The 131342-nt window shown below is 41.6% G+C and overlaps 3 protein-coding genes across 3 annotated transcripts; 1 reads left to right on the top strand and 2 right to left on the bottom strand.

Moving 5' to 3' along the window:
• Positions 1-23039: 23039 nt before the first annotated feature.
• On the bottom strand, positions 23040-47633 carry LOC311054526 (high affinity choline transporter 1-like; the record flags this gene model as incomplete). Its single annotated transcript, XM_084070540.1, has 8 exons — positions 23040-23600; positions 35125-35342; positions 37147-37300; positions 38587-38721; positions 42539-42687; positions 43517-43672; positions 45259-45372; positions 47450-47633. 8 exons carry the CDS (start codon positions 47631-47633, stop codon positions 23040-23042), a joined length of 1671 nt encoding a protein of 556 aa, XP_083926666.1.
• A 15515-nt stretch (positions 47634-63148) lies between these two features.
• LOC311054525 (sodium- and chloride-dependent GABA transporter 2-like) lies at positions 63149-97233 on the bottom strand (the record flags this gene model as incomplete). The annotated part of the gene is made up of 8 exons (XM_084070539.1): positions 63149-63406; positions 64042-64080; positions 67311-67481; positions 68058-68158; positions 68264-68366; positions 69249-69386; positions 75542-75654; positions 97215-97233. 8 exons carry the CDS (start codon positions 97231-97233, stop codon positions 63149-63151), a joined length of 942 nt encoding a protein of 313 aa, XP_083926665.1.
• A 2752-nt stretch (positions 97234-99985) lies between these two features.
• On the top strand, positions 99986-121431 carry LOC311054524 (high-affinity choline transporter 1-like; the record flags this gene model as incomplete). The annotated part of the gene is made up of 8 exons (XM_084070538.1): positions 99986-100169; positions 105462-105575; positions 106155-106310; positions 108865-109013; positions 113657-113791; positions 114345-114495; positions 118061-118278; positions 120871-121431. The coding sequence occupies 8 exons, from the start codon at positions 99986-99988 to the stop codon at positions 121429-121431; spliced, it is 1668 nt and encodes a 555-aa protein (XP_083926664.1).
• Between the last annotated feature and the right edge of the window lie 9911 nt (positions 121432-131342).

Genomic DNA, 131342 nt, shown 5'->3' with positions numbered 1-131342 from the left:
AGAGTGTTTCCTATATTCGGTATTTGGTTTTGGCAAAGAATTTGCCATTCGGTGCATCCCTAATAAATAAACATTTGGCCTCTTATTGTTTTACCATTTTGGAACGGAAATAGGGAACCATTAGGAACCGGAACCTTTAAGCAGAACCGGAACCGGAACCAGACTCATAAAAATCCTAACGATACCCATCCCTAGGTATACGTTACATTCAAAATAATTATGTGTATGGACGTATGTTATTGTATGGTCCCACGTGAGTTACAGATCATGTTTACACTCAGTTCCAAGAAAACTATGGACCCTACTTTTCCAGATACAAGCACTCCACTGGGCCCTCAGAGGTCACACGCAAACCGTGACTTTTGTTATGGTTGGCAGATCTGGAAACAATCCAAGGAAGTCAACAGCGAAAGAAATCAAAAATAATTGCTCCATTGATTAGAAATTGATAATTCAAAATATGCTCCTCATTGACTTACATTGTACGGTAAAACAGCTCTCAAAGTCACTCTTTTAGCACATGAACAAACAAAAACAAAGATGATTCAGACAATATAGAACATCACCAAACCCAGTACTGTTTGTTTTTTATATACAAATGTTAACTTCCTGTTGATTTTGCTATTTTTATTAAGAGGAAATGGATTTGCGGATCTGGATCCGGATCTTCAAATAGTAAAATCAGCAGGAAGTTAACATTTTTATTAAAAAAAATGAACAGTACTGGGTTTGGTGATGCTCTATATTGTCGGAATCAACTTTGTTTGTGTTGGTTTATGGACTAAAAGAGTGACTTTGAAAGCTGTTTCAGCATACAATGTAAGTCAATGAGGAGCATATTTTGAATGAACAATTTCTAATCAATGGAGCCATTTTTTTTTTGCACACCTTTGGAGTTACATCATGGGAAGGTAACTACACAACCCAAACCTCTACCAAAGTGGTCTTGCCCTTTAACAATCCGCGGGCCCGCGGCCTTTTTTGCATTTTTCAGACAAACAAACAAGTGTAGGCCTACATAAGTGTGTGTGTGTCACCTAGGCAAGCTACAGTATATACAATTTTAAAGGTAAAGTGATAATGATGCAAACTATTATATGATAGCATCAAAACTGACGCTACAATCAACACTGAAGTCCGACATACACAAACAAACAAACAATCACAAAGCTGCAGCGACTGCTACTCCACCAATATGAAATATTTCCACATCATGTTCTTACTTCGGGGAAGAGTGATTAAGTGATATATACATTTCAAACCACTTTTTTCCTTCAAGGACCCCACAGAAACCCCCATAGGGCATAGCAGTGGTGGCCATTTCGTGGTCAAAAAATGCCATTAATTTTTCCCATAGAGATTTCCAAATATATTTATATAAATTATTTTAAGCCTAGAATCAAGCCATCTAGGCTACTGGTGAATCATGACCATAACACACTTGATTCTGTGAAAAACTAATTTTGAAAACCGCAAAACAACATTTCTTTATTAAATATAGTATATTATGTAATTAAATATTCAATTTTTAATACATTTTTTCACAGAAATGTTTTATGGTCATGGGCTAGGTAAGGCTTCATACTGTGGCCACACTGTGTTTTCCAGCTCATACATGATAATAGCAGCGTTATAAAGGCATCTATTTATAGAAAATATTTAGGCGAACATTTAAAACCTTCTATTCCAGTAAGTTCAAACGTGTATCACTCAATGTCAGTTTCACATAGAGTTGATTATTTTTGCTGGGGTATGCTAAGTGTTACCTTCAAAATGAGACAATGCCCATGCATTTATTCCAATGGTTCAAGGACAACTATCAATTTTAGGGATGCACCGATGTATCAGACTTACATCGGCATAGGCCGATATTAGCCTCGTTGACTGCCAACGGCGTATCGGTGAATAACTTGACTTTCACCGATGGCATTGGCCGATGTTCACTGACTGTGCTTGCTATGATGATGTCTTTTCTGCAGCCTACCAAACTGCAGTTCCAGATTATATCCCTAGGTGGTGGTATGAAGAAAACATCACATGGATGCAACTGGGACGTATCATCAGTGTTGTAGCCTGGGGTCATAGGGTGTTTCGGGTCTCGCAACATACACCCTCACCCAGGTGACCCAGCCAAGGTTGATCAAGCCCCGACTTACGTCCCAGTAGCTACCCACGGTCAGTCCTACAGGGCAAGACAGGGCCACTCAGTCTGCTTCTCCGGAAGTACTCTGCCGGGACTCGGGGAGGCTCTGGCACGTGGAGGGACTAGGCTCTGTGGGTTGTCTCCTGGCCAGGCTCCTCCTTCGTCTCACCAGGTCCAGGACCTGAGCGCTGCACCAGATCCGCTGCACCAGATCCGCTGCACCAGATCCGCTGCACCACCCCGATCCAAACATTTCCTTCTGGCGTGATGGTTCCTTGGGCCGTGGTGGTGCTGCAGGCTCCACTTGCAGATTGATTGAATGGCCCTCCTAAAGGCCTCACCGCGGGTTTGTTGGGCTTCTTCCTCACGGAAGACACAGCCTGGGGCGCTAACCCATACTGCTCCCGGGATGCCGTCTACATTCCGGCTGTCACCAGTCTCTCCTGTGGTCACCAAACTATTCCTGGTTGTCACATAGTCTATTCCTATGAGCCACTATAAATAGAATATTTAGGTATAATACTACACTCACACACCAAAGAGCAACTGCACACGCACAGTAGGTAGGTTTTCTGCACGCGTAAGATTCATAGATATGTAGTTGATTGTCATAGCACGGTCTGCAGAACTATGAAAAAGAACTCATCAGAAGCTCTCACAACAGCTCTTGAGAAAATGGATTGGTCAAATGCACTCAATGGCTCCTCGGCTGAGGAGGACTGGTTTCAAAACTGCATTTTTGTTATTGATAGCATAGCTACCCAAAAAGGTAGTGAGAGTCAGAGCCCGTACACAACCCTGGATGAATGGAGACATCCTAAATGCCATCAAACTCAGAAACAAAATGTACTCTAGGAAAAGCAAAAATGTGCAACTACTTGAAACATGCAGGAAACAACGAAATGTGGTAAACAAAATGGTCAAAACTGCCAAAAAGAATTTCTTAAATGAAAACATTGAGACAAACAAAAGCCACCCACAAAAGCTGTGAGAAGACAAACATCTGCATTATTTCAAGTGGCGTGCTCATAACCGACAAGCAGGCGGTAGCGAACTGTTTTAACAGCTTTTTTACCACCATTGCAACCAGTGTTAATTTCGTTAAGTAAGACTAAGACGAAAAATACTCGTGAACGAAGCTTTTTCAAAAACTAAGACTAAACGAAGACTAAATGAAAGGTATCCAGTGAAGACGAAGAGTGAGACGAAAATATAATGGACACGTTAGTCAATGAATTAGACGAGACGAAAATGTTAGGGCGGGACGAATGGAGAAGAGATCCAATCAGAATTACTCTTTTTGTGGGACTAGTTGGGAAGGGATCCAATCAGAACGATCCTCATTGTTACGTTAGGTTGATCCACCCGGAAGCAGACCATATTAGGGGCCAGCATGGATGCTGCAGGAACGCAACAAAAATCACAACAAGCCGGCGCACGGGGTTACACGATACAGGAGGTACTAGTTTAGTTTTTTTCCTTTTCATTAGTTATCGACGCGAGTCGCGTCATTATTCCCGTAATTTTCGTGTATTGTACATCCCAAAACAGAATTTATTAACCACGTAATGGTGCTGTAATTACTTATTTTTACAACATAAAATAGCGTCTTTTTTGCTGGGGGATCACTTACGCATTTTTCTTCTTCGATGGTGTAAACAATGACTATGTTGCCAGATTACTGAGAGAGAAATAAGCATGCAACCAGGTCAATGAAAACAAGCCCAAACAACTAAGTGACTATTAGGCTACATGAGCACTTTAAACCTATACGCAACGGCTATTTGAAAATAGACTATTTGGAAATAGCCGATCTACAAGCTCACAACAAATAAAAAGCAACTACCAATATTTACAAGCAACTTTACAGAAAAGGTCACTTATAATAAGCATACAGGGCAACATTAGTTGTTGACGTGTGTGTGTTGTGGAACGCCGTCTTTTTGCATTTCTTTAGACAATCAAACACGTCTACACTAGCGTGTGTGTCACCTACATAGTCAATCTATATACCATTTTAAAGGTACGGGCCTTGTGTAAAATCAACGCCAAAGTCCGACATACACAAAATGTTTCATGAAAATAGCAGATCTACAAGCTCACAACACGTCGCACTGCAATGCCTTGTGAGCTTGTAGGTCGGCTATTTTGGTGGTGCAGGCCATAGCCAAATGGATTGGACGCTCAGGTTTATGCACTGACTGCATACATTTTCAGGGAGAGCAGGCCTTATACTCATTGTATCTGAGATCAAGGTCATGTACTTATTTCTTGTCATTTGATACTAAAAATAAAACAAGACATGTTTCATATTACAACTATAAATCTGTAATGTATTGCACATTCAAACCTAAAATGTATTTGACATAGACTAAAAGTCTAAAAGACTAAAACTAAACGACAAAGACTAAGACTAAAAGTCTAAAGGACTAAGACTAAACGACAAAGATTTAGACTAAAAGACTAAGACTAAGACTAAAATATTTTGATATTTATTCGACTAGACTAAGACTAAACTATTTCAGAAGACTAAAATGTGACTAATATAGTACCAGAGCTAAAGACCTAAATAAGAAAGTTATGGAGTTTATAGCATTAGACAACCAGCCTTTCTCTGTTGTGGGGGATGTGGGTTTTCAAGCCTTGGTGGAGCATAATGGAGCCCCGCTACACACTGCCCAGTCGCAAACCATTTGCCGAAGTCTGTCTCCCCGAATTATACCACGTTGTGGCCAACCACATCCATGAGCTTCTGGCTGGTGACATCCCTGCCATCAGTTTTACCACTGATATTTGGAGTTCAGACGTTAGCCCTGTGAGTATGCTTAGCCTCACGGCACAGTGGATTGACAAGGAGTTTAACCAGTATATCCAGACTTCACGCATGCCTAGCTGACATCAAGCTCTGGATGTGTAGCAATTTTCTACAACTGAATGATTCCAAATCCGAGGTCTTAGTATTTGGCCCGCCCCAGCAAAGAGCCGTGCTGGGTCTAAACCTGGGCTCTTTAGCTCCAAACCTGAAGCCCTCAGTAAGGAACCTGGGGGTCGCCCTTGACCCTGACCTCAATTTTGAAGCCCATATAAAAAAGGTCATTCAGATATCTTTCTACCACCTCAGAAACATCTTGAAAATTAAGCCCTTCCTTTCCACCCCTGATTTAACTAAAGTAATTCATGCATTCATTTATTCACGCCTTGACTACTGCAACTCCCTATATTCCGGTCTTTCCAATAAATCAATACAACGGTTACGTCCAGAACGCTGCCGCCCGGGTCCTGACCGGCACCAGAAAATACGACCATATCTCACCAATTCTAGCATCCCTACACTGGCTTCCAATTGCTTTCAGAATTGATTTTAAAATGTTATTAATTACCTTTAAGGCCATCTCTGGTCTGGCCCCTTCTTACATCTCTGACCTGCTCGAGCCACACAAACCAGAGCGCAATTTGAGGTCTGCAGACAAAGCTCTGCTCGTAATCCCATTCTCCCATAAAACAACAAAAGGTGATCGGGCCTTTGCTATTAGAGCCCCGACTCTCTGGAATGCCCTCCCCAGGGATCAGGCTTGCAGAGTCTGTGCCCTGTTTCAAATCCCTCCTGAAAACCCACTTATATAGAGTCGCTTTTATTACTTAAAGACTTTTAACCCATTGTGTCTTACTGTATTGCTGCATCAATTTTTTATTACTATGATTATTACCATTATTATTATTTCCTTCCTCTATTGCTTTTAATGTTTTCTTGTTCTGTGCTCTCCTACTGTATGGTGTATTTTATCTCTGTGAAGCACTTTGTAACTTTGTTTCGAAAGGTGCTATATAAATAAAGCTTTATTATTATTATTATTATTATAAAGCTGGTCAAAGCAGTGCTACACTCCCAGGAGTTCACAGCCTCCCACACCGCAAATGCTATCTCAGAGGCGCCTCTGAGATAGCACCCCAATAAACCATATTTTTTATATTCACAACCAACAGTAGGAGGAGAACATAAAATGAATGCTGGTTTATTGTAGGCCCTATTTAGCGCCCTATTTCACGTCGGGGTCCATTTGGTTCCATATGTGTCTTCTTGGGGTTACAAAAACACCCTAAACGAAAGAAAGATTGAGTCGGGCGTGAGTTGTTTTCTCTCTCTCTCTCTCTCTCTCTCTCTCTCTCTCTCTCTCTCTCTCTCTCTCTCTCTCTCTCTCTCTCTCTCTCTCTCTTTTTCTCCTTCCTCCGATCATAAAGTCAGTTTCCATATGCAACAGAAAACACTGCATACAAAGCTTCTTATCTGATAAGCAAAGTAGACAAAATAGCGAATAATAACCACAGAGTGAAAGAAAAGAGTAGCGTGTCAGACAAACCAAAATGCAACACACCTGGCAAACACAATAACGCACGGACAAGCGCGCGCAGACACCGAGCCACCCCGCAAACTTTACTCCACTCGCCTAGGAAAGTGTGAGTGTGCGTGGGTGTCTCAAACACCAGCAGTCAGCAGACGCATATGTTAATGAGCGCATGCATTGATAGACAACAACATTGTTTATTAGACATTATCAAAATTAATATAATAGTGCTTTGCAATCAGTCTATTATTATTAGAGCCATTATAAGCCCTCTACACACATATGTACACACACACACACACACACACACACACACACACACACACACACACACACACACACACACACACACACACACACACACACACACACACACACACACACACACCATCAGCTGTCACATTCTCTCAGAAAGCACTGACTGCAGTCAGCACTGACTCGGCGCTGCCTTATGTCCAACCATACATTACATGAAGGCCAAACACAGCATACAGGGCATATATAAATGAACGCTATTAAAGCGCTGCACGTTTGACTTACCAATATGATTTAATAGTGCTTTCTTTTAAGGCAAAGTCCTTTTAAGGTCGGAAACATCCAACTGATGCAACGTGTGATTCAATGGACAAGTTAGAAATTCAGTCTGTTGTCATGAATCGATGCAGTCCCCAGTCTATTTATGATCATTTCCAGTTTGCAAAATGATCTTTCCCCACTGATACAGGGAAGAGATACATTCTGAGAGCAATGTCAACATTGGAAAACGGATGAGCTGTCGCTCTTTCAGTGGTACGATATGTCAATGAGCAGCTCTCATATTTAGATTTGATGAGGAAACTTGTGCGACATCTTTGCTCTGTCTAGGCACAAGACAGTGTGTAAAGAAAGTCTTGGTAGCCTACTTGCAGTAGCATCCGTTTGTGTTGGTTGAAATATTGAAGACATTTTCAGTAGTTTTGCTACTGACAACTGTTCCGATTGCTACTTACAACTGTTCCGATTGCATATTACGTGCTCAAATCAAATCTATTTGTCCCGAATTATGCAACATATCTATCTCCATGCAAAGAAAGAAAGATTTGCCTTTCATACAACCCATAATGTGACACCTCACAACCACAATAAAGGGATCATACTGGCATGACATGTGAGACACAAAAAACGATCGAACCTATTTAAAAACTAGCTGACTCTCTTGAGCGCGCGCACACACACACACACACACACACACACACACACACACACACACACACACACACACACACACACACACACACACACACACAGTTGGACACGGCAGTAACATCACACACGCAACTCAAGACTTCTTGTGGTTGTCGGGGGACAGAAAAGCCTGCCAAGAAAAACAGGCAGTGCAGGAAATAGTTATAGTCTGTTTCTCACGCACGCACTCAAGCACGCACACAATGTGCCATGATGCGACGTGTTGTGAGCTTAAAATCCATAAAATGAAAACTGCAATCGGGGACTAGTTTTGAATGAATAAAAGGTTATTTTTAACCAAACTGAATGATAGAGTGTGATAAAACAATACAACTATGATATAATGGAACCAAATGGACCCTTACGGGTGTGTAACAGTGAGTGTACAAATGGAACGGGTCTATAACTCTGAGAGTGTACAAAATGGAACCATTTGTACTTGAGTTAAATGAGGGTCCGGTTGGTTCCTATAGCTGTGGTGGACCTCCTTCAACTCCCTCAAGAGGAACTCCTGGGGGTTCCCAGACCCCACTTTCAGGAACCACCAGCCTATTTTAAGGAGAGAAGGTGGGGTTAATTTGTTTACCTGCCTGGTGAAAAGGATGGTGGCGGCATGGTGATGCGGGTGCTGGTTCTGCCACTTGCAGAAGCTCTTCAGTGTGGCCGACACGTTCTTGGACACCTCCAGCCCCTTGTCCTTCTCCGTCACCGTGGTGACCCGCACAACCGACAGCCGGACGGGGTTCTCGATGCTGGTGTGTCCGTAGAGCCGCAAGGCGATGTTCGCCCCCTCCCCCACCGCCCAAACAACCGAGCCGTTCCGAGCCGAGGTCTGCCAGACCTGCACCAGCAGCAGCCGGAGCCCCAGCATCACACAGCGGCCGCCACTCATTGTTCACCACTGCTGCCAGGAGGAGGAGGAGGAGAAGAGCATGGATGTAATAATCCACATTTAAAATGGGAGAGCCGTCATTTCAGGAGGATAATCCCTGGTTTCCTCGTAATAGGACGGCGGGGAGAAGTCCTGCCCCTCTCTCACTATCACCACTCTGTTTCTCTCTTTCTCCCTCCCTCCCTCTCTGTCTATTTATCTCTCTCTCTCTCTTTCTCTCTCAGTCACCAAATGATTATTATTATCCCTCCATTGGTATTTTCCATTAGCAAAGGGGGATGCCCGTATATGTGTGTGTGTGTGTGTGTGTGTGTGTGTGTGTGTGTGTGTGTGTGTGTGTGTGTGTGTGTGTGTGTGTGTGTGTGTGTGTGTGTGTGTGTGTGTGTGTGTGTGTGTGTGTGTGTGCGTGTGCAAGTACGTGCGTGCGTGTGTACGCACACGCACACGCAAACGCACACGCACAACAAACTGTGTGTGTGTGTGTGTGTGTGTGTGTGTGTGTGTGTGTGTGTGTGTGTGTGTGTGTGTGTGTGTGTGTGTGTGTGTGTGTGTGTGTGCGTGCGCGCGTGCGTGCATGTGGGTAGCATTGCCAATTGGATCTAATGGCTACATACCTGTCTGCTTAGAGGGCTTATAGACACACACACCTCTCTTTGAATACATCTCTCTCTCTCTCTCTCTCTCTCTCTCTCTCTCTCTCTCTCTCTCTCTCTCTCTCTCTCTCTCTCTCTCTCTCTCTCTCTCTCTCTCTCTCTCTCTCTTTTTAATTAATAAAGAAATTAATAATAAAGGGGGCTTATGATAGATGGCTGCACATGGTGTTCCGTTATAGCCATGGTTCCACGATCATCACACGCACGCATGCACACACACACACACACACACACACACACACACACACACACACACACACACACACACACACACACACACACACACACACACACACACACACACACATTTCCCGCTGCAGGGAAATGAATGTGTGTGCGAGTGCGTGTGTGCTGGGTTGTAAGAATTGTGATACCGCAGAATGCAAAACAGAACAGAGTGTATACCCAAAAACACAAATGAACTAATGCTCAAAAGACCCTGGGGTTCCGAAAAGGGGGTCTCTCTCTCTCTCTCTCTCTCTCTCTCTCTCTCTCTCTCTCTCTCTCTCTCTCTCTCTCTCTCCCAACTGTCAAGTGTCCTGGCCACTGTATGTAAAGCACACACGTAAAGACTCTCCGAACTGGAGCTGTCTGCGACCCGTGCGAGACAGGATGTTTGTAAAGTTCACTGCAATGTCAGATGGTGTGTGTGTGTAAGAGAGAGAGAGAGAGAGAGAGAGAGAGAGAGAGAGAGAGAGAGAGAGAGAGAGAGAGAGAGAGAGAGAGAGACACACAGAGAGATTGAATAACCATAGTGCAGACAGAGCCTGGAGGTGTTAGAACGATGTAATTAATATCTTTGCTGAAGGACAGTAAAATTATCTATATGTTCCTAAAAGCATTTAAAGAATATCTGTGTGGGAAAAAACACTGCTGTGTGTGACAAAACTTTAGAACATTGGAAGACATACTCAAATCTTTTACTCAAAGGGTTAGACCACTTTGGTAGAGGTTTGGGTTGTGTAGTGACCTTGCCACGATGTAACTCCGAAGGTGGGGAAAAAATGGTAAATAATTGCTCCATTGACTAGAAATTGATAATTAAACTATTATATATAATATAAATATATAATATATAAGTATATAAGCACAGTCACATGCTATAGTGGTGGAAAGTTCTACGTACATTTACTTTTATTATAGCACGTGGAGGGACGGCCTCCTGTCCGGGCCCCTAGTTTTTATAAAAATGTCAATTTCCTGTTGTAGCATTTTTTTGGGGCATTAAGCAGATGCTCTACTCAAGAGTGACTACAATATGTAAACACATACATCAAACACAGAGACAGTGTAGTGCCTCAGTAATACACGGTCACAGGTAAATAAAGAACTTATAGCATCAGTCTAAACAATATAACAATACAATTTTGTTTGTTTTTTAATATAAAAACAAACAAAAATCTGTTCATTGTAATGTTGTGTAATGTCATTAACCCATTGCAGCCTCTTACATAACCACCATCACAAAACATCAATTAACACAATTTAACACAAATCCTCTCTTCTGGTGGTCCTTTGCACATGGTTAGGATGGCATTTCTTTCTAGGCCTAGAGGGGATGTGTGTGAGCTACTGACGACTGAGTCACATAACTGTGTCAATTTACTGGTGGAATAAATGACACCCTTTAACTTATTCACAATTGGTTGGCAATAATAAAATATCAGATGCACAATAAAGTGCGGGGTGCGTAATTGTTGCGTATACCAATGGAATAAAATTATTAACTTTGCAGACTACGCCACTTAGGTTTGGATTGGAGGAGCCTAAGAACTCCTTAATTAACTCTTTTTGTTTTAACAGGCTATTAACAGGTTCGAGGTAACTGGGTAAGTACTTTGACTTTAGGAGAACACAACACTGATAAAACCAAACAAACATGGGCAGGAACAACAATAGCATGAGCGCAAATAAATAGCAAAATAGGCAACAATACTTTACAAAAGTAAAGTGCGGTGCTAGATAAAGTGCGTTCAGTACTATGTGGTCTTAGGCCAATTCAAGTCGTCCTCTCCTTCCCCTCTGCACACACGGTCTTTATACAGGTCTGTCTATAATGGAGCCGTCTGCCAATGTTTGCTTGTTACTTTCGGTGGCTGACAGCACGCGCTCTCGCTCTGGGACTTTCTGTGTCGCACCGGTCCTTTCACACACACTCCTGCTCTGCGTCCTACTCGTTCCTCTTCCTTTTTGAACTGAGCGGTTCATTTCTCTGGAGTCGCCGCGCCCTCCTCCGTCGTGGTTGGCTGCTTGTGACGTAACCTGCTGTGTGTTTGGGTCGTGGGGACCGCGCCCAAACGTCAGTCAATCTCACAGCTGTTTGCTGTCATTGTCAATTTGGGGCATACCAAGTGGCTCGGGGACCGGGGGAAAACATGTCCATTCATAAATAATACAGTGCTTTCATCAACAATAAGAAAAAAGGGTGTTAAGAGATGAAACAGTGCATCAATATAAATAACAAAAAAAAATAATAATGTCCCGTTTTCCACCCTGTCACATGTGCGTGCACAGTTTCACGGCAATCGGACGCTGCGTTCATGACTTGAGGCATTTTGTTCAAAACGGGCCACTCCTGCAAACTTTGGAAGCCAATCTTAGCTAATCAAGATGGAATATGAAAAATCTGACAGATCCATCTCTTGATCACATGACTATAAAGATAATGTGTAACAATTTGTCAGATTTTTTGGAAAGAATCTGTGGTAAAATCGGCCTCCTGGTGACACTAATAGCAGGCCGATGTGAACATTTTGAGGCAGAGGTTCTACCCTGGCCTCCATGCCTTTGACCTTGCGGAAAAATAATAGTCGGCTCATTGTGTACAGACCTGTACGGATACATTTAGTTCCTAACCATCAATCATTTAATTCCTTCAGACTAACCCTCTGAAAGAGTCCTGAGGGGCCCCTGCTCCAGCTAATGTAAACATTATTTCCCCTTGAAACCATTCATGATTTCATTATCATTTTAGGCTCATTTGTAGAGGCATAGACCTGGATTAGATCAGCAAAGACTTTACCATGTATTCATGTATTAATGTATTAATTTATTCCATAGACATTTCATATATAATCTTTTATAAAAGAGTTTTAAGCCTGGAATCAAGCCAACCAGGCCCCCGATGAATCATGACCATAAACCATTTTGATTCTGCTCATAAAAAATAATTGGAAAATGCAAAGAAAGTCAAAGGTTACAGCAAGAGCAAGACAAGTATTTTAAGAATGAAGGAATCTAGGATTGTGCAGTGAAGTATTTCTCCATGACATTGTGAATTAAAGGAATACTTCACCTAAAAAAATATCAATTACTCACCCCATGAAGCCTTGAATTCATGTAGTTTTTTATTTTAAATTTGTGTCTTATTCCTGAGCCAGTAATTCAATATTTGCGGTGTCCGCTGTGGCAGGAGACCAATGCAATTCAAAACAACTCTCACAGTGTTAATCCCTGATGAGCCTACTGATTATCCTATGTTTTAAATACAGTTTTGCTCTCGGTAAGATTGGTCTCCTACTAACTTCAATAAGTCAAATATCGGATTATTGGCTCAGGAATACGACAAAAACAAAACAAACCTGGGTTGAAGTATTCCTTTAAACATGTTTTTCTTCAATATAGATTGATTTCTTAAAGACATACATGTGGCTTCTACATTCAATGGCTTCGACATTAAAGCTGATAATACAATTCTCTATGGAGAAAATTAACGGCACGTTTACTTCCGAAAACTCGCCGTAGAGGTCTAAAGAGTGACAGCTACAGAATACAGATATTGTCTAATACAGTGGTTCCCAAACAGTGGGACCCATCTTTGGGTAGTAGACCAATTTTTATGGGTCGCAAGTAAATATTTCCTTCTTTCCGCTTCCTACTTAGAAAAAAAAAATAAAAAAAAAAATATATATATATATATATATATGTATTTCAAAATATTTAAAAACATTTAAACAAAAGAAATCAGAACTTTTCATTCATTAAATGAAAAAGAAGTGACAATATCAGATAATTTGCGGCGCAAAGCGACATGTCAAGCTTGTAGATCCGCTATTCTCACTAGTTTGGGTCCCAGGCAAATGTCTAATTTCTCTTTTGGGTCTCGAGCAAAACATTTTGGGAACCACTGGTGTAATACAACAATGTCTCGCCGCAAAAGCCCACCGTGGCTGGGGCGCTAGGAAAATAGAAATGCAGGCCCCCTTAGTCATTACATTTCAGTGCTCGCAGCGTCCAGTGTTTTTTTGGCGGAGTGCCCTGGGTGCATCAAGCTGAAAACACTTTTCACCAACTTTTGGGAGAGGAGCGTTGCTGCTCATCAATGTCACATTTTGCTCCTCCCGGCTGTGTGTGACAACCCATTTACGACCCAACGTTAACTCGTTACCACGACCGTGAAGTCCATGTTTAGGCTGGCAGAGTGAGAGTAGCGCCCAGGATTACATAGGCAATTGGCACTGGGTGAAAAAATGGGTTACAAAATAGTGGGATAAAAATCTAAAGTAAAAAAAAAAACCTGATTTGCAAGGCTTTTTCTATGGTGTTCCTCCTCCACCTCATTCCCCTTGTATTCCCTCGGCCTAATGCCTTAATCTGGTCTTCAGTAAATACTTTTGGTAATTTGCTTTCCATGTTTTTCTTTTGCAAAGCGGCCTTTTCTTTTCTTGTTCGTTTTAGAGGGTTAGGGTCTTTACTCTCTGAGCAGCCCTCTGTGCACTCTGAGTAGCCCTATGTTGCTTTTGTAACTCCTTCCTCAATTCCTCTATCTTGCTGATTTCATCTGGTTGCAGGCTCTCTCTTTGCTCGCAGTCTTCTCTCTCCGCTGCCTCTATGTCCTCGCTTGGAGTACCTGTGTCTGCTCTGTCCTGGCTTGAAATACTAGTTTCTGCTCTCTCGACTCTGTGCTCACTTGCCATTTCTTCTCTTTCACCTCTTTCTCTTTCTTGTCTGTTCTGACTTTCCCTTAGACTCTCAGCCCTTTCATATTAAATCTCTGAAATTGATGTAAAGAATACATGCCACGTTTATGGTTAGAGCACACACAAGATGTATGAAATATAACTGCAAATATAGCTGCAAGCAGCGATAATACGGGGCCAGTGAGAGAGAGACAGACAGACATGGAAACTGGAGAGAGAGAGAGAGAGAGAGAGAGAGAGAGAGAGAGAGAGAGAGATGGAAACTGGAGAGAGAGAGAGAGAGAGAGAGAGAGAGAGAGAGAGAGAGAGAGAGAGAGAGAGAGAGAGCCATGGAAACGGAATAGATTGAAGAGAGACATGGAAACGGAATAGATTGATGAGAGAGAGAGATATGGAAACAGAATGGATAGATTGGACATCTCAACCTATTGCCATTAACAGGAATCGAACTCTCAACCTTCGGACTAGGATAAGGATAATTCCTTTTAACAGGTCGTTCATGAAAGTCCTTGTGGTCTTGTTTCCAATGAGAACCTGTGAGCAATTAGGGGTTAAGAGTCTTGCTCAAGGACAAATTTAATATCATCGACGCATATGCTGGGATGGCCTGGAATCGAACCTGGGGCAACCAGGGCCTCTGGTTCCCTAGGCGTGCTCACTAACCACCCAGCTATGGCCGCCCCATGATAGGCTAGTAGGCTGCAACACTACCTATAGTGCTATAGCTTTGTCCAGGCTGATGTTGTCTGTTGAAGATCATAAACTCTTGCCTTCTGTCATGAACCAAGCCAACACTAAGATCACTCGTTCACAAACCATTTACCAATAGAGAAATTGTATGTCTCCTCGCTACCGAAAACAGTGAAAGCAGCCGATCTACAAGCTCAGAAACACGTTGCTATCTGAAAAGTTTTGAGATTGTAGATCGGCTATTTTCAGAATGAAGTATGTCATACGTTGAAAAAACGTACTCTCAAATAAGCATTTCAGGTTATCTTTACCATTTGCACATGAATTCATTGATACAGTCATGTTGTTTGCAATTCAACTTAAATTAAGTCTGCATCAAGTGAGGCTTGAACTGGCGACCTTGAGATTGTGAGAAATTCATTTAAGGGAGACGCCATTGGCCCAACAGACAAGTAACTGTGAAAAAGGAGATCACACAGATGATACAGTTTCACGCAAATAGCTGAAAAATCCTGGGTTTAAGTGTTTTTCAAACTGCTCAAAATTGCGGACAATCTAAGGGCGGAGCTTACTGGTCAAAGCGATAGATGTGTTCCTCATGAGTCAAGGCACAAGTGTAAGCAAGTTTCACGACTTTCGGCCAAGCGAGGCATGACTTTTGCCTGTTTAAAGTCTGCCTTTTCAAAAAATTGCTATAGCGCCCCCTTTTGGCCAATTGGAGTGAGATTGGTTTCAGTGATATTTGGAATGACCCTGTACATTTCTGCAAAGTTTCAAAGAAATGTGAGTCTGCATGTATGTTTTAGGCACAGATGAATACTTTTCTTTAAACTGTAATAGTTAAAATCTATCTCCTCCTGGGATTTTTGAGCAATCTGCACGAAACGTTTAGCACTTGAACCTTGGACCACTGCCTACAAAAATTTCCAACGGATTTTCCATAAGTGAACAAATGCAGAAGTTAGGAGCCAATGACTGTTTTTCATATAATTCAAAATGGTGGGAGATCTAAAGGTCAGAGGTCAAAAGTCAGAGTGTGAAAGTTGTTCAGCATGAGGAGACGCATATGTGTATCCAAGTTTCATGGCTGTAGGTCAAACAGGGCATGAGTTGTACCTGGTCAAAGTTGGCATTTTCAATTGAGTGCTATAGCGCCACCTTTGGACGAAAGATTGTGAGAATTATTTTTTGATCGTTTTTCATGACCATCTACCATATGGCCGAGTTTCGTAAAAAGCGACAGCGCGGTTCAGCCAGAACTGCGAAAAGTGGCAGAAGTGACAGAATACTGTGAATATTACGGGGCCAGAGCAGAGCTCTGGCCCCGTAAAATTAAGTCTGCATCAAGTGAGGCTTGAACTGGCGACCCTGAGATTGTGAGGCCTTCATTTAAGGGAGACGCCATTGGCCCAACAGATAAGTAACTGTGAAAAAGGAGATCACACAGATGATACAGTTTCACGCAAATAGCTGAAAAATCCTGGGTTTAAGTGTTTTTCAAACTGCTCAAAATTGCGGACAATCTAAGGGCGGAGCTTACTGGTCAAAGCGATAGATGTGTTCCTCATGAGTCAAGGCACATGTGTAAGCAAGTTTCACGACTTTCGGCCAAACGAGGCATGACTTATGCCTGTTTAAAGTCTGCCTTTTCAAAAAATTGCTATAGCGCCCCCTTTTGGCCAATTGGAGTGAGATTGGTTTCAGTGATATTTGGAATGACCCTGTACATTTCTGCCAAGTTTCAAAGAAATGTGAGTCTGCATGTATGTTTTAGGCACAGATGAATAATTTTCATAAAACTGTAATAGTTAAAATCTATCTCCTCCTGGGATTTTTGAGCAATCTGCACGAAACGTTTAACACTTGAACTTTGGACCTCTGCCTACAAAAATTTCCAACGGATTTTCCATAAGTGAAAAAATGCAGAAGTTAGGAGCCAATGACTGTTTTTCATATAATTAAAAATGGTGGAAGATCTAAAGGTCAGAGGTCAAAAGTCAGAGTGTGAAAGTTGTTCAGCATGAGGAGACGCATATGTGTATCCAAGTTTCATGGCTGTAGGTCAAACAGGGCATGAGTTGTACCTGGTCAAAGTTGGCATATTCAATTGAGTGCTATAGCGCCACCTTTGGACGAAAGATTGTGAGAATTATTTTTTGATCGTTTTTCATGACCATCTACCATATGGCCGAGTTTCGTAAAAAGCGACAGCGCGGTTCAGCCAGAACTGCGAAAAGTGGCAGAAGTGACAGTATACTGCCAATAACAATACAGTTCCAGAGCAGAGCTCTGGCCCCGTAAAATTAAGTCTGCATCAAGTGAGGCTTGAACTGGCGACCCTGAGATTGTGAGGCCTTCATTTAAGGGAGACGCCATTGGCTCAACAGATAAGTAACTGTGAAAAAGGAGATCACCAGTGGCGTCGTTAGGGGTGGGCTTCGGTGGCTATAGCCACCAATGTTTTGTCCAAAGCCACCAATAAAAAAAAATTAAAAATTAAAAAATTAAAAGTTTTTTTTTTTTTTTTGAATTATATATGTATCACCCTAATCTAACCCTACCCCTAACCCTAAAACCGAAATAAAGTAACCCAAAACGGGGGAAAAAGCACCCTAATCCGCGAAATCCGCGGTAAAAAACGCGCTTGCGCGCGGGAGGAGGGGCACATGCACGCGCGCGCATATGCCCGTTGCCTGCGGGGCTAAGCCCCCGACCTAGTAGAGACCTAGCGACGCGTCTGGAGATCACACAGATGATACAGTTTCACGCAAATAGCTGAAAAATCCTGGGTTTAAGTGTTTTTCAAACTGCTCAAAATTGCGGACAATCTAAGGGCGGAGCTTACTGGTCAAAGCGATAGATGTGTTCCTCATGAGTCAAGGCACATGTGTAAGCAAGTTTCACGACTTTCGGCCAAACGAGGCATGACTTATGCCTGTTTAAAGTCTGCCTTTTCAAAAAATTGCTATAGCGCCCCCTTTTGGCCAATTGGAGTGAGATTGGTTTCAGTGATATTTGGAATGACCCTGTACATTTCTGCCAAGTTTCAAAGAAATGTGAGTCTGCATGTATGTTTTAGGCACAGATGAATAATTTTCATAAAACTGTAATAGTTAAAATCTATCTCCTCCTGGGTTTTTTGAGCAATCTGCATGAAACATTTTACACATGAACTTTGGACCACTGCCTACAAAAATTTCCAACAGATTTTCCATAAGTGAAAAAATGCAGAAGTTAGGAGCCAATGACTGTTTTTCATATAATTCAAAATGGTGGGCGATCTAAAGGTCAGAGGTCAAAAGTCAGACCACGAAAGTTGTCGGGCATGAAGAGACGCATGTGTGTATCGAAGTTTCATGGTTGTAGGTGAAACAGGGCATGAGTTGTACCTGTTCAAAGTTGGCACTTTCAATTGAGTGCTATAGCGCCACCCTTTGACGAATGAGTGTGAGAATTATTTCTTGGTAGTTTTTCATGAGCATCTACCATATGGCCGAGTTTCGTAAAAAGCGTATGCACGGTTAAGCCAGAACTGGCAAAAACAAGTATTTTTCAAACTGCTCAAAATTGCGGAAAATCTAAGGGCGGAGCTTAATGGTCAAATCGATACGTGTGTTCCTCATGAGTCAAGGCACATGTGTAAGCAAGTTTCACGACTTTCGGCCAAACGAGGCATGACTTAAGCCTGTTTAAAGTCTGCCTTTTCAAAAAATTGCTATAGCGCCCCCTTTTGGCCAATTGGAGTAAGATTGGTTTCAGTGATATTTGGAATGACCCTGTACATTTCTGCAAAGTTTCAAAGAAATGTGAGTCTGCATGTATGTTTTAGGCACAGATGAATAATTTTCTTTAAACTGTAATAGTTAAAATCTATCTCCTCCTGGGATTTTTGAGCAATCTGCACGAAACGTTTAGCACTTGAACCTTGGACCACTGCCTACAAAAATTTCCAACGGATTTTCCATAAGTGAAAAAATGCAGAAGTTAGGAGCCAATGACTGTTTTTCATATAATTCAAAATGGTGGGAGATCTAAAGGTCAGAGGTCAAAAGTCAGAGTGTGAAAGTTGTTCAGCATGAGGAGACGCATATGTGTATCCAAGTTTCATGGCTGTAGGTCAAACAGGGCATGAGTTGTACCTGGTCAAAGTTGGCATTTTCAATTGAGTGCTATAGCGCCACCTTTGGACGAAAGATTGTGAGAATAATTTTTTGATCGTTTTTCATGACCATCTACCATATGGCCGAGTTTCGTAAAAAGCGACAGCGCGGTTCAGCCAGAACTGCGAAAAGTGGCAGAAGTGACAGAATACTGCCAATAACAATACGGTTACAGAGCAGAGCTCTGTCCCCGTAAATAGAAGTTCCCATATACCTGTGCCAGCTTTAGCAGTGTAACTGGGTTAGGATCCCCATGCCTCACAACCAACCATGTTGCAAGCAGGTGTTTACAAGGAAAGAAGGAGCAGAGACCAAGCATTGACTTCAGTAAATACTTTTACTAAATGAAAGCATCAATTATATGGTCAATACGTCCATTGTGTCTTTACTTACAGATTGAGAAAATAAACTGTCACTGAATGTCCATAAAACAAATGCGCTAATTTTATACCACTATTATGCTATAAGCCTCTGTATGCCATAGTGCCATTGAATTGTGTTTAGAGTTCATTATCTCATTATGTCAACTTATGTTGTTATTATTGACTATAGAGATACTGTGTAGCGATTCGCGTGACGTTTAGACAAATTCTATAGGAGTACTGTCAACAAATGTTTTGCAAAAAACGGCCTTCTGGTGGCGCTATAACAGGCCCATGTAAAACATTTGGGGCAGAGGTTTTGAATTCGCATCCAGGGAGTGTGTGTGCACAGTTTCACTGCGATCAAGCCAACGGAGCCAGAGATTAGCTTGTCACAGACGGACGGACGGACGGACATACAGACGGACAGACAGACGGACGGACGGACGGACGGACGGACGGACGGACAGGGTGCAAAACATACTCTCTGGCCATGCCTTACGGCCTGGCGGAGACAATGAATGAACTCTAAAATAACCAATGTTAATGTAGCAACATTAATGGAACCAAATGGACCCATTTCGGTAATGTTTTCATGTTCGGTACAGTGTAAGCCAGTAGTGAAAAGGGAAAACGTGCATTTATGAATTAACAACTTAAGCCCTGTTTCAAATAGTCAAAATAGAAGACAATTTATGAGCTTAACTTTTATAAAGGCTAAATGTGAATTAATAGCAGCATTTTTATAATTTCCTTTTTTAATATGAAAAATAACTTTAGTGTCAACTTTCTAATAATATTTATGTACTAGCTTGTATAGATTCACTTGTATAAACACTTTCTAAAATGTGTATTCTTGACTACTGGTTACGCAGGAATGCAAAAGTACTCCAGTTTAATTGGGATGTAGAACTCCAGTATTGATTTAAAATAGGCCAATTTGCAGGTGCTCAGGTGCAGATTAATAATTTTATCTCCATAGCAATTACACTGGATTATCTACATTCCTGCATAAGATGTTGTCTCGGAGGATAAAGTTCACAGTTTAAACATTAAGCTACACACTATGGCAATGATTACATTGTAGTATGTACAATTGTCAATGTCCTGCCTTCAAAGGATGGATTTACTTTATATGGGTACAAGAAAGGAAGAACTCCAGTATTGATTTATAATAGGCCAATTTGCAGGTGTTCAGTATTCATTGCAGATTAATTTCCAGTGTTGTGTTGTCTCTCGTGGAACATACTGATGTTATTAAAATGACTTGCCCATTGCCCAGATACTAGAGACAACAGAGATATGGATACTCCTGTTACTGAACAAAAACTCTATAGCAGGGGTTCTCAAACTTTTTTATACCACAATCCCATATTATGAGTTTTTTTGGGGCGAGTGGCGACCCCCACCCCCCCCCCCCCCCCCCCCAAAAAAAAGGAGGGGACCAAGTATAGACCCTTTTATACATCAGGTGACAACTGTCACCTGATGTATAACGGGTTTAAAGTGCTTGACTAATGTTTATTCTGATTACAATACAATATTTCATATTCATTTAACCCTTCCTTTGTGTTTTCAATTTTAAATAGGTAAAAAGTACCCTTTACATTTCTTTATTGGAACAAGGCTACATGATATCCTCAGAAACAGCTATTTTAACGCAACAAAATGAATTACCACAATTTTTGTTCATTCTGATGGTCTTAAAAAAAAAAGTGACACTTGTGGTGTTAGCGGGTCAAATTAGACCCGGCAGAGAAGTGTGGCTCAATTCCCCCCAAATTGTCAATATTCAATGTTTACATGTTTGAGAGTGAGAGAGACTTGTCCTCAATTAGCATTTTCTATCGGGAGTAAAATAAAGTTTGAGTTTATGAAAAATAAATGACTTTTTACCTTCTATGGTATACAGGTCAATTTTGACCCGCTAACACCACAGGTGTCACTATTTTTAATATTAACATTTTTCAACAAGTTAAAAAACTAAAACAAATATTTATTTCTATTTTTTTAATGTCTATTATGCAAGGGATAATGCATGGGGAGGTAGTCATTATTGAAATTTGAAGCCCTTCAGGGGCTTTAAATTTCAATAATGACTACCTCCCCATGCATTATCCCGCTTATTACACGGCTACTTAATACATACATAAATACATTTACCCAAAAGTAACAACAAAACGAAGTATTTCCTTGCTTACGGCAATGAAAGTATTCCATAAGTATTGGGCTGGGCGGACAAGTTCGCCTCGCAAAAACAAATGACGAAATGGAAAAAAACTCGCCCCAAAACACACTCGCCCCCCATTCTATTTACTGCCGATTTGCCTGTAATACCGCCGGATTTGCCCCAGGGCGACTATGTTTTGGGGCGAGCGTTTTGGTATTCCCCCGTTGTTGTGCCACGATAAACAAGGAAGTGCAGTGGATCAAATAGAATGACTTTTCGGTTATTGCATCGTCTATTTCTCACTTCAAATGTTTTCAAAAACATTCTTGAGAGCAACGTTTAGTTGTAAATGACATTGGTTGTTTGTTTACATGGCTGTCAATGTTGGATAAAGCATAAAATCAAGCAGCGCAGGTTGATATGAGCAGGTGTTCTGAGTCTCTGATTACACAGTTTCCTCGTCGGTCTCACCGGTCATTATCATCGGTCATTATCCAGAAATAATGACCGATGACTGACCAATCAGAATCGAGCATTCAACCAAGCCGTGTAATAAAGCTAGATAACATCATTATCCATTGTCTTCATTATAGGAAAAGTAATGAGTGAATTTTAACATTTTTACAATTGAAAACGACATATATTGAAAGATGAAACCCTAATCCAAGATACTATTATAAAAAGTGTTTACATGGATATGAATCCAAGTCAGCTATGAGGTGGGAAAAATAAATTAAAATAATTATTTTTTGAGTATTTTGGGATGAGTTAAATCACGGATGAAGCCTTGAATTCATGGAGATTTTTTTTGTTTTCGTCACATTCCTAAGCCAATAATTTGATGACCGGCGGAAAGATGCTAATGTCTCCGGTACATTTGTTGATTTTAATCACTGCAACTGCATTTAATTGCCATTTATAACCAGATTAGGTTTTAGGTACACACAAATAACTTGATTGAACTAGAATGACCAGCATCACCATATGAAGCAAAAGCAGCTCTACATTCAACCTCTAGATGCGATGTGATGAGAGAGTGTGGCCAACACCAGCTCAGGACTCCTGAATCGCTGCCCTACACACTCTCCTATCTAGCATCAGGGTCTTGAGCTCCTCTAGAGCCTGACCGATATATATCTATGTGGGTGGTATAGCGGCCATTATTAGATGTTTTTGTAGACACAGATTTTTAACCACTTTCAAATTTTCAAACATTTTTTTAAATAGCAGATTTTTTTTTTTAATTCATGAATAGGGCTTAAGTGGTTAAATAAAATTCAGTTGATGTGTATACAGTATTCTATATTTATTATTGCTTGTTCATTGTATAATTAGTAGAACTTTAATTAAATCATATTTAAAGATGTTGCCTTTTTTCTTACAAAACATTGGTCACATCGGTAATCAGTGGTCTACAGTATATTCTCCAAAATCAGGATAATTGGCATAACCTATGTATCATCGGTTGGGCTCTAGCATCCTCCTAGCAGCTGGAGGTGGAGGAGGTAGCCAGCAAATTCTCAGTAGTCTCAGTAGCAGCAGGTAAGATTACTTCTGCTCTCCCCGCTCCATTTACACCCTTTACAGCCTTCCCAGCCTCCCTCAAGACACCAAGGACGTCCCAGGAAGGAGGCAGCACGTGGCGGGTGAACACCAGACGTGCCAGCAAGGAGGCTGAGGGAATGATGAGCAAGGTTAGCAACGTTATCAAAGACCTGAAGGGAAAATACTGGTGTATGTCCCCTGTTAACTCATCCTCCCTCCAACCGGGAAACATCAGGACCGGGGGGATGTGGAGTAGAGGCTCCCCGCTCAGAAATCTCAGAAAAGCCCCCAGGAAATAGCCGGTGGCCGCACCGTATCCGTTAGCGAAGGGACAATGTACGACACAGATGATCTGCGGGAAGATCACACAGTACAGCAGGTCTGCACTCATCAGCCAGAAAGCCATGACTCCTTTCCCAGTGAATGCCAGACCGGTGCTAGCCAAGCCCACTAGCAGCACACTTAGGCGGATCACCCATGCATACTCCCTCTCTGATGCCTTGAGAGAGAGTGGAAAAGACTTGTTATTACAAAATGACGACATCGATGCAATATTATACAACGGGTAGTTCCGACCAAGAAATCTGATTGGTTGAAATAGCTATCTAGCCGTGCTTCAAACCAGCATGATAGCACGGGCCTAATCACATTAGTAAATCACTCCGCACTGCAGTCCGCACCTGATTAGACCATATATGGCACAACTGTGCTGTGACGTCACGCTGTCCCACGGTACGAAAACAAACAGACGAAAACAAAGAGGACGGCGAAAAAAGCCGATCTACATTACATTACATTACATTACATTACATCTACAAGTTGTAATGTAATGTAACATCTACATTACATTACATCTACAAGTTCACAACGTGTAGCCAGATATCGCACGGCGAAAATAGCCGATCTACAAGTTCACAACGTGTTGCCATCGCGACGCGTTGTCAGTTTGTAGATCAGTTCTTTTGGCCACGTGACACGGTCGTACGATGGAGCATATAGCCTACTGGAATTCATTCCACTGCGCAAGCATTGATAGCTCAGCTGTGTTGATGAGACGGTGCCTCAAAGCGTTGCTACAGGGACTATTTAATGTCTCAGTCAAAAACTCTTCTCCTTACAGGGAAACGGATAATAGCGAAACATTTTTATTATGAATTGCTCCACAATATGAATACATTTGGATGTGTTTTGTTGGTAACTGTTGTATAATCGCAATATTACACTCGAGGGTGTGCTTTACCTACATTATTGGCACTTCAGTGATGCTCGCGGAACTCGGCTTCGCCTCGTTCCTGACCGCATCACTGGCGTGCCAATAATGACCGTAAAGCACACCCTCTCGTGTAATATTGCTTAATTAGATCTAAGTATTTGCTTTATGACCGTGTCTTAATGACGATGCAAATCAGTGTTGGCCATCTGATCTCCTTCTTGTGCCTAATACCGAATGTATGCCCCGTCATATGGTATATATGCGGTGTGGCATGCAGAAAATAGCAATGTGTTGTGGATGAGCTTGTAGATCTGCTATTTTCAGCGTGTGACACCATAATACGTCAAAGTCGGGCTTCAAGTTCATCAAAATTCTCAGGGCTTAAAACTGTGGTCTCAGAAGTGTTTATACTCGTTCACCAATAAGGTCCCAAATGTATTTCTTCAATTCAATAAAGCTGCAATCCAACCAGGGATTCGAACAAGATCAAAATAAGTCACACACATCAATATGAATGACAGGTGCAGGTCATGTGATCATCACCTGATGAAACCAGCATGTCCAGACCATGTCCAGACCTTAGCACACTCATACAATATACAAACCTAATCATAAAATATACAGCCTATATGGTAAGAGTAGATCTTGTGAGACCACAGAGAGTCACGTTTGTTCGTCGTGTTGTCGTCTTGGTTTAGCCTTGCTCGCCGGTAGCCGGCGCCGTGCATGCTAACTTACTACGGGGGTATGTTACAAAACATGCTTTGTTTGTATTATGAGTGGTGCCATCCCCAGTGGATTGGACTTGGCAAAACAGGACTGCACAAGAGTGACTGGCCCCATATATGTCCTGCTTGGAATGCAGCTCTCCTGCAGTGTTCCTTCAGAGCAGCACTTGTTGGTGGAATGAAGTCATATGATCGCTGCTTTCTTGCAAACAAATCAAGTCGTGCCTGACCTGATGACTTAGATTCAATAGCTAATGCAATTTCATGAACAGGGTTCCATCTGAGGTCATTCCCTCCTTCCAAAGGCAATTTACAGCTAATGAACAAGTGAAACTGTTATGTCAACAATGTCAGTATCTGAGGCAGAGCTGCAGAGGATAGCATCTGACACACCATGATTCGCAGCTCAGATACTGTTGTCGTAGCAGTTGCACTTGTTCGTATTAACTACATCTGAGAGACTTATTGTCAGTATCAGCTGAGAACGCAGGAGTCTTACAGACCCCTGGTATTGCTAAGGTGGAGTGCCACACTCACCGTACCTATTCATACACTGAGTTGGCGATGCCCAGGATCGAACCCATGACCATGTGATCCGAAGGTGAAAGCTCTATCGACTGAGCTACCCAGACACAAAGACTTGGCTTGAAAAAGCTGTCGAAGGACCTCAGATGGATCCCCGTTCATGAAATTGCTATTGGATCAAAGTCATCAGGTCTTTGCTTCTTTCATGCATTCAGCAGATGCCATACAGTTTTGTCCTTCAACGGAAAGAGAAAAAGGTCAGCACCTGTTTGAGAAAATATCCTATATATATCTAAGTTTTTGTATTTATTGGTGAACATATTGAAAAGTCTGTTGCCCTAGGTCATTAAAAAGCTATCAAATCACTTTAAAATGTGCTATAAATGGATTATGTGTATGATAATTAATACAAATACATGTGCTACAAGATTAACCATAAGCACATTTCTGCAATTTATCGGCAGCCATATTGGAAAATATGCCGCCATATTGGAACCTAATATTATTTTTTTTATCTTACTTGGTAGAAATAGCTCCATAAAATATTCTCTTATATTAAAATAAGAGGGAAATCAAAGATTTACAGCCCCAGCAAAGTGATATAGTCCAAAATGTTGGCCCAGTTGCAGCCATTTTGAAAACTGGTGGTGGTCATCTTGAAATCTTAGGAATTCTGCGTGGCCAGAGGTTGATTATCAATTAGGGTCATATGAAGGTCATTTGTGCCAAATTTCTCGCTTTTGATCACCAAGTGAACCATCGTGGAGTGAAAACGGCAATTTCCCGCCCTACTAAAAGTCAACAACTGCCTTCAACCTGACCTGAGATCTGAGCGTACGGTACCCTAAACTCAAAGTCAGGATATATTGATAAATGCCGAAAGTTGCGGTGATCTCGCCGTACACCAATTATTTGGTCTACACCACGTTGATAAATGAGGGCCAGTGTCTGTACAGCAAACATCTTTTAGACGGGGGAAGCTAAAAGGGAAGTCAAATTTGGCTCTTCAGCAGATAGAGCCAACCCGACTCAATTTTCATATTGCTTGACAATTTTGGTTGTGATCAATTATGTGGCACTAAAGAGACAGTTCTTTTAACGCCGACAACAGGACAATGAGTCCATACGTGAATGTTCTCATGCGTTGTTACATTTGATGGAGCTGCTTAAATGCAAGGATCCACATGGTGTTTTACATCCAGAATTGATAATTCATGACACTTGCATTGAAAATGTACAGTATGTGATGCTAAATTACAGCGTGAATTCGCTCACCTGGTTCGGCAACACCCGAACCAGTCATTTACCGAGGTACGTAATGCAGCCATCAAATGGGAAAAGCGAGGGCCCCCTAATAGTACACACAGAGCACGAGCCTATTCTTGTGACTCTCATGCCTCAGGAATTGGTCAAGGTGAGGTTGATACTAATGCCTTTTATGTTAGGCCCAGTGATGAGTTGGGGGAATTGAAGGAGTGTTTACGTAAACAGCAGGAACAACTTGACGCCATTCTTAAACACCTAGGCCCGAGCTCTTCCTTTGTCCCTAACTATGTAAATCCCCAGGACTTCCCCAATGGCAATAGGCCGAAGCCATACACGTTTCAGCAGATGGTAAACCAATATGCATGCGGTGGAACAGAGCAGGTCATATTACAAGATTTTGGCTGGTTGACACTAGTGGGGCTCACAGATGCGATGAGGTCAAGGGGACAGGGCCAAAGAGTGGGGGTAAGGGTGAATGCCGTTGAGCAGCAGGAAAACTAGCGCCCTGTATTGTTGGGAACCCGGCATCAGGAGTTTTTTTGGGGGGTTCAAAACAGGCAAGTTTAGCATCCAGGCTAATTGGACGTTGCCCAGTGGTTGAGGTCATCATAGGGGTGTGGTGGTGCCGTCCTTGCTTGATACCGGGTCAATGGTAACTACCATAACACAGGCCTTCTTTGAACAACATCTTAAGACCCAAACTAACAAACAGCTGAAATCTTATAACTGGCTTCACTTAACAGCAGCCAATGGATTGGACATCCCATATTTGGGATATGTGGAGTTGGATGTTGAAGTCCTGGGCACAGTCCTCCCACAGATGGGTATTCTGGTGGTAAAAGACCCTCCTAACCCAGTTTCCAAGCATCGAAAAACTGCTATTTCTAGGGGGACTGTCAATATCCCCATTGTAAATGTTGGCGAGGAAGACCAGTGGCTGAAACCAAAAACAGTGCTGGGGTCTCTACATCTGGCCGATCTACATTCCCCCTCCCGGTCAGTACACGTGGAGGAGCAGTTTGAGGACCCTGACAGGCAGGTCGTATTCATTCAGTCCATGTCAGCATAGCCCCGTCCCCCGCCTCCTCTCTCTCCCTGGTCTGAACGAACTGAAGTGGCCTGACCTGCCCCCTGAAGATGTACAGGCGGCCAAGACATTGATAACTAAGTATCAAGACGCATTCAGCCTTCTTGATGGGGAGTTGGACTGTACCAACTTGATCCACCAGGACATTCCAGTGATGGACGAGGCCCCAGTACGCCAGCGGTTCCGCCGCCTCCCCCCCCCCCCCCCCTTTCAGTTGTCACTGATCAAGGCCCACATACAAGACCTACTACAGTGAGGCATCGTGAGAGTGAGCTGCAGCCCCTACTCCTCCCCCATCGTGGTGGCCCAGAGGAAGTGTGGGGATATACGGCTGCGTGTCGAATACAGACAACTCACCGCCAAGATAAGAAAAGCTGCCTACCCTCTGCCACGCTTTGAGGAGTCGTTGGATGCCCTTACCAGTTCTCGACTGGTTCTCGACTCTCGACTTGGCTAGTGGTTAAAATCAAGTACCAATGGCAGAGAAAGTCATAGTGAAGACGATTTTCTGTACCTCGTTTGACCTCTTCGAATTGAACTGAAAGCCATTTGGACTCTGCAACGCACCAGGCACCTTCCAACGCCTGATGGAGTGTACCGTCGGGGACCAGAGTTTCCAGTCACTGATGCTGTACTTGGATGACATCGTCATCTTCTCCACAATCTTCAGTCAACACCTGCAGCGGTTGGAGATGGTCCTGAGTCGACTCCAGCAGCACAACCTGGTCATTCACCATACGAATGGATGTTTGCCAGAAGCCCCAGCTGCTTGTTGACTTGACTTGCTGGGATGAGCCGATGAAGAGCCATCTTCTACTACACCAGATGATTGGTTGAAGGAACACCAAGATCATCTGGCCACTGTGTATGTTGCTGCCCAAACAAATCTGGATGCAACCGCTACAGCCAGGGAGCGGCTCAAACCCCCAGGAGTTCAATACTTCCGGGGGCGCTGCTCAGCTGCGAACCGTGTCCATGTCGAATCCGCTCAAGATTGTTTGTTAAGTGTGTTATATGTTTTGTCTGACTTTGTCATCGCATGTTAGGATGACTAAACGGGAACGAAAATGAACTGTCAGTGGTTTATACTGATTTTGGTGGGGATCGGTGCCCTTTGGGGAGCACAGTTCTCAGCTGCCACACAAACAACAACTAACCCGAACGCCGACTTCGGCAGGGGAATGAGCCTCTCCTATAGCCGGGAATTCCTGTTGGAGCTAGCAACCCAAGAGGACAGAAACCAACACCGTTTACCACCGGTGATTTTGGACAACATCCCACCCGAGCTGAGACGGCCAGCCAAGCGTAGGAAACGAGGAAAGAGAGGAGGTATTCGCAACCGACTTCGGCGAAGACACACAAGACCGCCGCTCCCTGCTATCATCCTCAGTAACCTGCGCTCCCTGAACAACAAGGTGGACGAGGTCCGAGCCTATGCGAGGTACTGCCACGAATTCCGCGAGGCATCTTTATTATGCTTCACGGAGAGCTGGCTCAAATCTGATGCGCCTGACTCCCTGTTTGAGATCAATGGATTTACTCTCGTGCGAGCTAACAGAGACTCTAACTCGGGAAAGTCCATAGGGGGAGGTGTCATCGCGTATGTAAATGACCTCTGGTGTCGACAGTTCACTGTAAGAGAAACGATCTGCAATAAGAATGTGGAGATCCTTTGTGTAAGTCTGAGACCCTTTTATTTACCTAGGGAGTTTGGAAGCATCCTGTTGTGCGTGGTGTATGTGCCGCCCAAGGCTAATGCTGCGCAAGCGGCCGCAACCATCGCGGACTGTGTCCATAACCAACAGCAGAGATATCCAGGTGCACCTACTATTGTTCTGGGGGATCTGAATCACTGTTACTTGGACAGCACTCTGCCTGGTTTTAACCAGTTTGTAAAAAGTCCCACCAGGAAAGACAAGATCCTTGACAAATGCTATGTGAACGTTAAAACGGCATATGAATCCAGAATTAGACCCCCCATAGCCAACTCTGACCACAACGTGGTGTACCTGATCCCTACCTATAAAACAAAACTTAAAGCTAGCAAGCCAGAGGAGAGGGAAATAAGGAAATGGTCACTTGAAAGCAGGGAGAGGCTGGGAGCCTGCTTTGACTGTACGGACTGGGACACATTCCACAGCAGCTCCGTAGATGAAACCACCACTGTAACCAGCGACTACATCAACTTCTGTGTGCAGATGGCTATTCCTACGAAGAAAATTAAGATCTATCCCAATAACAAACTGTATGTGACCAGAGACATTAAAATCGAGATTAACGACAGGAAAGCTGCGTTTAAGAACAAGGACTTGGCCAAACTTAAGAGTTTGGACAAGAACCTAAAGAAGAAAATTGGGGAGGCGAAACAGGCTCATAGGAGGCGTTTAGAGGATTCATTTCAAGCAAATAACCCTAAAAGACTCTGGGACACTATGAAAAGTATGACCGGTATGTCTCCTTCCAATAAGCCAATTGTGACGGATAACGAACTGGTGTTTGCAAATGATTTAAACAGCTTTTTCTCTCGCTTTGAGCCTGTAAACGATGGTCTAGATAAAGGTGTAGATTTAATTGATGCGTTGGTGCCCTCTAGTGGGGATAGAATCACTGTCAGTGAGGAGGAAACCAGGCGCATATTTCAGCGTTTAAACGCAAAAAAAGCCCCTGGTCCCGACCTAATAAGCCCCCTTATTCTGAAGGATTTTGCCACAGAATTGGCCCCTGTCTGGCAGCCCATTTTTCAGCACATTGTTGATAATCCACATACTATACCACAGGCTTGGTTGACCGCTCACATAAAACCACTGCCAAAAAAGCCAAACCCCAAAGAACACAATGATTATAGACCAATAGCACTCACATCTGTTATCATGAAAGCTCTGGAAAAAATTATGGTTCATCATCTCAACAATGCCATATTTAACTCACAGGACCCATTTCAATTCGCTTACAAGCAGGGTCGTAGTACAGAGGATGCAGTTGTCACATTGGTTCACGTCATCTCTAAACATCTTGACAAACCAAAATCCTATGCTAGAGGACTTTTCCTAGATTTTTCTTCTGCTTTCAACACAATACAGCCGGACTTGCTCCTCACTAAAATGGTTCAGTTACACATTAATCCTTTCGTTATTCAGTTTTATCTTAAGTTCCTCACTGACAGAATTCAGTATGTAAAGGTAAACAAGACACTCTCCTCTCCCATCAGGACCAGAGTTGGTGCACCCCAAGGTTGCATTAGCTCTCCTGTATTGTTTACTCTTTACACGGCAGACTGTAACACCTGCGAGTCAAATCAGTTTCTTCTGAAATATTCAGATGACTCTACGCTAATAGCTCTGATGACTGACAGTGATGACCCGAAACAGTACCAGGGCAGCGTTGACCGGCTTGTGGAGTGGTGTGACAAAAATAATCTGATTATCAACACTAAGAAAACTGAGGAAATTATATTTGGCCCTGCTCCCGGTGATAAGACACCACCGGTGACAATCCATGGTTCAGCTATTGAACAAGTCCCATCTTACAAATATCTGGGGGTGATGATAGATGCCACCTTATCATGGTCATCTCATATTGATTATATTTGTAAGAGGATACAGCAGCGTATGTACTCCCTACGCCGACTGAGATCGTTTGGTGCTAGTAGTCAGATCTTGTCTCTTTTCTATACGTCTGTTGTTCAAACTGTGATGTTGTACTGTAGCACGGCCTGGTTTAACAGCCTATCAATGGTATATAAGAACAAACTGTATAGCCAAATTAAGATCTGCGCTAAAATAGTTGGTAGGCCAGTCGAGGCTGTGTTACGTTCCTTTAAAGAGGCCCAGATCAATAGTATGCTTAGACTGGCAAAGAGCATCTCCTCTGACCCCTTACATGTTTTAAATGATGAATATCAACTGTTGCCCTCCGGGAGGCGGTTTAGAGTCCCTAAATATGAGAAAAACAGGCTAAAGAACTCTTTTGTACATCAGTCTGTTCGGCTTTTAAACCAAAGTCGGTAAACCAAAAGGATTTGTTCTACTGTTCTTGTTTCTGTCTGCTTCTGTGATGTATGTCCTGTAATGTACTTTGTGTAATGTATTGTGTATGTCCTGCCTGTATCTTGAGCGGTGACGTCATGGTCACAAAGCAAATTTCGGTGAAAGCTGACAATAAAGTTGTATCGTATCGTATCGTATCGTATCGTAACAGCCACATCCATTCTTCCAGTCAGCACCCTAGTCTGAAAATCGGAAAAACCATGGACCAGGACGAAGAAAAAATCAAGACGTGTGGGAATCAACAGTCTACCAAGAGGTGGAATGCCTTGACAAGGTGGGTAGTACAGTATACAAGATCCAGTCCCGCAACAACCCAGAACAGCAGAAGAATGTCCAACTCCCCATCAAGAAGGCTGAATGCGTCTCGATACTTACACATTTCGGGTTCTATATCCAGTACTTCGCTTGGGGTCTCGCTATGGGAGAGGGCCCCTGGCGTGAACACAGAAGCATTTCTTGATACACTTCCAGACAATTTCCATTGGCTGGACTTTGATTCGCCTTCCTGCCCCCCCCCCCCCCTCCTGGCCAAAACATTGATAACTAAGTATCGAGATGCATTCAGCCTTCTTATCTTGATGGGGAGTTGGGCTGTACCAACTTGATCCACCACGTCATTCCAGTGATGGACGAGGCCCCAGTACGCCAGCGGTACCACCACCCCCCCCCCCTCTCAGTTCTCACTGGACAAGGCCCACATACAAGACCTGCTACAGCGAGGCATCGTGAGAATGAGCTGCCCCCCTACGTCCTATATAGTCCGGGGGTGATTCCAAATCACCACTTTAGTTCCTCTTCTCGTCTGACGGCTAGCTCACACTGCCTCTCAGCCACAAGCTAACACCGAGCAAACACGCCAGCGTCTTCCGCTCATAATTTGTTTTGTCTTAGGGACAGCTCTGCGTGCCACCAGCTAGCACCAAGGGCTACCAGCTGGTCAAATACGGTACCACCGGTGAGCCTAAAAGCTCCCGCTGGACAACCGTGGCATGCTACAGGCTAACACCGGGAAAATGCGGCAGCACTCTATGCTTCACATCATGTATTTTCCCGAAGTGACCTCCTAGCCCTGAGCTAACACCGAGAAAACACACCAGCGTTCCGCTCTTGTGTGTTTTCATCTCTGGACAGCTCTGCACACCACCGACTAGCGTCTTGTGCGACCAGCTGGCATGGCGCGCTACCACCGGTGAGCCTGGGAGCTCCCGCTGGAAAGACGTTTGCACATCATATGCTACCAGCTGGCCTGGCGCGCTGCCACCGGTGATTTCTTAAGGCTCCCGCTAGCAACACGTTTGCACACTGCATGTTATCACCGGGTAAACACGACAGCATTATGCTTCACACCGTGTTTTTCCCTGTAGTGACTTCTTGGCAACACGTTTGCACGCTACCTTTTTAGCTACAAGCTAACACAGAGTGAGCACAATAGTATTGGTTGCCCATACTATGTTCTTCGTCGCACACTACCACCTAGCATCACATGATACTAGCTGACCTGACACGCGACTACTGACATGCTTCACAAGTTGCTGTTAGCAACCGGTTCAGCAGGCATTAGCTATACGCTAACACTGCCCTTGTGTTGTTTTTCTCTGGTTAGTATAAACCTAGTAAGCTTTTCTACCACACAGAGACGTCTCTCCTACACCAAACAGGGGAGAGGACACGGGCGAGGCCTCCTCCTCCATATGTCTTATATTATGCCGTCTTACATTATGAAGCCTCCTCACGTCAGAAGCTAGGGCTCTGACGCTGTGTCCGATACTAGACCTAAGAGCCCTCAGTCAGAATCTAAAGGTTTTCAATATGTTGACTACCGTGGGCCACACGGTCACACTCAAAACCTGCATGAGGATGGCAGGTCTCATGGCCTCGGCCATTTCGTTATTACGAATTGGGAGGCTGCACATGAGACCGTTTCAGAGGTGGTAACGTCCCGGGACATTCCCAACCGACGTCAATACCACAAGGTGCTAGTCACAACAGAATTTGTGGCGGCGCTCAACCACTGGGGGATGATATACTGGGCTTGCCAGTATATTATATTTATTGTGTAATGATGGTGGGTGCTCAGTGATTAATTGGTGTTTCTGTACATTTTAGGCTGAACTGGTGACACACAGGTCCGTGGTCAGCAGCCAGGGCATCCACTGTTCTTTTCCTCCATTTAGTTTATTGTTTGTACTGTAGTTGCTATACTCAAGTACCTCACTCACTGTTGGTTCAGCATTTATAAGAGTCCTCAATTATATTTTTATTAACATAATAATATTATAATTCTCGTCTATCCACCAGAAAAAATAAATAAAAATAAAAATATATTCATATATAGGCTATATATACACCGAAATAGTCCATTCTGTATAATCGGCAGTTGAATATGGCTTATTTTCTCCAAAAAACGCAGTCTGGGAGAAGAAATGTGTTTTTCTACATCTCATGACATGGGAGTTGATGGACTGACTTTTTTTGTGACCTCATCATTTCTGCTTCTATCATTATTATTTTTTATAATTAAAAAATATATATTTATTTTTGAAAGGACGTATACATACTATACGCCTTTGGCAGGCAAGTGTTGGATTTGAAAGGATATATATATACGTCATACATATCCATCTAACATGGTTAAATTTGATACAGGAACATAATTTAGGATGGTAAGTTGTACCATGTAGTACCCGGGATTTGGTTTGTTCCCCCTGTGAGTGCTGAAATTTCTACTGTTGAGATAATAACGGACAGCTAATTTGGGAGGGCGAGACATTTCCCTCAGAATTTCATCTTGTGAAACAGTAGTGGTCCTCCCCAACCACAATGTCTCAATAGAAGTGCTAATCCAACCACTGCAATTGTGTTAGTTATATTGTATTAACATACTCTATCATAAAACATTGTCGAAATAACGTTTTATTCACAAAAAAGTTTGGATTGCAGCTTTAATAGAGCTGCTATCACACCAAAACCTCTTTTGCGTAGCTGAAAGCCTACAGGTCCTCTGTGCTTATCACAACAACGGTTTAGCATTTCTTGGCAGGATGCAAAGTGATACAGTATAGCCACTGCTATATACATGAAGACACATGAACACAAGCAGACACACACATGCAGAGACACATAGTTACATAATTATAGTACAAAGCAAAGTTTCCAACCTGTTTCCTGAGGTAGCCTTTGTAGATATTCTGAGTGAACATGGATGCAGAAGAAAGCATGGCAGAGTCTACGGAGGACATGACGGCTGCAGTCAATGCTCCAATGCCCAACGCAGACACCCAGGATGGGGCGAGGTTGAGCAGGACCAGTGGAAGCACATTCCCTGCCTCCCCTTGCTCAAACGGAGTTGGAAGACCATACTCTGTCTGGTTCCAGTCTGAAAGGGGGAACCGGACATCCAAAGTGATGAGAAGATGAACTTGAACATGTTTTTTGTCTTATAGTCTGTAGAGGGCAGCCCAATGACAAATATTTCATCATTGATCAGCGAGATGGCAACAATTAGGAACAGAATCAATCTTTAAAGTCATTGGGCCGGATTCACAAAGCAATTTACGTCCATGTTTTATTGTCTGTGATTTTAGAGGAGGCTCCGCTCTTTCTCAAGTCAGCTCCGAGGCTGACTTACCAGGGATCAATGCTTGCGTATGTCATTAGAATGATTTATTCTTGACATGATGCAGATTCCTATTTTCTAGTCAACAACTGAGGGACCCTGACAACAACCGAGGGACCTAATAATTCAGCTCTAAATGTAAATGATAGGCTATCATTTGCATTTAGAGCTGAATTATTAGGTCCCTCAGTGTGTTTGCCAGTGTCGGCCAACTCAGACAAAGTTTCACTTAATGATGAAAATAGACTATCCTGCCTTAAGGCCGTGCTATTAATTTATAATACTTTAGGCTACTGTATATTAATCACATGAACGCCACACACAATAGCCTAATACATCTTCTTACCATCTGATGAGGAAACCACTGTAAAGGTGAGCAATGTTCAGTAGAAAAGGCTTTATTAGTCTATTATTTAGTGGTGGGGTTAAACGTTGTAAACTTCTTTAGTCTCATTACACATGAGATCATTACGTTCAGCTGATCCATCATGCAGTAGAGGGACTGGCTTCCAGACAGAACAGATGTACTAGTTGTCTGTAAAGGCGATGCGACATATGTATTTTTAGATACAGAGACGGAAACGTTGCTCTTCTCCAGCACCAGTGTTGCCAGATTTTGAGAGAAATAAACAACCAGGTCTATGAAAATAAGCCCAAAAGAAGCACCAATAGGGCACTAGGCCATATGAGAACTGTAAATATTGAAAATAGCCGATCTGCAATATTCCACATTTTATTTGAAGATTTTCAAAAACCCGCAACTACCAATATTTACAAGCAACTTTACATAAAAAACAAGCCCAAAGGCGTTTATAATAAGTGGACATGGCAACACTGTTCAGTATGGTGAAGTTGAAGTTGGATATTTCATTGCAATGCAAATGACCTTCTGAGGAACACGCTTGAGATTTTACGACGAGCTGGCAGCTGTCCAGATTCATCATGCTATACACCTGTGATCCGCAAATTTGAGGGATATACACACCCCTTTGTGAATTGCATGTCAGTTTTAGCTTACAGAAAATACACCCTCCTTTAGTAACTTTATTTACACCTTATTTACGACCAGCTTAGTGAATCTGGGCCATTGTGTGTGATTTTCTCTTTGGTATTTTGGCTACACCTTATGGTGACTAGTGGCCACATCAAATGTGATTTATTTTGCCTGCGGCACCCTGCGGCAAATGTGATTTATTTTGCCTGCGGCACCCAGGCGCAGCGAATTCTGGTTGGTCTGTGGGGGGAACCAGTGGCTTCCAACGTAAAATTCAGATCACTTCCCGACATGCCTATGTAATTGGTGACGTTTGGAAATATGAGTCAAATAGGACCATGGCCAGAAAAGCGAAGTGAGAAAAAACAAATCCACCGAATGGAGCGAATCAGTCTGGATCCCAGGCTAGGTGGTATTGCCTGAAGCTCATAAGGGCAATATTCTCCCCTAGCCAAGCAAGCGATCTGTCTTAGCTCAGCGGTAGAAATTTGGTCTCATGCAGTCGAACCCTGGGTAGAACAAAAGTTACGGATTGCAGCTTTAACGGTGTGTGCAATGTTTCTAAAGTACCTGCAGAAACAGCCACTGCTCCTATGATGAATGAGGGAATCAACGTGATGAAGTAGATGATCATTGAGGCAAAACACGTGATTCGGGCCTGAGCAGGTGATGCAGCAGAAAGGACCCTCTGATAGAATGCCTGGGTGCCCAGTCCTCCCAGGGACTGCACGCACACACACACACACACACACACACACACACACACACACACACACACACACACACACACACACACACACACACACACACACACACACACACACAAACCCTTGTATTACTATACTTGTGAGGAGATCAAAATAGAACAGATCCGTCATGATCACATGACTATAGAGATCATGTCTACCGATTTGTGTGAAATTTGGATAAAATCTGAATGAGTAATTAGCAAAAAAAATGTTTTATATAAGTCGGCCTCCTGGTGGCGCTATAAAAGGCAGATGTGAAAAATGCAGGGCAAAGGCTTTTCCTTGGTTTCTAGGGAGTGCACTCTAGGGAGTGACTCTAGGGTTATAGCGCCACCATGAGGCTGATTTGAAAGTTTTCAAGTGGCATTTTTTCCTCTGCCCAGTGAGAATGTGCGTGCAAAACTTCACAGATTGCATGCTGTGTTCACGATTTGAGGCATTTTGTTCAAAACGGACCAATCCTGCAAACTTTGGAAGCCATTTTTAAACAATCAGGATGGAATGTGAAAAATCTGAAAAACCCGTTTCGTTTAATGACTATAGAGATACTGTGTACCGATTCGCGTGACGTTTGGACAAAATATATAGGTGCACTGTCAAAAAACTGGTTTTGCAAAAAGCGGCCTCCTGGTGGCACTATAACCGGACTCTCTGCCCATGTTTGGGGCAGAGGTTCTGAATTGGCATCCAGGGAGTGGGTGTGCACAGTTTCGCTGCGATCAAGCCAACGGTGCCAGTTATTAGCTGTCCACAGACGGACGGACGGACGGACGGACAGGGTGCAAAACATACTCTCTCGCCATGCCTTTCGGCCTGCGGAGACAATGAAATACAGTAGTAATACCATCAGACGCAAAACAAAGGAACTGAACCAGTGCACACATGGACGTCACCGCTGTCGGGCTGAAAGCTTTTAGCTGTAGCTTGTAACTATTACTTTTAAGACAATGGAAAAAATAACCTGTGTTCCAATGGACCCAATGAAGTTAGTCACAAACTCTTGTTACCAAACGAACCCTAAAGCTATTCTGAGGCAAACATTCTGTGAACGTTGTAGATCTTCCAGCTTGTAGGCCGCTACTTTTGTGCAACACTGTCATACCACAAAGTATAACATTGACGTTAAAACATATGGCGTTAATTTATGAAAAACATAAAAAGATGAAATATGGACATTGAGGGTCTCTGCCTGACAGTGCGGATATGTAAACACAGGTGCACAGTGTACATGAATAGGATTTGGGGGAAAACAACAACTAACCAATAAGAGGAATTCATCGATCCATTTTCCAACATCCTCCGTCTTGAGCTCCCCCATCCAGGGCGGTGAGTTTAAAGGTGTGAGTGTCACATTAGATGATGATGGGTGGAGAATTACAAAGGGAACACACAGCCACTGAGAAAGGCAAGATAAAACAGAACAAGGAAATAGTTAAACAAAAATATAATTATGTTCACCACTAGTGAACTATGCTATCGGGGATGGAGGGATTGTGGCTAGCACGCAGGGAATCCAGGGTTAAGAACCTCACTCATGGACACCTCAACCCATGTTCACAGATAGGAATCGAACCCTTGACCTGAGGACTCACAGGCTGCCACACTGCCAATTGAGCTATAGCTTTGTCTAGCCTGATGGTGTCTGTTGAAGATCAGAATCAGAATCAGAATCAGTTTTATTGTCACATCACAGGTTTACAAGGTAAAAAAGTGGGTGAAATTTGTTTTTGTACATCACTCCCATCGCAACGTAAATTCCGTAGAAAGAAGAGTGGGGAGAGAGAAGAAGAGGGGTAGGGGGCAAGTGGGAAGGAGATCAACAATAGACAATAGAAGGCCAAAAACAAGTTATCTACATATTTACAAAGTACCTGAGATAAGAAACAAACTAAGGTGCCTGAGCATAGCAGCAATGTATGTATACTGTGCATGATATACTTATAGACGCTAAGGTGCTTAGAGAAAAAAAAAACAAAAAAAAAGTAATCTGTACCTGGTGTGGTCTACAGGTATGTCCGAGGGGGGAGCTTTCCATCTTAATGTTTAATCTTCAAGTGTTTCTTCAGATTAGCATTTTGACTAAAGCTTTTGCCACAAAACGTACAATTGAAGCCCTTTCTCCTGTGTGTATCAACATCTGTTTCTTAAGATTAGCATTTTGACTAAAAGCTTTTGTCACAAACTGTACACCTAGAGAGTTTTTCGCTGATAAGATTCCTCATGTGTTTTTTCATATTACCGAGGGGGGAGCTAAGTCCAAGTCATTTTCCCTGGTATAATCCACATGTGTGTTTAGGAAGAGCCAGAAAAGTCTGCAACCAGCTTGCGAGTACCGCCTGTCGTCAGGCTTCTGAAAGGGGCTCATGCTTCATTCAGCATTCTGACAGCAGCCGGGTTAAAACTATTCCAAAACCTGGTCGTGGAACTCTTGATACTGCGGTAGGTCCCCTTGCCCGGTCGCGGTAGTTGTAGAGTTCTGAACAGTTTGTTACTTGGGTGGTACTTGTCCTTGATGATGCGCTTGGCTTTGACCACGCACCGCTTCTTGTACAGATCCTGGAGCGCTGGGAGCTCGTTCCCCATTATTCGCTCTGCCGATCGCACTACTCGCTGTAAGTTGATCTTCTCTCGGGCAGTGCAGTTCCCATACCAGGCCGTGATACAGCCTGTTAGGATGCCTTCAACCGAAACTGTTGTAGTACAGCTTGAGGATGCGCTGTCCTACTCCGAGCTTATTCAGGCGGCGGAGCCAGTACAGTCGCTGCTGAGCCTTTTTCTTCACGTGTTTGGTGTGCGTCTCCCATTTAAGGTCCTCCTCGATGTGTACTCCGAGGAACTTGAACTCGCTGACCCTTTCCACTGCAGCACCGTCGATGAGGATGGGCGCATGGTCTCTCCGCTGCCTTCTGAAGTCCACAATCAGTTCTTTGGTCTTGTCGACGTTGAGAGCAAGGTTGTTCTCCCGGCACCAGAGCGCCAGTGAGTTGATCTCATCTCTGTAGTCAGACTCGTCGTTGTTGACGATTCGGCCTATCACTGTCGTGTCGTCCGCGTACTTTATGATGGTGTTGGAGACATGTGTGGCTATGCAGTCATACGTGTACAGGGAGTAGAGGAGAGGGCTCAGCACGCATCCCTGGGGTGCTCCGGTGTTGAGGGTCAGGGGGTCAGATGTGATGCTGCCCATTCTCACCACCTGAAGATCATAAACTCTTGCCTTCTGTCATGAACCAAACCCCTGTTTCACTAACACTAAGATCGGTTCACAAACGATTTACCAATACATAAATTGTATGTCTCCTCGGAACCGAAACTAGTGAAAGTAGTCGATCTACAAGCTCACAAAGCGTTGCTATCCAAAAAGTTGTGAGCTTGTAGATCAGCTATTTTCACAAGGAAATAGGGTAGGCCTATACATTGAAAATAACTACTCTCAAGAAGGCATTTCATGTTATCTTTAAAGTAAAAGTGATTTACTTTGGTTAAAATAAGTCTTAAATAGCTCTATATTGTGATAGTACTCATTGTTATAGAGTGTTTGTTCAGTAAAAGGAGTCTCCCATGTCTATCCAGCTCTTTATTAAACAGAAAATGCATGTTCAGTGCTCTCTCCTGATTGGCTTAAATGTTGTCACCTACCTGAAAATGTACTATATTCTGCTTACTAAAGAGCTGGAAAGACCCCTGTGACCGAACAAACGCTCTGTAGCAATGATCACTATCAGAAAATAGCAATTTAACCTTTTTAAGGGGCCAAGACCGTAGGGCCTTTAGACCCTTATTGCATCTCTACACTTTTGTCTTCTTCTTCTGCCATTTTTCACAGTTCTGGATTAACCGTGCAGTCGCTTTTTATGAAACTCTGTGTAATGGTAGAGGGTCATGTAAAACGGTCAAGAAATTAAACTCACAACTATTGGCCAAAGGGTGGCGCTATAGCAATCAATCAACTTTGAACAGGTATAACTCATGTCCTGTTTGATCTACAGCCATGAAACGTTGATACACACATGCGTCTCCTCTTGCCAAACAACTTTCACGGTCTAACTTTTGACCTCTGACCTTTATATCTCCCACCATTTTGAATTATATGACATATTATGAAATTATATGAACAGCTAAAATCTATCTCCTCCCGGGATTTTTGAGCAAAGTAAACAAAAAGTTCTACACATGTAATTTGAACTTATGCCGACAAAAAAAAAACGGGAGTGGATTTTTAAGTGAAAAGATTAAGCTTTTATGAGCCAATGAATATTGCAGTTTTATGAAGATTATCCATATGCCCCTAACACATACATGAAGACTTTTGTTTTTAAACATTGCAGGAATGTAGAGGGTCATTCCAAATATCACTGAAACCAATCTTACTCCAATTGGCCAAAGGGGGGCGCTATAGCAATTGTTTGAAAATGCAAACTTTAAACTGGCAGAAGTCATGCCTCGTTTGGCCGACACCCATGAAACTTGCTTACACATTTGTCTTGACTCATGAGGAAACACAATATCTATCACTTTGACCAGTAAGCTCACATTTTGCCATTTTGAGCAGGTTTGAAAAACACTTAAACCCAGGATTTTTGAGCAGTTTTTCAAACTCTCACACAGGACAAAGTGGCTTTGAAGGTAATGAAAGTTTCTAGGACAGCAACCTCATACAAGATGGTCCATGGTCGGGATGGGTGGAGGTGGGTGGAGGTGGGTGAAGCACAATGTCACCTTTTTCGCCCCGGGGCTGTTTGCATTAACCTGACTCTGGCTGTATTGACTTCACAATACAGCCTCCATATGGACTCGCTCAGACAGTAGAGCTGCCCGCACCGCTGCGTGTTCGAACCAATCAGCAGCTGCAAGGGGCGGGATCATCCAATCACCTGCCAAGTAGCTTGAAAAAAAAAAGGGACCGCTCCTTCATCGATTGTGCTACCGAGGTCCCAGATGGAAGTAGCCTGTGAAACAAATGAGATGCAAGCTTCTTCCATCTGGCAGTCAGGTTATATTTGCATGCCTGTAGGTTAGGTTCAGCTATTTAAAATGCTCATTTGTTAATTGCATGGCCTTCTTTCTCTCAAGTTCAGTCTTCTATGTCTTATTGTGCATATTACTTATAGTTTGTTCTAGTTGTTTATTTTTTTCTCTCTGCATTCCTTGGCCCCGTTTATCACTGCTTGCAGCTATATACAGTATATTATTATTATTTTGTCTGCTCTCACCAGACTGATGAAGATGATCAACAGCTGGATGACATCGGTGTAGGCCACTGAGTAAAGGCCTCCCAGCATTGTGTAGGTGATAGCAACACCTGCAGACAGGAGGATGGCGTAGGACGAATGAAGATCAAGAATCACACTGACTGTCCCACCTGTAAAAACATACAATACACACGTGTCTATAAGAAAATTGAACTCTAGTGTCCCAACTCTGCACATGTCATAATAGTGTAGGTGAACGAACCATGACAATAGGCAAACTTTCAGCGAAGATAGCAGATATACAACACTCACATGCCTTCCACGGAGTGCACTTTTGTAGTGGTTAAATATTGTAGGAAAGAAAACATCACGTTATTTAACCAGTAATAGAGATGTCTAATTTCTAACAATTAAAGATGATGACGTTTCCATTTTGGTTTCTGCTCCTATAAAATATCCTTTTGTTTCTGTGTCTTTTTTGTTTCTGCTCCTGAAACCTAGGTAGGTAGCCCTAGGTAGCCCTAGGTAGTATGTAGGCCTACTGACTGATAAGTAATAGTGAACAGAGCCAACAGCTAAAAAGAGTTAAATAGCATTGATGTTGCAATGAACTTACAAAGTAAGGCCTGCATCCCATGTACCATTTGTACACTCTCAGAGTTACAGACCTGTAAGGGTCCATTTGGACCCCAGGTGGTCCATGGACCCGACATTGAATAACAGTGATATAAAGTATGACTGACCCACGATGGGCAAGACCTAGTCGGTTGAGTGTCTACAGAAGTACCGGAATTTGGTGGAAGAAGAACCCAAGAAAATTATGCCAAGGCTTGTTTACATTTTCTGTGAAGGAAACGAGTGTTGTGATTGGTCGAAAAAGATTGTTTCCGGGGGAAGTACATACGATGGTCCCGCTCTATAGACACTCTCTGCATTAGGTCCTGACCAGGCTTTTCTCCTCAGAGATGATAAAAGACTGGGAACGAGGCTATGACTGACCCAAGGCACCCAGGGTGGCGGCCACCCACAGAATGTCACCGAGCAGACTGGGAAGCAGAAGGGCTGTGGTGATTGCGTTGCCATAGCGATGCTGAAATGGATCCATCATCGTCACGAAGCACTTAGACCTCATTTGTTCAGCAAAGAACAAGCCTCCTGTTGGGACACAACATGAAGGTGATGGATTAGACCAGTGGTAACCTGTGGGGGGGGGGGGGGGGGTCCACAGAAGACAGTGAAGTGACAATTTAATTGAAAAGAAAATAAAAAGCATCAAAACCAACAAACTATACTATATGAACTGATCAAGCATTGGCCAAATGGTAAAATAATATAAGTTTGAAAATAGCCGATTTTTTCACAATATTTATCTGTGGAACCGAGTCAAACTAAATTGAATGACTCAACTCCTACAATTTCAAGTGCTTGTCAGGATGGGGGGTCCCCCAGTTCCAATATGATTATTTTGGGGGTTCAAACTCTCACACAGGACAAAGTGGCTTTGAAGGTAATGAAAGTTTCTAGGACAGCAACCTCATACAAGATGGTCCATGGGGGTTTGGCAGACACTTCTCAAACAGTGGGCCCACAAGACATGTCCACATGTTTCTTGTGATTTTGTGACAACCATCACGTCATTATGGATTATTAATGTACTATATCAGTACATTGTACACACTCATCCAAATACAGCAAATTGTATACCCTAAAAACAAAAAAAAACTACTTTGTACCCAATTCCCATTTTAACTAGAATATGGAATAGTCTAAGCCCATCCCTCAAAAAATGCAGTTCGCTGGGCTCATTTAAAACAACCTTAAAGACTCACCTTTCTGGAGGCCAAAAGAGGACGATTTTGCCGCTCGACAGACGACCCCCCCCCCCCCTTTTTTTGTACATATGTTATTTATTTTTTTGCATTTTTGTTTTGTTTGTACACATATTTTTTTCAGTATTTTTGTGATATTTGAACTGTTTGGTTGCTACTATATATGTCTATGAATTGAATACCCAATGGAAACAAGTCCACAAGGACTTTTTTGGATGGATCTTTTAGACAAAGTATTATAAATGTAATTGTGCTGTTTGCCCAATAACATATTCAATCAATCAATTCAATTCTCTACTGCCAGAGTAATAGTGTGATCCCCAGTGTCACCCCAGTGCCAGCTTTAAACAATCATGGAATATTTACCATGATCGCTGTCCTCACGGCGATCACCTCGTTATACGCACGGGGGTCGCGGGTGTCTCGAAAAAAAAAAAAGTTATCCGCTCACGGTAATCTGTTGCTTAGCTGTGGCCAGTTGAATGTGCCTTGTTTTTGCCGTAAAGCAAGAGGAACGGAGATATAGCCATTTTGAAACAGGAAATAAACAGAACGTATTTTTTTTTTAAATTACGTCAATTCCGGGTCTGTCGTCATCAGTGAAAGCATCATTTATGGGGTAGCGAACAGCGCCGTCTGGTGGAAAACCACTGAAAACCCCAAACTTGTCAAACTCGTGTTTGGCATTGTGGACTAAGTGACGAGTTTACTCGTCCTTGGCAGTCAAAGAGTGAAGTTGAGGGCATAATAAACATGATGGTGGAGTGTGATTTGAGTTTTTTCTAAAAAATGAATACATATATTTTGAACGTGATTTCCAAGTCTGTTACATCACAGGCTTGAATCTCAGCTCTTACCGGACTACAATGGATTACAGTTGAAAATTGAGAGAATATACATGCTGCTTTTTACCGATGAGGAAGGTCATCACACATGAAGGGGGCCCTAAGGCCCAGATGATGCCACGAGAGGGAGTGTAGACAGCCTCAGCAGTACCAATGATGGAGGCTCCTCCAACCCAGGTGGCTGATGATGAAGACAAGGCATTTAACACAGTTACACATAGCCTACACATGAACACACACACACACTTAGATTGACACTTGTACACAACAAAAATGTTTGCTGTCAGGAACAAACCTTGTACTCTATGTCCAAAACCGTTACTTTTCAGTAAATGGAAAAAAAACCTAACTTGTGTTCCAATGGATCCAATGTAGTATTGTAGTATTAAGAGCCACAAGCTCTTAATACTTTTCATTGGTTAAATATTTACTGCAGAAAGCCCACATGGAAGACTTAACCACTTTCAACCTGGAGTCCCTATTTTGGGCATGTCACTATAGGCAAAATGTTTCATGCATTTTCAAAGTAGCAAATCTACAAGCTCACAACGCATTGCATCTTTTCAGTACTTTTGTACAACGCTGTCGTAAGACAATGTGCAACAGGGAATACATTTTATTTTAATAAAAAAATTAAATGGATATACAAGAGGCCTCATTTATCAATGGAACGTAGAAACCAGCTTAAATTCGAGCCCAGGAATGAGTTTACGCTCACATCCATGTGGGATTTATCAAGCAATCCTATACAGCCAATCCAACCGTACATTTGGTCTGAGCTCTGATAAATCTGAAAACGGTACAATCTTTGTCAAGTAGGCTAGCAGCCTACATGAATGACACCAATCCCATCGTCATGAATGCAATACGTTTGTATATTAATTTAACCCATTACCGACGTGCGCGTTTCAATTACACTAAAATAAAGCAATCATGTATTCCTTGTGAGTCACAGGCTGCCGTTAAACCACATTAATGAGAGATAGCCCGGCAAGGCAGTCATAATCTGAACGTTTGTGGAGTGATTAATGTGTGAATGCATAAACATTAATGGATGAAGGCTGGTGTGTAGGGCTGCGCTTGAATCTGTCGGGAGTCGCGTTGAGAACCTATGCACATTGGCTACAAGTGGCGGGCCTTGAGATCAGGAACCAGGCCGCACTTTAACCAATCAAATGTAGTGGGTGGGATTTACATCTGTGCGCTCGCTTCCCACTGGAAACAAACCGAAACTCATTTAACAATAGCGCCCTCGAAGCCGACAAAACCACAGAAAGTTAGTAACATTTTAACTTGCTCTTTCGTCATAGAAACAAGTGTGCTTATAACCAAAATGATCCATGTTCTGTGGGAGAAATGGTGTTAGTGTTCCGTGGAGAAATATTGTTAGTGGGAATAAAACATAGGCGCACCACCGGAAGTGGAGGGTTTCCAGTGGGCATAGTTCTACTTAATTACTCCTCCCAGAGTCAAATCAAAGGTAAAAAAAACAGCAGGTGGCGCTGTTTTTACTTTTTTTTACCATGGGTTCCCAGATTGGTGCTGGGATGGTAATATCTCCGATCTCCCGTGGCCCAAATAAATCCACAGCCTGAAGATCACCTGCGCTGGGCACAGGTTTGGAGCTTCAGGTTTTAATCCTTAACCCAAGTTATACACAACTCCAGAGGACTTAGCTTCTGTATATACGTTTTAAAATATTTACAGCTGCGCCTTTCCCGACTCCCGAAAATGCTCTCGCATAAGCGCACGTATAGCCTAGGACTGAGCCAATCTCAGGCTCGTATAGCCTAGGACTGAGCCAATCTTATCTGAATGACTGTTAAAGCACATGTTTAAATGGGTGAATTATTAAACAACTAACTTATAACATTGCAAATAGGCTATGTTAGATTGTTTCCATATCGCTTGATTTTAACACCCGTTTTTTGGTCTACACCAATTTGATAAATGGGGGCCAAGGTTTCTGCTCTCGTATTATTGCTCTACCTAAAGCTGACAATGGGAATCCAGAAAATTGTTTCACAAACTGACAAAGTCTGGTGGTGAGCAATGACTTACTGAATACATAGACCCAGCTGTACTGATGTAAAGATGACGTCACCAGTCCATTTTCTTGGAAGGCTTTATCAATGCATGTTTTTCAGATAATTACTTTTCTTCAGATGTTTTGGGGCTTGTAGATCTGCTGTTTTTGAAACATTAGGAAATCTTGAACAATTGTGAAAAAGCATTGTGCACAAATTGTATTTTCTCACCTGTCATTGTGAAGATGCCAATATAAATGTTGATGTTGCGTCCTCCTATCAGGGTGACTTCACTTTTAGATCCCACACATTTCTTCTCCTCCCTCACGGACTTCCTAGAAGCCCAGATCCCCATCGCCAGGATCAAGGCATAGAAGACCAACACTGCTACCAACCCAGCTATGTTTAGAGCCATTGTGAAACTGTAACAAACAAATGCAAGCAGACAGGATGTGTAACAGTTAACATATTGAAATGTCCTTGAGCAATATATTGAATACCTAACTGCTCTTGGGCTGCCGCTGCCATCGGGTGAGTCTAATAATAAAATGTATTATTTATCACGGAAATTTCATAATTAATGCTGACAAATGCATTCAATTCCATGCCTATTCACTGTTTCAACTGCACTGAATCAAAAGTAAACAAGTCTCCGCCAGGTCAGGTAGGTTATTATGGCCTCCTGGTAGCGCTATAATAGGCCAATGTGAAAAGGATGCCATTTATTCCTAGGCCTTGCACGGCAATCGGACACTGCATGCATGATTTGAGGCATTTTGTTCTAAAAATGTGTTTTGCTAAATTTGACCTGCTGGTGGCGCTATAACAGGCCAATGTTAAAAGGGTGGCATTTGTTCCTCAACATAGTGTGAATGTGCGTTCAAAGTTTCACCGTAATCGGACGCTGCATTCATGATTTGCGGCATTTTGTTCAAAACGGGCCACTCCTGCAAACATTACATGTCAATGTTAGCCAATCAGGATGGCATATGAAAAATCAAACAGATCCGTCTTGATCACATGACTATAGAGATCATGTGTACCGATTTGCGTGAAATTTGGATCAAATATGAAGGCTTAATATCAAAAAATGTGTTTTACATAAGTCTGCCTCCTGGTGACGCTATAAAAGGCAAATGTGAAAAATGCAGGGCAAAGGTTTGTCCTTGGCCTCTAGAGAGTGTGCATACAAAGTTTTACACTGATCGGTGCAGTTATAGGTAAAAACACGGATCGGCCTGTTACAGCGCCACCATGAGGCTGATTTGAACATTTTCAAATGGCATTTCTTCCTCGGCCTAATGGGAATGTGTGTGCAAAATTTCACGGAAATTGCATGTTGTGTTCATGATTTGAGGGATTTTGTTCGAAACAGAGTACTCCTGCAAACTTTGAAAGACAATTTTTGCCAATCAGGATGGAATATGAAAAATCTGAAATGAGCCGTTTCTTTTAATGACTATAGAGATACTGTGTACCGATTTGGTGGATTTTTGGCCAAAATTTGTAGGAGTACTGTTCAAAAATGTGTTTTGCACAAATCGGCCTCCTGGTGGCGCTATAAAAGGCCCATGTGAAAAATTTGGAGCAGAGGTTCGGCTTTGGCATCCAGGGACTGTGTGTGCACAGTTTCGCTGCGATCAAGCCAACGGTGCCAGAGATTAGCTGTACACAGACAAGACAGAATGACACACGGACGGATGGACGGACAGACAGGGGGTAAAACATACTCTCTCGCCATGCCTTTCGGCCTGGCGGAGACAATAACCGTTATTTTGATATACATTCTCATATCAGTTACACCCCCTTTTACATACTGTAAGTTACAGTACAGTATCATAATCTGAGTCATAGCCTACAGTAGCTGTTGTTTTGCTATTATTGTGGTTAGAATGAGTGCAGAACAAAAGTGCATTGTCTTGCCTCTATATGCAAACATAAATTATATATGAACTGGGGACCCCCCACCCTGACAAGCACTTGGAATTGTAGGAGTTGAGGCATTGCATTTAGTTTGACTGATTTAGTTTGACTTATTTAGTTTGACTGGTGATAAACCAGAGGCATTATGTGCATACTGGGCCCTGATTGGTCCCTCACAACTTCGGAGGGAGAGACATACAATTTCTATTGAGAGGGCCGGACTTAATCATTTTTTTTTTTGCAATGGCAGATTTGTCTGGAACCAGGCTACACTCATGCATTGAAGGAAGCATGAGCTCATTTTGGGGCTCTCCCCAGGCCGGCCCAAGGATTCTGGTGGCCCTAAGCAAGATGTTTTTCCGTGGCCCCCGCAAACACCCCCATTATAAAATAATTATGTCATGAGGTAACTTTGTTTTATTGAATATTAAAATAATAAGGCTAGTTTTTGGATAGGAGATATGACATAATTGCAATAGAAAGAAGAAAAAAAAACAATTTTTAAAATTATTTTTAGATGTGCCCACATTAACCACTTCAACCCTACTGTATAGTATATACATTTCGGCCATTTGAAATTACCCGTCAATGCTCTTGATGTGACGCATTGTGAGCTTGTAGCTTGGAGCTTTGCATAATGAGTCCATCACATGTTAAGTTGCATTACTGGCTATAGATCAGTCACCCATCGTTGTGTCCTAAAGTCAACCTACAATCCCCGACACCTTCATCTCTAAATCAATCATTCGTAGCTCCCCACCTTGGTTCACACATCACTATTAAGTCATGTTACAGCCTATGGGACACTACTTACTTGCCGAGAAACCGCGAACCCGCAGTGGATACTTGCCTCATAACCGAGAACCCGCAGTGGATACTTGCCTCATGTAACCGAGAACCCGCAGTGGATACTTGCCTCATGTAACCGAGAACCCGGAGTGGATACTTGCCTCATGTAACCGAGAACCCACAGTGGATTTGAGAAAAGGGCTGATAGATCAGTCACCCATCGTTGTGTCCTAAAGTCAACCTACAATCCCCGACACCTTCATCTCTAAATCAATCATTCGTAGCTCCCCACCTTCGTTCACACATCACTATTAAGTCATGTTACAGCCTATGGGACACTACTTACTTGCCGAGAAACCGCGAACCCGCAGTGGATACTTGCCTCATAACCGAGAACCCGCAGTGGATACTTGCCTCATGTAACCGAGAACCCGCAGTGGATACTTGCCTCATGTAACCGAGAACCTAGCCTGGTTCCAGACGAATCTGCCTTTGCAAAATTGCATCGCACTTTAGCCCTCGGCAGATTAGGTCTGGCCCCCCTCAATAGAGATTTCATTTCTCTCCCTCCGAAGTCGTGAGGGACCAATCAGGGCCCAGTATCCAAATGTGGGCGGGCTTATCACCTTATTTGGATCTTTTTGTAACCACCCCTTGGAAAAAATCTATCGTTGATAGAGACCAGACTAATATCCACGCAGTGTGTCGTGTGATATTGTCTGGCCACGCGAGGCTACCGAGAACCCGCAGTGGATACTTGCCTCATGTAACCGAGAACCCGCAGTGGATACTTGCCTCATGTAACCGAGAACCCGCAGTGGATACTTGCCTCATGTAACCGAGAACCTAGCCTGGTTCCAGACGAATCTGCCTTTGCAAAATTGCATCGCACTTTAGCCCTCGGCAGATTAGGTCTGGCCCCCCTCAATAGAGATTTCATTTCTCTCCCTCCGAAGTCGTGAGGGACCAATCAGGGCCCAGTATCCAAATGTGGGCGGGCTTATCACCTTATTTGGATCTTTTTGTAACCACCCCTTGGAAAAAATCTATCGTTGATAGAGACCAGACTAATATCCACGCAGTGTGTCGTGTGATATTGTCTGGCCACGCGAGGCTACCGAGAACCCGCAGTGGATACTTGCCTCATGTAACCGAGAACCCGCAGTGGATACTTGCCTCATGTAACCGAGAACCCACAGTGGATTTGAGAAAAGGGCTGATAGATGTGTTTTTAATACTCATTTGTCTAGTGTCATGTCTGGCCTGACTCATGTGAAGTTCATATAAAATGTCAGGCATTCTCAGATTACTTCTCTTTATGTGAGGTCACTGGCTGCTCTATCCTGTCTGATAAGACTCTCCCTACAGGAGAAATGTAATGTCTCATTCTGCCTGCTGTGTTGATACCAGTCGGCACGGAGTATGCAATAATATTATTAGTTAGAAGGAATTGTTTTAAGAACTCTCAGCACTGCCACTGGGTCAAAGCCAGGGCCAAAGTGTTGTCAAAGTTTTACTGTATATTAGTCTGTTATATTTATTTAATTTAACGGGAGCTTCTCCCCTCAGCAGCCCAGCTACCCTCTAATCCAGTGGTTCTCAACGTTTTCAGGACGCGACCCCCCAAAATAATTATATATGAACTGGGGACCCCCCACCCTGACAAGCATTGGAATTGTAGGAGTTGAGGCATTGCATTTAGTTTGACTCAGTTCCCACAGATACATATTGTGAAAATATCAGATCTACAAGCTCACAACGCCTCGCAACACAAGTCGTTGTGAGCTTGTAGATCGGCTATTTTCACCATTTTTGCCTCTTATGTTATTTGACAATTTGGCCAATGTTTGAGCAGTTTTTAAAGTATAGTTTGTTGATTACTTTTGATGCAGTAATGGACTTTTTTCATTTGATAAATTATATTACAAAAAGGTATTAAAAAGGTCTTAAAGGTTTTTAAATTGTCACTTTACTGTCATCTGTCCCGACCCACAGGTTGAGAACCACTGCTGTACTCTACCCCCTCCTTCTGTGTGTGTCCACAGAGAAAGCCTTTGAAGCTGATAAGTGCTTTGGATATCATGTCCATAGGCCTAGTGCTCTGCACTATTCCAACCATAGACTTTAAAACAAAAAAAAGGGGGTGTAGAAAACTAAGGGGACGTGACAGTTTCTATACAGATTTTGAAGCTACTCTCCACTGACGCCATGCCTGGGTATATTGTTAATCTTATAAAACGAATTGTGTGTGCTTATTTTTGCTCTGCATTGAACTTACCTACAAATGAGTTAATGCTCTCTTTTGGCGTGGTGTGGTTTAGAGCTGGGATCGGCAAGATTTTTTTCAGCCCGAACTAGGGGTGTGCCGCTACACTAATTTCACCAAACGATACGATACGATATTGGGCTCACAACTTCGATACGATTTCGATACGATACGCACTTTTTTTATTATGAAAATATATGGGGGAGAAAAAAAGCAAATGCAAACAAATAATTCTCTTTTTGCATTATTCAGACATGCAAACTTGTAGCTTTTCAGCTACAATAGCCGTTTTGAATCCAAATAGGGCAATAGTGTGACACCTGACCCAAAAAAAACAACAACATGTTGTCACCCTTTTCACCTCGGGGCTGTTTGCATGCATGATTATTATGATTGTTAAAAAAAAATTAAAAAAAAATAATTCAAAACGATATTTTTCCCCCCCAAAACGATACATATCGTCACGAAAACGTATCGCGATATATCACGGGACGATATATCGGCACACCCCTAGCCCGAACACGTCCCGTTACTGACAGCTTTGTGTCCGACCCGAATCGAGCCTGACCATTAATTATTAATATGCGTCCGACCCGGGGCAGGGCACCGACGCTCTTTCTTTTTCTTTGAGAAAGGCACTTTATTAGTCAGGCAGGCTGCACATTATAACATGTTTGTTTTGCACCCTGTCCGTCCCTCCGTCCGTGTGTCCTTCTGTCTGTGAGCAGCTAATCTCCGGCACCATAGACCACCGAAGTCTGACGTAATTTACACATCCTTGGTTTGTCTACCTGGTTCGCGGTTTTCCACCCCCATTCTGAATCCCATAGATGTCTTTAATATCGCGTCAAATAAGAACTGTGTTCCAAAAATAAACCAGTGACCCCGGCGGTTTGACTCTTATGGATATGAAGCATCAACTGACGGTGAGAAAACGATAATGTTACTTCCGCCGAATTAGTTACATTTTCGCCAGAAACAGACTGTATCAAATATAAGTGACTGACTATCATAAACGATACAGAACCTCCTCCCTGACAATTATGCCGAGACAGTTTGTTTATTTCTGGACCACAATTCTTATATGAGACGATTCTATGATGACCCAATGTTATTCTCCATAGCGAAATTACTTTACGAACCTGGGGATGAACGAGTGACGTCAGGACTTCGGTGGTCTATTGGCCCAGTCGCTGCGAAACTATGCACACTCCCTGGATGCCAAAGCAGAACCTCTGCCCCAAATTTTTCAGATCAGCCTGTCATAGCCTTTTATAACTATGTTTTGGAACAAAATGCCTCAAAACATGAATGCAGTGTCTGATTGCCTTGTTCGATAAAGATATATTTAAGTGACTACTTGGTAAAATAAAGGTAAAATAAAAAAAAGATATGTCATCATGCTGAGGAAAGAAGATCACACAGTAAATGCAACACACTTCCCAAGTTTAAGAGCACTTATCACCATACAACCAAGCAGCTGGAACTTTTGTCTTCCATGCCAGTGGTTCTCAAACATTTTCATGCTAAGGATCCCAAAATGTATATGTATTTGGCCGAGGACCCCCATCTAAAAAGACCCGTCTGTCTGCAAGCAGCTAATATCCGGCACCGTTGGCTTGATCGCAGCGAAACTTTGCACACACACTCCCTGGATGCTAATCTGAAAAAAGGTTTTGATAGGACGAAAGCGTTTTTCAAATCTCTGCAAACACATTTGACAGTGTTTCGCCAACGCATTATCATAGTTTCAAATTTGTCACAAACACAGTTTCAGAATATGCATTTTGGCACTGTTCTCCCACGGTATTATTTTGTTTTCCATGTTTGAAACATGATCATTTTAGAAACTTGTAACTTTATTGTTGAAAGACTGAAAATCATTTTCAATGGTTAAACTTTATTTTGAAACTGTGATTCAGTGTCACATACTGTACGGCAGCACAGGCAGCTCTCTCCCCAAATCTCTGAAAAAGAGCTTTCTGTTCCAAAACTCTGCAGGGAGGATGGGGGAGCGGAGGCGGGACCGGGGCGGGGCAGTTTGAAGTCCATTCCAATTACATTTTGTATTTACTGAGTTGGGTGCGACCAACAGCATCGGGCCAATGACTGACGTGCACAGGGGATTGGCAGACTGCTCAGCCAATGACAGCCAGAAGATAATCGTACCACTGTACTATTTGCAAACTGTTAATAAAGTGGTAACACTTTAGAATAACTATCCGTTATAAGTAGTTAATAGATCATTCATAAACTGTTAGTTAATGAGTTATTAATGCCTTGTTAAGCATTAGTTAATAGTTAGTTAAGGATTAATAACTATCCGTTTTAAGTAGTTAATAGATCATTCATAAACTGTTAATTAATGAGTTATCAATGCCTTGTTAAGCATTAGTTAATAGTCAGTTAAGGATTAATAACAATGCCTTATAACATCTTAATAGATAATTTATAAACCATTATTTAATGAGTTATTAATGTTTTGTTAAATATTTGTTAACAGCTAGTTAAGGACTTGTAACCATGTCTTATAGATAGTTAATAAACTACTCACAAACTATTAGTTAATGAGTTAACAATGATTTGTTAAATATGTTTTAGTAGTATGTTAAGGATTTATAAATATGCCTTAGATAGATAATAGATCACTCACAAATGATTAGTTAACTGACTTACTAACTGTCTGCCAATGATGTATGACTGTCTTATCAATGCCTTATAGCTAGTTAATAGATCATTTATAGACCATTAGTTAATGAGTTAATAATGTACTTGTTAAATATTTGTTAACAGTTAGTAAGGAGTTATAACTATTCCTTATAGATAAGGGATAGATTACTCACAAACTAACTACACCTTATATATGTTCAAAGGATTATGAGCAAGCTATTAGTAACTCACTTACTAATGGCTAGTTAAGTATTTGTTAATGGTTAATATATGTTATTGGGTAGTTATTCTAAAGTTGCAACTATTCCTCATTTACTAACATGAGTTAAGTATTTGTTAATGGTTTATTTATGTTATTGGGTAGTTATTCTAAAGTTGGAACTACTCCTCATTAACTAACATGAGTTAAGTATTTGTTAATGGTTAATTTATGTTATTGGGTAGTTATTCTAAAGTTGCAACTACTCCTCATTTACTAACTATTAACAAATGCTTAATTTACCTTTTACAGATCAATTGTTAATGATTTGATTCCCATCTACTAATACCAGGGACACTTTGTACAACAGCAAATGGGTGGTACAGAAATTTTATGTGATACTGTGGACATATTTCACATTTTGGTACCTCAACCTTGTTCAATATTTTACAAAAGAAATACCACAGATGAAAGTGAACAATTTATTTATAATTAATAAAGAAAATAATACACAAATAATAAATGCATCCATCTAAAATAACAATAGCAAATAAAGAAATAGTCATATCAACAGTAATACAGTAATTAGAAATAACCAAAAGGAATACCTTCAAATCCCATCATAATCCACCTTTACAGTCCAGATTACATAGCTTTATCCAGTGGATATACAGTATAGCACACACATTAGCTTTAGCTTTATAGCAGGCCTTCTGCAGTAAAGCAGTATGGCCACAGCAACACCATGTGTTAAAATTGTAGCTATGCTAATATTGTAGCTAACAGGCTAAAAGTGTTCCCAAATTATAAATCTTACTCTTTTTCATCAAACAAACAAAAACGAATTATTTACATGAACTAATAAACACAACAGTTCATACAGTTGTCATGGTTTTGCACTACATCACCTGAAATGCATAAAATAGAATACACAATGGCATCAGATACAGAACAATGGTTCCTTCTCTTGTGTCTTGTTCACAACAACTGAACAACATCCTGCTCCTTTCAAAATAAAAGGCAGTTGAGCTTCAGAAATCCATTGAGACACACTGCCATCTACTGACGCAAAGTGGTATTGGTACTATATTACAGACTAGTGTAGTTACATGAACTGAACTGTATAGGACAATAAAATAAAAATAAATGGAATATACATGGAACATTCGCCATAAATGGCAGATAAGAAATTACAGATCTACAAGCTCACAGCAAGACGCATTTCAACGTGTTGTGAGCTTGTAGATCTGCTATTCCGGATATTTCTGGCGAATGAAGAGAAACGCAAGAAAATAATTGCAACCTCACACATTTCAAATTGAGGGTTATTGCTTCTAAAAAGGCCCAGTAAACACCTAGGGGTCAATTTATGAGTCCATTTCTGGTCATGGCCTGTAATATTGAAATAGGGCATTTCTCTTGAGTTTTTCTTCACTCAGTAGAAATATCAGATTAGAAATGGCATGATCTACAACATGCTGTGAGCAAGATCTGCTATTTCTAGCAAAGACATCTGGTGTAGTAGAAGGAAATGAGAGCAGACTAAGATTGATGGTGGTTCTTTTTGTTTTTAAGCTTTAGTCCAGGTTTACGAGTATACTCTGTTAAAAACATTGCCATTTTACTGTTCATTGTGTTCTGTTGTTTAGCTACAGTAAGTAATGCTCACAATGATCAATAATGCCTAAGGCATAATTACAGTATGTAGCCTATGTGGTGATATGAAACATATTTGGCCACATGCCATGGCTGTGTTCTTAATGTTAAGTGTTTAATATTGACCCCTCATTGCATGTTTTATTGTATTTTTATTTTATTGTCAGTTCATGTAACTACACTAGTCTGTAATATAGTACCAATACCACTTTGCGTCAGTAGATGGCAGTGTGTCTCAATGGAGTTCTGAAGCTCAACTGCCTTTTATTTTGAAAGGAGCAGGATGTTGTTCAGTTATTGTGAACAAGACACAAGAGAAGGAACCATTGTTCTGTATCTGATGCCATTGTGTATTCTATTTTATGCATTTCAGGTGATGTAGTGCAAAACCATGACAACTGTATGAACTGTTGTGTTTATTAGTTCATGTAAATAATTCGTTTTTGTTTGTTTGATGAAAAAGAGTAAGATTTATAATTTGGGAACACTTTTAGCCTGTTAGCTACAATATTAGCGTAGCTACAATTTTAGCACATGGTGTTACTGTGGCCATACTGCTTTACTGCAGAAGGCCTGCTATAAAGCTAAAGCTAATGTGTGTGCTATACTGTATATCCACTGGATAAAGCTTTGTAATCTGGACTGTAAAGGTGGGTTATGATGGGGATGGCTATTGTTATTTTAGATGGATGCATTTATTATTTGTGTATTGTTTTCTTTATTCATTAAAAATAAAGTGTTCACTATTTCATTTGTGATATTTATTTTGTAAAATATTGAACAAGGTTGAGGTACCAACATGTGAAATATGTCCACAGTATCACATCAAATTTCTGTACCACCCATTTGCTGTTGTTCAAAGTGTCACTGATTAACAATTGATCTGTAAAAGGTAAGTTAAGCATTTGTTAATAGTTAGTAAATGAGGAGTAGTTGCAACTTTAGAATAACTACCCAATAACATATGTTAACTATTAACAAATACTTAACTTATGTTAGTAAATGAGGAGTAGCTGCAACTTTAGAATAACTACCCAATAACATATATTAACTATTAACAAATACTTAACTCATGTTAGTTAATGAGGAGTAGCTGCAACTTTAGAATAACTACCCAATAACATATATTAACCATTAACAAAAACTTAATTCATGTTAGTAAATGAGTTGTAGTTGCAACTTTAGAATAACTACCCAATACTATATATTAACCATTAACAAATACTTAACTAGCCATTAATAAGTGAGTTACTAATAGCTTTCTCATAATCGTTTGAACATATATAAGGTGTAGTTAGTTTGTGAGTAATCTATCCCTTATCTATAAGGAATAGTTATAACTCCTTACTAACTGTTAACAAATATTTAACAAGTACATTATTAACTCATTAACTAATGGTCTATAAATGATCTATTAACTAGTTATAAGGCATTGATAAGACAGTCATACATCATTAGCAGACAGTTAATAAGTCAGTTAACTAATCATTTGTGAGTGATCTATTATCTATCTAAGGCATATTTATAAATCCTTAACATACTACTAAAACATAATTAACAAATCATTGTTAACTCATTAACTAATAGTTTGTGAGTAGTCTATTAACTATCTATAAGGCATGGTTACAAGTCCTTAATGACTATTAACTAATGCTTAACAAGGCATTAATAACTCATTAAATAATGGTTTATAAATTATATATTAAGATGTTGTAAGGCATTGTTATTAATCCTTAACTGACTATTAACTAATGCTTAACAAGGCATTAATAACTCATTAACTAACAGTTTATGAATGATCTATTAACTACTTATAACGGATAGTTATCAATCCTTAACTAACTATTAACTAATGCTTAACAAGGCATTAATAACTCATTAACTAACAGTTTATGAATGATCTATTAACTACTTATAACGGATAGTTATTCTAAAGTGTTACCAATAAAGTTTTCAATCAATCAATCAATCAATCATTCAATCAATCAATCAACGTGACTAACATTAGGCTAAACTGCCCTATATGTTCATTTCTGCTAACTTTAGCAAACAAACTAAAGCACTTGTATGCCGGCAAAAGTTAAACAATCCAATTACTTGTGAAAAATGGACAGAAAGACCCACAGACAGTGGTGGAAAGTACTAAAATGCTTTTTATTGAACAATACGGAAGATACGGATACTTATGAGGGCCCGTACATGATTGTAACATCCGTGGCCATGGGGTGAGTACTTTATATTTTAAATCTGAATGTGTATGTCGATGTACGAACCCCAAGTGTGAAAGTGCTAAGGCATTTTTTTGTCTAGTGGTTAGTGCCTAGTGGCGGTGTGGGCTACGGGGACGGTCTTGAATGTGAGTGACAGGTGCGTCACAGCGTTTTTTTAGAATCCGCTGGCTGCAAAAAACTGTGGCCGCGCACAACCTGCGTTTAACAGCGGCCAGCCAACTTTTGGTGAGAGCGCGCCCTAACAGAGTATTTCAGTATTGATACTTTTACTTATGTAAAACATTTGAGGACTTTTTCCACCACTGCTGTCCAGAACATATTTCCCACTAAGTAACTCAACAACCTCCATTGTCTCCATATACCAAGGGTTAATTACCTGTTGGGTTTGTGGCTGCAGTCAGTCTGAAGAGGGTTGTAAGCTCAAGCTATGGTCCAGTATGCTGCAGGATGTTCCAGGATGGTCTAGGATGCTCCAGTATGCTCCACAATGCTCCAGTAGTTACAAGTGGAAGCTACTGTCTTTATACTGTAGCTCACTGGGCTGGACACATGTAGTAAATACAATATATCCTCAGTTGAGGTGGTGCTTGCTTTTAAAAGGTCAAAGGAGCCAGGTATCACGTGATGCAGATATAACCTGTTTAACATGTCTGGGGCGGTGAGGTGCTTTTACTTTACTGGAGTATTTCCAGTTTTCAGTACTTTTGCTTCTACTCCACTACATCTCAGAGGCAAATATTATGCTTTTACTCCACTACAATTATTTGTAAACTTTAGTTACTACTTACATTGTAGATTTTGATTGTTATTACAAAACATACATTACCCACTTATACATTTCGGCCATTTGAAAATAGCTGATCTACAAGCTCACAATGCGTCGCAATGCGACGCATTGAAAACTTGAGAAATTATACATTTGAAAACTTGAGAAATGGGACATTCCACCACTGCATGAAACATTCGAATGATTAAAAACAACAGAAACACACACAAACTAGAAAAAGGGCTCCTCGGTGCACAGGTCTCCGCCAGGTCAGGTAGGTTGTTGTGGGCCAGCAATGTTCGGAATTCGCCTATCAGGATGGAATAGGAAAAATCGGACAGAACCATCTTGATCACTTGATTACAGAGATAATATGTACCGATTTGCATGATGTTTGGACAAAATGTGTTGGAGTAATATAAAAAAGAAAAGTGTTGCAAAAATCTGCCTCCTGGTGGCGCTATAATAGGGCAATGTTAAAAGGGTGGCATTTGTTCCTCAACGAAGTGCGAATGTGTGTGCAAAGTTTCACCGCAATCGGACGCTGGGTTCATGATTTGCGGCATTTTGTTCAAAACGGGCCACTCCTGCAAAGTTTAGATGTCAATCTTAGCCAATCAGGATGGAATATGAGAAATCAAAGAGATCCGTCTTGATCACATGACTATAGAGATCATGTGTACCAATTTGCGTGAAATGTGGATAAAATCTGAAGGCTTAATATCAACAAATGTATTTTACTTTAGGCCTCCTGGTGGCACTATTAAAGGCAAATGTGAAAAATGCAGGGCAAAGGTTTTTCCTTGGCCTCTAGAGAGTGTGCAAACAAAGTTACACAAATCGGTGCAGTTATTGGTAAAAACACGAATCGGCCTGTTATAGCGCCACCATGAAGCAGATTTGAAACATTTTAAGTGGCATTTCTTCCTCGGCCTAATGGGAATGTGCGTGTGAAATTTCACAGAAATTGCAAGTTGCGTTCATGATTTGAGGCATTTTGTTCAAAACCGGACAGATCCGGGTTGATCACATGACTATAGAGAAACTGTGTACCGATTTGTATGACGTTTGGATACAATCTGTAGGAGTAATATAAAAAATAGGTTTTGCACAAATCGGCCTCCTGGTGGCGCTATAACAGGCCCATGTGAAAAATGGACGGACGGACGGACGGACGGACGGACGGACGGACGGACAGGGGGTAAAACATACTCTCTCGCCATGCCTTCGGCCTGGCGTAGACAACAAATCTAAGACATTCCACAAGTGGTTCTTAGAAATGTCCATAGAGGCTGCAGCTCTCAAGACCTGTAGAAACGCATTCCATACCTTTTTGTTTTTTACCTTTTTTCATGCCGCGGGGGAACATCAGTTTTCAGCCTCACCCAGCTGAGTGCTGCAGTCCATGTTGGGCCTCGTTGTGCGCTGCAAATAACTCAACCTGTATTCTTAGAAGGATGCATTCCAGATAATTTAAGCGCTGCATTCATCCCTAGGTACAGTATGTGCAGAAACCGGTTTATTAGTTTCACGGTACAGCAAAGTAGAACATGACGCAAACATGCGTGCACAATGCACATGCAACAGCCACGTGCCATGTGAATGGCAACGACGTGCAGTACAGCACATTAAGTTACATTTCTTTATTAAGACTTTCAGAGGTCTTTTATCTCTCCATGCCAGTAGATAAAATAACACCTTTCTGGGGCACCATGTAAAATCAAGCACACACATACACACACACACACACACACACACACACACACACACACACACACACACACACACACACACACACACACACACACACACACACACACACACACACACACACACACACACACACATACACACACACACACACACACACACAGTCTAGTGACAGAGTTAAGCACACTAAGTTGGGCATTCAAAGACGTTCCTTGCAAAGTAGACGCGGAATCAAACACAACCCTCAACTTTTTCTTATGTGGGTGGTACACACCATGATGCGGTATGTACCACACCCTGCCATCAGAACGACCCAGACCCTCAGTTAGCACCTACTCAGCATAACCACTGGAGATGACCTCACTCATAAAGTTGATGTAGTCTGCATGAAAAAAACAGTCCTTGTTGAATCTCCTTTTTAGAGCCAGGGCACGCTGTTCAGCAACCTTCCTGTTGTTCGGTATTCTAAAATCACCTTGTCTCAAAGGCAGGCCAATGTTGTAATGACCATCAACCAACTGTACTGTTGACAGACTCCATGAAGTTGAGGTCCTCCCTACACAATCCAAGCTGTTCATCCTGAACGCATTCAGGGAAGTCTGCCTTCGTCTGCTGCTCCCACAGCTGAAATCCGATTGACGGTGACATCATGACTCATGCAAGCGGTGTCGGTAATGCAGTCACCTCTAAGAGAACCATTCACGGTCCAACCCAACATGGTTCTAATCGCATAAGGACCGCCATCCCCACCTCTGACCACTTCCCACGGCTCTAAAGCCTTGGGAACATTGGTTCCAATAAGAAGATCCACCCCTGAGTCGATCGCCGTTATTCAAGGTGTTCAAGGTGCGACCAATTCCGCAGATCTTCCTGCCTAGGGATGTTGTCTTGGTGGACAGGCATACATTTCTGAGTGAACATTGCAAGTAGCTTGCAGAAACAATCTGTGTCCAGCCCAGCTACCTCCAAATATATCACAATGTGACTGACCACCACCTTCTCCTGACCCATTGTTCTTAGGAGAATGTCAGACCGTCTTCTTGAGAGGTTCAGCCAGTTCATGAGCCCTTCTGTGCAGAATGAAGCCGAGCTCCCAGGATCAAGAAAAGCATAGGTGACCACTGTTTTATGACCTTTCTTGGACTTGGACTTTCACCAGCCCCAGTAAGACCACTGGACTGCGCCGAGATCAAAGCACTTTTATCTCTTGTACCCGTTTGTCCATTGGCTGGTGGGATGTTTCATACTGCACACTTTGCACACAAGGCGTTTGCGGCAGTCTTTGCTGTGCCCAATGCACATGCAGCCAAAAAACACCCCTTTCTCTTTTAAGAAGGACATCTTATCACTGTGTGTCTTCCTTTCCAATATGAAGTGCATGTCCAAGGTATGCCCAGCTCCACAAAGCAAGCAAACTCCAATAGGTGAGCTTTTCCCTCTTCCATCCAGTGTTATTGTTCCTATCTATGGTAGCGACAGTGGTCACAAAGCTACTTCCCATGGGTTTAGAAAAAGACTGAGGTTTAGCAAGCCTCACTTCCTGCCTCGATACTTCAGGGGAAGAATCTCCAAACAGTGGGTTGCTTGCAATTTTCACCTGCCTTTCAATGAAATCAACAATATCACGAAAGGTGGCTCTGCGACGGTACTTCTCCTGCAAACTGCAGGCAACATCTCTCCACTTATCCCTGACCGTATAAGGCAACTTATTGATAATAGTCTACATGTTAGCAGGGACATCCAGCTCGTATGTGGATTCAAACTCTCCTAGAGCATTGCAACACGCCCGCAGTAAGAAGCTGTAAGATTGAAGTGCTTTGACGTCCTCGGACTTATGCGCTGGCCACAAGAAGACTTTGTCCATGTAAGCAGAGGTGATCTTCAATGGGTTGCCAAAGTGCTCTTGCAGTAAGGATTTGGCCTTGGCATAGCCACTTGCAGCAGGAACCATATCTCTGGGCTGTCCTTTAGTATATATCTAAAGGTGTAGGTTGGTATGAATGCAACTGCGACTGAGGACGTGCTTGAGGGTTATGTGTTCCACTTTGTCACCCTAACTGTCTCAGTCCTTGGCTGTGGCTGGTCTGATCCAACTTGTGACTGCAGCCCCACATAATTCACCTTAGGCCGAGCATCCAATAAGTGAGGACGTGGCTTCTTAGGCCGAGCATCCAGCAAATGTGAACGTGACTGCTGTTCACTAGAAGCATATTGAGATGGTTGACCTACTGGCTGCCTCACTGACAAAGGCACACATGTCTCAGTATCAGCATCCAACATATGAATAGTTTATTTTTCTCAAAGTAGGAAATATGTACCACTGGCTGCAGCACCAGACGCTGGAGAGGTGCTAGAAACCTTCAAGACATTTATTTTAGCTGCTGATGCCACTATCTCCATCTCCAAATCCAACTGCTCTCTCTTCTTTTTGACCTGCGCCTCTTGCTCTTCCAAAGCATGTATCTCCTTGAGCAGCTTCCGACAAGCAAGGAATGCTTCTGCTATTATACGTGCAGACAAAGTAGTTGAGGCAGTGGCTACCCTTGCTCCCTGCAGAGCTCGTTTTCTTTTATGCTTCAACTGCAACATTAGAAATACTGTCGTCTGGGTTACCATCTGCAACAGATGTTCCCACCTCATCCTCAGGATGTTCTGAAACACAAGTAACATTGTCATTATTCACTGCATTAGGTGTTTCAACATGAGGTGGTTGTGGCTGAGGTGAAGCAATCTTCATGTAACTGAACTGTACTTTGAATTTGGCCATTTATGTCTGAAAGCCATTTAGTTGTATTTTCAATTAATTCAACTTTAAGTTTGTGTATGTTTGAAAACCAAACATTTTGCCTTTCTTGTTCGTCTGGAGGAAGCAATGGAATGACTGAGCCATGAAGCTTATTTGCTTCATCGTACAGTGCAGATGCATTGTGAAGATGAGATTTTGTGAAGAACGGTTCGAGAATTGTCAGAACTTTGCATAAGCTTGTTAATTACTTTTACAACTGCTTAAATTGTGTTAACCTAAGCTTTTTGTTCCTTTTGAAGATGTTCCATTTTATTTACTAATGCTTTGGCAGTGAACTTTGATTGTCTTTTCTGATCATACTGACCTTAGAATGGGGCCTTGATGAACTTGAATCCATTTAGCATTAAATGAATGATCAAAAAACAATACAAAACCCATTCACAGCTAAATCATAAATCAGCATAGCCCTAGTAGTAGCAGCCTATGTGTGTAAAATATAAATGTAAGATGTGAAGAATAATGAAATTCACAGTGTTAATCAATTGACAGGACACTTATGTAAATAGCCTAACCCTATATTGTTCCCCAAACTGCCTGTGTGTGTATGACGGCACATTAAAAGGACTCACGTCCAAACAAAAGCTCAAGTTTAAAATGTTTTATTTCAGTGTCACCAAACAAATACAATACAAGTTTCCAATAAATATATGCAATAAATATGTGCAAAGAAATAATTTAAACAGTGAGCAAAATTCTAAATGAGGTCAACAAAATATACCTCTTCCACGGTCAAACCAGCCTTAAGGTGAGCAGGTGAGGACAATTACTTGTAGCCGCTGGAGGCCACCCACAGAGACACTACCACCATCAAGGTGCCAATGCGGTGCCAACATCTACGTATCAATACGCCCATCACCCAATCCAGTGCGCAAATACAAATAGCCCATTTGGCTCCTTGAGTAACTGTAATATGTATTACTAAAACGTGAACGTAATTAGTTATATTACTAGTTACTGGAAAAAGGTATTTTTTTTCGATAAGTTACTTTAGTTACTTTCCAACACTGGTATTTTTTCTGTACTGAATGTATGCTCCCTTTATATGATAAAACTGTGTAATGATTTTACACCCAAAGGATAATTCTAGGTCAAGTTAACCTTTTCATCAGAATCACTTTTTTTGCTTTGGCACATGGCACATGGCACATGGCACAGCGTCAATCATTAAACGATTAATCCAGGATTGCTGATTTTATATATACACATGACTCAGGCTGATTACACATGAGATACAGCTGGTGAAGACATGAACATAGAACCATGAAAACTAGAACATGATTATAACAGAAATACAAGACCTACACAAGAGGGGCAAAGTCTGTAACTGTGACACCTGGAGGATGAACCATTCTTATTTTGTTTACAGGAATCACAAGACTTTATTTAGCTTCTCCCTTTCCATCTCTCGCTTCCATCTCTGCTTCTGAGGTAATGTGGTGCAGCAGAGCATTTGTGTTCTGGGTCAGCAGGTCAGCTGGCAGGTCGGCTGGCTCACATAACAAATGGAGGCGCTAATGAGTAGAGATAAATAATTGCATTACCCATTACCATCACCAAACATACCTGAATACTTAATAATGGCGAAACATTATGTGGCCAACAAGGAATGGACTTTCCCACTTTCCAATCATTTTCGACTTTTCTGTGCTTCAGTTCTAAGTCTGCAAGTATATTTTCATACTGCAGGCTTACTGAAACCAATCCAATCCAGTGGCTTCCACACAAATCAACCAAGTCACAATAGGCTTTGGTCACTGGTCAATTATACTGTGAGATATAGTCATTGGATTAAACATGCCAGATTATAAGTATGGTCCTTTAAATTTCCAGTGTAAACTAAAGGGAAAATCCACTCTATGATATCTACAAACAGACTGCAAATCAGTAGTCTGGCTAATGCAATTCTGGACTGCATCCAAAGTCTGGGAAGATTCTTTTGATACTGTCTGCATAGCCGAAGGCAAGGAGCTGTTTAGTGGTGTGTAGGCTACTACGCTGGTTAAGTCCCCATCTTGAATCGATCAAATCACAATCTATAGCCAAACAATAGTTTCACATGTCCTTCATCTATTAACTAGGTAGCATTGAGGGTATTTATGCTTGTCAGGTAGCATTGTCCTCCCACAAAAGTGATGTGGCCATATCTGCCATCGTCTTTGAGATGCAAACAACACAGGTTTCAGCATTGCAGACGGACCGTATACAGTGATATCTTTTTCTGTTCTAGTGCAAAACTATGTATTGTAGTGCAGGGACCTGCGACATCCACTATCTTCTGAAAAATGAGGAAGCACCTTTGTTTTATTCGTTTGCACCTCCAACGCACGTCATAGATTCATTTCCCCTATATTCAAACATAGCCTACTAGGGCATGACATCACTGTAGCTAAAATAATACAACATTCAAATCATGCTTTGATTTATGTCTCATAGGGAGACATGTTGTCTGTTTGTATATTAACTTAGCTGGCCAATATCCTTAGAATGGACACTCTCCATTCCGACATCTCACCACTCCGACTAGTGGCTTCCGCGTGCGGTTAGGGTTAGGGTTAGGGTTAGGTATAGGGTTCGTCAACGTCGGAAAGGCGACACGTCGGAAAGGAGAAATGCACCCCCTTAGAATAGCAGAATGCCTCTGTTTTAGGGTGGATTTTCCCTTTAAAGAGTATCAAAACTGAGAGTTGCTGATGTTTGTGAACAGTTCGTTTTCTATTAGTAGTAGTGATAGCATTTACAAGGAAATTGCTGTTGAGATGAGATGAGAGATGTTGGTAGTTAGGCATACAATTATGGACTTACTGTAAGATGAGGCACCATGTTAGCAACAATACTTTAGGCCCTCATCACCATATCACATTCATTCTGAAGACTTTAGTTAGCAGTGTGGGCACAAATAAGACAAAATGGTAATGTTGCTGAGTTGAATCAGTGTGGGGACTGCATGGGTACAATGTTAATCATTCAATATATCCCAAGCACCACATTTACACCTACTGTACAGAACATAATCCCCTGTCACAGTATATCTCTCAAATGAATTATTCCAAAATGTTACTACCTACTGTACTCTCACCTGGCGGAGGGTCCCTGGCCCAGTGGTCAGTTTCATCAGTGCCCACCCTGGTACAAGTACAATGGAGGAGAGCGCCAACATCCAGCCCATAACGTTGGCCCATTCTGGATAGATATACCAACGGTTGTAAGTTAGGGGCTGGTACTCCACTAAGAAACCTATGAAACAGAGCTGAGGGGAGAAAGGAAACAAAAACGTTTTTGCGCCTATAATTGTTATGGATATTTATTTTTTACAGACAGTTGTCTGACTTTACTACTTACGCACACTGGTCCCGGGTGTGTTTACAAACGGCCAGATGAGTGATCATATTGGATATAGCCGACGCAAGACGACACGGCCGCCATTGAAATCTCCCCATCTGCACCATAGACATATAAAGGTAGACGCCTCCTTCGGCTCTGAGGCGTCTGTATCTCGGGCGCGCACCAGCTTCCGCCCTTAGTCTCGTGCGTCACAGAAGGGGACCACTGGTTGAGAACCATTGCACTGACAAGTCCCGGAAAAGACGCACTGTGATTGGACAGTAGTCAAAGCGCTGTGAGCGCTGTGATTGGCCAGTAGTCACTATGAGTGGACTAAGGGCGGAAGTGATACAAGCATTTCATTCAAGCCATCTACTCAGACTATTTCTGTTTCTGAGACGGGACATAAGGTGAATACAATTATCTGAATGTGGATAAAGTATTTGTCACCAGGACCACAGTTGTGAACCACTGCAATACTGATAATGTTGCTTCAACTCACCAGTGAGACCAAGGGGGTGAGATAGAGCCAGCAGAGTTTGAACATGGGATTGGGGCGCACGCCTGTCATGTCATGTATGATGCCACACATACGATCTGCTCCTGATTCAGAATTTGGTACAGGGTTATGGACAGAGGTTAGCTGTTGAAATGTTTGGACACTGCGATTGCTTGTGAATTACTTTGTATTATTTCTGAAATACCTACCAAATATCCAGCCCAAAGCCAGGGACTCAAACACAGCAAGAAAGAGAAGGCAGACTCCATTGCAGGCATAGTAGTCAAATAGCTGGAACACATACATCCCCCCCTGGTAGCAAGAGACATGAGGTGTGGTGTTCAAACAATAGGTCACACCCATAGGGTCACACCTGAACCTAACCTATATCTAAAATGTATTGTTTTCCCAGGGTGCAGTTGAGAATCTGAGCTTAAGTTTTATTTTTTTGGTGTCAGCATTTCTGACCTTTGGAAAGAAATAGGGTCACCCACGGTCCAAGCTTTTAATGTTGCTACTATTATTAACCTCTCTATCCCACCTTTGAGCACACTTTATGTCCCAATATTGCCAATGGAATTATAACACATTGGGTGCCAGAATTTGATAATAACAGAATACGTTTGTGCCGGGAATCTCACCGTTAAGCTCCATTGTGCTGTTTAAAGCTGTAGACTCCATGACGAGCGATCCATGAAAAAAAAAGCATGTCTCCATTTTGCCCGATGGTCCTGGCTAACGGCTGGAACGATAACATCTTTCACGCGGGTCACAATGGCGGAGCGATTGCGGATGCAAAATGAGTTGTTTTCCCCAGCGTAAAAAGTTTCGGAGTTATAGGGGTTTTAGAGAAGGAAATAGAACGGAAGCGGATGGGGAGCCATGTTTTTGACACAGTGATCCATCTGGCCCTTCCTTCTCAGAATCGCCTAGGGTGATCCCAGAGCTGCTCTAGCCCCTCCCGCGTGGAAAAAATAAATAAATAAAAAATTGGCACTCCACAGGTGTATTTGCAAAACCGTATAAATGGTTTTGGCACTCAATGTGTTAAGATGTATTTTAGATTGTTTTTGTGGAGGTCACTTTGCTACTATGATGCCTACTTGGCAAAAAGCAGGCATTGTTACTCTGTTAAAATGTGTAGTATTAGATGCCGATAGGCCTTATATGAAGAAAAATAAAATAAATACTGACCTCAGTGACCATGAGAAGCTGGGAGAAGAAGCAGACAATGCAGAATATGAGAAGGAAGATCTCCCGTCGCCCTGTCCTACGCAGCACTGTGGGAAACATATCTGTAATGGATGTCATCACCACCTCCATTGCAACAAACTAAAAAAAAAACAATGAGAGTGAATAACTTGACTGACTTATATGTGTATATTGTATACTTGAATGCATTTATTTATACTTTATACTTGTTTGCGCACCAGAAATAGTAGATAGTAGAATAGCAGATATGAACCTACAACATTGCATCACCAGGCTTTAGATGGATTAACCCAAACACCCACTTGGCGCTATATGGCCATTTGATTGTTTTTTAAAAGCAGTTTAAAAGTTATGAAATTGGCCAATAAGGTAGAGTGGTAGAACAAAGTGCCAAAGCCACACCCATCCCCCTCCACGGCGTCGAAAGAACACCCTGATGCTGACACGTCTAGAGAATACATTCGATGTCTGATATCGGCAGGGCCCATTATGCCAAGCCACAATCATGTCTTGGCCCAAGTTTCCAGGACAATTAGTGATTTTAAACGCTCTGCTAATATAGCAAATTTATGCTATCCCCTGTAGAGGCAACAGCCAAATAGTAGAATGCCTTAAGCTAAACTTGGCCCTATTTAACATCAGGTCACTTAATTACAAGTCTTCCTCTGTAAATGATATCATCTGTAAAGAGAAACTAGATATTATCTTTCTAACAGAAACTTGGCTTGGTTCTGATGGAGCGGTGCTCCTAGCTGAAGCATGCCCACCAAAGTACAGTTTCATTCACTCAGGACGTGAGGGAAAAAGAGGAGGTGGTCTGGCCAATATATTTTCTGACACTTTAAAATTCAAACCGCTGACAAACCTTGGCAGTTTTAATTCATTTGAATACCAGGCCACCATATTGGAGAGTCAATCGTCTGTCCTTATGATTAGTATCTATCGGCCTCCAAAGTGCAGCAAAGCCTTATTTCTAACAGAAATATCAGAACTATTATCTATCTGCTCCACTAATTATGACAGAACTCTGATTACTGGAGATGCTAATTTGTATGTTGACATTGCTGACACAGATGTTGTGGCTAGGGGTTTCCTACAGTTACTGCACAATTTTGACTTTATTCAACATGTCGTTGGGCCAACACATAAACATGGCCACACCCTGGACTTGGTGATCACTAAAGGTTTGAATATCACTGTTGACGGTATTATTGATAAGCCCGAACTAACAGACCACTATTTATTGTGTTTTAATATGACTGTCTCTGATCTAGGGAAAAACAAAACAGAATATACTATAAAAAAACGTTTTTTTAGCTCATCTGCAGCAAACGAGTTTCCTCGTCATCTGGCGTGTGTGCAGGTGCCCCCCCTACTTGACGCTCCCTCAGTGAATGATATGGTTCAACATTTTAATCTCGAATTAGAGTCAGCTCTTGACATAGTGGCTCCTATGAAAACTAAAAAGAAACTTAACTCTAGAGTAACACCCTGGATCAACGAGCACATGCGCTCACTCAAGATAGAATGTCGTAGAGCTGAGCGAATTTGGAGAAAAAACAAACTCACTATCCACCTAGATATTTTTAAGAAGTCAACAGTGGCCTATAACAAAGCACTGCGCTTGGCAAGGCAGGCATATTTTTCAGGCATTATCAATGACAACAAGCAAAATGCCAGAGTCTTATTTTCTACCATTGAACATCTCTTAAACCCCCCCCCCCCCCCCCCCCCCCCCCCCAAGCTTACAAGGAGTCGCTCCCTGCCTCTAAAGCTAAGTGTGATGAGTTTGCATCCTTTTTTGAAAACAACATTTTTAGCATTCGAGCTGGTATTATGAATGCTGCTGCTAGCACTACAAATGCGGCAAATGGTGCATGGTGCAAAAATGTAGATCACTCCAGAGGAAGCCTAATATCATTCTGCCCAATTAATGAAGAGGAACTCCGTAAAACTATATCACAGATGACATCATCATCTTGTTCACTGGATGCAATACCCACCCCGTTTCTCAAAGAGGTTTTAGACAGTGTGATTGGAGATATCCTAAGAATTGTAAACAGCTCTCTACTTTCAGGCGTCTTTCCAGACTCACTGAAAACGGCTGTAGTCAGGCCGTTACTCAAGAAACACAACCTTGATCCATTGGTGCTGGGTAATTATAGACCAATCTCTAATCTGCCATTTCTGGGCAAGGTCTTAGAAAAAACTATCTTTCATCAACTGGATGTGTTCCTACAGAACAATAAGGTTCATAACAAATTCCAATCTGGCTTCAGGAAAGGTCATAGCACAGAAACAGCACTTGTAAAAGTAATTAATGATCTTAGGGTGTCCGCTGATGACAAAAATGTATCTGTTCTCCTACTCCTTGATTTAACCGCTGCTTTTGATACGATTGATCACACAATTCTACTACAACGCATGGAGTACTGGATTGGTTTGTCATGCACAGCCTTGTCTTGGTTTTACTCTTACCTAACAGGCAGAAGCTATTTTGTCAGCCTAGCTAATTTTGACTCAGACAAACATGACATCTGTTCTGGTATTCCACAGGGCTCAATTCTGGGTCCCTTATTGTTCTCCCTGTATATACTACCGCTGGGAGAACTCATCGCCGATCATGGAGTGAACTTCCATTTCTATGCTGATGATACCCAGCTGTATCTTTCGGTAGCTCCAGACGACCCCTGCGCTCTAGACCCATTGTTGACCTGTCTGTCCAGTATAACATGCTGGATGAGTGAGAACTTTCTTAAGCTAAATGAGGATAAAACAGAAGTCCTCATAATTGGCTCCAGTGAGCAGAGAGAATCAATAATAAGTAGACTTGGTAACCTGGCTGTAGAAAGTAACACCACAGTAAAGAACCTGGGGGTTATTATCGATTCTGAATTGAATTTTAATACACACATTAATCATGTCACCAAGATTGCTTTCTTTCATCTTAGAAATATTGCGCGAATTAGAGACTATCTGTCGTTAGACGATGCAAAAACGCTGATCCACGCTTTTGTTTTCTCTCGACTTGATTACTGCAACGCACTCTACTCTGGCCTGCCTAAGAAAACAACTGACAGATTACAACTTGTTCAAAATGCGGCAGCCAGAATTTTAACTAAAACTAGGATGAGAGAACACATCACTCCAGTTCTAGCTTCACTACACTGGCTCCCGGTTGTTTTTAGGATTGATTTTAAAATTCTTTTAATAGTTTATAAAGCTCTAAATGGTCTGGCACCTTCCTACCTCTATGACTGCCTAGAGAGATATGTTCCAAACCGGCCCCTCAGGTCTTCAAGTGCTGACCTGCTCGAGGTGCCTACAATGACATATAAAAAATACGGTGAAGCAGCATTCTGCTTTTACGTACCAACAGTGTGGAATAAACTCCCATTACACCTAAGACAGGCAGCCTCTGTCGATAGCTTTAAAGCACAGCTCAAGACCTATTTCTTCACTCTTGCTTTTAGCTGATTCTTTGGTTGATTTTTAAGTCCTCACTGTATTGCCTATTTTAATGTTGTTTTATGCTTTTGCTTTTATTTTATTTTATTTTATTTTAGTTTGCTTTATTGTTAAATTGGTTGTAACTGTAACTGTATTCTTGCTCTGTAAAGCACTTTGCGCTGCATTTCATGTCATGAAAAGTGCTATACAAATAAAGTTTATTACTAGCAGAATTCACACATAGCAGGGCTAAGTGACAACACTGTGAGCCCAACATCACCCCTGGGGGCCCACAACTGACCAAATGACCAACAAACTAAACAATCAATATTTCTATTCCCAGAGCCTTGCCACTAAGGGGGATGAAAATGTAATGGTTGACCTGAGGGTAGCCCTGGAGGAAAGGTCATGGGGTCGACACATTAAGAATGGTTCATCCTCCAGGGGTCACAGTTACAAACTTTGCCTCTCATGTCTAGGTCGTATGTCTATGTCTATGTTATGTTCATGTTCTAGTTGTCATGGTTCTATGTTCATGTCTTACCCAGCTGTATCGTAATCAGCCTGAGTCATGTGTATATAGTCTTGTTCCCCAGTCAGTCCTTGGGGGGTTATTGTTTGGTGTTGCATCATGTCAGTTTGTGTGTGATGTCTGTTCTGTTCACCTTTATTCACCCAGTCATGGGTTTTGAACACTACCTGCCTAGCTGTCCTGCTTTTGGCTTCTCAACACGCCAGTATTTGAGTATGGGGTTAACATTGGGGTTAATAGCTCAATGTAGCAGTAGTGGCTTAGACCAATATAGCCTTTTAGGCTAGTGGACAAGATGTTGGCTTTCCTCACGGGAGACCCTGATTCGATTCCCGGGCGTTACACACAGCAAATTCCATGGCAGTCCAGCCTATGGCAACCAACAGATTGTAGAGCTATTTAACACTTCAATTCAATAACTCACCCTACCTTTAACACATTGGCCCTCATTTATCAACGCAGCGTATTAAACCGGCGTATATTTTTCCATATATTCGGCCGTACACCAACGTCGAAGTCACATTTATCAACGAATCCTACACAGCCGATCCGAGCGGACATTTGGTCCCAGCCTTGATAAATCTCACGTCTGAAAACGAGCGTCATTTAAATAACACTCCCTTAAATATTCACAAAACGCCCGACTTCACGACATGAAGAACCAGAATACGACCCAAAAAAAGCATGTTTCCCCCGCTCGCCCCGCCTCGCCACACACGCACACACACACACACACACACACACACACACACACACACACACACACACACACACACACACACACACACACAAACACACACGCGGCCGCCCAACTTGTCTTTCCGTAGCGTAGCGGTACATGAGACTCGGGCGGACTGCAGTGATTCCGTGCCGCCACGTTAATATTGGAGCGTCAGGTTTATATCCTTAACCCAGCCAGGTTGTGTAGCCTACATAACTCTCTATGACATAACTCCATAACATAGGACAAGCTACTGTAAGTTTGTAGACCTCACTGTCCATGAAAAGGTGCCCGGGAGTCCCGACCGCGGGACTCCCGGCGCAAAAGCGCTCGTATATTTTTGAAAATAGCAGATCTACAAGCTCACAACGCGTCGCGATGCAACGCTGGCTTGTGAGCTTGTAGATCTGCTATTTTCAATACAGACAGATCTAGAATCTTATCTGAATGACTGTGAAAGCAGTTTGTTTAAATTACTTTATAAAATGTTATATTTTCACAGGGATTATTTATTAGTGTAGATATACAGATTTATGAGTGGATTATGTGTCCAGATGCCTCTCAGACAGTCAAACAATGCTACTCCGCAGGTCTAGAATGGAATAAACGGGTGCAGCCAATGTCAACAACTGGTCCCGACCAGACGTGAGATTTCAACGTACTGTAGGATGAAGCCCACGTCAGGATATATTGATAAATGCCGAAAGGTGCGGTGATCTCGCCGTACGCCCATTATTTGGGCTGCACCGCGTTGATAAATGAGGGCCATCGTGTGCCAGAGGTTTATTAAAATATTGTACGTTCAGTGCCTGCTATTCTTCCATGCACTTACGTTGATACGTTTCGTGCTGTACCGACGCGGAAGTGCATGTAAACAAAGTGTGCGTGCGAGACGGCGGAGGGTCCCCACTAACGCCTGGAACGATAATATTTCTCGATCGAAAACGGCTCACTTCCACCACGTTAAAAAGAAATGGACACATTAAGCTTTTAGTCAAGGAGTTAACATTGGAGAGGCCGACCGGAAGGATTTTTGACATGGATCCACATCCTTCTCAGAGACTCCTTGATCCCAAAGTTTCGTTAGAGCGGCCCACGTGGGCCCCACGTATATAAAAAAATAGAATGGGTCAAAAAGCGGTCCGGACCGTTTATGGCACCTCCCGCATGGATTCTCAAAAACGGTCCAGACCGTTTTTGGCACACAATGTGTTAAAAGAAACTGGTCAATTAATCTACCAGGCTATCAAGATATTCACTGTACACTGTACACTAGGTATATATATATATATATATATATATATATATATATATATTATATACAATTATTTTTTTAAAGCAGAATAAAAGTGCAAGTGGGCCTATAGATTGCATGGGCTTATTAATGCTGCATCTTCTTCTAATTACTGACATACAACATAAAGGGATATTTCACAACAACAACAAAAGTCACTACCCCAAACCACAACATTGAGCAGCTCTGATTTTATATAGTAAAAAGTGTTTTCACAGCAACCACTACGAGCTAAATATATTTCAGTATCAAATGTAGTCTTCCATTTTTTATATCACCTGTGAATCCAGACCCAAGAGAATGATCATGAAAAAGAAACAGACAGCCCATAGCTGAGGTAAGGGCATCATGGCTATTGCCTGAGGGTATGCAATGAAGGCCAGCCCTGGACCTGAAAACAGAAACATAACACTGTAGATCATTAGCATTTGTCGTTGCACAATGTTATCCAACCATGAGCCGGTATGAGTCTGAGCCACAGCCAAGGCCTGATGCAACAGGGCTGCCAGTGTCTCCTCAAATGTGAATTCTACCAAATCATCGCTGGCAGTGCCAATTCAGGTGCACAGTGGCACTTGTACTGAGTGGTCAGCTGGCATATAACCCCTAACATAATCTAACCAACGCACAGAGAATATATCTTTCATGAACTTCTGTTGCTAGCTTACTTGCTGCTTGCTGAGTCGTTGCTTAAATAATCCCAGACACAGTGGCTGTGGTTACATGTACAGGTATATTCCACTTATATTCGGAATGACTGCTCATTCCGAATAAAAATGCTTGTGTAAACACATCAATTGGAATAGTATATTCCATTCCGGTCTGATCTGAATGAATTTTCATTCGGGTTTGGAGGGGTGGTATATACCTTTTGAATCGGTATACCAATCGTAATTTACCATATAAACACTTTATTCCAAACACTCCTCTCTGTTGGGAATACCTGCTCTTTCTTTTAAACATGTACGCGCTTAGTAGTGCTGTCAGAATTGGCTAAAAAGCCTATAAAATATCATTTTTTTTTATAATTTTTAATGTCAAATATTGTATGCAGTAAACCTTTAATTCAAAGACTGCATAAGTCTATTTATGTCTCTGTATGTGTCGGCCACGGTTGGTGCTGAGAAGCGCTCACTCCTGCAGGATAAAATAAATGATTCATATGCTATAGAGTAATTTAATAAGCTTAAATACTGTAATGGTTAAGCCCACGTGTCCAGGAGAACGGACGCTCCGAGGAAATGTGACAAGTAGTAGGCTAGCCTAAGTTTTACCCCATCTAGTACCTATACAAAAACAAAACTAGAAAAAGTGCTCCTCGGAGCACAGGTCTCCGCCAGGTCAGGTAGGCTATTGTGGCCTCCTGGTGGCGCTATAATAGGCCAACGTGAAAAGGGTGCCATTTCTTCTTAGGCCTTGCACGACTGCATTCATGATTTGAGGCATTTTGTTAAAAACATGTGTTTCGCTAAATTAGACCTGTTGGTGGCGCTATAACAGGCCAATGTTAAAAAGGTGGCATTTGTTCCTCAACATAGTGTGAATGTGCGTGCAAAGTTTGAGCGCAATTGGACGGTGCGTTCATGATTTGCGGAATTTTGTTCAAAACAAGCCAATAATGCAAACTTTACATGTCAATATTAGCCAATCAGTATGGAATATGAAAAAATAAAACAGATCCGTCGTGATCACATGACTATAGAGATCCTGTGTACCGATTTGCGTGGAATTTGGATAAAATTGGAAGGAGTCGTATAAAAAAATGTGTTTTACATAAGTCGGCCTCCTGGTGGCGCTATAAAAGGCAGATGTGAAAAATGCAGGGCAAAGGTTTTTCCTTGACCTATAGGGAGTGTGCAAACAAAGTTTTACACAGATCGGTGCAATTATAGGTAAAAACACGAATCGGCCTGTTATAGCGCCACCATGAGGCTGATTTGAAAATGTTCAAATGGTAGTTCTTCCTCGGCCTAGTGGGACTGTGCGTGCAAAATTTCACGGAAATTGCATGCTGTGTTCATGATTTGAGGCATTTTGTTCAAAACGTAGCACTCCTGCAAACTTTGGAAGACATTTTTAGCCAATCAGGATGGAATATGAGAAATCTGAAAGACCCGTTTCGTTTAATGACTATAGAGACACTGTGTACCGATTTGCGGGATTTTTGGACAAAATCTGTAGGAGTACTGTCAAGAAATGTGTTTTGCACCAATCGGCCTCCTGGTGGCGCTATAACAGGCCCCTGTGAAAAATTTGGGGCAGAGGTTCTGCTCTGGTATCCAGGGAGTGTGTGTGCACAGTTTGGCTGCGAGCAAGCCAACGGTGCCGGAGATTAGCTGTACACAGACAGATCGAATGACGGACGGACACACGGACGGACGGACGGACGGACGGACAGGGGGTAAAACGCCTTTCGGCCTGGCGGAGACAATAATGCCAATAACAATACGGGTCCATGCTGGAAGCCTGGCCCCGTAAATATAACTGCAAGCAGCGATAATACGGGGCCAGGAGAGAGAAAGAGAAATGATAATTCCTTTAACAGGTCAGTTCATGAAAGTCCTTGCGGTCTTGTTTCCAATGAGGGCCTGTGAGCAATTAGGGGTTAAGAGTCTTGCTCAGGGACAAATTTCATTTCATCGACACATTTGCTGACCTGGCCTGGAATCGTACCTAGGTCAACCAGAGCCTCTGGCTCCCTAACCACTCAGCTATGGCCGACCCTCAGAGAGAGAGAGAGAGAGAGAGAGAGAGAGAGAGAGAGAGAGAGAGAGAGAGAGAGAGAGAGAGAGAGAGAGAGAGAGAGAGAGAGAGAGAGAGAGAGAGAGAGAGAGAGAGAGAGAGAGAGAGAGAGAGAGAGAGAGAGAGAGAGAGAGAGAGAGAGACGGAATAGATTGAAGAGACGGAGAGAGAGACATGGAAACGGAATAGATTGAAGATAGAAACGGAATAGATTGAAGAGACAGAGAGAGAGACATGGAGACGGAATAGATTGAAGATATAAACGGAATAGATTGAAGAGAGAGAGAGAGAGAGCCATGGAAACGGAATAGACTGAGTCATGTTTTTTGCAATTCAACTTAAATGAGTCTGCATCAAGTGAGGCTTGAACCGGCAACCTTGCGATCGTGAGGCACTCTTAGGTAGCTGCAACACAACCTATAGTGCTATAGCTTTGTCCAGGCTGATATTGTCTGTTGAGGATCACAAACTCTTGCCTTCTGTCATGACCCAAGCCCCTGTTTCACTAACACAAAGATCACTCGTTCACAAACCATTTAACAATGAAGAAATTGTACATCTCCTCAGAACCAAAACTAGTGAAAGTAGCCGATCTACAAGCTCACAAACCATTAAAAGTTGTCAGATTGTACATCGGCTATTTTCACAATGAAGTATGTTATACATTGAAAAAACATACTCTCATTGCTATCTGAAAAGTTGTGAGATTGTAGATCAGCTATTTTCACAATGAAGTATGTAAAAAACACTCAATTAAGTATTTCATGTTATCTTTAACAATTGCAAATGTATTCATTGATAGTCATGTTGTGTGAAATGCAACTTAGATGTAGTCTGCACCAAGTGAGGCTTGAACCTGTGACCTTGAGGTTGTGAGACATACACTTAAGCGGGACGCTATTGGACCAAGAGACAAACCTCTGAAAAAAGAGATCACACTGATCATACAGTTTCACGCAAATAGCTGAAAAATCCTGGGTTTAAGTGTTTTTCAAACTGCTCAAGATTGCGGACAACCTAAGGGCGGTGCTTACTGGTCAACGTGATAGATGTGTTCCTCATTAGTCAAGGCACATGTGTAAGCAGGTCTAATGGCTGTCGGCCAAACGAGGCATGACTTTTGCCTGTTTAAAGTTTCAATTTTCAAAAAATTGCCATAGCGCCCCCGTTTGACCAATTGGAGTAAGATTGGTTTCAGTGATATTTGGAATGGCCCTTTACATTTCTGCAAAGTTTCAAAGAATGGTAAGTCTGCATGTATGAGTTAGGGGCAGATGAATAATTGTCATAAAACTGCAATATTCATTGGCTCATTAAAGCTTCATTTTTTCACTTATGGAAGATATTTTGCAAACGTTTTTTGGTATAGGTCCAAAGTTCATGTGTAAAAAGTTTCGTGCAGATTACTCAAAAATCCCAGGAGGAGATAGGTTTTAACTGTTTTTCATATAATTCAAAATGGTGGGAGATCTAAAGGTCAGAGGTCAAAAGTCAGAGTGTGAAAGTTGTTCAGCATGAGGAGACGCATGTGTGCATCGAAGTTTCATGGCTGTAGGTGAAACAGGGCATGAGTTGTACCTGTTCAAAGTTGTCATTTTCAACTGAGTGCTATAGCGCCACCTTTTGACGAAAGATTGTGAGATTTATTTTTTGATCGTTTTTCATGACCATCTATCATATGGCCGAGTTTCATAAAAAGCGACTGCACGGTTCAGCCAGAACTGGCAAAAACGGCAGAAGAAGAAGAAGAAGAAGAAGAAGAAGAAACGGAATAATGCCAATAACAATATGGGTCCATGCTGGAAGCCTGGCCCCATAATAAAGAAAGCCTAGTATCCCAAGAAAGGCTTTGAGCCTGATGGCCTCAAAACCTTAAATATAGCTGCAAGCAGACTGGCAGACTGTGACAGAGTGGCAGACTGGCAGACTGTGACAAACTGGCAGACTGGCAGACTGTGACAGAGTGGCATACTGGCAGACTGGCAGACTGTGACAGAGTGGCAGACTGGCAGACTGGCAGACTGTGACAGAGTGGCAGACTGGCAGACTGGCAGACTGTGACAGACTGTGGCAGACTGGCAGACTGGCAGACAGACAGACTGTGGCAGACTGGCAGACTGGCAGACAGCCAGACAGTGACAGAGTGGCAGACTGGCAGACTGGCAGACTGTGATAGACTGGCAGACTGGCAGACTGTGACAGAGTGGCAGACTGGCAGACTGGCAGACTGTGACAGACTGGCAGACTGGCAGACTGGCAGACTGTGACAGAGTGGCAGACTGGCAGACAGACAGACTGTGACGGAGTGGCAGACTGGCAGACTGGCAGACAGACAGACAGACAGACAGACAGACAGACAGACAGTGACAAAGTGGCAGACTGGCAGACTGGCAGACTGTGACAGAGTGGCAGACTGGCAGACTGGCAGACAGACAGACTGTGGCAGACTGGCAGACAGACAGACAGACAGACAGACAGTGACAGAGTGGCACACTGGCAGACTGTGACAGAGTGGCAGACTGGCAGACTGTGACAGAGTGGCAGACTGGCAGACTGTGACAGAGTGGCAGACTGGCAGACTGGCAGACTGTGACAGACTGGCAGACTGGCAGACTGTGACAGAGTGGCAGACAGACAGACAGACAGACAGACAGACAGACAGACAGACAGACAGACTGTGACAGAGTGGCAGAGTGGCAGACTGGCAGACAGACAGACAGACAGTGACAGAGTGGCAGACTGGCAGACTGGCAGACTGTGACAGAGTGGCAGACTGGCAGACAGACAGACTGTGGCAGACTGGCAGACTGGCAGACAGACAGACAGTGACAGAGTGGCAGACTGGCAGACAGACAGACTGTGACAGAGTGTGCCAGAGTGTGACAGAGTGTGCCAGACTGTGCCAGAGTGAGAGAGAGGCAGACAGACAGACAGGCTACCAGGAGTATGTTTGTAACAAAGTAAGAATTCCAAATAATGATCACCTCAATGCATTGTTGGGGACAGGGATCAAACCAGCGACCTATGGATTCACAGGCTGCCTCTCTTCTTATTGAACTAGAAATATAGCCTCCCTGATGGTGTCTGTTGATATCTATAGGTTTTTCAGTCCGTTATGAACCAAGCCTCTGTTCTGCTAACTACTCTAGATTACTGGTTGACAAATATTTAGCAATAAAGTTTTGTTTTGTGTTCTTGGAATGGAAAGTAGTGAAAATAGTTGATCTACAAGCTGACAATGTGTTGCTATCTGAAAAGTTGTGAGCCTATTTTCACAAGAAAGTATGTTGTACATAAAAAAAAACTAATCTCAAAAAAGCATTTCATGTTATTGTTTAAAAGTTGCACATGTCTGAATTAACAGGGTCATGTTTTGTACAATGCAATTTAAATGTAAACTGTAATCAGTGGGATTTGAACCAGGGACCTTCGGCACATGAGGCTCACACTCTACTGGTGGAGCTATTGAATCCACAGGATCAGACAGTGAGAAAGGAGAATCTAACAAAACAAAACAAAAGGGCGAATGAAGTACATCATGCATTAAAAATAACTACTTTCAAGTATACATTTCTCGTTATTTTTAACAATTGCACATGCATTTATTGATACAGTCATGTTGTGTGCAATGCAATTATAAGTCTACATGAGGTGGGATTCGAACCGGCAACCCTGTGGTTTCAAGGCAAATGATTAAGCGATCAAGCTATTGAACCAACACACCTGAACCTGTGAAAAAGGGCATCAAACATTTATTTGACACAGTTTCACGCAAATTGCTCAGAAATCCTTGGTTTAAATGTTTTTCAAACTGCTCAATACATTTCGGAATGGAAACTAGTGAAAATAGTCGATCTACAAGCTCACAATGCGTTGCTATCTAAAAAGGTGTGAGATTGTAGATCGGCTATTTTCACAAGAAAGTATGTGAAACATTAAAAAAAACTACTCTCAAAAAAGCATTTCATGTTATTGTTTGAAAATTGCACATGTCTGAATTAACAGGGTCATGTTTTGTACAATGTAATTTAAATGTAAACTGTGACGAGTGGGGTTTGAACCATGGACCTCTGGCACATGAGACTAACAGTGTATTGATCAAGCTATTCAACCCACAGCCTTAGTCAGTGAAAAAGGAGAATCCAACAAAACAAAACAAAAGAGGGAATGAAGTACGTCATATATTGAAAATAACTACTCTCAATAAGCATTTCATTTATCAATTGCATGTTTATTCATTGATACAATCATGTTGTGTGCAATGCAATTGAGTTGAAGTCTGCATGACATGGGATTTGAACCGGCGACCCTGTGGTATCAAGGCAGATGATTAAGCCATTGGGCCAACAGACCCGAACCTGTGAAAAGGGAGTTCACGCACATGACACACTTTCACGCAAATTGCTCAGAAATCAAACTGCTCAAAATTGCAGACAATCTAAGGGCAGAGCTTACTGGTCAAAGTGATACATGTGTTCCTCATGAGTCAAGGCACATGTGTAAGCAGGTTTAACGGCTGTCGGCCAAACGAGGCATGACTTTTGCCTGTTTAAAGTTTGCATTTTCAAAAAATTGCTATAGCGCCCCCCTTTGACCTATTGGAGTAAGATTGGTTTCAGTGATACTTGGAAGGACCCTCTACAATATTGCAAAGTGTCAAACAAATGTGAGTCTGCATGTATGTGTTAGGGGCAGATGAATAATTGTCATAAAACTGCAATTTTCATTGGCTTATAAAAGCTTAACGTTTTCACTTATGGAAAATCCGCTTGCTCACGTCTGTCGGCATTGGTCCAAAGTTCATGTGTATACAGTTTCGTACAGATTGCTCAATCTGTACGAAGGAAGAGTCTTTTTTACTGCTTTTCATAGAATTCAAAATGGTGGGAGATCTAAAGGTCAGAGGTCAAAAGTCAGAGTGTGAAAGTTGTTAGGCATGAGGAGACGCATGTGTGCATTGAAGTTTCATGGCTGTGGGTCAAACAGGGCATGAGTTGTACCTGTTCAAAGTTGGCATATTTCAATTGAGTGCTACAGCGCCACCCTTTGGCCAATGTTTGTGAGTTTCGGGTTTTCGCCGTTTGGCATAGCCCTCTACCATATTGCCGAATTTCATAAAAAGTGACCACGCGGTTAGGCCAGAACTGGCAAAACCGGCGGAAGAATAATGAACTCTTACAGATGTAATAAGGCTTCGAGCCTATTGGCCTCGAAACCTTAATAATCATTTTTATAATAATTATAATAACGTTTTTTCCTCTTATATATTTCTGTGAATTCTTTCAAGGCATACACACAGTACACAAATCAGTAGCCTAACATGCTTAGCCTTAAAGCAAAACTGGATGTCTTTGGTACCAATATATCACGTTTAGTGAATAAAAATAAATAAAGAAAGTAAGAAAGAAAGTCGGTAGCACTTTAAACGAACGTCCTGGTAACAAGCATTAATTAACAGTTAATAAACAACTTATTAACTACTTATTAACAGTTAATAAACAACTTATAAGGTAGTTCTTAACGTTATTATATGTTTATAACCGTTTATAAAGAATTTAACGTGCTATTAACAAACATTAATTAATAGTTAATAAACAACTTATTAACTACTTATTAACAGTTAATAAACGAATGATAAGGTAGTTATTAACTTTATTATGTGTTTATAACCGTTTATAAAGAATTTAACGTGCTATTAACAAACATTAATTGTGTGTGTAAGTTAATAAACAACTTACACACACACACACACACACACAGCTCAAAGAAATGTTTTCATGAACTGTGTACAGTACATACTGCTAACAAAAACTGCTCAAAGGAATTAAGGGATCAAAGTGTTCCCTTTATTTTTTTGAGCAGTGTAGTTTAGTTTAGTTTATTACGGATCCCCATTAGTCCTCACCACAGTGAAGACTATATTCTTCCTGGGGTCCAAACATTCACACTTTACAATACAATTAAAACATAATACAATGTAATTCTACCATTGCATAGTTAAAAACAAACAAAAAATGATTGAAGATTTTGATCTTCACAAATTATATAAATGGTTACATAGTATATCACCTTTTAGTTTGCAAATCAAGAAATTGCAAACAAAACAAAAATAATTTAAAATGAAATAAAATAGTATATACAACTAATATATCTCTGCTGTCCAGCCAGAAACTGCTAACTCCAAAACGCTCATTGTTCAGGAAACGCAAAAACAAAATATACGTTTTTCAGGAAATGAAGAAAACCTTATATTTTTAAAACAAAGCAATACTGCCTCATCAAAGTTGGTATAGTGACTTTATATATTGTCAGATACTTGCATGTGTCATTATATTATCAACACTTTAACCAAATCGCGGGTAAATCAACACTTTACCCAGCGCAAGTGGAGTTAGCAGTTTCAGACGAGCAGAAATCAAGCTGAAGTGGAGTTAGGTGTCCAAACAACAGTAGCTCCACTCGCTGCTGAGGGAGAGGTTTCAAAAGGGTACAAATTCTCAAAAGCTAACAATGGATCTCCAAGCTCACAATGCATCACAACAACGTGTGAATTAATGCCCTGATGCTTCATGCCACTTATTATATAGGCCTACAATAATAAACAGGACTTTAAATATTACAATAACTTCTGCAAAGAGGTAGTAGAATAGCGCGACAGAAATGCTATGAACGCCTTTCTTCTTGTCACATTGCTCTCCTCATTAAACACTTAATAGATTTTAGAAATATAATTACTTGTTTTCATAACATTAGCGTCAGTGCTAAGTTTGATTAACAGGTACACTGCATAGTTGTAACAGACTACGGGGAGCTTGTTTACGTGGTCCTCCTCCTCGTTCACTGCGCAACGCGTTCTACTCATGCTGTTGAAAAGCAGCGCTGTAGAGGAGAGGGGGGAGTTGTTTGTTTTTGACGGACAGTTTGAGGATCCAATGGAGTTGGGAGTTTTCGTCAGAGGCGCTTTTTAATACTTTTCATTGGTTCAAATGTTTTGATATTTTACACAGACCTAAAGGGTGTTCAATAGCCTTGATTTATGAAAAAAAAAAAAAAAAAAAACTGAAAATGGAGTTAGCTGGTCCTGGCTGGACACCGACGATATACAACTAATCAATCAATTGAAAATAAAAGCTTTTCTACCTCTTCTATTCCTATTCTCTTGAATTCAAAATTACAGACCTTGTCCTTCATGATCTTGTTTTTTTTTAAATAATTGAATCAGAAAGTCTGCCACTAACTGGTAGCATCTGATCTGGATATATATATATATATATATATATATATATATATATATATATATATATATATATATATATATATATATATATATATATATATATATATATATATTCAATGGCATTTGGGCTTTGTGCTCTAAAGACAATCATGAGGCCAAGTGGCCTTGACCCTATAAAATGACGAAACCCCCCCCCCCCCCCCCCCCCCACACACACACACACACACACACACACACACACACACACACACACACACACACACACACACACACTGTATTGTATTGTTAAATATGTGAGATTAACGTTATAAACCTACTATAACGTTATAAGCAATCTACTATTATTATCTATAGAAAGGGGATTACCATCTTTGGCATTCCAATTTAAATCTGAAACCTGTTTACAGTCTAATCACAGTGGTTAAACATGTGTGTATGGAAAATGTGCTAAGTGCCCATTGAATGTGGATCAAAGGCCAATTTCAATAACGACCTGTTAGGGCGTAGGCTAACTCTATTAAATACACCACCATCACTCCACATACTCCACTGACACATGCCTTCTCTATTTGAACGACTCTATCAAACAAGAGATTGAAAAGGGCAAATATTGCGGCATGGTCATGCTGGACCTCCAGAAGGCTTTTGACACCGTTAATCACCCGATTATGATCAATAAGCTCAGAGCAATAGGTTTTGATGACACGTCAGTGAACTGGATGAGATCCTACCTGGAAGGGAGGGAGCAAGTGGTGGAAGTAAACGGCACCCAGTCCCCCCCCCTCCCAGTGACTTGTGGTGTTCCCCAAGGAAGTATACTAGGACCCTTACTGTTCCTGATATATGTGAATGACATGTCGTCAGCCTGCGACTGCAACCTGTTCCTGTTCGCAGATGACTCGGCCCTGCTAGTCTCGGACAGGGACAGGCTGCAGGTTGAAAAAACTCTCAGCTCTGAACTCAACAAGATCTGCATCTGGCTCTCCGACAACAAGCTCTCATTACACCTGGGCAAAACGGAATGCATCCTCTTTGGGTCCACTCCTAACCTCAGAAAGGCAGAGAGCTTCACGATCAAAGCGGGTGATGATATCATCAAAAGAAAAAACGAAATTACCTACCTGGGCTCTATCTTGGAGGCTGACCTCTCTGGTGACAAAAATGCTGAAAAAACGATCAAAACGGTCCACAAAAAAACACGCTATTTGCGGAGTATTGATCGTAAAGTCAGTAAGAAGACTCTGAAGACTCTTGCAGTGGCCCTCATACAAGGTCATTACGATTATGCATGTACTTCATGGTATCACAACACCACCAAGGCCTTAAAAACAAGGCTCCAAACATCCCAAAACAAACTTGTAAGGCTACTTCTTGGCCTCAACTACAAAATCCATCTAACCCCTGATCATTTTGATAGGATTGGATGGCTTAGGGTTGCGGACAGAGTACAGCAACTTGCTATGGGCCTGGTCTTCAAGATATATCACAACATTGGGATCCCCCTGTATTTGTCAAAATACTTCCAAAATGTTAATGATGTCCACGATCACAATACCAGAGGCAGCTCCACAAACCTTGTCCAACCCTTTTTTGGCTCAACAAAGGGAAGTAACTCGTTCTCATGCTATTCATCAAAAATGTGGAACGCCCTACCAAAAGGAGTAAAGGAGTGTAAAACCCTACTCTCTTTCAAAACAGCCCTAAAGATACACCTTCAGGAGGCTGCAATTGGAAAATGGCCCCTGTCTAAGTCCTAACCTAACCTACCCCCCTACCCCCCCCCCCCCTCTCCCCTTCTCCTTTTGTACATATTTCTCACTCTTCATACCAGTAACCTGTAAACTGATTGTATGACATTCTATAGTAGTTGTGTATATCTGTCTGTCTCTTATATGTCATCATGATTTGTGTGCATGGGGAACTCATTTGAAACAAGCTCTGTGCTTTTATGAGTCTTCCAGTTTAGTAGACCTTGTATTGTGAATTTGTACTTCCATGTACTGTTGTTCTCATGTCTTACTAAATAAAGTACATCAATCAATCAATCAATGCAGTGGTGGAAAAAGTACTCAAATGTTTTACTTAAGTAAAAGTATCAATACTGCAATGTAGAAAGACTCTGTACAAGTAAAAGTCCTGAATTCTAATTGTAATTGAGTAAAAGTACTGGTTTCAAAATCTAAGTAAATATAAAAATATTTTGCTTGTAGATCGGCTATTTTCAAATTGGCAATGTAGAAAGACTCTGTACAAGTAAAAGTCCTGAATTCTAAATGTAATTGAGTAAAAGTACTGGTATCAAAATCTAATTAAATATAAAAAAAACATTTGCTTGTAGATCGGCTATTTTCAAATTGCCAAAGTTTAAATAGGGCTGAAGTGGTCTTGTAATAATAATCAAAAATATACAAAGTAACAACTAACTAAAGTTTTCAAATAATTGTAGTGGAGTAAAAGTAGCCTATAATATCTGCCTCTGAAATGTAGTGGAGTAGTATACTTAGTTTTCCATCACTGTAGAAATGTATTTTTCAAAATGCATAGTACAGTAATTGATTACATGTACTTAGTTACTTTCCACCACTGTATAAATGTATTTTTCGAAATGCATGTATGTCTTTCATAAAACATTAAATGTGAGGATCTTATTTTGAAGGCAAGCGGAAACCTTATTGTTGCCAGCTCAAAAAACGGATGTCCTATCGTTGCTGACGGAACGGAGCTCTAGAAAGTGCTGAGCATAGGGTGCTGAGTGGATAGGGTTTCCGTGGTACGCGTTTCCCCCGGAAACGATATTTTTTTGACCAATCACAACACTCGTTTCATTCACGGAGAATGTTAACAGATTTGTAAAGGATCAACGTCATTTCCTTGGGCGGTACTTTTGTCAAATTCAACCGTTTCCGGTTCTACATCCCAGGTCTTGCCCAGCGTGACAAAACAATACAACCACAGCTGTGCTCTCATTGGCCGTCCCTTAACACGTGACCGAGTACTGCATTCAATGTATCCAGGTTTTTTTATAAGTTAGACTCCAACATTTTATTGGAAATTAGCAGATCTACAAGCTTGCAACGTGTTGTGAGCTTGTAGATCTGCTATTTTCAAACAGCCGATGCATACAGTAGGTTTAAAGTGCTTCTTTTGGGCTTAGTCGCTTCTTTTGGGCTCGTTTTCCTAGACCTGGTTGCTTATTTCTCTCATAGAATCTGGCAACACGCATCCGGTCTTTACAGCGGTCCCATATTTGAATTCCACTAAGGAGAAAAAGCAATGGAGGTAACTATTATTATTATTATTATCTACATGTACAACTTCTGAGTATAGTTGAAATACCGTTGTGACTTAACACTCACATGTCCATGCAAGCTACTTGTGTGTTGGTGGGACATAAGTTAGCTTCTAGGCTAACTTAACTTAGAAGCTAAGCTAAGCTAATAATATGTTTACATCGGCTGCATTTGTCAGGTGGACATTGTGATGGAATCCTGAATCCTGAGCTAAATTTGTGGGTTTATTATTATTATTTTTATTTACTTTTCCTTTAATCTAGCTAATTTGACACTGTGTTATGTTAATTCTTCATTATTAATTACTTATGATGCATCTCTTTTTCTTTCTCAAAAATCAAGCAAACATGCACAAAGGTATTAACACATTCAGAGGAAGGCTTTTATTTTTCCCCATATTTATCAGTAATACGACTTAGCCACCTTGTGGTTTAACATTTCCAAAATTAAACTGAAAGTGCCTTATGCTAAGTGCTAAAGAAATCTACAGAAAATTAACCAGTGCCATGAAATCAAAATAAAGCATTGGACTCATTGCATGCAGTTAGTGTGTATATGTGTATACACACATCATGCAGACTGTGTGTGTGTGTGTGTGTGTGTGTGTGTGTGTGTGTGTGTGTGTGTGTGTGTGTGTGTGTGTGTGTGTGTGTGTGTGTGTGTGTGTGTGTGTGTATATATAGATATACACAGGGGTGCACATAACTTTTTAGGTCTGGTACGCAGAAGAGCACCTGGACATGTGACTTGGTGCGCATGGCGCCCGTCCCGTTTTGTCAACGGGGGGGGGGGGGGGGTTCAGCCCGGACAGTTTTGTCAACGGGGGGGGGGGGTTCAGCACGGTGCCCACCGGACAGTTTTGTCAACGGGGGGGGGGGCGAGAAAAAAAGGACGCTCTGCTTCTAAATTCCGCCGATTTTCGCCGTTTTTTTTTCTCACGCTGTTAGATAAAGCCCCAAGGTTGGTGCCCTGTGCTGCTGCGCTGATTTTATCCGCCAGATTGGGACGTTCACGGCATATTTTGCACCATTACGGTGCGTTCATCATCGGTGACGAGTGCCTCTAACAGCCGCTGCTGGCTGCGTGCATGCAGCGAGGCAATGCGAGGCGATGCGAGGCGACGCGAGTCATATCTCTACCCCTGTGCCTAATGGCTGTACATGGGGCCGACGGGTGCTTTAGAGTGATTGTGTGAGTGGCTTCAGGAAGTCAATTCCTAGCCTCGATCTCCAGGCTTTTATTTTTTATTTTTGCTAAAAAATAAAAGCTTGGCAATTCCTGTCCCAGCTGTTGGTGCGCAAAAGCGCCTCGCGTCGCCTGATGTGGTGCGCATTTTTTATTTTGGGTGCGCATGCGCACCTGCGCACCAGTTATGTGCACCCCTGGATATACATATACACACACACACACACACACACACACACACACACACACACACACACACACACACACACACACACACACACACACACACACTGTACTTTATATAAAGGTAACAGGAAAATTGGCCACCATGGAAGAGGGGACATTAGATGTTAAATTGTCTATATTATTATCTATGAAATACAATTATAATGGTTTTAAGTAATGTAAAATACAGATAATTGGAACACGCTTGGACATTGGATTGTCTATATTAAATAAAATATAATAAGTAATGTAAAGAACACATCATTATAACACGCTTGGACATTGGACAATTAAGGCCTAATATTTCTACAATTGCTACAAATTCATCTCCTCTCCATTCCCCTGACTGTACACTGACTGCACTGAAGAATGTGGGGTCTTGCTCTGATGAAAGTCATATCTATGATTATTGACAGACAGGGTAATCTCTTCTTTTTATCCCACACACACTGTGTGACCTCCGTCTCTCTTGGCTCTCTAGGCATCCTGATCATAATTATTACACCCAAAGGAGAGCTGCTAACCTGGCCCGAGCTTCTGCCCCAGCTCTGTAACCTGCTCAATTCAGAGGACTCGCTATAATACCGGCAAGGTAAGACATGCTCACAAGTGACGTGCACAATGCCTTTCAAATGCTTATGTGAAGCCAGCCTTGAACTCCATACTGTATGACATGACAAATTTGTCTCCGCTGTTACTGCTTGTGGTTTAATTGTTTGTGTCACATATGTGCACATGTTTGTCCATGTGTCTGTCCTTCAGCGCTCGTTCGGGGCTTCCTCAGAGCTGCTGGACAGTGATGCTCTCAACAGGCCCCTCAACATTATGATTCCCAAGTTCCTACAGTTATTCAATCAGGTCATTGAAACACTCATTCATGCTTTGTCTCTGTTCTCCTCCTCAGCAACCCTCACTGTCCCCCTTGTTAAAGTCATCTTTTTTATTCCATTTTATTTATCTCTCAGTGGCTTAGGAGTAGAGTGGCCGGGTAGAATGAACTGGAAACTGCAAGGTTCACAGTTCGATCCCGGGTTCCCCCAGAGTTACTGTCGAAGTGTCCTTGAGCAAGACGCTGAACCCCTAATTGCTCCCGATGAGCAGGTTGGTGCCTTGCATGGATTCCTCCGCCATCGGTGTGTGAATGTAATGCACAATCTATGTAAAGCACGTTGGATGAAAGCCATCTAAAACCTTTTAGATGGCTAAATAATTTTAGTTTTTTTCTTTTTTTTTAATGAGAAATCAATTGAACTAAACCTGCAAATGTATTATGTGCTGTATGTGTTTTACAGATTCGCACAGGGCCTCCGTCTCAGACAGGTGGACATTATGGATGACAAGATTGCTGCCAGAAGTGCAAGCCTGTCCATGATGTCCAAAAAAGAGGAAGATCTGTAGAAGGGCTGTGGAAAAGATGAGACAACGAACAGGACTGCTCATTGGCAGAAGAAGAGAAATAGGACTCATTGATGAGTCTCTTCTGCCATAGGAGAAAGGTGTGTAGAGTTGCAATCAAGCTGTCATTCGGATTGAAAATGATGTAAACTCAACTACTGGGCTTGACATGTATCTTGAGACTGAGACTAAGTTCTCAGTTGCCATGAGTCCACGACTGGTTTCAGTCATTTGGATGACATACAGTCGGCATGTCTTTCTCTTTGCTTTCTCTAAAACAAGGGTCTTCAACCGTTTCAGGCCAAGGACCCCTTAGCTGAGAGACAGATGAGGCGGGGACCCCACCACATATTGTCTGAAATTATGTTACAGTTTAAGCCTTTTCATTGTGTGGCTCCATAAACTTGTTTGACAACACTTATCATCAGTGTTGTGTAAATTAAATTGATTATTGCCACATATTTTCTATTAAATTATAATAATTCGGACAATATTTTGACACTTAAACCCTCAATACCGTGCCGGCGCCGCTTGACTTGGTCTGCTCTTTTCCAGAAAAAGTGCCCAGAGTCTACGCAAAATTTATTTTCCTGAAAAAGCCAATCTTGAAGCTCACAACGCATCACAGTGGATGCTCTTGTGAGCTTGTAGATCGGCTATTTTCTGATAATGTTCAAATTAGAACATTGTGTTACATATAATAAGATAATGATGCTTGGGTTCAACTGGTTAATTAAGTTCCTTGCACACAGAAACTTTGGGGGCCCCCAATTGTAACTATGAGGACCCCTAGAGAACCTGGACCCCCTATTGAAGACCCATGCTCTAGTCTAAAGGATGGTCGCTAGCGTCACACATTGAGAATTGTGGCTCTAAGACCTTCTTAACGCATCCCTCTACTGCAGTGCGTTGTGAGCTTTGCATGCAGACCAATATAAATCAGGCAGAACCCTAACCCATGTGGTTGGAAAAGTAAAGCCCAACATTAATTATGGATAATAAGGTTATATCCGAAGATTAAAGAGTTTTTGAATTTGTAAAACAATCGATAGAGTACGTGTTCAAAAGTATTTTCTATAGAAGCGTAATGGTACTGGGGGCTGGCTCCATTCACTCTTTTCAAAAGTCAAAGATTGGAACTTGACCTAACAACATTTTTCCGTCATGAGTTGTGCTTTAGCTTTAATACATCATCTTGTGTTCTGTCTTTATTTTACTTATGAAGAATGTTTGTCTTGAAGTTGTAAATGACTGGAGATGTTCATTCTTTTCTTTTTCTTTATTTGTTTGTGTCATCACAACAGAATGCAAGAGAAAGAAATGGGTGTTCAGCATGGTTGGTGTGCAGCACAACCAGAGAGCCAAGCCAGTGCTGCGGCTTGTGGAAAGAAGAGGTCGAAAAGACCGTCTCCCTTTGATTTTGCACCATGTGAGGACACGTTCTATCATCATGAGCGATGAATGGCGTCCATATCGTACATTGTCCTGAGTTGGGCTACAATCACCAAACTGTCAACCATTCGAGGTGGTTTGTAGAACAGGTGCTCAAACACAGCACATCGAAAGAGCCTGGCGTAGCGTAAAGGTACACGCTTGGAGACAAAGAGCCAATCAAACGGAACAGCTGGGCCTGAAACATATATTTCTAGATGCAAAATGCCTATTTGTTAAGAAATGCATGGTTAAGAATTTGTTAATGTTTGTAAGACACTGGTTAATTGTTTATAAATACTTAACAAAGGATGTGTTAGTGTTTATAAGACACTGTTCCCACTTTAGACCAGGTAGATGCACAAAGTGTTCATAAATGCATTATTAACGATTTGCTGATGTTTACAATACACTGTTTAAATCTTAATAAATATGTAAATAAGGATTTGTTAATGTTTATAAGAGACTGTTCCCACTTTAGACCAGAAAGCTGCAAAAAGTGTTAATTAATGCAGTATTAACGATTTGTTGATGTTTATAAGACACTGTTTAAATGTTAATAAATATGTAACTAAGGATTGGATAATGTTTACCACACTGTTCCCACTTTAGACCAGGTAGCTGCAAAAAGTGTTAATAAATGCATTATTAACGATTTGTTGATGTTTATAAGACACTTCTTAAATGTTAATAAGTACTTAAGTAAGGATTTGTTAATGTTTATCCGACACTGTTCCCACTTTAAACGAACGTTCTGTTAATTAACAGTTAATAAACAACTTATAAGACACTTCTTAAATGTTAATAAATACCTCAGTAAGGATTTGTTAATGTTTATAAGACACTGTTCCCACTTTAAACGAACGTCCTGGTAACTAACATTAATTAACAGTTAATAAACAACTTATAAGACACTTCTTAAATGTTAATAAATACGTAAGTAAGGATTTGTTAATGTTTATACGACACTGTTCCCACTTTAAACGAACGTCCTGGTAACTAACATTAATTAACAGTTAATAAACAACTTATAAGACACTTCTTAAATGTTAATAAATACGTAAGTAAGGATTTGTTAATGTTTATAAGACACTGTTCCCACTTTAAACGAACGTCCTGGTAACTAACATTAATTAACAGTTAATAAACAACTCATAAGACACTTCTTAAATGTTAATAAATACTTAAGTAAGGATTCGTTAATGTTTATAAGACACTGTTCCCACTTTAAACGAACGTCCTGTTAACTAACATTAATTAACAGTTAATAAACAACTCATTAATTACTTATTAACATTTAATTAACATATTATAAGTTGTTAATTAATTAATGTTTGTTAATAGCACGTTAATTTTTGTATATACGTTAATAAGCACATAATAAAGTTAATAACTACCTTATAAGTAGTTTATTAACTGTTAATAAGTATTTATATAGTTGTTTATTAACTGTTAATTATTTTTTGTTAATAGCACGTTAAATTCTTTATAAACACATAATAAAGTTAATAACTACCTTATAAGTAGTTTATTAACTGTTAATAAGTACTTAAATAGTTGTTTATTAACTGTTAATTAATGTTTGTTAATAGCACGTTAAATTCTTTATAAACGGTTATAAACACATAATAAAGTTAATAACTACCTTATAAGTAGTTTATTAACTGTTAATAGGTAGTTAATAAGTTGTTTATTAACTGTTAATTAATGTTTGTTAATAGCACGTTAAATTCTTTATAAACGGTTATAAACATATAATAAAGTTAATAACTACCTTATAAGTCGTTTATTAACTGTTAATAAGTAGTTAATAAGTTGTTTATTAACTGTTAATTAATGCTTGTTACCAGGACGTTCGTTTAAAGTGCTACCAAACCATAAATGATTTGATTTATTATTTATGTATTTATGGCTAAAGTCATCAAACAGGCTTGGGGGATTTTAGCTGATTGCCCCAAATGATTTAATCAGAGAAACACTTCCAAAGTATGCTGCCTTTGTTAAAGAGCAGGCGGTAGCCGCTTGAGGTGAAAACCTAAACAATGGAACCGGCCGACCCCTATGTTCCCATGGAATTGGGATACTTAATACTATTGTTATAATGCAAAGTGTTTGTTGACACGCCAGCAGTTGTTCCTTCAAGCAAGCAAACTGATAGAAGTAAATTAGAAGTACTGAAGTAATCATAAAATGCTTAGTAGTCTTTTCTAAATTCTCAGATAGATATCAATGAGCTTTAGTACAATATAGCTGAGGAAAAACCCTTCAGTGGGATAACCTGATCATTCTGTGTTTAAGTCCGAGGTTAATGGCAACATCATTGATAAAGTGATCCTGACGCTCCCTCCGGATGGGAGGGGCTGAGCTCTCCAAGTATGGTAAACGGCTGGGGAACTCAGGATGGAGCGCGCGTTTCTTTTGGGAGGCATGCGTTAATCCGACAGACCTTTTCTCCGACTATGTGGCATCCGCGTGCGGTTAGGGTTAGGGTGCGGGTTTGGTTCGGGTTTACTGTTTAATGTCGGAGCACTGCGCTGTCGGAGGAATGCGCTGTCGGACTAACTATTATTTGACCACTTTAGCTATAGTTACTTTGTAGATGTAGCTTAGGTAGGCTTTTACTTGTAACAGAGTATTTCTATATTGCAGTATTGACGCTTTTACTTAAGTAAAACATTTTAGTACTTCTTCCACCACTGCTAAACAAACAAATAGATCCAAAAATAAAAAATGATATATTATCATTAGGCTATTAACACATCGGGTGCCAAACACAGTCTGAACCGTGTGTTTACATAGTGGCGGTTCCGAAGCTTCGGTGCCGAACACGGTCTGAACCGTGATTTCAGTCTTTTTTTTTTTTCGTTTTTCTACGCGCGGCCGGGGCTAGAGCAGCTCTGGGAGCACCCATTGTAATCCTGCGAAGGAAGTGCCAGATCGCTCACCGGAAAAACATTTTTTCCCCCCCATCCGCTTCCTGTCTATTTCCTACTTTGAAACGCCTATATCTCCGAATCTGTTTCCTGTGGGGAAAACCGGTCATGCGCGATGCGCGACCCCCCCCCCCCCCGTTGTAACCCGCGAGGGGAATGTTATGGTACCAGCCTGTAGCCAGGCTCATGGCAGAACATGAATCGATGCTTTTTTTTGCGTGGATTTGCTTGTAACGTACGCGGAAACTTTAAACAGCAAAGCGCAGTCAATGGGGAGAATGCTGGCACCCACGGTAAGTTGTTATGAAAAAATGCTGGCACCCGATGTGTTAAATGGAATGAAGCTATAATAAAAAGCTAATATAATCTCATGACTGAAACTGTAATGATGATGTTTATCATTCTAAACCCTAAATGTTGCTGTTGTTGTACTACAGTACAGTACAGCCAACTAAATTGAAGAAATCACAGCTTGAGGCTTTAACCCTTCCATTGTGTTAGGCTCTTTTTTGACCCGTTTTCAAGTTTGAATAGGTAAAAAGTACCCTTTACATTTCTTTATTGGAACGAGGCTTCATGATATCCTCAGAAATAGCCATTTTAACGCAACAAAATTGTTTATCTTCATTTTAATTCATTCTGATGGTCTCCCAAAAAAAAGTTACACTTGTGGTGTTAGGGTCCGAAATGACCCGGCAAAGAAGTGTGGCTCAATTCCCCCCCAAATTGTCAATATTCAATGTTTACATGTTTGAGAGTGAGAGAGACTTGTCCTCAATTAGTATTTGCTATCAGGAGTAAAATAAAGTTTGAGTTTATGAAAAATAAATTACTTTTTACCTTCTATGCTACACGGGTCATTTCGGATGTCACTATTTTTTAATAATAAAAAAACAAAAAAAAGTAAAAAACAAACAAACAAGTATTTAAAAAATAAATACATTTGGAAGTGTGTTCTAATTCTTTTTCGTCGTAATTATTCTACTATAGCTAGATAGCATCATTATCCATTGCCTTCATTATAGGAAATTTAATGAGTGAATGAGTTAGAAAACGAGATATATTAAAAGATGAAACCCTAGCCTTAACCCAACATAATATTTTAAAAAGTGTTTACATGGATATGAATGCATTACAAGTCAGCTATGAGGTGGGAGAAAAAAAAATAAGAAAATACTTATTTTTTGAGTATTTTGGGATGATTTAAATCACAGGTCAAATTTGACCCGCTAACACCACAAGTGGATGCAGTTTTCTAACACAATGCAAGGGTTAAACGTTGATCTTATATGACATTTCTGAGACCATTCATGTTTATGGAAGATGCTTCTAAACTTGCTTCTATTGCTAGTTTGACCACTTCAAATAATCTTAACATAACTAAATGACCGAAAATAGCCGATCTACAAGCTCACGTGCCATGTGTTGTGTGGGCTTGAAGATCTGCTATTTTTGGTGCACGACATGCTTTCATAGAAGACATGCTGTTAATCCATGTTATTAACATACTCACCATCACCACACTGGTACATGTTGGTACGTGGAAAATACTTCGTCTAGCAGGGCTTGACGTTTCCTCTACAGTAAAAAGTTTTTTTTTTCTCTCACGGGACTTGTGAGGACTTGGTGTGGACTTCGCACACCGTTTGACTCTTGCTGGTTGATTAAGGAGAGCCAAATGCTTAATCTCGTCGGCAACTTTTGTAATTTCTTCTGTAAATCGGCAATTGTTAGAAAGGCCAGGACATAATGGGTGTATGTACCTTTAAATGCTCAGGTTAACAGGTTGTGACGTAGTCACGTTTACGTGATTCATGTGTTCTTTTCATAATTTGGTTGCAAGAAAGCCCCACATTTCAAATAACGAGTGATTTTGGTGGGAGTGTAATGCTAACTATAAAAATACTAACATTGCTAATTCATAATATAAAAAAATAATTCATTTCATGTAAGGTTAAAAATGTAAAAACATTGTATTGTATATGTATTCAACTTTATGGCGCGGAACGTTCCCTGTCTGCCAGTAGCACACACCGGACCCGTATTGACTGATGCATGATTGCATGTCATTACACACGGCCTGACACGGGTAGTGCAAACAAACCTGTTTTATGAAGCTCATCCAACAGTTTGTCATTTCATCTGTCTGTGAAACATTAAACAAACTGTAACTACAGAGGCAGTAGGCATAGACTTAAGTCAATGTTTACATGTCCAGATATTATTACCTTACAATAACTAAATCATGCAACCCTTTGTCATCAGCATAATTGGCATAAATGATGTAATAAATAAGCTGAAATCAGGAAATAGCTACAGTATAGACATAAAGTCTGTATATTATTTTCATATCCAGAAATGTGTCATCTTGCCATATCTAAATCATGCATCCATTTGTAATTATTTTTTTAAACAATGTAATAATTTGGCGGAAACCAGGACATACAGTACATATTTTTGCTAATCATTGAGATAGGTGATCTGAGAGTCTAAGTCTGTTTGGATGTTCAACATTAATCTCTTCCAATAACTAAATCATGCAACCTTTCCTTATTAGTATTTTGCATACATTATGTAAAAAAAGAATATCATATAAAACTAGAAAATGTGCTCCTCGGAGCACAGGTCTCCGCCAGGCGAGGTGGTGAAAGAAAGTACTGTTCCTGTCTTACCTATTTATATTACATATTATGATGTCACATGAAGCTTGACCAATGTTAGGTGTTCACAGACGGACGGACACACGGACGGACAAAGTGAAAACATACTCTCCACCATGCCTTCGGCCTGGCGAAGACAATAATGAATATACAAAATTACTACCAAGATTACATTATTTGAATAGCAATAAACTGCATAGTGCACATAAAATGTGCACAAAGAAATGATGACCAAGTATAAATATACAAACAAAAAAAACACTAATTAAACTAGTCTTGATGGCATCTTCCATTACACAGTTTTGTAACCATGTTAATTGAAGGATCTCCATCTCAGTCAGTGACACTACTACACTACAGAATAAGGCACACCACACACAAGGCCAACTAAGTCACGTAGTACATGCACATAAGAAAGTCACATTCAAACATTTAATTTGTTCTTTTCATAATTTTGTTGCTAGAAAACCCCACATTTCAAACAATGAGTGATTTTTATGGGAGTGTAAGTGCTAACTAAGTGTAAAAACATTGTATTGTATATGCATTAAACTTTATGGCGCAGAACGTTCCCTGTAAGGTTAAAAAAATAAAAACATGTTGTGATTAAAACGTTCTGGTGCGGAACGTTCCCTGTCTGTCAGTAGCACACACTGGACCATTATTGACTGATGCATGATTGCATGTCATTAAACACGGGTGGTGCAAACAAACCTGTTTGATGAAACTCATCAAACAGTTTGTCATTTCATCTCATTTCATCTGTCTGTGAAACATTACGCAGACTGGAACTATAACTACAGGGGCAAGTGTGTCCTTGATCACACTTGGACTTTTTGACAATGAGGCTCCATCTCCCAGCTTGATCAACAAATCTTCTGGATTTCAGACCAAATAAGGTTATCTGATCTTCATCTATTTTTATGATACTGATATTATACATCACTTGCTTGTACATACATTATACGTTTGTAGACATAAGGACAGGAAGCCAAAGAGAGAGAGAAAAAGCTAAAGAGAGAGAAAAAAAGCTAAAGTGCATGCCAATGTTTTGAAGGTCTGGGGACCCCCAGGTGTCTGTGAGGGGGTCCAAAGCACTTCTCGGCTCAAAAGGAGTTCTCTGTGGACACACACAGAAGGAGGGGGTAGATTAGAGCAGTGGTTCTCAACCTGTGGGTCGGGACAGATAATTAAGTGACAATTTAAGGACTTTTAAGACCCTACAAAATTATTATAATTTATTAAATGAAAAAACATGAGAACATGAAGCCCCTTTTCTGAAATCCATCGCGGGTTCTCGGTTACTGAGGCAAGTAAGTAGAGTCCCATAGGCTGGGGGAAAAAAAACAACTGATATGAGAAGTTTATATAAAAATAACAGTTATTTACTTTTGATTCAGTGCAGTTTAGCAACAGTCCCATGCATTTTCCAGACACTATGGTCCTTTTGCCCCTGAGGGGAAAGCATTTTCCAGCATTAATTATGACATTTCCTTGATAAATAATACGTTGTATCATTAGACTCACCCGATGGCAGCGGCAGGAGCAGTTAGAGATATTGCTCAAGAACATTTCAATATGTTAGACATCCTGTCTGCTTGCATTTGTGTGTTACAGTTTCACGATGGCTCTAAACATAGCTGGGTTGGTAGCAGTGTTGGTCTTCTATGCCTTGATCCTGGCGATGGGGGTCTGGGCTTCTAGGAAATCCATGAGGGAGGAGAAGAAATGTGTGGGATCCAAAAGTGAAGTCACCATGATAGGGGGACGCAACATCAACATTTATATTGGCATCTTCACAATGACAGGTGAGAAAATACAATTTGATGCATATGTCATAGATCAGGGATTCACAAACCTTTTCATTTCAAGGACCCCCAAATTGATGTGAACGCCGACCCCAATCTGAAAAGCTAATCCAGGGAAACGTTTCACAATTATTGAAACTTTTCACAATTGTTCAAGATTTCCAAATGTTTCAAAAACAGCAGTTTTTTTTTTTGCTCCTGTTTTAGGATCATTACGGTAATTTCCGGGTTGTGCGGCCCAATTATTAGTTACGGTAATGTTTGGGCTGGGTGGCCTCTAAGTGGAGAGGGCCAATCCTTCAGTAGCACCGGCTCACAGAGCTGAGAGAGACATCACATGATTGGCCCCATAGGCGGCGGGTGAGCCTGACAATTGGGAAGGCTAGGAGATATGGCTTGTGGCTGGGGGGGTCGGCCACGCGCGTGCGCGGAAAATTGTGGTAGAGTGTCTGCTATCTGCTCGCCGGTTGTGGTGGGCCGGTCTGGGCCAAAATGCAATGGCCGAATTTCAGTCCCAGTCCGGCCCTGGACATGCACGCCTAATCTATTTCCAAGTGACAATGACAAGCAATTCAAATCAAGTGATATGGAAACAATCTAACACAGCCTATATGCAATGTTATAAGTTAGGTGCTTAATCATTCACCCATTTAAACAAGTGCTTTAACAGTCATTCAGATAAGATTGCGGATCTGGCTCAGACCTAGGCTATACGAGCGCTTATGCAAGAGCATTTTCGGGAGTCGGGACAGGCGCCACTGTAAATCTTCTCATGGACAGTGAGGTCACCAAACTTATATACAAAAGCTACGTCCTCTGGAGTTGTGTGCAACCTTATGGATAAAAACCTGAACCTCCAAACCTGTGCCCAGCGCAGGTGATCTTCACGCTGTGGATTTATTTGGGCCACGGGAGATCGGAGTTATAACCATCCCAGCACACACCAGCCTTCATCCATTAATGTTTATATATTCACTCTTCAATCATTCCACAAACGTTCAGATTATGACTGCATTGTTAATCTCTCATTAACGTCGCTTCACGGCAGCCTGTGACTCAGAGGGAATACATGATTGCTTTACCATAATGTGATTATGGTAAATTTACCATAATCACAGTAATCCTTAATCATATTCAAGGGCTTTTGGAGAGAAATGAGACAAACTCCAGTGACAGCACTCCAGAGGGGTCTGTGTCAAGCTGCCGCTCGTTAATGTTATTTGAAGGCAATTATGTTTGATTGATTGAAGTATTTTATTTAGAAAGACATGGACAAGGTACATGAAAGTACAGTTAACAATACAAGGTCTAAACTGGATCGCCCATAAAAGTACAACGGCTTATTTAAAAAGAGATCCCCACGCACTCAGATCATGATGACATTTAAGAAAACAGACAGATATACTGTACACTACTATGCAGAACATCATACAATCAGCTTACATGTTACTGGTATGAAAAACAAGAAATATGTTCAACTTAGGGTGACCATATGTCCCGTTTTGTGCGGGACAGTCCCGCATTTCAGTGACTTTTCAAGCGTCCCGCAAATTGAGACGCTGTCCCGCATTTTGATTGATAGGCTCCAGTTTTCAAATATGCGTTTAAAATCTTGATTTTATCAATTAACTGGCTGTGCGCAGCGCAGCGGAGCAGTGGAGCCTGTCATCAGGGGGCGAGCCGAGTGTGAGTGTGTGTGTGTGTGTGTGTGTGTGTGTGTGTGTGTGTGTGTGTCTGTCGAGACTCGAGAGGAGAACGCTGCCCCAATTAAAACACTCGCCCCAAAACACACTCGCCCCTATGTTTTTCGCCGACCGAGGCCGCCAGATATACCCGGGGCGAGTGTTTTTCTTTGGACGAGGCGGCCGCGGCCGCGTTTTTGTGAACGAGCAGTGAATTAAATCACGTGTTGCTGGTGGAATACAAGTCGGAAAGAAAATAATCAGCAGCTCAACAACATATAAGAGGATACAAGAGCTATCTGTGCAAAAGCTGCAAAGTGTGCATATTTAAGCAAGTATTTTAAAACAGTGAAAGCTACCGAGGAAAAAGAAAAAAAAAGTAATAGACCCCGCCAGGACTCAAACTAACGACCAGTGACCACGTTGTGAATAATTATAAACAAACAACCTCCTGGTGCTTGCTTCCAAGTTGGGGGGTAAACCGAAGGTATTGAAGAGGAGAATGTTATGGTCATCAGAGATCAGAGGATTTAGCAGCTGCCCAGCCATTCTGATAATGTTAGGAGCAATGGACCTGCCAACAGTGACACTATACGAGCAGGTAGGGTCCAACCAAGTGTTTCTAAATTGACTGCAGTCTGCACAGAACCCTATCCATCAGATCCAAGTTTTTATTTGCATAGTAGTTCTATTATAGTTATTATTATCATACTCCTATTACAGAGAAGATTTCATACCCCCCACTTTTTGCAAAAAAAAAAAAGTTTTAATTGTGTTCAATTTTTTTGATAATAAATCGGTCAAATCAGGCAAAAATAAGAATTAAATAACATAACCCTAACCTAAACCGAATCCTAACCCTAAAACCGAAATAAAGTAACCAAAAACTGGTAAAAAACTAACCCAATCCGCCCAGAACCGCAAAAAAAATTCGCGCGCGCGCGGGGGGGGGTCCTCATGCACGCGCGCTGCGCGCGCGTGCATGAGTCCCGCGATGTCCCGCGGAACGGGTTCATCTGTCCCTCATTGGCCCTGTTTGGATCTGGTCACCCTAGTACAACTAGAAAAAGTGCTCCTCGGAGCACAAGTCTCCGCCAGGTCAGGTTGGTTACTGTGGCCTCCTGGTGGCGCTATAATATGCCAATGTGAAAAGGGTGCCATTTCTTTTTAGGCCTTTCACGGCAATCGGACACTACGTTCATGATTTGAGGCATTTTGTTCCAAAAATGTGTTTTGTTAAATTAGACTGCTGGTGGCGCTATAACAGGCCAATGTGAAAAGGGTGGCATTTGTTCCTCGGCTTAGTGGGAATGTGCGTGTGCAATTACACGGCAATCACACACTGCGTTCATGATTTGAGGCATTTTGTTCAAAACGGACCTATCCTGCAAACGGATTGCAAAGTCAATGTTAGCCAATTAAGATGGAATATGAAATATCGGACACATCCGTCTTGATGACATGACTGTAGAGATACTGGGTACGTATTTGCGTGGTCTTTCAGAATCTTTCAGAATCAGAAGGAGTAAGAGCAAAAAATGTGTTTTCCAAAAGTCGGCCAAAAGTGGCGCTCTAAAAGTCAGATGTGAAAAATGCAGGGCAAAGGTTGTTCCTTGGCCTCTAGGGAGTGTGCGTGCAAAGTTTCACGCAGATCGGTGCAGTTATAAGTAAAAACGTTAATCTGCTTGTTATAGCGCCACCATGAGGCTGATTTGAAAGTTTTGAAGTGGCATTTGTTCCTTGGCATTGTGGGAATGCGCGTGCACAATTTCACGGAAATCGCATGCTGCGTTCATGATTTGAGGCATTTTGTTCAAAACGGACCAATCCTGTAAACTTTGGAAGCCAACCTTAGACAAGGAGGATGGAATATGGGAAATCGGACAGATCCGTGTTGATCACATGACTACAGAGATACTGTGTACCGATTTGCGTGACGTTTGAATAAAATCTCTATTAGTAATATCCAAAAATGGGTTTTGCACAAATTGGCCACCTGGTGGCGCTATGACGGGCCCATGTGAAAAATTTGGGGCAGAGGTTCTGCTGTGGCATCCAGGGAGTGTGTGTGCGCAGTTTCACAGCGACCGGGCAAACGGTGACGGAGATTAGCTGCTCGCAGACATAAGGACGGATGGACGGACGGACGGACGGACGGACGGACGGACGGACGGACGGACGGACGGACGGACGGACGGACGGACGGACACACGGACGGACGGACAGGGGGTAAAACATACTCTCTCGCCATGCCTTTGGCCTGGCGGAGACAATGAACAGTTCGAGGAGGGGGGGGGGGGGCATATATTTAAGAATATTTAAGGGCGTGTTATTTAAATGACGGTTTCTGCCGTCAGATTTATCAAAGCTCAGACCAAATGTACGCTAGTATTTGCTGTATAGGATTGCTTGATAAATCCCACATGGGCGTGAGCGTAAACTCATTCCTGGGCTTGAATTTAAGCTGGTTTCTACGTTCCATTGATAAATAAGGGGTCCTTTTATCTCCATTTCATCTTTTAATTAAAATCAAATTAATTCCATACTTTGTACATTGTTGTATGACAGCGTTGTGCAAAAGTACTGAAAAGATGCAATAGGTTGTGAGCTTGTAGATTTGCTACTTGAAAATGTGTGAAACATTTTGCCTATATGACATGCCCAAAATAGGGACACCAGGTTGAAAGTGGTTCCATTGATTTAACCAATGAAAAGTATTAAGAGCTTGTGGCTCTACTACATTGGATCCATTGGAACACAAGTTATTATCTTTTTTCCATTTACTGAAATGTAACGTTTTTTGAACATATAGTACAAGGATTCTGCTCGACAGCAACAATTTGTGTGCAAGTGTCAATCTAAGTTTGTGTGTGTGTGTGTGTGTGTGTGTGTGTGTGTGTGTGTGTGTGTGTGTGTGTGTGTGTGTGTGTGTGTGTGTGTGTGTGTGTGTGTGTGTGTGTGTGTGTGTGTGTGTGTGTGTGTGTGTGTGTGTGTGTGTGTGTGTGTGTGTGTGTGTGTGTGTGTGTGTGTGTGTGTGTGTGTGTGTGTGTGTGTGTGTGTGTGTGTTTTCATGTGTGTTCATGTGTATGTGTGACTAAGTTAACTGTGTTAAAGACGGGGTGCCGTGATTTTCAGTGACACCCCCCCCCCCCCCCCCAAAACATAATCATCAGGTACTATGGTTATACTAGGAGGAAGATTTTTTTCAAAAAAGTGTACAGAAATTGTTAAAATTATGTTTTTATGTGGACACGCCTCCAGTTCATTAAGTATACCAGGTTCTCACCTTAGCACCTTCTCCACCACCTTAGCACCACCCACCTGTCCTAGTCCCTCATCCTCCTCATGCCCACACCTGTTGTGTTATGATAATGAGGGGGAGGGTATGTTTTTACTATGTCACTAAAGCGCTGTTTCTCTATTGGCACATTTGACCCTCAAGGTTTCAGCCTCCAGGAAGAAACTCCAAATAGTCAGAGAAGACATAAAACACCATAAAACCACCACCGGGGGGCTTAATGAAGTTCTATCAACCTCATAGACACATGAAAAACAGAAAAAGTGCAAAAACATGGCACCAGCTCTTTAACTGCTTTATTTTCATCATCAGCCACCTGGGTTGGAGGAGGCTACATCATGGGTACAGCTGAGGCCGTCTACACTCCCTCTCGTGGCGTTATCTGGGCCTTAGGGCCCATTTCATATGTGATGACCTTCCTCATTGGTAAGAAGCAGCATGTATATTCTATCCATTTTCAACTGTAGTCCATTGTAGTCCGGGGTAGAGCTGAGATTTAAGCCTGTGATGTAACAGACTTGGAAATCACGTTCAATATATATGTATTATTTTTTTTTAAAACACAAAACACACTACAACATCCTGTTTATTATGCCCTCAACTTCATTAAAATGGGATTTGGGTACAACATTGGTGGGAAGATTTTTGAACATTTGGACAAATAATCATATAACTGGGGACTCCAAAAATGATCATATTTAAACTGGGAAACCCCCCAAAATAATCATATTGGAACTGGGGACCCCCCACCCTGACAAGCACTTGGAAGGAGTTGAGGCATTAATTTTGTTTCCTCGGTTCCACAGATAAATATTGTGACAATAGCAGCTCTACAAGCTCACAGCTTGTAAACTGTCTATTTTCACAGGTTTATTTGACCAATGTTTGACCAGTTTTTTACAGTGCAGTTGGTTGTTACTCTTGATGCAGTAATGTTGTCACTTCACTGTCTTCTGTGGAACCCCCCCCCCCCCCCCCCATAACCTTCATGTTGTGTCCCAACAGGAGGCTTGTTCTTTGCTAAACAAATGAGGTCTCAGCGCTACGTGACGATGATGGATCCATTTCAGCATCGCTATGGCAACGCAATCACCACAGCCCTTCTGATTCCCAGTCTGCTCAGTGACATTCTGTGGGTGGCCGGCACCCTGGCCGCCTTGGGTCAGTCATAGCCTCGTTCCCAGCCTTTTCCGAGGAGAAAAGCCTGGTCACGACCTAATGCAGAGAGTATCTATAGTGGCGGGACTTCCATCGTATGCACTTCCCCCGGAAACAATCTTTTTCGACCAATCACAACACTTGTTTCACAGAGAATGTAAACAGACTTGTAAGCCTTAAAGGCAGACTAGGTAACTTTGAGCCTGAATTTAAAAAATAAAAAAAATAAATTAAAATATAGCTGCAAGCAGCGATAATACAGGGCCAGACATGGAAACTAGAGAGAGAGAGAGAGAGAGAGAGAGAGAGAGAGAGAGAGAGAGAGAGAGAGAGAGAGAGAGAGAGAGACATGGAAACGGAATAGATTGATGAGAGAGAGAGCGAGAGAGAGAGAGAGAGAGCGCCATGGAAACGGAATAGATTGAAGAGAGACATGGAAACGGAATAGATTGATGAGAGATAGAGATGAAAACAGAATGGATTGATTGGACATCTCAACCTATTGCCATTAACAGGAATCGAACTCTCAACCTTCGGACTAATAGGCTGCAACACTACCTATAGTGCTATAGTTTTGTCCAGGCTAATGTTGTCTGTTGAAGATCATAAACTCTTGCCTTCTGTCATGAACCAAGCCAATACTAAGATCACTCGTTCACAAACCATTTACCAATAGAGAAATTGTATGTCTCCTCGCAACCGAAAACAGTGAAAGCAGCCGATCTACAAGCTCAGAAACACGTTGCTATATGAAAGGTTTTGAGATTGTAGATCGGCTATTTTCAGAATGAAGTATGTCATACGTTGAAAAACGTACTCTCAAATATGCATTTCAGGTTATCTTTACCATTTGCACATGTATTCATTGATACAGTCATGTTGTTTGCAATTCAACTGAAATGAAGTCTGCAAGTGAGGCTTGAACTGACGATTGTGAGGCACTCATTTAAGGGAGACGCCATTGGACCAACAGACAAGAAACTGTGAAAAAGGAGATCACACAGATGATACAGTTTCACGCAAATAGCTGAAAAATCCTGGGTTTAAGTGTTTTTCAAACTGCTCAAAATTGCGGACAATCTAAGGGCGGAGCTTACTGGTCAAAGCGATAGATGTGTTCCTCATGAGTCAAGGCACATGTGTAAGCAAGTTTCACGACTTTAGGCCAAACGAGGCATGACTTATGCCTGTTTAAAGTCTGCATTTTCAAAAAAAAATGCTTTAGCGCCCCCCTTTGGCCAATTGGAGTAAGATTGGTTTCAGTGATATTTGGAATGACCCTGTACATTTCTGCAAAGTTTCAAAGAAATGTGAGTCTGCATGTATGTTTTAGGCGCAGATGAATAATTTTCATAAAACTGCAATAGTTAAAATCTATGGAATTCTAGGATTTTGGAGCAATCTGCACGAAACGTTTAACACTTGAACTTTGGACCTCTGCCGACATAATGATGGGAGCGGATTTTCCATAAGTGAAAAAATGCAGAAGTTAGGAGCCAATGACTGTTTTTCATATAATTCAAAATGGTGGGAGATCTAAAGGTCAGAGGTCAAAAGTCAGAGGGTTTCTTGGCTGTAGTTCAAACAGGGCATGAGTTGTTCCTGTTCAAAGTTGGCATTTTCAATTGAGTGCTATAGCGCCACCTTTGGACGAAAGATTGTGAGAATTATTTTTTGATCGTTTTTCATGACCATCTACCATATGGCCGAGTTTCGTAAAAAGCGACTGCACGGTTCAGCCAGAACTGCGAAAAGTGGCAGAAGAAGAAGAAGAAGAAGAAGTGACAGAATACTGCCAATATCAAAACAGGTACAGAGCTGAGAGCTCTGTCCCTGTAATTAAATTAAATGATAATATATATATATATATATATACACACACACACACACACACCCACCCACCCACCCACCCACACACACACACACACACACACACACACACACACACACACACACACACACACACACACACACACACACACACACACACACATATATATATATATATATATATATATATATATATATATATATATATATATATATATATATATATATATATATATATATATATATATATATATATATATATATATATATACACACACAGAAAGACACATCCCTCTGGCTGTATTTTGCTTCTGTTCCACTGTTTATGTTGACATTCCACTCTTATTGACATTCATCCCTTGCATGGACTGAAAAGTATGTGAGGAGAGAGGGGGGGGGCTCGGCCGGAGCTCTTAACTCTTTGACTGCCAGAGTGATAGTGTAATATTGTTACCCCACTTCCAGAGAAAAAGAGCGATTTTACTGTACCTTTGAAAAATAATGGAATATTCTCCGTGACCTCTGCCCTCACGGACATCACGTCATCACACGCACAGGGTTGTCGTAGTAGAGGGGGGGGGGAGGCATGTGAGGTTGTAAATCTGCTATCTTCGCTGAAAGTTGCCTATTTTCGTGGTTGCTTCACCTACAGTATTATGACATGTGCAGACTTGGGACACTAGAGTTTAATGGCTTATAGACACGTGTGTATTGTGTGTTTTTACAGGTGGGACAGTTAGTGTGATTCTTGATCTACATTCGTCCTACGCCATCATCATGTCTGCAGGTGTTGCTATCACCTACACACTGCTGGGAGGCCTTTACTCAGTGGCCCACACCAATGTCATCCAGCTGTTGTTCATCTTCATCAGTCTGGTGAGAGCAGTCATAATAATAATAATAATAATAATAATAATAATAATAATAATAATAATAATAATAATAATAATAATAATAATAATAATGATAATAATAATAATAATAATAATAATATCTCAAATCTATATAGCCCTTTTCTAAGTACCCAAAGACACTTTACATGTGGGGCATGAGAAAACCAAGAAAAACTACTTTTTTAGGGGAAAAAACTCTAAGAAAAGGCTAAAACTAAGGAATAAAGTCAATAAAAACACTGGAATGAAGAGAGGGGAGGGGGGGGGGGGGGGGGGGTTAGCTGGGGAAAGCCATATTGAAGAGGTGGGTTTTGATGGCGGTTTTGAAGGTTAGGAGGGTGGGGGCTTCTCTGAGAGTATTGGGAAGTGCAATTCACAGGGGCCCCTGGGGTTGGGGGGTTGGGTCCCTATAGGTACGGGGTTGGGGGTTTGGGTCCCTATAGGTACGGTACATGAATGTCATAGCTGAATGGGTGGAGAGCCTTAAGGTCTTAGGTTCAATTTCCGGCCATGGCAATATGTCGAGGTGTCCCTGCATGAGCAAGATCCTTAAGTTTACTCGTAACTGTACTCGGATATTTTCAACATTTTTGAGTGGGTGTAACCCCACTCCAGTGGATCGGTCTAAAGGAATTCGCTTCAGCCCCGCCCCCCTATAAAACTTACACGAAGTGAACGCCCACAATTCAACGTCAGAGAGAGAGAGAGAGAGAGAGAGAGAGAGAGAGAGAGAGAGAGAGAGAGAGAGAGAGAGAGACAGCCCCATTTCAGCCAGAGACAGAGACAGAGGCACTAGAGAGCTCCTGATGAACACATGACATCGGTGGGAGAGGAGATATTGTGTGTTTTGGACAAACAGCAGTGTGGTGCTGATGTTTGTTGTGTGAAGCTTAATGTCTAAGGCTAGCTGGGCCCGTTCCGAAACAAACACGGATAATTCAAATGTATTAGACCCGGTCTGACCGGGTCTCAGACCTAGCTCTGTCCACTCTAGTCTAGGCTATGATTCAGAGCTATCTCAGACCCATACTGGACCAGTAGCTCATTTATTGTTAACATCACTGTGGCATTCAGATTAGCCATGTGTGTCAGTCAGCTCCTGCTCCCCCTGCCCCAACAGAGTAATCACAGACGAGCTGCGTCGCGTGCATTCTGCTCTGTGTTGCAGACAGACAGAAAACATTTCGCCGAGTTTATACCGTCTGTCCCCGCAGATTATGTCCATAAACATGCTCCACACAGACGACATTCCAACTTGTATCTTCCCGGTGTTTTTTGTTTGCGTTTCACCTGTAAACATGTATCTGTTTTATTTGATTAATTATGTTTGCCAAGGTTTCAGGCCGAAAATGATTTTTTTTTTTTTTATATTTAAAAATAATTGTAGCATTGCTGTCATGTCTGTGCCTCTGTTGTAGTGCTACATAATTATGGCAAAACCTCATCATGGGTCCATATTGAGATTAGTTATTTAAAACAAATGTATTTATTGTGTAGAATTATGTATTTACTATTGTGCAGTAATACAATACAATATGTCTCAAAACATTAGCATGCCATTATTTGCCATACAGTTGAATTATTAAAAAATAAAGAAATATTAGTTCAAGAAATTAAAACAAATATTGAATAGCCTAACGCAGTGCTTCTCAAACTTTTTCATGCCAGGGACCCCCAAATTGATATGTATTTGGCTACTTTGGAATATTTTGTTCCAGGGACCCCCAGAAGCAAAGATTTTAGTATGTTTGAATAGCCAAAGTATAAAAGGTTGAAGTGGTTAAAATTTATTGTGATGCTATATTAACACACTTTGCTGGGGACCCCCTGTTCAGGTATTATGGTTATACTAGGAGGAAGATTTTTTTCAAAAAAGTGTACAGAAAGTGTTAAAATTATGTTTGTATGTGGACACGCCTCCAGTTCATTAAGTATAGGGCATCGCAGTTGCGGCCACTTCCGGGTTCCACTGCAAAATACTCAATGCATTTTTCCCATTGACATTTCCAAAAATATTGATATCAATTAATTTAAGCCTAGAATCAAGCCATCCAGGGTCCTGGTGAATCATGATCAATGGGAAAAATGCATTGAGTATTTTGAAGTGGAACCAGGAAGTGGGCGGGAACTGCGATGCCCCATACCTGGTTCTCACATTAGCACCTCCCACCTGAACCAGTCCCTCCGCCTCCTGTCCTAGTCCCTCCTCCTCCTCATGCCCACACCTGTTGTGTTATGATAATGAGGGGGAGGGTATATTTCTACTGTGTCATTAAAGTGCTGTTTTTCTATTGGCACGTTTGACCCTCAAGGTTTCAGCCTCCAGGAAGAAACTCAAAATAGTCAGAGAAGACATAACACACCATAAAAACACCACCAGGGGGCTTAATGAAGTTCTATCAACCTCATAGACACATGAAAGACAAAAAAAGTGCAACATGCACCACCTCTTTAAAAATGAATCATTTTCGGCCTTTCGGTATTCGGTTTTCGGCCAAGTGTTTCTTATTATTCGGCATTCGGTTTCGGCCAAGAATTTTCCATTTGGTGCATCCGTAAATAGAACTATTAGTGGCTAATGTATGTTATATAATATCATAATTTAAATCTAACAAGTAAGAAAGAAAGTATTTTTGTTTTAATTTGTTTGCATTTATTATTGTTTATTATGCTTGTCAGAAAAAGCTGACAGAGAGATGAAGCAGGGACCCCAACTGTATAACATTGTGTTGCTGATTTTTTTATTTTTATATATAGATAGCTGCCCATGTATTTTTAACATGTGTACTTTTCAGATACAGGGAGACTGACTGATACAATCACTCATGATACAATTTCTCTTCCATAAGAGATACGTGCCAGATAATCTCCTACAACAAAACACCAGTAGCCTTTTCATAAATGATATTTGGGGGGGGGGCAAGGAAAAAAAAATTACATCTGGATATTTTTAAAACAAAGCAGTACAGCCTCATCAAAGTTGGTATAGTGACTTTATATATTGTCAGTTACTTGCATGTGTCATTATATTATCACCACTTTACCCAAATCCAGCTCAAGGGAGTTAGGAGTTTTGTCCGAACACAAATCTCTGAAAATAGCTCCAATCCCTGTTGAGGGAGAGGTTTCAAATGGGGCTAAATTCCTAAAGGCTAACAATGGATCTCCAAGCTCACAATGCATCACAACGTGTGAATTAATGCCCTGATGCTTCATGACACTATTATATAGGCCTACAATAATAAACAGGACTTTAAATATTACAATAACGTCTGCAAAGAGGGGTTCACAGAGTTGGAGTTTGCCTAGAACTAGCGAGAGAAATGTTCTGAACTCATTTATTGTCACATTGCTCTCCTCATTAAATACTTCATAGATTTTAGAAATAGAATTACTTGTTTTCATAACATTAGCGTCAGTGCTAAGTTTGATAAACAGGTACACTGCATAGTTTTAACAGACTACGGGGAGAAAAACCCTGCCGTTTAGTTTGTTTATGTGCTGCTTCTCCTCTGTCTATGTTCACTCACTGCGCAGTGCGCTCTGCGCTGTGCTGTGCAACGGCAGCAGGAGAGGAGAGGGGGGGAGTTGCATGGTTTTGACGGACAGTTTGAGGAGGGAGGTTTTGTCAAAGGCGCTTTTTAATACTTTTCATTGGTTAACACATCCCTCCCTTAAAAGAGCCGTAAATCCCATCTCTACTCAAGGTTTTGTGACAATGACATTGGTTGAGATACAATGTAATAATACCCTTGACTTTACATCTGCCGAGTAACAGGTGATCAAAAGATTCACATTTGTATGTGAAACTACATTGCGCATAGTTGCCACACACATATATATATATATATATATATATATATATATATATATATATATATATATATATATATATATATATATACACACACACACACACACACACACACACACACACACACACACACACACACACACACACACACACACAATATATGTATTGTAAGTCCCTACGCAGCATCTCTTTGAGGAACATGGCCAATGAGTGTTCATATGGCATGTGATGTTTATGGAAGACATGCAATAATATCCTGCTGTATTGTAACCTTAACAATGTTCAGTACTGCTGATGATTGTAGAGTGGGCAATTAGACTGGAGCAAGCGTCAGATAAATTATATAAGTTGTAGTTGTAACTACTACAAACTATTCACATCCAACACAAACGTTTTTGCTAGGCAAAAATACACCCTTTGCCATGCACTTATTGCCATGCATATAGGCTCACGTGTACACTTTTTGTCATTCATGTGTATTGATGTTATAACATACAGTACGCAATGTAATGTTTTCATATTGGTCAAGGTGCGCTGTCTTGTTTCCGCAGTACATCTGCAATGCAGATGTAAATCTTTTGGAAATAGTTTGGGAAATATATATATATATTTTTTAAATAGTGTAGCAAGTTTTGGTACATTTTACATTTACATTAATACTATTATAGATACATTTTGTAAAGTGGTTAAGGCAACCTCCATGATCCATCCCCCATCCCCGATAGCATTGGAGGTGCATCTCTTCACTGGTGGTGAACATAATTGTTTTTGTTGAACTATTTCCTTGTTCTGTTTTATCTTGCCTTTCCCAGTGGCTGTGTGTTGCCTTTGTAATTCTCCAACCATCATCATCTAATGTGACACTCACACCTTTACACTCACCGCCCTGGATGGGGGAGCTCAAGACGGAGGATGTTGGAAAATGGATCGATGAATTCCTCTTATTGGTTAGTTGTTGTTTTACCCCAAATCCTATTCATGTACAGTGTGCATCTGTGTTTACACATCCGCCATGTCAGGCAGAGACCTTGTATTTTATTTGGCTTAACCCCAGTCTCTGGTGTATTAACTCAGCTGTGTGGAACCTCATGTGCACACCCTGGCACATTCCTCGTTAGTGGCAGAAAAAATCACACCCAGCGTGAGTAAGTGATGCCTGCTCTGTTTGATAAGTTTATGCTGGTATTCAGGCAGTACTCTATTTGATGTGTGGGCTCTGGTATTCAGGCAGTAGTACTCTATTTCATGTGTGGGTGCTGGTATTCAGGCGGTACTACTGTATTTGATGTGTGGGGGCTGGTGTTCAGACGGTACAACTTTATTTGAAGCGTACGTGCTGGTTTTCAGGCACTGCTACTCTATTGACTAATATTTTGATCTCCTCACAAGTATAGTAATGTGTGGGTGTGTGTGTGTGTGTGTGTGTGTGTGTGTGTGTGTGTGTGTGTGTGTGCGTGCGTGCGTGCGTGCGTGCGTGCGTGCGTGCGTGCGTGTGTGCAGTCCCTGGGAGGACTGTGCTTCCAGTGCTTCTATCAGAGGGTCCTTTCTGCTGCATCACCTGCTCAGGCCCGAATCACGTGTTTTGCATCATTGATCATCTTCCTGATCATGGGGATTCCCTCAGTCATCATAGGAGCAGTGGTTGTTGCAGGTACTTTACAAACACACAACTTGCACACACTGTTAAAGCTGCAATCCGTAACTTCTGTCCTACCCAGGATTCGAACCCTGATCTCCTGCATGAGACCGAATGTCTACCGCTGAGCTAGGACAGATCGCCTGCTTGGCCAGGGGAGAATATTGACCTTCATGAGCTTCAAGCAATAGCACTCGTCAACCTAGCCTGGAGTCCAGACTGATTCTCTCAGATTCATTTTATTTTTCACTTCACTTCCCAGTCTGGCCATGGTCCTATTTGACTCATATTTCCAAACGTCAACTAATTAATTCCAAACTTCACTTCCATCAATGGAAGAGTATAGGAGGACCTCCTCCAACCACTGTAGATGTACTAGTTATATAGAATCAACATACTCCACAATACAGATTGGTTCAAATAATGTTTATAAGTTTGAGATTGCAGCTTTAAACACTCTGTAGGATTTTGGAAATCATTTTTCAATGGCATATTTTCACAATAACTATTCCACATAAATGTGTTGTGTCCACCACTAATCTAAATACTGTTTTTATTTGCACGTGTCTGCCCCTATATTCCCACTACACTGAGCTTTTGTCATCATGAGATGGGAAAAGTCTGGGAATCCTATAATACAATCGGCATATCTGCCCATGCGCGGACGTGCCGCAGTTAGGTCGCAGTTAGGTTGCAATTTTTTCGCCCGTTTGCAAACTGCGCATGTGTGGGCAGCTTCATGAACACAGAGCTATTCATAGCCGCTTGCTGCTTCTCCCTTCCTGCGCGCGAGCGTGTTTCCCCTTGCACCGTGTGCGTGTGTGTGTGTGTGTGTGTGTGTGTGTGTGTGTGTGTGTGTGTAGTGTCTCTACACACACAAAATTAAAAAAATATTGTAATCTAAATGTACTTAAAGTACCAAAACTAGAAAGTAGGCTACTCATTATGCAGAATGTCCCATGATGTGATGTTTTCGCAGATCGGCGATCGGCCTTCAGTACGATGTGATACACGACGACGATGACTGTTCGTCATCCAGACAAAAGAAAATAGAACTAGAGCTCTCCGTTCGTTTTTTATACCGTGTGAAAAAACGTGTTTTTCCCTATTCTCGCCTAAAATGCCTAGAAAAGAGAACCGGAAACTGGAAACGGAATCTGCGTCATGAATCCAGATCCGGGTGAGTGTGAAAAAAACAAAAACAGTATCTGATTGTGAAAAACAAACAGAACAGCGCGATCGCGATCACAGACACAGATGGCGTGGGTGGATTAAGTAGCAATTGACGCGTTTTCGAGTCAATGGCGTTAAAATAGTTAAAAGGGTGGCATTTGTTCCTCAACATAGTGTGAATGTGCGTGCAAAGTTTGACCACAATCGGACGCTGCGTTCATGATTTGAGGCATTTTGTTCAAAACAAGCCACTACTGCACTACTGAACCTTAGATGTCAATCTTAGCCAATCAGGATGGAATATGAAAAATGATACACATCCGTCTTGATCACACAATCGTGTACCGATTTGCGTGACATTTGGATAAAATCGGAAAGAGTAATATAAAAACATGTGTTTTACATAAGTCGGCCTCCTGGTGGCGCTATAAAAGGCAGATGTGAAAAATTTAGGGCAAAGGTTTTTCCTTGACCTCTATGTTACTGATTATAGGGAATGTTATATTATTGTAATCCGTTGTTTATTTCCTGAGCAATGGAATTATGTTGCGCGAAAACTCTTTCTGAGCCGCTTGGACACTATATACCGATGTAACTAACGCTCTGCCCAAAACACAGTCGCCCCCGGGAAAATCCGACTGGTATTCCTAAACGTAACCTCAGTAAATTATGGCTAAACTAAACATAACCTTATTCCTAAACGTTACCTCATGGTGCCAAAACCTAACCTTACTCCTAAACTTAACCTCAGTAAAACAAATACAAGAATACAAGAAAACCTAATACAAGAACCGCTTGTCTGCGAAAGAAATGGGGTTGTGGGGCGTCATGGGGGACGTTTTTTGGGGCGAGTCTTCCGTTTGCCGTTTCCAGACAGTGCGGCCCCAGAGAGCTCAGACTGCGTGGCTGCTCCCATGGCTGCTGCAACTCCCTGAGTGTGTCTCTCTCTCTCTCTCCCTCTCTCTCTCTGGTAGAAAGGGGGCGTTCACTTCAGTTCTTATTTATAGGAGGGCGGGGCTAAAGCGCATTCCTATAACTCGATTCATTCACTCAAAAATGCAACACGCACATACTGTGGAAACACGATTGCATTGTCCGTCACCACCGTCATGGCTGAACTTCAACCTGGTTTTTGCACATTATCCATTACAAACCGTACATCTACAGGTTTCAAATATAAAGTGCTTACCCCATGGCCACGGATGTTACAAATATGTACGGGCCCTCAGAAGTACCCGTGTCTTCCGTAGTGTTCAATAAAAAGCATTGTAATCCGATCAGTGGCCTCTTTCTCCAAATTGTCTCCATGCTTTCAACTAAGCGACCCTATCGGTTGGGAGGTGTATTGCACTCTGATACATTCTAACTCCATGAGGAAATAGCCGTCAATCGGATTAAAATGCTGTTTATTGAACAACACGGAATAAACAGATACTTTTGAGGAACCGTACATAATTATAACGTCTGTGGCCATGAGGTAAGCACTTTATATTTGAAATTTGAACGTGTATGTAGATGTAGGGCCGTAAATGGAGAAAGTGCACACCAGGTTGAAGTTCATCGGTGATGGAGAAGTGTTCAACACACTCTGATGATGCCACTGCAGTTTTCCAAGTGTGTATGTGTGTGTGTGTGTGTGTGTGTGTGTGTGTGTGTGTGTGTGTGTGTGTGTGTGTGTGTGTGTCCATCTGTGTTTGAAGTGAAACGGGGAGGTGCTACTAGCATGTTATGGAACCATCTCCAGGAGGATAACAGGAGGATATATTCTATAGCCTGAAGGGACAGTCATGGGTTTGATTGGTTGTTGTTGGTTGTCAGGGCAATATCACAACCAATCGGGGGACGGACAACCAATGATGACGCGTTCCGGACCCTTTTTTAGCAAACCCACCCCCCTTTTCCCACACACAGACACTTTTTTACCAAACCCAGCCCTTTTTTTACCAGTGTAGGAGTGTGTCCCACACTTAAGAAGTGCTAGGATTGCACCCTGGACTTTGACGTCATAGTCCATTAATACCACCCCCTCTCCTCCCTGCCGCTCCCCTTCCCTATCCTTTCCTCCTTTGGGATAGGGAAACCCGCAGGCAAATATTTTTTTTCATTGCAGTTGAAAAGGCTTTAGAAATCAGAGAGAAAAATACCTGCCATGGATCACTGGAGTGGATTTTTCAGTTAAAATTTTGAAGGACCACGATAAGGACTTTTAATGTGTTGTAAAACTGAATGTCATGAAACCTTTAAAGATTGATTGATCCTGTTCCTAATTGTTGCCATCTTGCTGATTAATGAAATATTTGTCATTGGGCTGCCCTCTGCTGGTCCACTGACTGACTATAAGAAAAAAAAACATGTTTTTTTCAAGTTCATCTTCTCATCACTTTGGTTGTCCGGTTCCCCCTTTCAGACTGGAACCTGACACAGTATGGTCTTCCAACTCCGTTTGAGCGAGGGGAGGCAGGGAATGTGCTTCCACTGGTCCTGCACAACCTCGCCCCGTCCTGGGTGCATGTGCTGGTCATTGGGGCATTGACTGCAGCCGTCATGTCCTCCGTAGACTCTGTCATGCTTTCTTCTGCATCCATGTTCACTCAGAATATCTACAAAAGCTACCTCAGGAAACAGGTTGGAAACTTTGCTTTACGTGTACTATAACCATATGTAACTATGTGTCTCTGCATGTTTGCGCCTGCTTGTGTTCATGTGTCTTCATGTATATAGCAGTGACTACTGTATATCACTTTGCATCCTGCCAAGTAATGCTAAACCGTTGTTGTGATAAGCACAGAGGACCTGTAGGGCTTTCAGCTACGCAAAAGAGATTTTGGTGTGATAGCAGATGGGTGCTCCATTAAAGCTGCAATCCATACATTATGTTGTGAATAAAACGTTATTTTGACAATTCCGTATGTTAATACAATATAACCAACACAATTGCAGTGGTTGGATCTGCTCTTCTATTGAGACATGGTGCGTGTAGTTGGGTAGGACCACTGGTTGACAAGAGCTATTGCATGAAATTCCAAGGGAAAAAAGGTGTTACAGGGAAGAATGCCTATAACAATGTAATATGTATGCATAAATGTCCCTGTGACCTTGAGAGCCCTGAATAGCAGGATCACTGAACACAGGAATGCCCTTTGTACCTATGATGCATCCAGTCCATTCTAGCTGTCCACTTTACTAAGGCTAACTAATCATGGTATTTCTACTCAGTCCAGTTTAGCTGTCCACTTTACTAAGGCTAATCATAGTATTTCTACTCGGTCCAGCCTAGCTGTCCACTTTACAAAGGCTAATCATAGTATTTCTACTCAGTCCAGTCTAGCTGTCCAGTTTACTAAGGCTAATCATAGTATTTCTACTCTCAAAATCTATTGGGATGGAGGTGAACCCGAATGAGGATTTTAGCATTGGAACAGTAATAGAATAGTATGATTTATGGACTCCATGGATTCATCATCATCAATGGTGTCGTGGAGGCCACACGGGGTAGGACGGCGCGTGGCCAGTAATTTTCACGCGCAAGGTATGGCACGCTACACGCTAAAGTCACTCAAAGGACGACTTCACCCATTTTCAACCTATCTTCATATAATTGGGCCTCAATAATGCTCATGATAATATGGTAAAACAAATAATAATCTGTGTCTCATAGGAGAGCTGAGGACACTTCAGAAACCTGCCTACTAGTGACATCATCTTTATTTTGTTTATTTTTTTTAATGCGAGAAAATGCTAACTTTCCAGGATTAGAAAGCCTGCAGTTTCTATTACAGTAGCTTGGATTCCCCATCAATGATGTCACTGCTAGGCGGGTTTCTGAACTGTCCACAGCCCTCCACTGAGACACAATATGTCTGTGTAGACAAACATTGTAGTCGTCCTTTAAGGGAGCTACAGTGTGCATAGCTTCTTTTTTTTGAGGGGCCAAGGTCAAAGGGCCGTCGACCCTCTTTGCATCTCTACACGTTCATTATTATTCTTCCGCCGTTTTTTCTGTCAAGGCCTAACCGTGCATACGCTTTTTACAAAACTCGGCCATATGGTAGATGTCATGAAAAACGACCAAGAAACAAATCTCACAGTCATTTGTCAAAAGGTGGCGCTATAGCACTCAATTGAAAAATGCCAACTTTGAACAGGTACAACTCATGCCCTGTTTAACCTACATTCATGAAACTTCAATACACACATGCATCTTCTCATGCCTAACAACTTTCGTGGTCTTACTTTTGACCTTTAGATCTCCCACAATTTTGAATTATATGAAAAGCAGTTAAAATCTATCTCCTCCTGGGATTTTTGAGCAATCTGCACGAAACTCTTTACACATGAACTTTGGACCTATGCCGACAAAACGTTAGTGGCGGCATTTCCATAAGTGAAAAAAAGAAGCTTTTATGAGCCAATGAATATTGCAGTTTTATGACAATTATTCATCTGCCCCTAACACATACATGCAGACTCACATTTCTTTGAAACTTTGCAGTAATATAGAGGGTCATTCCAAATATCACGGAAACCAATCTTACTTCAATTGGCCAAAGGGGGGCGCTATAGCATTTCTTTTTAAATGCAAACTTTAAACAAGCATAAGTCATGCCTCGTTTGGCCAACAGCCATGAAACTTGCTTACACATGTGCCTTGACTCATGAGGAATACATCTATCAATTTGACCAGTAAGCTCCGCCCTTAGATTTGCAGCCATATTGAGCAGTTTGAAAAACACTTAAACCCAGGATTTCTGAGCAATTTGCGTGAAACTGTGTCATCTGTCTGACCTCCTCTTTCACAAGTTCAGGTGTGTTGGTGACTTCTTTTGATCTTGTTTGAATCCCGGGTAGGATATGAAAGTTATGGATTGCAGCTTTATTGAATTAAAGAAACACATTTGGGACCTTATCAGTGAACAAGTATAAACACTTCTGAGAGCAGAGTTTTAAGTGTGATGTATACTTTGTCGTATGATGGTGTCACACGCTGAAAATAGCAGATCTACAAGCTCATCCACAATGCATTATGAGCTTGTAGATTTGCTATTTTCTGCATGCCACACCGCCATACGACGGGGCATAAATTCAGTATTAGGCACAAGAAGGAGCGGCCAACACTGATCTGCATCGTCATTAAGACACAGTCATAAAGCAAATACTTAGATTTAATATTGCATCTATGTCGTAATTTTGTAATAACAAGTCTTTTTCTCTCTCAAGGCATCAGAGAGGGAGTATGCATGGGTGATCCGCCTAAGTGTGCTGCTGGTGGGCTTGGCTGGCACCGGTGTGGCCTTAACTGGGGAAGGCGCCCTGGCTTTCTGGCTGATGAGTGCAGACCTGATGTACTGCACAATCTTCCCGCAGATCATCTGTGTCGTACATTGTCCCTTCGCTAACGGATACGGTGCGGCCACCGGCTACTTCCTGGGGACTGTTCTGAGATTTCTGAGCGGGGAGCCTCTACTCTACATCCCCCCTGTCCTGATGTTTCCCGGTTGGAGGGAGGATGAGTTAACAGGGGACATACACCAGTATTTTCCCTTCAGGTCTTTGATAACGTTGCTAACCTTGCTGATCATTCCCTCAGCCTCCTTGCTGGCACGTCTGGTGTTCACCCGCCACATGCTGCCTCCTTCCTGGGACGTCCTTGGTGTCTTGAGGGAGGCTGGGAAGGCTGTAAAGGGTATAAATGGAGCGGGGAGAGCAGAAGAAATCTTACCTGCTGCTACTGAGACTACTGAGAATTTGCTGGCTACCTCCTCCACCTCCAGCTGCTAGGAGGATGGTAGAACCCAACCGATGATGCATAGGTTTTAGGCCAATTATCCCGATTTTGGAGACAACTACACCACCGATTACCAATGTTTTGTAAGAAAGAAATAAAAAGGGCAAAATCTTGAAATGTTGGATTTAATTAAAGTTCTACTAATTATACAATGAACAAGCAATAATATATATTAAAAAAGTGCATGCACATAAACTGAACTGCATTTTATTTAACCACTTAAGCCCTATTCATGAATTAAAAAGAAGAATCAGCTTTTTTTGTAAATGTTTAAAAATTGTTGTTAAAATTCTACAAAAAAGTGAAATAATGGCCACCATACCACCCAAATAGATATATATCTTAAAATAAATAAAGGTCATGTCTCACCTAGACACAGGATTTGCCACACATTTTGACCTGAGGGTCAAGATTCAATTTATCCCTTGAGCAAGCAGGCCGGCTCTTAGCTCAATGGTAAAAATGTTAGCACTTGCACAGGAAACCAGGTTAAAATCCGGAAAAGAGGAGGAAAGTTACATATTTAAAAAGGTGGTCCCATGGTTTTGCACGTTTTCTGTTTTTCATGTGTCTATGAGGTTGATGAAACTTCATTAAACCCCTGGTGGTGTTCTTATGGTGTTTTATGTCTTTTCTGACTATTTTGAGTTTCTACTTGGAGGCTGAAACCTTGAGGGTCAAACGTGCAAATAGAAAAACAGCCCTTTAGTGACATAGTAAAAACATACCCTCCCCCTCATTATCATAACACAACAGGTGTGGGCATGAGGAGGAGGAGGGAAGAGGACAGGTGGGTGGTGCTAAGGTGGTGGAGGAGGTGCTAAGGTGAGAACCAGGTATACTTAATGAACTGGAGGCGTGTCCACATAAAAACATAATTTTAACAATTTCTGTTCACTTTTTTGAAAAAAATCTTCCTCCTAGTATAACCATAATACCTGATGATTATGTTTTAAGGGGGGAAAAATCACCGAAAATCACGGCACCCCGTCTTTAAGTGAGTATAGGTTTTAAAACACTGAGCAAGAGCTAACCAGCTTTCCTCAGACAGCTGCTGCTTGGACTTTAGTCGTGCACAGCGATGACGTCACTCACACAAAGAATGAGCTCTGGGGGACTTAAAAATAATGGCATCCATGATTTAATATTTCAAGATATGAACAAATACGAATTATTTGATCTCATGCGTTTTTCAAGGTACCTCTATGACAGTTTTAGAGGTGTGTTTTTCTCTGGGTATGTATTGTGGTAAAGTGCATTAATCTGTGGAACTATTTGCCTCTATTGAGATGAATGAAAGAGTCCAGGCATTACTTCTACTTTGTGTGTGTGTGCTACATCTCTCTTCTTCTCTCGTGTGTGTGTGTGTGTGTGTGTGTGTGTGTGTGTGTGTGTGTGTGTGTGTGTGTGTGTGTGTGTGTGTGTGTGTGTGTGTGTGTGTGTGTGTGTGTGTGTGTGTGTGTGTGGGGGTGTAAAATGTGTAAATGTGCTTAAGTAGTTTGGTGTGTGTGTGTGTCCATTGTGCAGAAGAACAACACCCCAAGATCCTAGAGGTCAGCTAAGGTCAGATGCCCTCTAGCAAGCATCCTTTATACTGGACAATTGTCTCTGGAATGTGCGCTGTAGACCACGCAGTATCAGCCTATGTCTTTGTGTGTGTGTGTTCAAATTGGGCTCTATAAGTCCATAAATGTGTATCAAGATACCACAGTATGCAAGGGGAAAATGCTTTTTGGGTCAAACTGTAGTATCAGAGTTAGCCACCATACCACCTGCACCACATTCACCCCTTCCAGTCCTGGGAATGTGTGCACGCAAGCGCACGCAATCACGCGTGTGCACGCAAGTGCATGTGTGCACACGGACACACTCACACAAACATGCGCACACACATGCGAATTTGTACCCAATTCATCGAAACATTTAATGACAGACACATATACACTACTGTGCAAAATATCATATAAACAGTTAAAAAAACAAAAATAAACTAGAAAAAGGTGCTCCACGGAGCACAGGTCTCCGCCAGGTCAGGTACGTTATTGTGGCCTCCTGGTGGTGCTATAATAGGCCAATGTGAATTATTGGGTCGCGTTCATCACATACAGCTTTCAAAAAGCTATTGTGAATAAATCTGTCATGTCTACAAAATCCATGTGGTTCAATTGCCCAATAAGTCCCTGTCTCACTTTAATGAAGTCAGTATGGCCCTCTGGCAAAAATAATTCCTGCCCATCCCTGCATTAGAAGGTGAACCATGCATCAGTCATTCTCTCTTCGTTACTGTACATGCTGGTTGCCTGCATCATTCGCTTTTGTTATTTAGTGTTATTTAGTGTTAACACCATACAACATTCCCACAACACACTCTACACTCATCCACACACTAACCACACACATGCATGCACACACGCACACGCACATACAGTACGCACGCACATACGCACGCACGCACGCACGCACGCACGCACGCACGCACGCACGCACGCATTCACGCACGCACGCGCGCACGCGCGCACGCGCACACACGCACACACACACACGCACACACACACACACACACACACACACACACACACACACACACACACACACACACACACACACACACACACACACCACTGACTCCACACACTCCACACACTTCCACACTGTACATTTTTATATTCAAGTCGATTGAGTTTAAAAAACATTTGTTTTGTTTGTACTTTAAAGTATTGTCTCCCTTTTTATTATGATTACTGAGCTTGGTTGCCAACAGAAGCATATACTGGGGCTTGGTTGTAACAACCATTGTGGATGAGACTAGCATCCATGAAACCCTGTTCCTAACAGTTGGTACGGTCCATGGAAACACAAGTTCATTGTCTGTTTTCTAGAGGAAATGGACCTAAACACATGTACCTTAGAGTATGCATTTAGTTTTGCATGTGAGAGCAGCGTTAAACATTGAATTGATACAATATTGTGTACCTTTGTATTGTTGTACCTTCATACAACAATAAATAAATAAATCAAGTGAAAACTGGTTGAGGATGAGGTGTCCTGTGTCCTACATGTTTAATGTGTAGTAGAGGAAGTGTGAATGGCATTGGTCGATAACGTACTGTGTGGTCACCTTAGCCACTTAAACCCTATATACAGTACTTTGTTGTACGTCAAATATCAAAAATGCAGATCTACAAGCTCACAGCACATCACAAAGTGATGCGTTGTGAGATTGTAGATCTGCTATTTCTGTCATTTACACTTGCACTAAAGCACCTTAAATCACCTGTTGCTTCAGAGGCTAATTGTCCACAAGAATTAATACATGATTATCCGACGGGTTACAAGGTTAAAACTGGTAAAACAGCACTTACATTACAAAGTGTATCTTTTACATGTACAATGTGTTGGTCAAAGGTGCAGTAAGAGATATTGTGTTCAAATAAGTGTTAAATAGCTCTATATTCGTGTATAAATCATTGCTATAGAGTGTTTGTTCAGTAACAGGGGTCTTCTCCCTGTCTCTCCTGCTCTTTGGTCAACAAACACAATTCACCTTCACTGACACTAAAGGGAGCCAACAGCACATGCAGTGGGTGAGGCTGAGGACTGGGGATGTTTTGACCAACCTTTATACTTGTTTTAACCATTTAAACCCTGCTTTTTTCCCCTTCTACAACACATCTCAGAAGTCAATCAGAGTTCTAAGTAATTTGATTGTCTCTCTAATTGGATTGTCTGTCTGTCTGTCTGTCTGTGTGTGTGTCTGTCTGTCTGTCTGTCTGTCTGTCTGTCTGTCTGTCTGTCTGTCTGCCTGCTCCACTCGGGTGTTTCAGTGGCCTACTTTGTTGTATCACATGGTGTGCAGTGGTGAAAGTGGTTGACATTTCTTGCCGGTACTGACACATGCACGCGCGCGTGCATGTGTCCCTAAACCTAAAAACTTTATTTCGGTTTTAGGTTTAGGGTTAGGGTTAGGTTAGGGTTACGTTATTTAATTTTCGTTCTCATAAATAAATCCCGTCCCTGGGCCCACCCATGGCTGCACCCCTGATACACATGATGAAAACAGAGCTATATTGTCCAAGTTGACCATACTGTACAATAAGTACATTTTCAAAAAGCCAAAGTTTAAATGGGGCTGAAGCGGTTTATGTATATTTTGTCATAATAATTAAAATCCACAAAGTAACTAGTTAAACTCAAGTTTTCAAATAATTGAGGTGGAGTAAAAGTATAATATTTGCCTTTGAGATGTATTGGAATAGAAATAAAAATATTGCAAATTGGAAATACTCCAGTCAAGTAAAATTACCTTAAAATTATACTCAAGTACAGTATTTGAGTACATGTACTTAGTTACTTTCCACCACTCAGCATTAGATTAGATAAGATGAATTACTCACCTTCTGAAAAGATGAAAGAAAACACACTTTTGTTCCATAGCCCCACATTGTCTTGGTTTCAGAGATCATGGTTGTAAATATGAACTTTTGCCACAAAGTCTTTATATTCCATAATGTCCCATGACCCACGTCCGTGTTTACATTATTGACGATGCACGTTAGTCAAGTGGAGCTGTGTTCCGGTGAGCAGAAAGCTGTCAAGTGGCCTCCAGAAAATAAATCTGGTTTCCTTTCAAAACGATGTGCATTTCAGAATAAGAGGTTTTTTAAACCTCTATCCTTGTAATGTTACAATTCAACACGCGTTTTATTTTGAAATCATACTACTGGAAGTAGAAGTACCCAGGTAGCCTAGTTGAAACTACTTAACTTCACGCGAACGCAGCAGTTTATGCGGACGGGGGGAGAAAAAAAAAAGTCAGACAAACAGTGGGGGGAAACCACGGATCTGTGAGAGTGTCCCGTCGTACACACAAATTAATGAATGGTTGTGACGCCCTGTATGTTAATCTGACGTTAGTAGATCATGTTTTATTCTTGAACATGGCCATGGGTCTGTGGCAGGTTATTTAATATGGGATTTTCACAGCTGCCTTTGACTTTTTCTTAACGGAACGGCGTTCCGGGACCGAATCTTTTACCGGAACGCCGTTCCGGACCGTTCCGGCCCACTTTCACCCCTGATGGTGTGTCACTTGCACCCCTAAAGCACTGTCCAACTTCATAGTCAGTAGTGAATATTACCATATTTGTATGTATTTACTTTTTTTTATCTTGGCTGTATCCACCTGTTTCCTAGGCTTGTGTTTTCCACTTCCTGTCGGATTTCATTGGATATCATTAGTCATCTGACCGGTTTCATTGGATTTCATTGGATCAAAAGACAGGAAGTGGAACACAGTGAAAAGCCTAGGAAACAGGTGGATACTTTCTTGTCTTGCCCTGTAACCTCTATTGTTTTTATCTGCTGTACTGTCCTTGTTGACTGAAAATAAATTCACCTTCACTGACACTAGAGGGAGCCAACAGCACATGCAGTGGGTGAGGCTGAGGACTGGGATTGTTTTGACCAGTCCTCTGGTCAAAACATACTTGAATTTGCACACTGCTTTATACTTGTTCTAACCATTTAACCCCTGTATACTGTGTTGACCCCCAGGGCTCTATCCTTGGCCCATTTTTCCCCTCTACAACAAATCTCAGAAGTGATTCAGAGTTCTAAGTGATTTGATCTCTCTCTCTCTCTCTCTCTCTCTCTCTCTCTCTCTCTCTCTCTCTCTCTCTCTCTCTCTCTCTCTCTCTCTCTCTCTCTCTCTCTCTCTCTCTCTCTCTCTCTCTCTCTCTCTCTCTCCCCCCCCTGTCTGTGGCCCAATTCCAAACTCTGCCCTAAGCCCTCAAGCCCTTAAGGTAAGTCAGCTGGTAAGTGTCTGAGTGTGGGAGGGTTTCAGGGCTCCAAAAGGGTACAAAAGCAATGGAACAGCCCTTTGTGACGTCCCACGTTACCTTGACGACAGATGACAACGTTGCTCACCTGCACTATCTACTATTATTATTTGGAGCATATTTTGTTGTTGCTTTTATCATTGTTTATTTTCTTCTGCAATAAACAATATTATATCATGATAATTTTCCAAGAGTGACCTGGCCTAGAGGCAGCATTATTACAACAATGGACAAACAATACAAAAACAATACATATGTAACAAACACAAATGAATATCCAGTTAAAGTTCAAAACAGGATCAGAAACTGTGCTGAGTGCACATTTAATGGGGATTAATAGCCAGTTTAAATCAGGAACAACCTAGCACTTAGAAGTGATCTAGTATAAGCCATTTAAAAAGACATACATCATAAATGTATTTTTAAAATAGATTTGTGTCTTTTAAAAAACATTACAAAATCTCGATCTTATTTTGAAGGCAACAGGAAACCTTATTTCTGCTAGCTCGAAAACCGGATGTCCTATTTCTGCTCATGGAACGGAGCTGCAATGTATTGTGGCCAATTTCTTTGCCAAAGTCTCCAAAGGTACTGACTCACGGAAAGGGTGCAGAAAGGGGCGTTCCCGAGCCCTCGCTGACTTCAGGCTGACTTTCCGATTTCATTTGGAACAACCCTCAAGCCCTTACGGAGCTCACATGAACGCGCACCCAAGTCAATGAGTCAGTGAGGGGGTGGATTGGAATTGGGCCTGTGTAAGGTGTGAGTTGGAATTAGGGCAGAAAGTTTAATGTACAACCTCTAAAAGCAACCAGGCTAAGAAACCAAACAAACCGACATAAGTGACCTGCCTGTCTGTCTGTCTGTCTGTCTGTCTGTCTGTCTGTCTGTCTGTCTGTCTGTCTGTCTGTCTGTCTGTCTGTCAGTCAGTCTGTCTCCTCCACGCTGGTGTTTCAGTAGCCTACTTTGTTGTATCACATGGTGTGTCACTTGCACCCCTAAAGCACTGTCCAACTTCATAGTCAGTAGTGAATATTACCATTATCCAGAAATATCATCTATGTGCATAATGATTTGATGTTAGATTTGATTTATTAGACGTTATTATTAAAAGAAAAACACATGGTGGTACATGCTTCTCACAGAAACATCAACTCAATAAAGTCATCGACTTATTTCCATTGTGGTCCTTTGTTTTGGACAAACAACATTAGAGAACAGACATTGGAACATAAATAAAACACACTAAAACTAAAAACTGTTCACAGCATGAATAAAACAAGTTAAACAAGTGACCAGACTATTTTGAATCTCATCACCCATAGTCTTCTCTAGCCCAGTCAGTGGTACCCAAACCAAGCCACACTGCCATGTGTTGCTGTGCTATTTTTGAGGATGTTTGAATTAGTATTTGTTTTTTTGTGGGGAGAATAATGACTTGGCTTGACTTGACTTTTAATTGCATTTAAAAAATATGTAAATGCATTTTCCAATGTGTTTTTTTCTTCTCATCCTCTAGCCTACATTAACCTCTGCCCCAGCTAGAGCGTCATAGCTTGAAGCTTGGGGCCGCTGACCAGCTTGATGATTTGTGAGTGAGAATGTGTTGTGTGAATGTCAGCTAATCTCACAAACTACTACAACCCAACTTGCACATTATTGATTTGGTTGAGGTGACATCATAAAGGTTTCCTTTGATTGTATTGTCTAAGTCCTGAGCCCAGCAAGTTTTTTTCTTCCCATAATATAGGCTAAATTAAAAGACAATGGCCGCGTTTCCAAAACGAATTTCAGCTCCTGCGTAGCCTAGAAGCTGCGTAGGAGCCTCCACGCAGCTGCGCAGTAGAAACCCCGCTACGCACTAACTTCGTTAGTAGCAGCTGTGTGTCCCCAACGTGGCATCTAAACAGGCTTCTGGAGACACCATCGTCGTAGGTTCCGCTACATCTGTGCTATAACTACATTCGTGAGACAGCATGCACGTAAAGACCTCCTGGACGAAGCTTACGTAAAGCCTACGTAAACTACGTAGTGATGTCCTACTATAGTTTAAACACCCTTTGCATACATATATATATATATATATATATATATATATATATATATATATATATATATATATATATATATATATATATATATATATATATATATATATATATACATATATATATATACACAGATTTTTGTATATATACAAAAATAAAGTCGGTCCTTTATCTAAATTACCTTTATATTTATTGGACACTTACAATTTCTTTAGGTACATTCTGTAATGTATTAAAATGCATTTTAAGGTGACATTTCAATGCTCTTAAATGAACACAGGCGGCCATTGTTGGATGCCGTTCAAAAGATTTCAGAGGACAGAGGGGGCGTCTTCCTGCATGATTGACAGCTTTTAGCACCAATGGGGGGAATTTACTTTAGGAAAGTTTAGGAATATATCTATATCTATATCTATATCTATATCTATATCCATATCTATCTATATCTATCTATATCTATATATACATAACTGCTGCGCTGGTTCTATGTGTAGCCCCCACAGTCAAATTAGCCAGAACTCGCGTGCAATAGACCTGGCCATCGGGCAGATTTATTGGCATGACTGGTAACACGTCGGACTGGTGAGTGGGAACTTCGGGTTCGATCCCAGAATGTCCCATTTCCAAAGTCTACTATGCATAAAGTCTTTTGAAAATAGCAGATCTACAAGCTTGTGACGCATTGTGGGCTTGTAGATCTGCTATTTTCAAAAGATGTTTTAACCATTCATAAACATGGCGAGCGCAACAGCTGTCACTTCATGAGAGGAACTGGGGACTTTCATCATAACGTTTAACTATAAAACTTCGAAATTAAGGAAACATGTTTAGCTCAGCATCATTTATATACCTTTGGTTAACTTGGCATATGCTTAATATTTTTATTAGATGATTGGATCATCCGTGAGAGTACGATTTGTAAACTTCGGGTTCAGGCATAGAGGACGAAGCACCGTAGCCGCTCGCCCTACCCAAAAGAACAGATCTGCATGCTATCGACACGGCATGTCGCAGTGCATTGACAGCTTGTATGTCTGTTTTTTTGGGGCACGTTACGCACCGGTCCGAACGTAATATACTAGAAGTTCGGGCCGCTACGCGGCCCGAACGTCTAGCGTGACGCGTCGTTCACTTTGCAGTGCCACCTTACAGGCACCTCACAGTGTGAGAGAGAGTTTTGTGCTCTCCTAAATCCACGGCAGGCTTTGAAAGTACCCACTTCAGAAAGAGGTGACGTGCATCACCTCTCCAATGACCAAAACCCACTATGGAAGCCGTCGAACTGGTGCGATCTGACGGCATCCTAGAATTTATAGGTAGGATGTGATGTCATATACCGTCTCATCGTGATGTCAGATTACGTCACACTGGCGTGATGTCAGATTACGTCACACTGGCCACATACAACGTACGTACATACTGACAACCGACATGGCGCAGGATTCAAATTGTATATATATACTAGAAGTTCGGGCCGCTATGCGGCCCGAACGTCTAGCGTGACGCGTCGTTCACTTTGCAGTGCCACCTTACAGGCTCCTCACAGTGTGAGAGAGAGTTTTGTGCTCTCCTAAATCCACGGCAGGCTTTGAAAGTACCCAGCCGTTGAGCTGTGAAGAGAAGAGAGGTGGATGTAGAGCTAATGTGTGGTGGTGTGTGTGTGTTGATGGAGTGAAGTAGTTACCTCTGGCCTCTGCCGTCTCCAAAGAGCGTCTCTGTGCCTCTGTATGGCGCTTTTTCTCCAGCCGTTGAGCTGTCGTCATTGTGGTGGAGAGAGTTGTTGTGGTGGAGAGTTCCTTGTATAGATTATTACTATTTATCACTATGGAAGCCGTCGAACTGGTGCGATCTGACGGCATCCTAGAATTTATAGGTAGGATGTGATGTCATATTGTCTCATCGTGATGTCAGATTACGTCACACTGGCGTGATGTCAGATTACGTCACACTGGCTACATACAACGTTAGGTAGGATGTGATGTCACATTGTCTCATCGTGATGTCAGATTACGTCACACT

This window comes from Gymnoscopelus microlampas (genome assembly GCF_963454915.1).
Source record: "Gymnoscopelus microlampas genome assembly, chromosome: 11".
NCBI classification, from domain to species: domain Eukaryota; kingdom Metazoa; phylum Chordata; class Actinopteri; order Myctophiformes; family Myctophidae; genus Gymnoscopelus; species Gymnoscopelus microlampas.
The sequence above is the reverse complement of the archived record's forward strand: the minus strand, read 5'-3'. Positions and strand labels throughout refer to the sequence as shown.